Genomic DNA, 144,179 nt, shown 5'->3' on the forward strand with positions numbered 1-144,179 from the left:
ACTTTGCCTCTACTTAATTTGATAAAGCTAATACACAAAGGTAAAAAAACTATAAAACGCAAAAGTCACCTGCTGTACCACAGTTCTGCTCCTTTATAACTAGGAAAATTTCACATATCCAGAAATCAACGCCACTTTACTTATTTGAATATTATACTAAAGAAATCGGATACGGGTCACGGAAATCACATTAAAATGATATGGAATTTTGAAAAAATGTCTGTTTTGATTTTAATTTAAGTGATAGACAGGTTGCCGGGGCAGAAAATGAATATACACAACAATATACACCATTTAAACGAATAATAATGACTGTTGTTGCAAAAATACAGGTTCCTGAGCTATTTTAAAAATCGAAGCGAGAGGCTTTTAACATTGCAGTGTAAAATACAGGCTAAAATGGCTGAAACGTCAAATTTGCAAACTTCGTGTTGAAAATTGGCTTACAATGTCATTACAAAAACAGGTTGCCGGGGTGAAATATGAAACTTGAATTTCCAAAGAATAAGCAAGTCCAAACCTTGTATGTGTAGTCGTTGAACTCTAGGTTCCCACGTAAAATTAAAATGTCACTATTTCAAGAAGAATAAACTCACGAAAGCACGAAAAATTCACTAAATTCGCGTTCATTGTTTTGATTTTGACCGCCTGACAACTTTACGGAAATATCAAAGTGATTGTAAATAAGGACTCTGTGACGAGCAACTTATAATATCCGTGTTTTACAGATTTTAATGATATCAAGCCTATCAAGCCAGTCCAGTTCAAAGTACTATCACGTGGTACAATTCTCATTTACATATTATGAATATTAATTAGCAAAACCATTACTAATTTCTGGCTATGATTTCTATTTTGTTTGTTTTTGCACTCTCACCTTAATCCCCAAATGCTAAAAATGTAGACGCAAAACAAGAAATGCAGAGTAAATCAGACAAATCATAATTTAGAACTGCAGCACGTCATATCATATTTGATATTCACACCTTTTTAAAAGCTTTTCAATACGTTTACTATACATTTTATTTTTACGGCGTCGGCGTTGGCTTCGCAATGTATTAGTTTGTGATTAGGTCTAGTTTATGTTGAACCACAAGTGGTGGTTCAATGATATGTTTAATGCAGTTGTATAAGTATTAGAACATCTCATTTCCATAGATAATATTTGGCCCTGTCCCCTTAGTAATTGTCTATTGACTTTGAAAATTTATTGGCATTTGCAAGTCATATTTTTATTTTGGTTTCAACATTTGCATTGTCAAAATTACAAAAAGTCGTTACATAACCATTTCAGTTTATTTTTTTTAATATTTCAAGGAAGTTATATATATACAGGTCCCTCGTGGGAAAATCTTTGACTACTATTCAGACGTTTTATATATATATAATATAATTATTTTCTGTGACTGTATCTTACATTAATTTGTAGGATCCTTTACTATAGATAATTTAGCTGATCTGTAACAATAACATCTTCATGCTTTATATATCATGTACTGTAGTACGCCGCTAGATTAAAACTGACGTGGAAAGGTAACACATGGCCAGCGAAAGCTCTATTATTGTAGAGCCCAGGTGGTCGTGTGGTCTAGCGGGACGGCTGCAGTGCAGGCGATTTGGTGTCACGATATCACAGTAGCATAGGTTCGAATCCCGGCGAGGGAAAACCCAAATTTACAGATCTACCATTGTTGGGTTGATGTTTAGACGAGTTGTATATATATATATATATATTTGACCTACTGCATTATTACATACAACATATGACAGACGGAAATTTCGAAACATAAGGCTATTACAAACAAAGTATGAAGCATCCAGGTATTCTATCTTAATACCGAATACAAAGCTCTATAGAAATAGGTTTCGCCATCGCTGGACAGTAATACCTTTGTCTCACTCTATGAAATTTTACATTCACTGTTTATAGATTATTCCCACACCGACAAAGTGCATTCGGCTCTTACTAATGTTTTTACTAATAAAACATAAAACCTGTTTAAAAAAAAAGTTTGAAATCACGAATGCCCCCGCTTACAATTTTCAATTTTCCAAGTTATAAAGGGGCATAATTGTCCAAAAAAGTACTACCCAAAATTCTAACTCGGCCTAACTTTGTGTGATTATTAACATTGTGTGTGAATTTCAATAATTTTTGATAAGGCAAATTAACGACAGAGTGCGGAAACCAAACTAAATAAAATTGAGAATGGAAATGGGGAATGTGTCAAAGAGACAACAACCCGATCGTAGAAAAAAACTACAGCAGAAGGTCACCAACAGGTCTTCAATGTAGCGAGAAATTCCGTTCTTCAGCTGGCCACTAAACAAATATATTCTAGTTCAGTGATAAAGAACGCCATACTAATTTCCAAATTGTACACAAGAAACTAAAATTAAAATAATACAAGACTAACAAAGGCCAGAGGCTCCTGACTTGGGACAGGCGCAAAAATGCGGCGGGGTTAAACATGTTTGTGAGATCTCAACCCTCCCCCTATACCTCTAGCCAATGTAGAAAAGTAAACGCATAACAATACGCACATTAAAATTCAGTTCAAGAGAAGTCCGTGTCTGATGTCAGAAGATGTAACCAAAGAAAATAAACATAATGACAATAATACATAAATAACAACAGACTACTAGCAGTTAACTGACATGCCAGCTCCAGGCTTCAATAAAACTGACAGAAAGATTATGATTTCATCATATGAACATCAGGCACAATCCTTCCCGTTAGGGGTTTAGTCTCATACCATCATGACATATATGAGAAGAACATAACCCGTGTCATGCCAACAACTTGTTTTTGAATAAATGTGTTTAGTTCCGACGCAAAGACCCTATAAGTGAATCAATATTAATGCCAAAATATGCAATCTTTAATGACCTGACAACAGTATCGTAGCTATATCCCTTCTTAATAAGTCTATTCAAAAGTTTTGTTAGTTTCTGAGGTGAATATTGACACCTTTGTGCTTTATAAAGAATATTTCCATAAAAAATTGGATGTGAAATACCTAAACGTATAAGAAGTCTGCATGTTGAGCTATATTTACGAATGATGTCCTTATACCGATTCGGATGATAAAATTTAGTTAATGTTTTGACTAATTTGTGATATCGAAAACCCTGGTGTAATAATTTTTCAGTAATACATAAATTTCTCTCGTTAAAATCTAAAACATTGTTACATACACGAGCGAATCGTACAAGTTGAGATATATAAACACCGTAAGATGGTGACAATGGAGCGTCACCATCTAAAAATGGATAATTAACGATAGGAAATGAAAAATCATCTCTTTTATCATAAATTGTAGTATTTAGCTTTCCGTTGTCTGATATAGATATCAAGATCGAGGAAAGGGCAGTGGTCATTGTTAGTATTAGCTTTATTTAAAGTAAGTTCAACAGGATAAACTTCTTTAATATACATACTGAAGTCGTCATTATTGAGAGCCAAAATATCATCCAAAAATCTAAAAGTGTTATTAAATTTATGTATCAGATGTTGTTTCGATGGGTTTTTGCTTATTTTTGTCATACATTGTAACTCATAGCAATACAAAAACAGGTCCGCAATAAGTGGTGCACAGTAAGTCCCCATTGGAATTCCGATATCCTGACGATATACGGAATCCCCAAAGCGAACAAAAATGTTATCTAGTAAAAATTTAAGGGCATATATAGTATCAAAGCATGTCCAATTGACATAGTTTTTTTGTTTATTGCTACTAAAAACTGACCTAATAGAGTTTGAACATATATATTCACATTCTGACTTTTTAAATGCCCATTTAATTAGGTGTGTGAATTTTTTCTTAATGAGAATGTGAGGCAATGTGGTATACAGGGTAGAAAAATCAAAACTTTGAACAGATTCAAAATCACCAATATAAGCATGCAATTTATCAACTACTTCCAACGAGTTCTTGACACTCCAAAAGTAATTAATTCCACTATTTTCGAAAGCCTTATTTGAATAATTTATTATCAGGTTTTTAATTGTACCAAGTGTGCTGGTAAGAAGAATAGACAATTTAGTTGTTTAACAATGGCTTGAAGACGAAACAAATCTATATTTGTAAGGTGTTTTGTGTAGCTTCGGAAGCCAATACATAGTTGGATCGTTCATTGTATTTGGCTCTGCTTGTAAAGCGGTAGCTAAAATGCATTAATATAACTTGTGACCCGTTATCACTGAATTGTTGGGACAAAAACCACTGAATTCAACACGCCATTAGTGATAATAATCCTTGTGTTAAAATGTAATACAAACGACTCATACAAAATACAAAGTTATGGCATTAAAACAAGTGACTATAGATGAAGACAACAGCGCCATACCATCATACATGCCAAAATAGTATTGCATTCATATGAAAATGATTTCAAAAGTTGCTTAATTGAACAACATACATCATTAAGAAATTCTTAATTCACATTCTTTTTATGATACTGGAACCCTTAGGCTTAGTTCAGTTTGAAAAAACAACAGAAAAGCATAATATGAATTGTAATTCTCACGTTGAAAAACTATGTCCATATATACTGAGTAAAGTATTCACATGCAGAACTACATTTGTACATTCCTATGTAGAATAAGTCTGTGCATATATAGAAAAAAAGTATATGCATATGAGGTTAACTATGTTCAAATAGATATATAGAAAAGTATGTGCATATAAGGTAAACGATGTGCATATGTAGGAAAAGTATGTGCATATATATATAAAAAATAAGTGCATATAAAGTAAACTATGTTCATATATATGCAAAGTATGTGTATACATAGAAAAAACATGTGCAGACATTGAAAAGTATGTGCATTCATGTATATAAACGTTTGTATTCGGCAGCTACGGCGTTCCATAAATAGTCTCTCTAGCAAAACAGCGCATGTCTATAAGAATACGTGCAACTTGTGCGCACAAGTTGTACAACTCGTGCGCACAAGTTTATAACTCGTGCGCACAAGTTGTGTAACTTGTGCGCACAAGATAGTAACTTGTGCGCGCAAGTTAGTAATTTGCGCGCGCAAGTTGGTAACTTGTGCGCACAAGTTGAATTTTTTTTTTTGCATGGCACTCCAGGGCTTCCGTAGGAAATACCGACATGGTGCTCGAAAAATTTAAGTAACACTATAGAAATCGTATGCATTTGAGTTCGATTCAGTATAAACCCTTTCGCATGTTTACCAATTAAAGCCAAAGATATGTTGGACCATATATGAAATAAATGATACAATAATATATAAACTCCATATTTATTAACAAATAAACACCACATAGAATAGTACAGGTATATTTCCAAAATATATTAGCGTACAGATTGGTTCAGGATTGATATAGTCAATTATCGATCTGTAACTATATCCTAAGTGACATCTCATGAGAAGTCACGAGACCTTTAGATTTAAATCATATTTCGAGCTGAAGTGTAAGGTATGCCAATTAATAAATCAGTATGAGGTGGACCTACACTAAAAAAAAAGATAAAATGAAGAAAGGAAAGATGAACCACAACAAATAATTTGCAACAAGAAACGAAACCTAATTAGATAATAAATTAAATCCCTCTTAGTTTATTTAAGAAATAATAATTTCATTGTCTTGCATCTTCCCTCAGTTATATGACAAACTTGTAGTACACATTAGTTGTTCAGTGTATCAGTGCTTCTTTTATTCAGTTGTATATACTGGTAATCCTTTTCCATTGTCTTGCTTTCTTAATCTTTGAATTTACACTATAAAATAAGATAATTAGAAACATTACTTTCATATGTGTTGTAAGTCACTTCATGTCACTTTGAATATGGTTATTTTCCATATTTGATTTAAATATTATTAAACAGGGTTTGCAAGAATAACAAGAGAATGGCGAAGGAAAAACTTAAGCATGTTAACTCCCATTATAAAATTACTTTTTTTAATATTGTGTCGGTTTAATGAAAACCAACACGTTCACATACTTTATAAAAATAATATCTGTAATAAAATAGGTGTTATTTTTATCTTTATATTACTAAACATATAAATCATCCAAATGTATATCACTAATCTAGTACATGCATGTTTAGTTATTTACTAAAATAAGACAACAATTATCAAATTTCATAAATCGATTGAGAATTCAAATGATGGTAATAAACACTAACAACGGTCAGCGAAAAATTCCAAAAGAGCGGTGATTTAAAATATTTCACTTTATACTGAACATTTGAGCAATGTTTTATTGTAATATGAATACACATTTCTGAAAAATACCTTAGTCATTCAAATTTAAACTTATTGTGGACAATGAAATGACGAATCAATTGGTGGATGTAAAAAAAAGGGATAAACAAGTTTTCTTATAAAATCGTAATCTTAGCATAAAGATATAGCGCTTCTTTAACGGATAAGAAACGGTTAGATGCGCGTGCGTCAAAAAATAAATCATATAAAACTGAATTATAATTTACCTGCTTTCTTTCTTGATTTCTTACATGATTCTGTAAATACAATAATAAACATTTACGAAAGAAGAGAAGGATCATTCAAAATTCATAATTCATTATTCAAAATCCAAAATTTAAAAATATTACATTAATCTATCGTGTTTCTCCAATCTCTCAAAAGCCTATCTATCAAAAGCTAAATAACCTAAATATTTGTTGAATTGATGAATTTAATAAGTCTAAAATTCATGCAACTAATTTAACGGAACCTGTTTAAAGATATCAAAGAAGTAATTGGAGTTTTCTTCCCCCCCCCCTCCCAAAAAAAAAATAACTAGAAAATTGCCTTGTCCTGAGTAATATTGGATAAACAACTGTTTGCTCTTAAAAATAACTTTATCACTGTGAAATATCATTTAATTTCTACTAGGAAGCTGTTTTTTTTACATAAAAAAGTTAAACCAATTAATTTATTCTTTAATATTTTAAAATGGAAAAGATGGCAAATAGAATTAAGAGTTCTAAAGAAACGAACTAATTTATTTCGTCGAATGGCAACAAATTACTAGACACCTGCAGTAAAATTACATTAGGTTATTTTTAACCATGTCATTGTATATTAAACAACGTTCTCTCATATACATGGATATAACAACTTTTTTGAGCCAAACATAAGTTAGCTGATGTTTATCATAAATCATGAAAAGTGTTTCTTATCTAGTGATGTTGTTGGCTTTTTTCAAAACTACCTCTACCCTTTTTTATTGGAAAAATATGCGTCATTTTTATCAAATTGGGAAATCTATATTACTATGAATTTGACAGGAACTTCAACTTGCAGACCCCCTTTAAAAAGTAAACGCTTATTTGAAATAAGACCCCTTGTTGTCAGTGAATATACATAAATAGACCATCAAATCTGCACATATAGTCATTTTAAGCATGAAAAATATTTAAATGAGTGTTTTTCAGTTTGTATTTATGCACAATTACTACCAAGACTGCACTGGTTGGGAAAAAAATTGTCTTTTTTGAAATAATTTAAAGGCATTTTTTTCCAAATTGGGATTTTTCTCCAGGGAAAAAAGCCTGTATTCTCCAGTAATTTAAGCCAAACGATACCACTGTTATCATATATTAATGTACCTGGACTTATTTATTTTGCTGTCTTTGTCATGAACATTCAAAACACTAAAATGTTCAAGCAAGCTACAAAAGCAGCTAATGGTTTATATACAGGGAAAATAACAAATATTTAGAGCCAAAATATGTTAATCGATTTTTATGTCTCGTAAATCATGAATAACTTTCTTATCATATATACTAATGTACTTCGACATCCTGCTAAGGTACAGCTTAAAGAGTCCGTGCTGGATCCAATACAATATTGTCCATTGTTAGAAGCTGGTGGGCTGTCACAACGTCTATTTCTATATCTAATACCCTGACCACATGTGACAGAACATGGTCCAGTTGACCAGGAACCCCACTGACCATTAACTTGAATGGAAATATATTTGTTGAATTAGTTTTTTTAAAAGTTTATATACATATTTGGCAAATGACATCAATTTTTTTCTTCAAAACTTTGATCTAAACTAACGGAATACTAAACTGCTAAACACCTGCAGTCAACATTTACATCAGAGCAATAAAAACGTATCAGAGTAAAACAAACATTGAATAATGATAACAAGTAAAAGATAATTGATATTTTGTACGCATTTGTTTTATACTTTTCTGGAGTAAAAACCTGTAGTTAACAGCAACATCCATTTCGTGTAAATTTCCTCATGATCAGTGCTAGTCAGTATAGTTAGCCAAACACTTAAAAGTCATTAATAATGTGTCTTTTTTCATAGAATGACACAAACAAACTCACATTAACCAAGTTCACCCAGACAGCACAAAACATATTACTCCTCGCCAAGTACACGAATTGGTCGTAGCACGACTGTCGTCCAATGATAATAAATAGCACCAAAATCAATGTTCAGATATTTCCTTTACTCATATACATTTGTGTACTTGTATGTCATTCATAAAACAAATTCTGTAACCCTGTAATGTTCTTATGTCTTCATATTGACCAGTGTGCTGACTATTTTCAATGTAGAATTGGTGCAAACAGACTACAATCCAGAAACGTAAATCAAAACGTTTGATGTGTTTGAGCTTTTGATTTTGCCATTTGATTATTGACTTTCCGTTTTGAATTTTCCTCGGAGTATTTTTGTGATTTTACTTTTTGATTTGTTTGGTATTTTAGTCCAGAAACTTGCTTCTTTAGATCATTGATATCGTATAATCACGATTTTAATTTGACATCATCAGATATCCTGACGGGGTAAATTCTGCAGTTTAGCAACCCATTAAAAAGTAAGATCGCCATTTCGAATTTTAGAAGTTTATTGGCATCCGATTTCTTAAATCATTAAGCAATTTTCAGATTCCTCATCTCAAATTATGATTTATATCAAACTTCAACTTACTAAGTATTCGTTCTGAAGTTCACATAGAATAAACAAGTATTTGAAATTTGTATTTTACGTCGGAGTCGTATCGATAACACTGATAAAAAAAAAGAGGGGCGAAAGATACCAGAGGGACATAGATCGAAAATAAACTGACACACCATTGCTAAAAAAGAAAAAGACAAACAGACAAATAAAAGTACGAAAGACACAACATAGAGAGCTAAAAACTAAGCATCACGAACCCAGTCAAAAACTGGGGGTTATCTAAGGTGCTCCCGAAGAGTAAGCAGATCCTACTCTACATGTGGTACCCGTCATGTGGCTCAGGTTATTACAAACCCGATAAATAGTCTAATTCGGTAGGTCACATTCGGGAAAATGGAAAGGGATTGTAGTGACGACATAAGGAACATATCCGATATCATCTGTGAAACGATTATTCCATAGGCAGTGGTTATTCGTCCGGCTAGCCAAAAATGTCTATTCATCCGGCAAGCTGGACAAATAGCATTTTTATGGTTTTTCGCTATTTGTCCGGCCAAAAATATAATGATGAAGATATAGCATCGTGTTTTGAAGGTTTTAAATAAAACACGAGTTGTTTTAGAATAATTATATTGTCTAACATCGTTTTATGAAAAAGAACTCATTCTAATAAAAAAAAAAAAAAAAAAAAAAAACTATACATTTGATTCAGATTTTTTTTATTCTAATATTCTAAAGGAATTTGGGTAGGGGGAAATGATTCTCTCTTTTGTATTTCTGCCTATGAATTGCATGTAAGGTAAATAGTGGGGCCAATCATTATTGGCTTTATCTATGATTCCAAAAGATTCTGAATTTATTGTTTCTGTTAAGTTTGGTTAAAGTAAGCTAGGTCCCCATATGATTATGCACGATTCTTCATTTAAATTGTTCGGCGATTTTTAATTCATAGGAAATTAGAGAAAATGACAGGCATGTGTAACCTGTCCCCAAAAGTAGGATTGTGCTTTCGATAAGATTGTATTAGAAAAAAGGGGGTACCTCAACCCTGGTGTCTTAATCCCAGTCAAGGCATATCAGTATGTTCGTATATCTTCGTTGTAGTACAACTTGAAAATAATGCTTTCAAGCAAGTTTGATATAGTATTTTTTCCGAATGCGTTTTGTCTCCATAAGCATGATAAGGGAACTGGGGTTAAATCATCAATTTCACTTTGATTTCATGCTTATTCCTCACAGTTAACATGTACACGCTATTGTTCTGGAATCACTCATATATACATTTGTTTAAAGCAGTCACATTCTCTCAGGTTTTCTTTATGGTACCTCTAAATATAAATCACGATCTCCAATTCTCAAAACGTCCATTGCATACGCGCGTGTGTTATTCGACACCTCATCCGGGACACTTTCCGCGTCACATGACACTTTTATTGATGGCCGGACGAATAGAGATTTTAAACTGGCTAGCCAGACGAATAGACACTCCGTATTCCATAACGGTCAACCAACTCGTGATGGCAGGGGCGGATCCAGCCATTTTAAAAAAGGGGGTGGGTTCCTAACCCAGGACAAAGGGGGGTTCCAATTACATATCCCCATTCAAATGCATTGATCGTCCAAAAAAAGGGGGGTTCCAACCCCCGGAACCCCCCCCCCCCCTTCTGGATCCGCGCCTAGATGGCGTCTGTGCAATTTACGACGGGATGATTTCAACTACACCATTTGGATCTATTGGGTTAATAGTTTTCTTGTGAGCAGCAACCCTCTATCAAGGAAATCGCGATAGAAAATGCATGCCCGGGAATATCGTATCAATTGGGAGATATATACTCCGGATGCAGGCGCTGCTGGAATGTTGCTACAAAGAAATGGAAAGTTCACAATTGGGAAAAAAGTTTCAAAGGTTTAATAGACGAGAGCAATGTTGTGCATGCTTTTCGATTAAAGTTCCTTTTACACTGCTATTATGTCTGGACTTAAATATCATCAAGTTTCAGACATAATTTCATTGTTTGAATCATTGATCCAATATATAATCTTAATCTCTATAAAATGACAAAGAAAATATGTGTCACATGATGCCAAGTGTTATTTGTTGGTATCACAAAGTTTGTTTTACCGAAATAATACAGTACCACATATGCTGTTTGTACTGTAATACAGTAAAACATATATTGTTTGTAACTATTTGGAAAAAAAAACATCAGTAAATGGTGATTTAAAATATCTTTAATACGGTTAAGAATTGCAAAAGATATTTAAATACTTCATAAAATTAAGTTATTCTATCAACAGTCAAACATAGCTTTGGTCAAACTTTTTGAAAATGATGGTTTTACTTAGACGTTGACGTAACGCGCGTTTTGTATACTAACTTATAAACCAGCTGGTATATTCAAAGAGTTCTTGCTGGGCTGACCTGTTCTTCCAATATATATACAACATAGCAGCAGTGGTTCAATGTATGATTTGAAACAGCTGAAATTGGCTGAATTTACCACAACAAGCATTCCATATAATTTGGGTCGTCAACAGAACGTCACAAACCAAATTTTCCAGAAAATATCCTATTATCAAGAAGCTTTTTATCTACTGAAGTGGTTAGAGAATTAAATGATGCTTTTGTTTATTTTCAAAAGAGATTTGATCATAAATATCAACGCTTTTCTACCCCTTCAAGTTCTTTGCATATATCTCTGGTGAATTACAGGGCCATCTAAATTTTACAGTAAGCGTCTACCTTTGTTGTACATACGAACAATATAGGCACAAACTAGTTTATAACGTAAGTGTTCAGACAATCTGATAAAATATTTTACTTTCAATTGTTTGTTCGGGATACTAGAACAGTTAAGGTCCATTGAGTCGTTGAATCTCAAAAATTGTCAACATGAGTAAGGATTATTCCCCTCCGTCTTAAGCCCTCGATGAATAAATCTTACTCGGATTGACAATAATTGTATAATATAATATATAACAACAAACCAGAGTATACTGATAACGAATCCCTATATAACTTCAATATAATAATTATTACAATGAGGTTGAATTTTCTGTCAGCTATTTATCATCCATACAGGAACTTGTCTCAGAAAAAATATATCTATGTATCTCACCCCAACTTTCTGTTATAGATATATGATTTTTTTAGGCAAGTGCTTGTGATCATCCACAAGAAATTGCAGTCATCCGATATTCAGTACTTCAGTATTTTGATTTTTTCATATTTGTTTAATTTCTGGGAGAAAACAACTATCATAGATAGACAGAAACTCAAATAAGCAAATTTATCAACAATTCCCAATCATATCCTTTAGAGTTTCTATGCAAACTTGCGTCTATTGTTTTTCCGATGGAAAAAGATGTAAAAACTCTTATATCTCAGCAACACAAATGAAGTGAATAATATTTTATGATATGTTTTACTTAAACGTGTATTTTGACAAAATGGTCAAATGGTAAATATAAATTATAAAAATACTACTACTAAATTTGTCTATTCCATTTTATCTAATTTTTAATTTCACTTCAATTACTGAACTTTAAGTTGTAAAAATATTCGAATTGGCTCTAGCCTGTTTGTGCTAATGTGACGTGAAGCAACCAACAATCAATCAATCAAATACTGAACTATAAACATAATGAGATAACCCACTAAAAAAACAATAACCTTAAAATAAATAATGTAAATTTTGACATCTTTCATAAATGATCAATTAAAATTGGACGAAGATGACCCTTTTCTGTAAAGTTTGGTAAATTTCTGTTCATAGATTCTCAAAAAGAATATTAAAATACTTAATTTGATATAAAGTTAATTACGACGACGGACGGCGGACACCAAGTGATGAGAAAAGATCAATTTTGACAACGACAATTTTTACCAATATTTTAAGTTTTTGCCTTTTTTTCTTAAAAACTTAAGCCAAAAGGTAGACAATCTAAATAGCAAACTTGACCTACAAAGAAGTCAAAATTTGTCAAAATCGTTAGCGTTTCAAGGGTGATTGCTTTTTAATGTTGGATAGCTAACACAGTAAGTAGATAACTTCACTGACCATCTGGCAATTTCAACACGTAATGATTATTCAGTGATGCTGGAGACCAAAGTATCTGAAAGTCAAAAAATGCTATGACAACTTTGAGGAGAAAACAATGCAGCAGCTTAGGTTTCATGAGGTATTTTCATAATATTTGTATAATGAGTTCCCAAGATAAGTTACCTATAAATTGGTTTACGCTTTCAATAAAAAACTGAATACTAACCTGGACAATTTGATAAATCAAAGCTTAGGATATCAGTAGTTGTGTTAAAATCATGACAAGTGCCACGAAAAACTTTAAGATGTGTCTGATTAGATTTCCATTCAAAGAAGTCACCCATGGTACAGCATGATAATGGGTTGTTGTTTAAAAGTCTACAAAAAAACGTGTTATTTAAACGTAATTTTAAAAAAAAATATGTTTTCGGTCTTCAACTTTACATATACTCTCTTTAGTAACTTGCAGCTATTCATTGAAATCGTTATAAAATACAACGTGTAAAACAAAGCAAATCATTGTTTTACAGAATTAAAAGCAAAAGGACAGTAAAATCGATACTTTATCACATAGGGTTGGATAGAAAATTACTAAAATCGATTTTAGATAAAAACTTATTTAAACAAATATCAGAAAAAATTTGACAGGCAAGTGGACTTTCAAAAAATAAAACAGTTCCACTAAAGACTGACTAGTATGCCGGTACTTTTTTTTATCCAATGAGGCAAAATTGTATCTTGAGTTGTACGTATTAGAATCATATTCAAAACAGTGTGGCTGTGGCCATTGATTGACGACCTAAATTATCCCATTGACTGGGACAGATTATGTGAACGTTTGTCTGTAACGACCACTGCTCACTATGTACATGTTATAAAGACACTTAAACTGTGGGGTCACCAAAGGTTCTCAACACCTAAATGAAGTTATTCGAAAAACTAATAAAACAATAATATAAATCAAAACATAAAGATTATTCCTGATTAATTTTTCGAATCATTTTATTATTGAAGGCGTTAAGAACCTTTGGTTACCCCATAGTGTAAATTCTACAATAAGTAAATAGTGAGCAGTGGTCGTTACAGACACACGTTCAACTTATCTGTCCCAGTCAATGGGATAATTTAGGTCGTCAATCAATGGCCACAGCCACACTGTTTTGAATATGATTCTATCTTAAATAATGCAAATAGCGGTTTATACTCACAATAACAATAAACGGGCTACTCTGTCAAACATATTCGCTTTAACCGTGGTCAAGTTGTTGAAGGACAAATCCCTAAAATGCAAATATTGTCAATATTAAAAATGCAGAAAAAACAACGAAAAACATATTGTATACAAGTTCCTTTTGATCAGATGCGGTTTTCAAAAACTAGTAATAAGCTGACTATTTTAGATAAAACTGTCTTTTAAGGATGTTCGCTTCTCTTGTTTTTGAAATTTTGCCAGAAATTCGGTATCCTCTGGTTTTATCCATATAGTGCCACTAAAATATGTGCCCACTAACCCCTCCTTTTCTTTTTATAAATATATTACATATAGTTTTAAAAAGCCATATTTGCAAATCTTTGCAATGTTTTCATTGTTTTTGAAATAAAAAGGTGCCAATGTTAAATGCATGAAAAAATCTAGAAAGAACAATTTCCCGCTAAATTTTTAATGGCTGATATTACAGACCCTTCATTTTTTTCTTCTTTTTATAACAGTTGTTTAAAACCTTTGTTATTATGAAATAGAGTAGCGAACCTCCTAAAGTTTATCATCACAATATATGATGCTTATAATGAACGATATAAGAAAAATCAGTATTTCAGTAGAAACATTGCAGTATATAAATTTGTTGCACAGATATTCTGGTTTTCGTTTCCTTCGTTTGATTGATAATTGTCTTTTTATATAAGTGACTGATTAACCTTTAAAATTGTTTATCCGTAGAAATGACAGAATAGTTATTTGGTAAATATTGTACATCTTTTTATGCCCCTCATTGGATGTATAGCAATCATTGTTATAGTTTTCGGCAACTTTTAAAAGTCAAGCGATGAAATAGAATTTTTGTAAAGAAGAGAATCAAATGAATCTTTTAATTTATCTAACATGAAATATGCCATACATTCATTAGTGCCTGCTACCTATCCACGGTTTTCTTCATAAAGAAATGCCTGTACCAAGTCATGAATGTCACAGTTGTTTTTCATTCGTCTGTTGTGATTGAGCTGTTGATTTTGCCATTTGATAAAGGACTTTTCGTTTAGAATTTTCCTCTGCGTTCGGTATTTTTGTTATTTAACTTTTAACGTATAATTGAATTATGTATGTATCAATAAATGTAGTTGTACTATGTATTGTTGGCATGTTGTCATGTAATACTTACAATCCTGTCAAATTCGGAAGACCAGTGAAAGAATCGGGTTCTATACTAGAAATTTTGTTATGCTGGAGTTTTCTGAAAAAGCAAGCTAATAAATGTAAAATATAAGATTAACTTATCTCAATTGAGACCATTCATCAAATAACAATATTTTTTTCATTCATGTTTCATGTCCTAACTGTTATTGGCTGATATGAAATTTTCGAATTCAATAAGAATTAAGAAATATATCACATTCATGCAAAGTTGTGCTTCCTTGTACAGATTTTACTTCTCGTTTTACATCTGTTTAGGTTGTTGGTTTCATTAGTTCTTCAACCATTAGTATCAAGCTTTTAGGTGTTGATTTTTCAAATGTTTTAGCTACGATCATCATTGAAGAGAATTTAATATTCGAAATGCACAACATGTGATATATAATCGGTACCGTGTTGATATTTTTATTTCAATTTAGTTATTTTCTGTTGATTAAATTAATTCAGATTTGTTTCTATAATAGAAAAGATTAACGAATAAACTTTGACTTGTTTGATTTAATAAATTCTATAAAATTAAATTGCGACCCTGGCGATAGAGAACGAATTGGATTTTCATTGTTCGCTCCTGAGTGTATATGCTTGAAGCTTCCAGAAAAAAAACAACAATTTATGCCTGCTTCATGGCGATTTAATTAATATGTTATCCCTTTAGTACAAAATATCTATCGTCAGTTGTCTCAAACCAATGAATATAAAACTCTTAAAGCATTACAAGCTTTATATTAAGTACACAAGACCCGCGTTTTGTGTAATTGAGTCTTATAATAACAAAAACGATACATTTTTTCTGCAGTAGATGTACATTTCAAAATAGCGCCTTAATACGAACCCCGGATCAGAAGATTAGGTAGGTCAAATCGAAAACGAAATGTAAAAGTATTTAAAATAAAAAAAAAAAAACTCTTTTAAGTTTAGCTATATATGGCAAGGTCTATCTATGCACAGAGGAGGGAGAAATTGGATGCGTAAAATTGATTTTGACGGAAAGAACATACTGAGAATAGTATTAATGTATTTTGACCAGATAAATGATTTAATGGCGGCAAACAAGCTTTCTACCTGACTGGGAATACAATCGCAGATGAAGCAGTCACAGTTATGGCATCGGCGACGAATCTTTTAAAACTACTAACTATGTAATTTCCTTAAGTTTTTTTTCGATTTTATACACCGACCTGATTGTAAACTTAAGTCTTCGATGAATGATCTTTTTAATAGTTGTTATTGGTTTTGAACTCTCAGATCTGTACTTAGTATCTAATTGTTGTTAAGATGTACAAATACCCGTACACGTCCACTTTTTTTGGTTAGATGTATTTCTATTAATATCCATCTGATGTCTTTTTCAACTGATTTTCATAGTTTTTTTCTTATGTTGTACTGTTACACGTGACCTACCGAATTAGACTATTTACTGGATTTGTTATCACATAAGCAACACGACGGGTGCCGCATGTGGAGCAGGATCTGCTTACCCTTCCGGAGCACCTGAGATCACCCCTAGTTTTTTGGTGGGGTTCGTGTTGTTTATTCTTTAGTTTTCTATGTTGTTTCGTGTGTGCTGTTGTTTGTTTGTCTTTTTTTTTAGCCATGGCGTTGTCAGTTTGTTTTAGATTTATGAGTTTGACTGTCCCTTTGGTATCTTTCGTCCCTCTTTTACATGTTTAACCTCACCACATTCTGTATGTGCCTGTCACAAGTCAGGATCCTGTAATTCAGTGGTTGTCGTTTGTTGCTGTGCTACACATTTGTTTTGCCTTCATTAATTTGTACATAAATTAGGCTGCAACTTTTCTCGTTTGAATTGTTTTACATTTGTCATTTCGTGGACTTTAACAGATGACTAAGTTGTATGGACTTTGTTCATTGTTGAAGGCCGTACAGTGACCTATAGTTGTTATTTCTGTGTCATTGGGTCTCTTTTGAAGAGTTGTCTCATTGACAATCATACCACATCTTCTTTTTTATATTCATGCACATTTTTGTAGCTACGGTTTTATTCATTCTTTGTATTTCAATCAAAACTGTGTATGCTGAGTGGTATGCATAATTAATATATCAGCGTGTTATCTAAAATGATTGGCTGATGTAAATTTGTATAAAAATTTATCCGAATATCGCCTCTAATTTGGGATTTTCAAAAATTACACGAGGACAAATAAATCTAAAGGAGCAAGGTGAAATATTTGCCTTTGATCAGATTGCTATTTGTTTGTAATATTTTTAATACCATTTCAATCTACAAAAAAAGCCTATATCATAGAACATGTAGAAGTACAATTTCTATTATTTGGTATGATAAATTTCTCTTTTTAATCTATTTTGTCGAAAGAAAAAAGTAAGCATTTGGATTATCTTTGTATCCATATTTGTATATTGTGGTAAAATACTTACAGTGTACCTAATGTATGAATATCAGAAAACGCACCATTTTCTATCCTAGTAATTTCGTTGTTGTTTAAATCTCTGCAAAAAAATCTTGATATCAGTAGTGTATGCAGTCAGTGCTTTTGCCTTCTACTTGCAACAGTACTTATAAACGAAAACTGATTAAATGTCTGTCACAATTATAAATTCTTAAAGATAACTATTTTCCCTAAGTACAAAATGTCAATGATGTTAAGGGTATACAATAGTTTTGTTTGTCCCATGGTTAATTTTGAACGAATATTTGCTTACATGCTATTTTTAAGCTAATCAATTTAAATATGCAATAAAAAAATATACCTTCTTATCGCACCGCAGCGCTGATAAAATATCACGTTGTGATCGGTTTAGCGCCGTCACCTGGTGACCCCCTATGAGACCGTAGGAGGTTAGTAAATTTCATAGGGGGTTCATGGTGCGTTAATGGTGAAGTCATCTATTTATGTTGTTGTGATTCTTTGTTTGTTGTCAACAAAACGCAACAGAAAAGGTATATCGTGCGATAAATTCGGTATACGGTTAACTACTGACCCCCTACAAACCATAGAGGGTGAAAAAAATCCATACCCTCTATGAATCCGTAGGGGGTCAGTACCAAACCATATAACTTATAATGTGCTACTTTAGAGATAACTGGAGTCAAAATTTCAGACATTTCCTCACAATTTCCGATTCTTTGACATGTGTAACAGTTCTTTGAAAATATTTCATTTTTATAACTTTAGGGAAAAAAAGGATTTTTTCAGTGTATGTATATCTAATTTTAGATAAATAAATCGGTAATTTGTTCATAAAATTAGTACAAATAATCTTTGTATATAATCAAGCTAAATGTTATTCTAAAATGGGGTCCATGTGTACTCGTTTCTAAGTTAATGACTAAAATCAGTCAAATATGCAACGTTGTCCAATCTCTCAGAGTTTGGAGTCGGAAAAGATAACATTTTACGTAAGCACTTTATTACCTCCCATACCTCCCATATGACAGTTTTATATTATGCCCTTATATTCAAACAAGATCAGAGTTATAATGTTGACGCATCCACGCGTTGCACACATTTAATTGTCGCAGGGCAATATTTAAAAAAGAACGTTAGATTTTTTTGGATTCCTTTAACCATTTTATATAATATCCGACACATCAAATGTGAGCAAGCAGTTAACTACAGTAATTATCCATGTATCAATTACACGACTTCCTTTGAAATTATTTATAGAATTTTATAAAATATAATATATTATTTATAGAATAGGTCAGTTGATTATTAATCAAGTTGATTCTGTTAAACTGACTGTTTTATATACTTTGAATGTTAAAAAAAATTGAATGTTCTCTTCTGATACTTAAATATGTTGAAGTCAACCCATGCTTTGGAAATTTTAGGGGGGGCGCACGCCCGCCACGCCCCCGCCTAAATCCGCCCGTCCAAATAAAACTATAGGAACAAGTTAACAGATCTTTTTTTAATCAAATTAATTTTTGTTTGTAACATTTTGATTGACAATTGTTCAAAGTCAATTAACCTATCCTGGACGTACAATTTTAACTGTTTGGAATGCTCAATCTATTTTGTTGATCGAATAAGTCAGCACTTTGAATATCCGTAGTTTGCCTTGAGTGTAATAAAATACTTACAATATATTTAACTTCAAAAGACCAGAAAAATCAGCATCTTTTATACTTGAAATTTTATTCTGGGAAAATATTCTACAAAGTATAATAATATGATTATTCAAAAGTGCATATAGTCAGTGTATTGTGCTTCTACGTGCAATACGGTAGTTCATGTTAACGTACGTTCCGTAGTTATGATGGCAAACTAGTAGTTAACAATTCAATATAATACCGAATGAAAATAATAGAACTGGTATTTGTAGAAAAAATCCTTTAAAAACTTGATTGTTCGTGTCTTGTATCGTAATTTATTTGTGATTATAAGAAATAAGGAGGAAGCAGCGGTTTACCAAATGTTATTAATACATACAGAAGATATAAATCAATATAAAAAACACAAACTGTGGTATGAACTCAACTAGAGGCTCTAAAGAGCCTGTGTCGCTCACCTTGGTCTATGTGAATATTAAACAAAGGAAACAGATGGATTCATGACAAAATTGTGTTTTGGTGATGGTGATGTGTTTGTACATCTTACTTACTAAGTAGTCTTGCTGCTTACAATTATCTCTATCTATAATGAACCTGGCCCAGTAGTTTAAGTGGAAAATGTTAATAAAAATTTAAAAATTTTATGAAAATTTTTAATAAACAGCTGCGCCATGAGCGCATGATACGTCCGACATCGTGTGTGGATGTTTTATGCAATAATCATAAATAGTTTCTGAGAAAGTTTTAAGCAATAACCATATATTCTTTTTGAGACACAGCGGGACATGTGAAACCCCCACCCTGTTTTCTTTTTACAAAAACCTAAATATCACTAAAATTTTGAATCAAAACCAAAAAGTATACAGATCTTATTAAGATTAATATAACAAAGAAGTGTGTAAAGTTTTAAGCAATAATTATAAATTGTTTTTGAGATTCTGCACAACATGTAAAAAAAACCCTCCCTCTTTTTTACAAAATACTCAATAACTCAAAAATGAAATTTTGAATCATCACCAAAAAGTATACAAATCTTTAGATTAGTATAACAAAGACATTTGTAAAGTTTTAAGCAATAATCATAAATCGTTTTTGAGATATGGCGCGACATGTAAAATAAAACCCTCCCCCTAAATTTTGAATCATCACCAAAAAGTATACAGATCTTTAGATTAATATAACAAAGACATGTGTAAAGTTTTAATCAATAATCATAAATCGTTTTTGAGATATGGCGCGACATGTAAAAAATCCCTCGCCCTTTTTAAAAAAATACTCAATAACTCACAAATGAAGCTTTGAATCATCACCAAAATGTATACAGATATAAGAATTGATATAACTAAGAAGTGTTTAAAGTTTTAAGCCATAATCAAGAATCGTTTTTGGAACACGGTGCGACATGTGAAAAAAAACACCCCGTTTTAGTTACAAAGTGCCGTAAATCAAAAAGTATTAATCTTATTTTCACCAAAAAGTATACAGATCATTTGACCATCATAAGAAACAACTATATTAAGTTTCATGAAATTTGGATAAGTCGTTCTCAACTTACGGTGCGACATGTTTACGCCGGGCAGACAGACGGACAGACGGACAGACAGACGGACGGACACCGGACATTTGTATACCATAATACGTCCCGTCAAATTTGTATACCATAATACGCCCCGACGGGCGTATAAAAATTGACTATGGACAATTACTCCTTAGGGGGTCAATTGACCATTTCGGTCATGTTGACTTATTTGTAAATCTTACTTTGCTGAACATTATTGCTGTTTTTAGTTTATCTCTATCTATAATAATATTCAAGATAAAAACCAAAAACAGCAAAATTTCCTTAAAATTACCAATTCAGGGGCAGCAACCTAACAACGGGTTGTCCGATTCATCTGAAAATTTCAGGGCAGATAGATTTTGACCTGATAAACAATTTTACTCAGATTTGCTCTAAATGTTTTGGTTTTTGAGTTATAAGCCAAAAAACTGCATTTAACGCCTATGTTCTATTTTTAGCCATGGCGGCCATCTCGGTTGGTTGGCCGGGTCACCGGACACATTTTTTAAACTAGATACCCAAATGATGATTGTGGCCAAGTTTTGGTTTAATTTGGCCTAGTAGTTTCAGAGGAGATTTTTGTAAAAGTTAACGACGACGGACGACGACGGACGCAAAGTGATGGGAAAAGCTCACTTGGCCCTTCGGGCGTTCATCTTGGTTGGTTGGCCGGGTCACCGGACACATTTTTTAAACTAGATACCCCAATGATGATTGTGGCCAAGTTTTGGTTTAATTTGGCCTAGTAGTTTCAGAGGAGATTTTTGTAAAAGTTAACGACGACGGACGACGACGGAAGCAAAGTGATGGGAAAAGCTCACTTGGCCCTTCGGGCGTCCATCTTGGTTGGTTGGCCGGGTCACCGAACACATTTTTTAAACTAGATACCCCAATGATGATTGTGGCCAAGTTTTGGTTGAATTTCACAATTATTACTGCTACCATAGTATTATCTTTTGTTGTGTATTTAACTCTGGTTAATATCTATTACATTATAGGCTTTGTAACTATATCCCCCCGTTTTCCTTTGCAAATTACCACAAACTTCAAAAGTATTCCATATAAAAAAGATGAGATATGATTGCAAATGAGACAACTCTCCAAATGAGACCAAATGAGACATAAAACACTTATAGGTCCCGTACGGGCTTCAACAATTAGTAAAATTCATACTGCAAATTCCCGAAATGAATAATGTAAAACAATGTACAAAATAAATAAGAAAGTAACAAATATAGTATATAGAAACAAACGACAAACACTGCATTACCGTCTCGTGACTTGAAACAGACGCATACAGATTGTGGCGGGGTTAAACTTTTTTAAGGGCACGCCAACACTGGCCTAACTTCAGGGCTGGAACCGTGTGTACCAGTGCAACAAGCTTTATACCAAATCAATGCTGGGGAAACATTATACGAGACGTACACACTATCTTGAAATCGCTCAATTTCATGGAGATAGCGTCGCACTTTAATTTAAGAAGCATAAACTCCCTTGGCATTCAATGTTTCAACAAGGTGTTTTGAACCAAACTCATGGTACATTTGTAAAATGAAAAGGAGTAAAACAAAAACGATTGCCTCAACAATTGCTTAGCATTTCCGCAATTTCTCTAGTGCCATTTCCTGAGAATAATCTTGGCTGTATGCAGTTTCATTGAGTAACCATAGAATGAATTGCAATAATACGAAGGCATTGACTGAATTGAAGAAGGAAGAGACAATTCATCCGAAGTTGGGTAGTGTTCTGTATAGTTTCGATGTCTTTTCTAAGAAAACTTGCAGCGGAATGAAATATCTGTTCGTTATTTGTTTCTATTACAGCTGACATTGAGATTTTGAGGTCAGTTTTCAATTGACTAGCAGCTGATATGGCATCTCAAATAGTTATTTTGCTACTAAATATTATGTTATATTTGCCTTGAACTTGTTGAAGTTGTTTGACAACTGAATTTCTATAGAAATAAATGAGTATAGACTGCATTTTGCATGTAGAATATTTTAAATTAGAATCAGCCGGAAGAAATGATCTATATTTATCAATTTACGGTGTCATGAGGAATGACCATTAAATCGTTGTCAATAGCCAAAATAAAATTAGTAAAAGCAGTATCTTTCTAAAATGTTTTGTTGCAACAAAATATACAAGCGTCCGGTTGAACGACTGCATTCTAGAACGTGTACAAATACCCGAAACTGAGGGACAACAGTCATATAATTGTATGTCGTCATTAAATATTAGACTAGACGCTTCCTCGCTCTAAAAGGGGGAACACATATGTTTCTCTTGAACTGAATTTTAATGTGCGTATTGTTATGCGTTTACTTTTCTGCATTGGCTTGAGGTATAGGGGGAGGGTTGAGATCTCACAAACATGTTTAACCCCGCCGCAGTTTTGCGCCTGTCCCAAGTCAGGAGCCTCTGGCCTTTGTTAGTCTTGTATTATTTTAATTTTTAGTTTCTTGTGTACAATTTGGAGTTTAGTATGGTGTTCATTATCACTGAACTAGTATATATTTGTTTAGGGGCTAGTTGAAGGACGCCTCCGGGTGCGATAATTCCTCGTTGCATTGAAGACCTGTTGGTGACCTTCTGCTGTTGTCTGCTCTATGGTCGAGTTGTTGTCTCTTTGACACATTCCCCATTTCCATTCTAAATTTGATTGTGTAATAAGTTTTGTAGCATGAACGATGATAAACTGCCTGCACGGAGTTCTTCAAATTAACAGCTATCGCATGAAACATCTTGATGTTCACCTCATCCAATCTTTTATGCAATGCAGATACACAAATCGACTCCCCTAAACTGGTAAATTGACTCAAAAATTCAATCGAGTTTTTTTTTGGGCATATTATGCACTGCATAAAATTTAACGACCTTTGACTTTTTCTTTGGACTTAATGGACCAAGTTGCAGGACTTGGAATATCACGGAACATTTACTGAAACTATCCGTCAATTATTATGATTTTACAATATTAAGACTTTTCTGACAAAGTCTATTTGATGTTTTTTTTAACAAAAACATAGAATATAAACATATGCAAACAAAGTATGTGGCATATATCAGTGCACTTTAATTGAAAATATGTGTATATAATAGCGAAAAAGGTAGTGATTTCATATATCATTTGAGAGCAAATTATTGACTAATACACAAAAAGGGACGGAAGGCAAGTGATTGAGTTCCGTGTTGAAATTGAAGATTTTTACTCCATTCTTTTTCCATTAATTTCTTAAGGTTTTTTTTCATATTTTGGTTCCGACATTTTTATCACTTATTAGTTTTATTAAATACTATATGCTTAAAATATCATGGGATAATTTTTATTACTTCTATGAAGAAGAAACTAAAAGTTTGTGTCTGAATTTGCAATTAAAGTTACCTCAATTTTAAATAGTCTAAACTTCGCAAATTTTATAGATTAGAAGAAAATAAAATACTGAATAGAATATTGACATATAAAAATAGCTCCAGGAAAAAATATTTCAATTTAATGTAAGCAAACATACACATTTTTTTCATTTGAAAAAGGGGGTTGAAACTCTCCAATATACTACCAGTCTTTAAAACGACTTTTTAGAAAAAATTGACCGTACGAAATTCTGACGACAGTGCAAAAACTAAAGAAGACATATTTGTCTTTAAGTTAAGACCATTTTTAGCCGTGTGTTATTTGGGGAGATTAAACTCGCGATCTAGACGACTTTTTACACTTCTGTCACCGCACTATATTCCACAACGGTCAACTAACTCGTGATGGCGTCCGTAAAATCTCTTTTGTCGTAAAGTTTTGTTTTTAACCAACCCTAATAGTCAATTTTTAGATACAATTCCTAATCGAATTTACTGACCCCATATATATCGTATTTGGTCTCTAGTACACTCAGCAAAATTTATCTTATCAACTATTTTAAAAGAGGGGCGAAAAATACCAGAGGGACAGTCTAACAAGTGGTATTTATACTATTGGCCTAATAAAATGATTAGGTCTTCAATACTGTTAGTATTAGGAACCTATTTTCCATTCGTCTACACAAAAACATATCACAACAAAAACAACTTGTTAGCTTTAAATGTGTTTTATGAATTAATTCATTTTTTCATCATCAGTTTATTCGTTTGTTAAAAACTTTCAGATTTGTCCTCAACACCGTTTTGTTTTTATAAAGGGACGTAACACCACTACTAACCGTGTATTGAAATAATCCCAGACTACAAACCTATAATGGAACCCTACTACCAAATAAAAGAATATACACGGTCTCTATGTGTTTGCTTTTAACCAGTCATATTCCTAATTGAAATTAATAAATATTTTCATACCCTTCCACTCCTTTTGTTGAAAATGTTTTGTAAAATTTGATTGAATTCCAAAAAGACTTTTAATAAGATTAATTACAAATTACACAACATGTACACTTTATTATTTAAACGATATCAAGTTTAAGATAAACGTATCTGTGATAAGCATGATAATGATTAATGATCAAAAAACGTTGAAGAATGAACATCAGGCGGTTTAAACCTAATATCACTGTAAGTAAATAAATAGAAATACATACTTTACACCAATATACTTACAATTGTATTGAATCTGCAGGAAGATTTGGTATTTGTGTAAAGTTTCTGTTCCTACAGAGAGTCAGTGTTGGCTCACTACAATCGCACATGAACATTGTGGGTTCGGTGCATCCTTGAGCATAAACAACTTTCGAAAAGCCGAGGGTCAAGACCACTATCATGTTAAAACACTTAGTTCCAATTATCATGTCGATCCTCTGTCGAATGTTACTTTGTAAGAAAAAAAAAATCCAAATAGAGTTTTCCCTCAATATTATAGATAACTATCATAACGAGATATAGTTTCTTTTTAATTAGTCAATTTATCAACAAATAGATTAAGAAAAGTTTGGTATAAATCATGACGATAATGTAACACTGTATACTGTTCGGACAAATCAGAAATGACATGTTGTATAATGTGCATCAGCTGAATGATGTTCTGAACAACCACAATTTACTTGAAGTGTGTCATGCTTTTTAGGAAATATCAGTTGACGCAAGTAAAATTTAACAAAATTATTTACCATAAAGTATATGCTTTCAACATATACATACGGACTTGGTGCATTTGAGAAGCCAGTTCAGTGGCGGATCCAGCCATTTTAAAAAGGGGGGTTCCCAACCCAGAGTAAAGCGGGGTTACAACTATATGCTCCCATTCAAATGCATTGATCGTCCAAAAAAGGAGGGGTTCCAACCCCCGGAACCCCCCCTCCCCGGATCCGCCACTGCAGTTTAATATTTAAAATCTGATGTACGATTTAAGGTGACATATTAGAACGAAATTATTCGACAAGCAAGTGTAAACAGTGCTCGAAAAAATCTAGAAATAAACCCCATTGTGATGTTAAAACTTTTGACGCACGAAAGAAGTAGATAACCATTATAAATTATGTCAAAACCTTTGACCCTCAAAAGTAGCAGAAAATCATCAAAGAAAAGAACAACAAAGTATCCAGAATTACAGATATGAACATAATAAATGTTGCAAACAAATCATAATTTACCGAGCAAGCACAAATTGAGTACTTGTAAATCAATTAGTAATAAAACAATGAAATGCTTGGCTTCACCTACATTCAGCTATGTTCCCAAAAGCAGCTTATACAAAGATGTCTTGTAATATCCACTACATCAAGCTGGTCATAAGGCTATGCTTATATACCTAAATAGTAACATATGTTTGGTAATGATTACGCATGAGTAAGAAGGAAGCTTTAGTCAATTTATTTCCATTGGTTTGCTTCGTAACTTTTCAAGTACGAACGATAATGTAACACATGTTAAAAATTAACAACAATATTTTAGCATTAAATTACAATTGCACTATTGCTATTAAAAAATAGAGGACATAAATCATTCGTCAAACTAAAATTGCTGCTTTCAAAGTAACTCAACCACATGCAACTAAAGACTTAATAAATCATGGACTAATTGGAACAAAAAAGTGATATTGATGAGTTTGTTTTGGATGTCCGTAGAAAAATTGTTTTTATTTTCGTTTTATTCATACTATGCTTGCCTTTCCTTTTCAAAATAACTGGTACTTCACAGGAAGTTTGAGAAAACATTAATTTGATGAAAAGTGAGATTCTATAAGATCATAAATATGTTATTCTTAACATTATGAAGAAGACAAAGAAAACCAGTAACGGTAGATAATTAAGTTGTCTCGATGTTCAATTTACTAGCTTTTTTTTCTTAAGTTTCCACTCAATTCAAACAAGAACAAGGTCGTCTTCAAAATACTCAGATAAAGTTACCTCAACCAATAATGTGAACCATTCCTAAGTGTGAGTATATAATTAGTCGTTTCTGATTGTTTGTGCAAGAGTTATAAATCCACGGACGAGTACGTGTAATCTGGACTAGGACGATTCTCATATATATATATTGTATGTTGGTTTTATTCACACATCTATATAATGGAATGTCATTCGATTATCATACAAGTGAGAGGTTTAGCTAGCTATAAAAAAACATGTTAAATCAATTATTTTCTACAAAAGGAAATGCCTGTACTAAGTCAGGAATATGACAGATGTAATCCATCCGTTTGATGTGTTTGAGCTTTTGATTTTGCCATTTGCTTAGGGACTTTTCGGTTCGAATTTTCTTCGGAGTTTTTTTCAATCATATATAAAACTGACACTTTACATTATTATAAAACTAAGGTTTAATCTCCCTCAGGCAAAGTTGGCTTTAGATGAATTTGGCTATTCATTTTAGGTACTTTTGACATATAGCTCTTCAACGATTTTCGGTACTTATCCATCTTCGGATTTCAAATGTTTGGCTTTGAGCGTTCCTGATAAAGGTAAATCCAGGTGTTCCAATCCTGTAAAAATATTTAAAATGATTGTGGCAATTTGAGAGCATCACAAATTGAAGTAGTTTAGTTTATGTTGTCATTTATGTCATAGGTAAATTTTGTCAATTTTTTATGAACTTTCTTTTTTTATTCTTTTTTTATTTGCCTTGGTGTTCGGTATTTGTTTAAGGATGCTGAAAGATCGGAGTAAGACTTTATTGTTCAGATAGTAATTTAATAATGGCTGACAAATATACAATTGGAACTGCTGTAGCGACGTTACGTAACAAGTAATTGTCCCGAAGGTTTTTGCGTGACGTTCCCGGAATAATCGCAGATATTACATTCCTCCTTAACTTTGAATTAGAAAATGTAATTTAAAATGTGTAAAATAAAGTTTGTTTACATCAATTAAATTATCACAGTCTCTGTATTGTTCACTAATGTTTTTGTAATAAATAAAATATAGATGTTCACTTTCTCAATTTGTATAAATTATAATAGTCTCTTTAATGTTCACTAAATTGTATCGGTCTCCTGGTTCTTCCGCTTTATGTTTCAGTCCTGGTTTCCTGACGTTTGTCTCTGTTTTCCAAAGTTCTCTTTATCCGCCCCCTCCCGCGCCTGTCTTGCGGGGGGCCCATAATTTTGTATGTCCACTGCCTCCTCCCGCGCATGTTTTGCGGGGGCCCATTTTCTTCATCTTCTTGTTTCTGTTTTCAGCATACCCTTTGATTTTCTCCTTGCATTGTCTGTCTCTTTCATATATCTCCTCATATAAGTTTGAGTGATATCTTTCTATTAATCTCCTGCTTAGCTGTTTTTCTTTTTTAACTTTGTTATTTGCTGTGTTTTGTTGATGGGTTTTCTAAATAAGTTCACTTCTTTATTTGCTATTTGGCGTCCTGGTGTGACTTGGTAGTGTTTAAATCCCTTATCAATAGCAAGTTTCTTAGAGTTGAAAGGTGGTCTATTGTCTGGTATTCTCAACTGGTTTTTCTTTACAAAAAAAACCATCAGTTCTAATCTGTATCATCTCTAGCTCAATCAGAGTGGATTTGCTTAGTAAGGGTGGAGAATTGATTTTTCCTTTTACCACAATGAATTTTGTCTCTGTGCCACATGTTTTGTTTCTTATGATAGTTTTAAATTCTCCCTTGATTACTAATGAATTTTGCAGTGTGCTCAACTTGATTTTACTCTTTTCTAATACTGGATTGCCGTATGTTTTGCTCTGAAATTTTACAAATTGATTTTCATCCATTACATTTACATCAGCTCCACTATCAGGTTCCACCTTCACATCTACGTCGTCTATTCTTATTGTCACTGTTTTGTCCATGTCTCTACTGCCTTGTATGGTCTTTACCTTTCGTATTTTCATTATATGTTTAGTCGTTCCTCCAAAATAATCTTCATCTTCATCATAATTTGATATATCTGTATTCGAATCTGTATCAATCGTGTCCTCCGTTGTTTTCTTTACACTTCTTCCTTCTCGTCTAAAATTGCCAGCTCTGTACTGTTGTTTTTTCTTTTCCGCTCTGCATACTGATGCAAAATGATTATATTTCTCACAGTTTCTACATTGTTTACCATATGCAGGACATTTGTTTCCCTCACAATGTTCAAATCCACAATAACCACAATTAGACTTGGTTATATAATCCTGTGACCTATTATAGCTTGACCTGTTGCTTTGTATTTTATTTATGGAACTTGTACCTATGTCTCTGTGATCTCCTTTCATATCCTTCATCTGTAAACATGTGTCTTCCATCTGTCCTGCTTCTTCTACAAATTTATCTAAATTCCATCCTTTGCTTATAGCCCTATTTATCAAATCCTAATTGGTTATGGTTTGAATACAATATTCCAATATTCTTACGTCGCATGTAGCTTCAAACTCACACGCATGTGCCTTTTCTCTCAGTCTCGTTACATATGTTACTGTGTATTCATCTCTAAATGGCTTCATTTTTAGAAATAAATACCTGGCATGATGTTTGTTTTTCTTTGGCAAGTAATATTTATTTAATTTGTTCTTTAATACTTTATACTCATCTTCTCCTTCTTCATCTCTTAGGCTTCTTTCCAATCTTGATATGTCTTTTCCTCCATAAATGATTAGTGCATCCTTTTTATCTGCAGGTTCAGTTATTCTGAAATATCTAAATTCCCTCTCTATACTTTCCATCCATTCTTCCCAATGTTTTCCTGTGGATATCTGATCGTCTGACATTATAAACGTTTGTGATCGTAAATTTCTAGTTTCCGTTACTACCGTTATCTGCTGGGGCTCTCCTCGGTCCATAATCTCTATTTTATCAGTATTTTCTTTTAATTCCTTGTTTTAGCACTATCTTCTTTAAATTCTGTGTTCCAGTAAATTTTCTCTTTATTTACGCTACTAAACACTGCTTTCTTCTTTGTTTTTTTTATCCTCGTCGCCATTGAAAGATCGGAGTAAGACTTGATTGTTCAGATAGTAATTTAATAATGGCTGACTAATATACAATTGGTATCGTTGTAGCGACGTTACGTAACAAGTAATTGTCCCGAAGGTTTGTACGTGACGTTCCCGGAATAATCGCAGATATTACAGATACTTCAATCAAAACTTTACCTGTAGATCTTTGATAAATATTGTACCCATATGATTCGAGATAACCTAGTACAGTGACTAGTCCAAGCTGTGCGGTATGTATTGTAGTATTTACTGGTTACGTCAAATCTTATCAATTCGCTGCATCTTCTTCCATTGCAGCCGGTAAATAAAATCATCATAGATACCAGGAGTAAATTTTGTATATATGCCAGACGCGCGTTTCGTCTACAAAAGACTCATCAGTGACGCTCGAATCCAAAAAAGTTAAAAGGCCAAAAAAGTACGAAGTTGAAGAGCATTAAGGACCAGAATTCCTAAAATGATTCAAAAATCTAGATTTTCAAAACCTAGTTTCATATTGAAATAATGTTTTCAAAATTAAGTCAACGAAATGGCTCAGTACATGAGTAGGTTACTAAGGTCCAGAAACATTCGACAAAATTTTTAATTTTTTTGGCGATCAGATACCCACATCTGATATCTCTAATAACAGCTTGTTCAATGTTTTTAAATCTGTTATAAAATTGGTAAAAATGTTTCATTCCGATTGCACTAAATACTTTTTTCTGATTAAAGACCAAATTTATTTAAAGATTCATTAACTCAAGATTATTGGTCTTTTGATCCTAAAAAGTATTATTTTTTTTAATCCCGCTAAAAATTAAACGCAACAATGAAATTTTGTTTCGAGTATTGAAAATTATCTTCCAGTGTTTTTTTTTTAGAGAAAATTAAGGAAAGAAACTGCTTTCTGCACTTAAAATAAAGGCCAAAACAAGCATATGCAACCGAACTTCAAAATAGTTGCGATAATGGATAATTTTTATGTTTTTTCTCATTCTTTACAAAACCGAATCTGACGTCATGGTGCAGGTTTGTCGTTATTTCACAAATATTGTAAATTAGACGTTTGAAACACACTTTATAAACACAATTAAAGTAATGAATTATCAAAAAATACAAAAAAAATCATTGATGTATCAATATATGTTAGATCTTATTCTATACTGCACAAACTTTTAGGAGCACATTCTTTTGGAATGTAAAATTGTTCGAAATCTCATTATTCTCCTCTTATGTAGAGTTCATGTTTGGTCCTCCTTCTATCCGAACGTAGTAAGAGTGCACTTTCAGCAAAGCCTGTATAGACTGCATATTCATTTTAATGTAATCGAATTTGCATTTATTACGTAAATGTGTTTTCCAAAAAAAAACCATTTAAGATATAAGGTATAATTGCGATAAAATTGTATTATTCGAATTGTCTGTACAGGTTTCTAAAAAAATATCTATTTCAACAAGTATCTCGATATTTATTAAGTTACAAACTGTTGCAAATTTCTGACAACTGTTTCTATCAATGGTTTAACATTGTTACATTGATAACAAGAATGTGTCCATAGTACACGGATGCCCCACTCGCACTATCATTTTCTATGTTCAGTGGACCGTGCAATAGGGGTCAAAACTTTAATTTGATTAAAATTAGAAAGATCATCTCATAGGGAACATGTGTACTAAGTTTCAAGTTGATGTAACTTTAACTTCATCAAAAACTACCTTGACCAAAAACTTTAACCTGAACTTCGCACTATCTATCATTTTCTATGTTCAGTGGACCATGAAATTGGGGTCAAAACTATAATTTGGCATTAAAATTAGAAAGATCATATCATGGGGAACATGTGTACTAAGTTTCAAGTTCATTGGACTTCAACTTCATCAAAAACTACCTTGACCAAAAACTTTAACCTGAAGCGATCGGAAGCACAGACGGACGAACGGACGCACAGACGGTCGGACGGAGGCACAGACCAGAAAACATAATGCCCCTCTACTATCGTAGGTGGGTCATAAAAATGAATGCTCAAATGATTCAATATTATTATTTTTATCACATAAGTAACATTTATCGTTTGACATTTGCATTATTTGCAATCTGTGTGCATTATATATATATTCCTGTATACACATTGCCATTTAAATTCTTTTACTTTTCTGTTAATATTGGAGATTTAGCCATTTTTTTTTATCAATTTATATACTCGTAATACAAATTTTCCCATTTTGTTAGACACTTGAGGGTCTCGGTTATGTTTATGTCTAACGGAATATATTTTAATGTCAAATCTTTGAGCTAAATGATTTTCTTATCTGTATTTTGAAATTAAAAGTTTTCATAAATATTGATTATATGACTTTTTAAAGTGCTTTGAACATCTTTTTTTTTTTAATATACAAGCGTTTTTGTGCAATGGTACTTTTAATTCGTGGGTATTCCGAAATGCAATTCCGTTAATCTTTTAGTTGTTAATATTTTTCATTACATCATTAAAAATCTATTTTAAGGGCAGCAACATACAAGGTAATATTTTGTTTGCTACCAGAAACCAAATTATTAATAAATATGTTTGTAGACGATACACACTGATTTAATGGAAATGAAATTTCTATTAAAAACTTTAGAATTATTAGACAAATATGAAAAAGCCTCGGGTTCTAAAATTTATTAAGAAAAGATAGAGGGAATACAGATTGGCGCAAAAAATGCTAACGGCCTACTTTTAAACAGAAACTGGACAACAGATAAGATAATAACACTTGGTAATCCCCATGGTTATAACATTGGTAATGACAAAATTTGGAAATCAATATAAGAGAAGGTACAAAACTGTGTACCCCTCTAGAAGAGAAGAAAGAACTTACTCTGGAAAAGTCCTTATTGTTGAATATTTAACTATTTCAGTGTCTGGTTATGAACTAAAAAATAAAGGTATACCTGCAAAATACAAAAAAAAAAGAAGATTTGGATAAGATAACGTTGGATTTTATTTGGGATGGCAAAGTTTACAAGTTAAAATGGGATCATGGAAATGGTTAACTTGGATAAAAAGTGATTATATCAAATCGTTATATTCGATAATACACAAGCCATAGGGTGTGTTTAACAAAATAGATGTAAAGAAACAGCGATTATTAAAAAAACAACATATTTTAATTTTAGGCAAATCTTTATTTTTTAAAAGTGGTAAAAAAGCATTACAACAGCTTGTGTGTTCGAGTAGGTTGCTATCGTTCCATATAATTGTATGAACTTCAAGATAACCTGTGATATATACATCTCTTTTTGTTGTGTTGATCCCTCCCTGTGACGCTGATTTCGTGATTGCATGTTCCTCTCGTCCATTCATCCGTTGTTTTTCTGCGGTTTACTTGTTATTATGTACTATTATATTAATATTTTTATGTATTTTTCTGTGTTGAGTATTCTTGCGTTTGTATTTACTGTACTGATATCACGCAGTTGTTATCCTTGTCATATCAACTGAAAATTTAGCTGGCAATGAAACCAGGTTCAACCAACCATTTTTAACAAAATGTCCTTTACCAAGTCATAAATATGTCAGTTGTTATCAAATAGTCCGTTTCTATGTGTTGGTGCTTGTTTTTGTTATAGTTCAGTGTATATGTTGCTTCATTGTTTTCCTATTATAGCTTTTAGTCTCTTACCGATCAAGTCGAAGGGGATTTTAGGTTTGCACTCTGTCCGTCTGTATATCTGTTAGTCTGTATGAGTACCATCAGTTCTGCAAATCAGTTTTCCCGCTTTTATCTTCCTGCTTGAAGATATTGGTTAGATATTTGGAATACAGTTTTATCATGACAAGTTTCAGATCAAATTTGCATTTTTTTTTCGGTCTTATGCTTTTTGTGCAGAGTTATGGTCCTCGGCTTAGAAAATTAACTCAAACAATCAGTTTTCCACACTTTTTTTCGTCATGCATGAAGATATTGATTTGATGAATGGTATATATGTTTATCATGACAAGTGACAGACCAAGCCCGGATTTCGTTCTGGTCTGATGAACTTGTGCAGAATAATGGTCCTTGTTCTTAAAATTTTCACTGAAATGATCAGTTTCCTCACTTCTTTTGTCATTGAAGGATCATTCAAATTAACTAGGTTTTTTTAAATGTTGAGAGGTAGAAATCATCCCTTCCTTTGAAATATCTGTTTCACATAACCACAATCCTGTCGTCTTTTCCCCTAATATGAATTACCGAACTCGCCTGTATCACCACATTTGCACTGCATGATCAACACGACAACTGCTACTAGTGGACATGAAATGCCTACCCAGCCGGAGCTTCCCCGAAATTATTGGTGTTGTGTTGCTCAGTCTTTTGATCAATATTCAATGTCGTGTTTTGTATACCATTGAATGTCGTTTGGTCTATTTTCGTTTTTTTTTGCCATCGCCTAGTCAGTTTATTTTTAACCTTTTTAGTTTGAATATCACTTTGCAATGTATCAACTTTGTTTATGATCTTTATGATATAAAACTTTCAGCAACCTTTTAATTTCAATGGAAATCACGTTGTATGGGATAGTTTTATCAAGTTTACTTTAATACCTAATTTCACTTTCTATTTGCAATTATTTACAATAATCACTTTCTGTTTGTACTTCCGTACTTCTTTGTATTGTTTAATCCTGATTATGGTGCAATAGTCTAAAATAAGTTTGAGTATACGTTACTATTTTGACTCAACCATTGTGTTCCATATTTCATTGTAGTAAATAAATATATGATTATAAATAAAGGCAACTGTAGTATACCGCTGTTCAAAACTCATAAATCCATGGACAAAAAACAAAATCGGGTAACAAACTAAAACTGAGGGAAACGCATTAAATTAAAGAGGAGAACAACGACACAACATCAAAATGTAACAGACACACACAGAAACGGACTAAGCATAAGACAAAATCCTTTTTTTTTTTAACGATAAATTTTTTATTGCACATTTCTCTGCTGTTTAACAAATTACTCGACTCACAGCATTCAACCGGGTATCCCTGTAAATTAGTTACTGTTTAACCAGGGAGATTATACAGTTAATTTATATTTGTATATATATGAATTATGATTAGTTATTATAAATACAATACATTGATTTTAACAATTTGTCAACTTAGTTTTGTGGAGGTCATTATTATGTAACGTAAATACGGACTTTGTACTATCTATTGTCCGATGTTAGTTATAATTTAATCATTGACCTTAATCTTAATCAAAATATTCCCGTGAAAATGGAGATGATCAAATGAATGAAGGATAGCACGTGAAATGATTTCAAGAGCAAAGGATCTCAACTGAGTATTTCTAATGGTGAGTTTTGTTATATTTCCATTGAATTATGATAGATTGATCAAGAAGGAATCTTTTTTATCCAGAAATATTAGATATTATCCAGTAATTAGACAGTAGACAGTACAGGGTCAAAAAGCATGTTCTACAGGTAAACATTGACCATACGTCACATTTAAACATCTTAAAATGAAACCTTTGTTTACATTTGAGTTTTTCTACATCAAGGGGTACAATCAAAATCACGTGATGGATATACATACACCGGAAGTAACAGTCGAACACACCGCTTGAAAGGTAAGTAGTCGTATTTACTTGTTTGTATCAATAAAATTTGATAAATAAGGTAGTGCACCGTATGTCGGATACTATCTAGTTTTGAAATACACAATTATCCTTGCTGGAAAGTTTGCAGTTAATGATAACACTTAGACACAGTTCAAAAATTTCACCAGATAACTGTGTCGAAGTGTTTGCAATAACTGCACGCTTTCTAACAAAAACAATTGTGTATTTTAAAACTACATATTATCCGACATTCGGTGTGCCAACTTATTAATCAAAATTTAATTGATATAAACAAGAAAATGCAACTACTAACCTTTCAAGCGGCGAGTTCGACTGTAACTTCCGGTGTGTGTATATCCATCACGTGATTTTGATTGTACCCCTTGTACATGATATATATAATAATTCAGAAGAATGATCATGCGCAATAATCAATATGGTTATTATATTTTTTTATAAATATCATTCAAAAATCTACTTGTTGTTTTATCAAGAAGTTTCATATTTTCATAATGTTGTTTAAATTCCAATTTAAATATTCTATAGACATCAACATTTTTTGGTTTATTCTCTGATGCATATGTAGCTTTATGAATAGAAAATATTAATACAGTGAGAAATAGATTAATGTCATCATAGTTTTTATCATATATTTTGTAGCCTAGTATTAGATTTTTGAAGGTGATTATCTGTGTTCCCATTTTTATTTTATCAAGGACTATTTTGACTTTTTTTCCCCAATTGTTTTTAAAGTATTTGCATGTAATGAGAAAGTGTTCATAGTTTTCTGATTGGTTGCAGATGTGGCACTGGTCATCACTTTTCAGTTGCCAGATGTACAATAGTTTTTTTTTACAAGGAAGTATATAATGAAGTAACTTCCACCTGAATATTTTTAGTTTGTTTACTTGTAAACTATTAAATATAAAGTTAAGCATTTTATATAAATAGCTTGATGAATCTATTATTAAATTGTGTTTTCCACTTTAGAAAGCCAATTGGTGTTTTTTCCTCTATATAACATGAGTTAATGCTTTTATAAGTTTCATTTAATGGAAGGTTTTCAATGCTGCTCAATTTTGTATTATTTTGTTTTTTTAAGTATAACTTTTTATCTGTTTTAACTTTAGTAAAGAATGGTTTATCTGATTTCAATATCATTCATCATTTTTTTGGTATTGCAGCTTTTATTCTAGATAGTTCTGATATCCAGTTAGATTTGAGGGTCAAATTATCTAATACTGCCTTTTTTGATATATTTCCTGCTTCGTCTAGTATATCATTTATAAATAGTATTCCATTTGTTATCCAATGTGAAAATATTAAACATTTGTTTTGAAATTTTATATGTTTATTGCCCCAAATGTATTGTTGTCTTAGATTAATAAAATTTGAACTGTTGGTTTTGATTTCAGAGATATTTTTTGTTATCCTAAACCAACTTTTGACTATTTCTAAAAAGAAAAGAGGGATTGTTGTACTGAGTTTTGGGATTGCTTTTATGTTACCCGGATTCATGTTAAATAAAGAAAAGTTTTCTCCAAGTCTATTAAAAAAAAGAGGGAATGACTTTCCAGTTTGCAAAGTGTGTTGATGTTAAACGTTTAACCCAGGATACTTGTATAGCTGATAGAAAATCATCAATATTGATCATGTTCAGGCCTCCTTCCAAGTAATCTTTACATAGCGTGATTCATTTAACTTTTTTTTTACTGAGTTTTGGGATTGCTTTTATGTTACCTGGATTCATGGTTAGAAAAGAAAAGTTCTCTCCAAGTCTATTAAAAAAAAAGAGGGGAATGACTTTCCAGTTTGCAAAGTGTGTTGATGTAGACACATTATAAGTTTCTAAAATCCACCCATTATTTAGCATGCAGCCTTTAATATTCTTATATAATGTTTTATCCATTTAATAAATGAGTTTGGTAGACCAAATTGTATAAGGGCTTCATACATAAAGTTCGATTCTAATGAATCAAAAGCTTTTGAAAAGTCAATAAAGAGTAATGCACCATCTATGTTAAACGTTTCAGCATAGTCTATAATGTCTTGGATTTGGCGTATATTAAAACCAATATATTTATTTTTGATATATCCATTTTGATCTCTATTAATTATTTTCAGCAGTATTGATTTTAAGCGCTGGGCTATTGCATATGCAATGAGTTTAGTATCTTCATTTGATAGCGTAGTTGGTCTAAAGTTATCCAGTGAATTAACTCATCATAGATACCAGGACTAAATTTAGTAAACGCCAGACGCGCGTTTCGTCTACAAAAGACTCATCAGTGACAAAGGGTCTTTTTTTTTGTAAATTAAAGAGATTATACATATCTTTTGTACGGATGTTAGTTTTCCTTCTTCATAGCATTTATTAAAAACTTCAACTGTAAATTTTTTTGAATTACTCCAAAAAGAGCGATAAAATTCTACGCTTAGCCCATCTATTCCTGGAAATTTATTTAATTTCATGTTGAACATTGCTTTAGTGCATTCTTCTATTGTTAAGGGGACCCCCAAGGAATCACTTTCTTTTTCTGATAGTTTGTGATCAATGTTGGTCTCATTTATATAATTTTTTATATCATTTAAATTTGGAAAAGTGCTTTTATATAAATTTTCATAGTTTGATCTTTCTATGTTTAGGATTTCTGCGTAGTCTGTTACTATTTTCCCTTGTTTATTTTTGAGCGCTGTAATGCTTTTTTTTGTTTGTCTTGATTTTTCGAGGCATAGGAAATATTTTGTATTTTTCTCTCCTTCTTCTATCCATTGTACTCTAGATCTTATTTTCAATGATTTTAATTTCTTTTTTGATAATTTGGCTTGCATTTGTTTTATCATTTAGCTTTCTTCATTTTATTTTTAAATTTTTGATATCATTTTTATTTTCAGATGATCCTTGTTTGCAGTAAGAAAGTGTTGCAGTTCTATTTCTGATTTAAATATATCCCAGAGTGTTTTTAAATTTTTGGTAAGTATTTTTTTTTTTTTTTATAGTTTTTGATTAAGTTATTTATGAGGTCAATATATTTTTGCTCTTTAACATGTTTAAGTATACTATTGTTTATTTTAAAGAAGCCCCTGCCTCTTTCTTCTGAATTTTGTCTAACTTCTGGTGATCAGTGTATGAGATCATAGCGGGTCGAATATCTGCTTTCATAACATGCGGTCTTATATCAGGAATAATCAAGAAGAAGTCAATTCTGCTTGCTATATTTGTATCCTTTTTCCTTCTCCATGTGAATTGACTAGTTTTTGGATTAAGTTCTCTCCGTATATCTGTTAAATTATTTTTCTTTACTTAACTATTTACTGGTTTGTAGTTTCTAGGGAGGATATTAGTTCTTCTATCACTAATTGAGAGAGTTTCGTTCATGTCACCTCCTAATATAAGAATACCCAAACGATTGTTTTCAATTATATTTTGAACCTTTTTAAAAAAATTGTTTCTGTTTTTGTGTTGATTTGGAGCATATACATTTATTAGAGTAAACATATTGCCATTTATTTCTATGTTAATCAAAATTATTCTACCTTCATTATCCTTTATCTCGTTTATTGTTTTACGTTTTAAATTATGTTTGACAAAGATTGAAACACCTCTTGATTGTGTGTTACCATACCTATGAAACGTTTTGCCATCAAACTCATTATTTATTGTTTGTTCAATATTTTCTATAAAATGTGACTCTTGAATGAAAAGAATGTTACATTTTTGATTTTTTGTCCATAATAGTAATCTTTCTCTTTTGCCTTTTTGGCCTAAACCTTGACAGTTTAGTGATATCATATGAAGATTTTCACCCATTGTTGAGTTTTAAAGTTTAAATGTGTAGTTGATATCAAAACTACATTTAGAAGGAGACATATTTGTTTTTACCGCATATTCAGAAAGTACGTCATTAAATGTTTGGTTTCATTTATCTGTTCCCATACATTAGATTTTACTATTGCTTTTTTGCCATAATTTGATACAATAAATATATAATAAAAAAAACAGATATTTTTTTTTATATCATGTATAATAATTTCATTTTTTTATTTATTCTTAGGTTTGTTATTTTAACAGTATAATGAGATTGTAGGACCATGTACATAATGTAGGAGTTTACCATGCTTAAAATAATTACGGAAATAATCGAAATAATCATAGTTTGCATAATCATTGCTTGCATTTTTATACAGAGTATCATGTTGGATGATGATATTTGACTTGTGAAGAATTGACAAAAGATTTTTATATTGTGGATTGAATGGGACATTTGAAATATTCCTAATGTGTGGATTACATGAGATATCCAAATGTTGTTTACGTGATGTAAAATAGGACTATGTATAGGTTCTACTAATATAAGGATTCAAATGGACGGATAATTTGTTATAGAGCAAGGATGTACCATGGAGAGGTTGTTATGGATAGCTATTGAGATAAACAGAGAAATTGAAGTCAGATAGATGTGGATTAATGAATTGATATTCATCAAGGATAGTTTCTTTATGAACTTGAAATTTGTTGGATCTATTTTATTCATTTTATTTTTATTTCTAACAACTATTCTGTTTTTTATAGACAGTTCAAATATATATTTATTTAATGTGTTTATTGTATTGTAATTCTTTATTATTTGCGTCTGAATAAATTTGATTATCAATATTATTTTCCGTATGTATTATTCTAAAACAGGGAAAACTATTTTTGTGATTGTTTTATCACAACTTGACTTGTTCTTATCTCTTGTTTATTGGATCGCATATTGAGAACAGAAACATTTATTTATTGATTTAAAGAATGGGGCTATTTGAAAATCATTCTTTTTCAAAATAAAAAAATATTCTACACAGTTCATTACATATATATACATTTTCATTATTATTTATTTTAATACTAATTTCAAGGTGTATATAATCTACATTTATATCACACTCTGACTTATTTTTTTTCTGCATAAAAAAAATATAGACAAACAAGTAAAAAAGTAGACAAGTCCTATGAGAATAACAAATATAATATCAAAACCAAATACATGAATTTGGGATAGATAAGTACCGTGACACGTCTTATAGTAATGTGAATTCACACTCAAAAATAAGAGAAAACAAACGACACAACGGAAACACATCGTTAAAATGTTACACACACAGAAACGAACTATAATATAACAATGGCCATATTCCTGACTTGGTACACGACATTTTTAAAGGAAAACATGGTGGGTTGAACCTGGTTTTGTGGCATGCCAAACCTCCCTCTTTTATGGCCATGTGAAATATAACATTAAAATGACAACACAACATTATAAATAAATAGGAGAACACAATTGACAAAGAAACACACGAATAATAGCTAACAAAAGGCAACAAGTTTAAAAATTTTAATACGCCATAACTGTGAATGATTCCTCATGAATTTGAATTACTTTAAATATGTAATTGTTCATAACGCTGTTCCTTTGAAAAATATAAGATACAGTAAGTTAGTACACTATCATGATCCAATACAAATCATCATATACAATATGAAAAATCTTTAAAACCATATTAGATCCCTGACTTCAAGAAAATGTGACATTTTTTTTGTTTGGTTTCTAAAATTATGTCTCAAACTTTGAAACAAAAATATTTAGCTAGTAAAAAGCTGTAAACATTACTAAAAAATTAGTGATTACATGTACTTACTGAAACAATTATATATAATTAGTAAATACATTTAATCACTAATTCAAATAGTAATTGCAAGTATTAACTGAATCGTTTAGTTATAACGTGTAATTCCTAATTTCACATATTTACTGTAACATATACAACACTTGACTGAGTTGATCCATTAACTGAGGTTGGGGTTTCGACGTGTTTGACACGTGAATCAAATTCGTCTCATATATGTGTTAGGGGTACACATCTGGCGATTTTCAGGGAAATGACAACATATGAATGTTGTTTGGAGTTGGGAAACCACGTTAATTTTTGCTTTTAAAGGTGGATATTTTTTTGCAGAAAAAGTTTGTGAACAGAAGAAATTTTTTCTGCAAGACGAGGAAAAGTTTCAGACAATCATTTGAGAAAAGAGCAAAAATATCTAAAAAATTGTTTCTTTACTCTTATGATATGTTTCCTTATTAATTCTTAGTAACAAAAACTAACTAGGAGTCAGGCATGGAGAAGGTACATAAATAATGTTGTGGGCTAAAACATATTTGTGAGCGTTCAACAATTCCCTAACCGGGACAGTGGTAATCACACAACATTTTTCAACATAAGAACAAACTGTAAAAATCGGTTGGAAATAAAACTAATCAAGATTGGTACGTAGCATAAAAAAAGAATTCAATACAAAAGAGACACAAAGTAATGACGTTTTTATTTTTTCATCTCCCATCTATATTTGTCACTTTCTGGCATTCTCTGTGTAACGATTTAAGTACAAAATATATTTGTCACAAGTGTACAAACTTGCAGTTTAAATTCTTGCTTTTTTCCATTTGTATCCTAATATGATATATACATTTTAGCTGCTTACATATTTTTTTTCTTTTATTGTTATTCAAACAACATATATTTACCCTGCAATAGATTTTTAAAGTTATCTAATATGAAATGCAATATAGACACATATTATACCTACACTTTTACAATGAACATAAAGCATGAAATGAATTAATTATTCCTTAATTTCTCTATTGAAGTCAGTTTAAAACAATTAAAAAATCATAAGGGGACAAATGTATCTTGTTTTTTTTTTCTCTTATAAAAATCATCAACATATAAGACTTTTAGTTTAATATTCCAAACACACCTTTTAGTTGAGTCGTCTATGTCTACGGTAAAACAAATAACTTTAATATTTCGAAAAAACAAAGTTTTATGAACAGTAAGTTTACTACAAAATGATTTATCAATTATATTTCCTGTAAGTTCAAGAGAAATTACTGCATGGCTGATGATATGTCATCGATGATCGATCTACTGATAAAAACTTAAGATGCGACTTTCTTCATTATATATAAAATCTTTGATTTATTAATATGCAGATCAAACGCATATTCATACGATAAAAGTACTATGAAATTATTTAAAGTTGCATGCGGAAGTTATTTTCAATTCCTTTCATCAAACTAGAAAAATGAAATTGTTTTAACGATTGTTGTATAATTATTAAAGAATAAAAGAAATAACACACGGCGACATATAACCAATTTATGACCAAGTGATGTGAACTGATATATATAAAATCTTTGTTTTATTAATATGCCGATCAAAAGCATATTCATACGATAAAAGTACTATGCAATTATTTACAGTTGCATGCCAAAGTATTTTCAATTCCTTTCATCAAACTAGAAAAATAAATTTTTTTTAACGATTGTTGTATAATTATTAAAGAATAAAAGAAATAACACACGGCGACATATGAACATTGTAGAAGCAAGTGATGTGCACTGATATGTATATAAAATCTATGTTGTATTAATATGCAATTCAAAAGCATATTCATACGATAAAAGTACTATGAAATTATGTACAGTTGCATGCCGAAGTTATTTTCAATTCCTTTCATCAAACTAGAAAAAAATTAGAGTTAACGATTGTTGTATAATTTAAGAATAAAAGACATCACACACGGCAACATATAAAAAATTGAGGAGCAAGTGATGTGAACTTATTTTGATAAGATTGTTACTTTGAAAGCAACTATTTTAGTTTAACGAATGATTTATGTACTTTTATTTTTAATAGCAATTCAATTGTCCTAAAATTAAATATTATGATAACATCATATTTAGAACATTGGCATTTTTGATTTTGAAATAATTACATTAGATGTATGTTTCATTATAATATGTTATTTTGATTGGCCAACTGCACATCACATGTTATTCCTTAAGCAATTGCATTACACAACAAAAACTTATCATTCATGATAAAACGAGGTCCGACAATAAAGTGCACAGGTGAATTAAATAAAAAATTGATAAAAATCGTGTTTTCATTATCCTAGCTAAAAAATGTAATTATAAGTATTGAATTCGCGCTTCATACAAAATGTACTTCGGTCAACGCTTTTACACCCCAATGAAGTTACAAAAAGAAGCATTCATTTCTTAATTGAAAAAGAATATACATGTTTGTGAGCCTGCTACAGGGAACCGATTTAAGTTGAAGGAGTCAGTTTGAAAATAATAAAATAGTTATATACTATTGTTTTTATCAGCAATTTTGACAAACATATTTTTCAGTTAATGAAACTAATTGATTACATTAAGAAAATAAGATTATGATGGGAGTTTGCATCATATTCTTGCTTTTTATCATGATGTCAGTATCAAAAACATGCCATTATTTTATATGTCAGGTCCTTTCTTGATTTAATAAGTATCACCCTGTACCAGTGGGGAATCAAAAACTTTTCATATGGGGGTGGGGGCTCCAGTCATGCTTCAGTGATTCCCTATATAAGCAACCAAATTTTTCAATGAAAAGGGCCTCCCCTGGATCCACCAAAGCCCTGTATTATACTCGCGAGCAATAGAATCAACAGGAAAATAATAAATAATCTTTCAAAAAACGAACACAAAAACAATTGACGATTTCCTGTAGCACATAAATGACGCCATAAAAAAATCAATGTAGGATAAAAACTATACGAATTAAGTTTTTTTATCCTACATTGAACTTTTGATGTGTAATTTAACTAGACATTACCACAAATATACAAAAAAAGAATATTCTTCAATGATACATGTACAATACATCATTCAATGTTAAATAGGTATCAATCCATTCATTTTATCGGCGATTTGTATATTTTCCCTTTGATCTTACTGCCTAATATTTTCGAGTATTCCATACTAGCTGTATCAACGAAAATATTAGGCAATCCATTCATTATCTTTGACAGCTGATTTTATTCCAACAATATTTTCTCCTTTTCAGTACAAATCCCATCGAACACCTGACATGTGTTCTCCTGAATCCCCGTTTTACTTAGGAGTTAACAGATCTGTGACGGCCAAATATTGGTATAAATGTCAACCACTTGGAAAAAAATTTTTGCAAAACCTAATGAAAGATTCGGTAAAGAAATCAAATGTCTGCACTAGCAAAAAACTCACAAACCATTCAGGTAGAAAAACGGCTATCTATCACAAGATTATAAGACCAAGGAATGCCAGTTACTGCTGTTCAACAGCACACAGGACACAAGAGTTTAGAAAGTATCAACAATTATGCTAAAAATAGTATAAAAACGCAAAAAAAGATGTGTGAAATAGCGGACAAAAGTAAGTCAGTAAATTTGGATTCAAAAAGTAAAGTAACAAAAAGTGAGAAAGCAGCCACAACACCTAATCCTGAATCATACATAAATGTAGAAGACAATAACACTGCACTCAATGAAAGACCAGAATCAACTATTTCAAGTACCAATATTATTGGTTTTCTATTATACGAAGGTGGCTTTCTATTATACGATGGTGGTTTTCTATTATACGATGGTGGTTTTCTATTATACGAAGGTGCTTTTCTATTATACGAAGGTGCTTTTCTATTATGTGGATGAGCTTTTCTATTATGTGGATGTGGTTCCCGTGATTAACCGGAAATGTGGCGTGTCACATGATTTGTATAATAGAAACCACCTTCGTATAATAGAAAACCACCATCGTATAATAGAAAACCACTATCGTATAATAGAAAACCACCTTCGTATAACAGAAAACCACCTTCGTATAATAAAAAAACCACCTTCGTATAATAGAAAAGCACCTTCGTATAATAGAAAAGCACCTTCGTATAATAGAAAAGCACCTTCGTATAATAGAAAAGCACCTTCGTATAATAAAAACCCACCTTATAATAATAAAAAAGACACATAAGACAGCTATGGCGTTCCATTAATATACAGAAAAAATGCTGTCAAGTGGTTCAGGAGTAACTGACACATACGTGGGTCATAAGGACAAGATTTGTTCCATATGTGAACGCATTCTACTAAGGAAATGTCACCAGTAGTGCAAGTCTGTCATCATAAAGGATAATGTTTATGTGATACAGTAAAAACAGTAAAAAAACATCGATAGTAAAATTGTGCGGGATGTATAATTTTCAACAAATGTGACAATGAGATTGGTCACGTTTGATCGGAAGCCTCATATAGAAAGAGAGTGCCATGATCTCTGCAGGTTAAGAACTATTGCAACAACTCTTTGAGGGGCCGTGAGGGGCCGTCGGTGGCCTTTTGTCTGAACATGCATCCCTATTGAATATACTTTCATTGTCCAGTGGGAGTCAAAGTTTCTTTGACCTTCTTTCACCCCAAATGACATCCATTACAGGACTTACCTATTGTTCATATTAAACAATTGTTTTGAACATGCATGTAATATGTGCCACTGGACATTAAGCATATTTTTAATACATGTACTTTATGAATATGTTAATTTTTTTTTAAGAATCTCAGTAGGATTATCTTTAACTATTGGGATAATCCTCTTAAAATAAAGATTTTTTATACAAAATAATGCCCATTAATTATGTGTCGGTTTATTCGTGTGTCGTTCCAATGTGTGGTCGGACTAATAGGGAGTCGAGCTATTGGGTAATCGGACAAATGTGGTGTCGAACTAACGGGGCATCGGAATCATGGTGCTACCCCCACAGAGCTCTATGGAGCTTTGAACCAGCATAATTCAATCATTGACCAATAAAATAAATATATATCTAAAACGTGTATGTACATGATCTCTTCATATAAATTTCACACGCAGTTTCGTTTGCAGTAAGAAAACCTAGACAAGACCGGTCCAAACAGAAAGATTTAGAAGGCAAAAACAATTAAAATGTGCAACTTATAAAAGGTTCTGGATGTGGTTTCTTCATTTCTGTATTCTGTAATATTCTACACCATTTTTCACTATTTATTATAAATGTTGCCTGTTATTCTCTTTTCTTTATATTCAAGCACCACACTATTATCGATTATTTATTGCTTCTTTCTACTTTATAAAAACAATGGGAATTTTGAAGTTGCATTAACTCCGTGAAAAAAAAGGACATTGGGAAATTGTTTCTTGGTCTATTCTCGCTTGCCGTTTGAGGCAAAATTAATGTCTTTCTGTCTCTTTAGTTTGTATATAATTATAAAAGATTATACAACACAAATTTGCCGTCTTAAAACAAATATGTTGAACATTGCGTCTGTTATTTGATCTCTTTTAAACAGAAGGAAAAAAATATGATTAAGATGGTACCCAACACTTTCACTAAAATTAATTTGGCCCGTTTAATTTTCATAAAATTTTGTCAAAGTATTTACTTTTACCCTTTAACAAAAATATAAAATTTCAAAAAAATTTAACCAACGTTTTGTTAGAAAAATTATACTGGTTATATAGCAGTTTGACAAACACCTATTTTGATCCTTGAGAAGCTTAATATTCCATTTACAACACAAAGTAATTAAAACGTTTAGCTGACTTTACAGAGTTATCTCCCTGTAGTGTTTGGTACCACCTTAAATATAATCTACAGTTCTAAGTGTAAAAAAATATGCGCTAAGTCTTAGAAGTTAGATGTATGATTTTTGTTATTAGTTGTTAGTGACTTTGAACTAGCTGTCAGTAACTGCAAGTACTCTCCGATCTGTATTTAGTGACTTTTTTTGTTGGGATATACAAGTATCCGGCAACGTCCATTATGTTTTTGTTAGATGTATTTCTATTTGTATTCATCTGATGAGTTAAATAAGCTTTTTTCAACTGAATTTTATAGTTTGTTGTTATGAAGTACTGTTACAACTCTGTCCCAGGTTTACCAAATGTAATATTGCTTTTAAAAATAAAAGTACATAAATTATTTGTCAAACTAAAATTTTTGCTTTCAAAGTAACAATCTTATTAAAATAAGTTCACATCATTTACTTCTTGATTTTTATGTGTCGCCGTGTGTGATTTCTTTTATTCTTAAATGATAAAACATTCGTTAAAACATTTATTTTTTCTAGTTTGATGAAAGGAATTGAAAAAAACTTCCGCATGCAACTGTAAGCAATTTCATAGTACTTTTATCATATAAATAGGATTTTGATCTGCATATTAATACAACAAAGATTTTATATATGATGCTTGTGGGAAAAAGAAAGTCGCATCTTAAATTTTTATCCGTAGATCAATGACATATCACTAGCCATGCAGTGAGTTATCATGTACTTACATGAAATATAATTGATAAATCTTTTTTAGTAAACTTACTGCTCATTAAACTTCCTATTTTTCAAAATAGTAAAGTTATTAGTTTTACCGAAGACATAGACAACCTAAGTAAAAGGTGTGTTTGGCATATCAAGCTGAAAGTCTTATATGTTGATGATTTTTATAAGTGAAAATGAAACAAGATATATTTGTCCCCTTATGAATTTTTTAATTTTTTAAAAACTGATTTCAATAAAGCAATTAAGGAATAATTCATTCATGTCATGCTTTATGTTCATTTTAAAAGTGTAGATATTAAATGTGCCGAAATTGCATTTCATATTTGATAACTTTAAAAACTAATTGCAGGGTAAGTATATGTTGTTTGAATAACAATAAAAGAAAAAGAATTATGTAAGCATCTAAAATGTATATATCATCTTAGGATACAAATGGAAAAAAAGCAAAAATTTGAACTGCAAGTTTGTGCATTTGTGTCAAATATATTTTGTGCTTGAATCTTTAAACAGAGAATGCCAGAAGGTGACAAATATAGATGGGAGATTTAAAAATAAAAACGTCATTTCTTTGTGTCTCTTTACCTTAGCCGTATTTGGCACAACTTTTTGGAATTTTGGATACTCAATGCTCTTAAACTTTGTACTTGTTTGGCTTTATAAATATTTTGATATTAGCGTCACTGATGAGTCTTATGTAGACGAAACGCACGTCTGGCATACTAAATTATAATCCTGGTACCTTTGCTAACTGTTGTATTGATTTCTCGTATGCTACGTATCAATCTTGATTTCATTTCCAACTTGATTTCATTTCCAACCGATTTTTACAGTTTGTTCTTATGTTGAATAATGTTTTGTGATTACCACTGTCCCGGTCAGGGAATGGTTGAACGCTCACAAACATGTTTAAGTCCACAACATTCTTTATGTAACTACTCCATGCCTGACGCCTAGTTGTTCTTTTTACTAAGAATTAACAAGGAAAAATATCATTAGAATAAAGAAACAATTTTTAAGCCATATTTGCTCTTTACTCAAATTATTGTCTGATACTTTTCCTTGTCTTGCAGAATAAATTTCTTCTGTTCCCAAACTTTTCTGCAAGACAATATCCACCTTTAAAAGTAAAAATAAACATGGTTTCCCAACTCCAAACAACATTCATATGTTGTCATGTCACTGAAAGTCGCCATATTTGTACCCCATAACACATATGAGACGAATTTGATTCATGCGTTAAACACGTCAAAACCCCAACCTCAGCTAATGAATCAACTCAGTCAGTATATGTAACAGTAAATATGTGAAATTAGGAATTACACGTAATTACTAAACGATTCAGTTAATACTTGGAATTACTAGTTGAATTAGTGATTACATGTATTTACTGATTTTATATAGTAATTGTTTCAGTAAGTTCATGTAATCACTATTTTTTTAGTAATTTCTACAGCTATTTACTAGCTTGATATTTTTGTTTCAAAGTTTGAGACATAATTTTAGAAACCAAACAAAAAATTAAAGGATTGGGATTGGAGGCCTTACTTTTGAGTTAAAAAACAAAGGTATTTAAAAACTTCATACACTTTTATACAGTAAGGGTTTTGAAACTGGAACATGGTTGTTTTGCAAAAATGGTTTATTTGTTAAAACAGTCAAATTTCGTGACCATCGTGGCATTTTATCAATATTTCGATGCGGTAGAGACCGGACGTTATACCAAGCCGATCACTCCATTATTGGATAGACTTGGTCTTCTCGCAATGGCATTTTTGTAGACAGAACACCAGCTTTTAATAGACTGTGATTTTTACTCAGAGAACAACTTTTTAATTATGGTAATCTTCTGAACAACCCTTTTAATGGTTTTAACTCTAATGAAAACCTTGACTTTATAATAAACTTTGATAATTGTATACGACGCCAAGACATTGCATCTTTTTTTTTATTGTATAAATTAACTTAAACAAGTATTTATAACTTTTACTATCATATGAAACAGAAAGTGATTATTGTAAATAATTGCAGATAGAAAGTTAAAGTAGGTATTAAAGTAAACTTGATAAGAATATCCCATACAACGTGATTTCCATGGAAATTAAAACGTTGCTGAACGTATTATATCATAAATAGCATAAACAAAGTTGATACATTGAAAAGTGATATTCAAACTAAAAAGGTTAAAAATAAACTGACTAGGCGATGGCAAAAACGAAAATAGACCAAACGACATACAATGGGATACAAAACACGACATTGAATATTGATTAAAAAAACCTGGGCAACACAACTCCAACAAAACCCAGGGATTCTCCGGCTGGGTAGGCATATCATCTCCACTAGTAGCAGTTGTCGTGTTGTTCATACAGTGCAAATGCGGTGATAAAGGCAAGTTCGGTAGTTCATATTAGGAGAAAAGACGACAGGATTGTGGTTATGTGAAACAGATATTTTAAAACGTAAAATGTGGAAGGGATGATTTCTACCTCTCCACATTTAAATCAAGTTAATCTGAATGAACTTTAGATGACAAAGGAACTGAGGAAACTGACCATTTCAGTAAAAATTCTAATAACAAGGACCATTATTCTGCACAAGTTCATCAGACCAGAACAAAATCCGGGCTTTATCTGTAAATTGTCCTGATAAAATTATATACCATTCTTTCAATCAATATCTTCATGCATGACGATAAAAAGTGTTGAGAACTGATTTGCAGGACTGATGGTACGGCAGACAGACTAATAGATAGACAGACGGACGGAGTGCAAACCTAAAGTCCCCTTCGACTTTTGGCAAGAAACTATATAAACTACAATAGGAAAACAATGGAGCAACAGATACACTGAACTGCAACAAAAACAAACGCCAACACCTAGACACGGACTATTTGATACAAACTGACATATTCATGACTTGGTACAGGACATTTTGGTAAAAATGGTGGGTTGAACTTGGTTTCGTGACTAGCTTAACCTCAAGCTGATATGGGAATGATAACAAATCACAACACTACGTGATATTAGAATTATCAAGGTGTATCATGTCCCTTTTTAACATGTAAACAACATACCTCACGGTATACTTAATTAACTTTACCATCTCAAATATAATCCCATGTTATCTTTTTAAAATCTTTTTTTTTTTGTATTTTTCAAGTAAACCTTTATTTTCTAATTCAAAACCAGACACTGAAATAATTAAAAATTCAGCAATAAGTACTTTTTCAGATTATGTCATTTTCCTCTCTTTTAAAGCGGTACACAGTTTGTACCTTCTCTTTAATTGATTTTCATATTTGGCATTACCAATGTTATAACCATGGTGATTACCAAGTGTTATTATCGTATCTGTTGTCCAGTTTCTGTTTAAAAGTAGGCCGTTTGTGTTTTTAATGCTAATCTTTATTCCCTCAGTATTTTCTTAATTAATTTTAGAACCCGAGGCCTTTTCATATTTGTCTAATAATCCTAATATTTCTAATAGACATTTCATTTTCATTAAATTAGTGTGTATCGTCTGCAAAAATATTCAATTCGATTTCTGGTAGCAAACAAGATATTGCCTTGAATGTTGCTGTCCTTAAAATAGATTTTAAATGATGCAATGAAATTATTGAACAACTCAAATATAAACGGAATTGCATTTCGGAATACTCCATTGCACAAAATGCTTCCATATTTAAAACAAAAACCCAACGATGGTCAAAGCACTTTATAAAGTCATATAATCAATATTTATGAAAACTTTTAATTTCAAAATACAGATAAGAAAATCATTTAAATCAAAGATTTGACATTATAATATAGTCAGTTAAACAAACATAACTGAGACCCTCCAGTGTCTAACAAAATGGGAAAATTTGTATAGCAAGTATATAAATTTATAAAAAAATGGCTAAATATCAGATATTTACAGAAAAGTAAAAGAATTGCAATGACAATATACACACAGGATTATACATAATGCACACAGACTGCAAAACGTGCAAATGTCTAAAGGAAAATGTCATTTATATGAAAAAAATAATAATATTGAAACATTTGAGCATTTATTTTTATCAATGTAACAATGTTAAACCATTGATAGAAACAGGTGTCAAAAATTAACAACTTTGTAACTTAATAAATATCGAGAAACTTGTTGAAATAGATATTCTTTTTAGAAATATGTACAGCTTATTCGAATAATACAATTTTTATAGCTTATACTTTATGATAAATGTTTTTTTTTTTGAAAATACATTCAAGTAATAAATGCAAATTCGTTCACATTAAGATGAATATGCAGTCTATAAGGCTTTGCTTAAATAGCACTCTTACTACGTTCGGTTAGAAGGAGGACCAAACATGATCTTTACATAAGAGGAGAATAAGGCGATTTCGAACAAGTTTACATTCCAAAAAGTTTGTGCAGTATAGAATAAGATTTAACAAATATTGATACATAAATGTGATTTTTTTGTATTTCCGGATAATTCAGTACTTAAATTGTGTTTATAAAGTGTGTTTCAAACGTCCAATTTACAATATTTGTGCATTAACGATAACCTGTACTCTAACGTCAGATTCGGTTTTCTGAAGAATGAAAACTCTTAAAAACAAATGACAAAAAAAACATGCAAATCATTCATTTTCCCACTTTTTCTAATGTCGGTTAATCAGAAAAATGTATTTAGTGTCATCGGAATGAAACATGTTTACCAATTCAAAAAAAAATTTAAAAACACTTTACAGCAAGTCTAAGCTTTAATTAGAGATATCAAATGTGGGTATCGGATCGATTAAAAAAAATTTCAGTCGAATATTTCTGGACCTGAGTAACCTTCTCATGTATTGAGCCATTTATTGACCTTATTTTGAGAACGATATATCAATATTTACCTAGTTTTATCAAAGAAAATTTAGATTTTGAATCATTTACCGACTGCAATGGAAGAAGATGCAGCCTATTGATAAGATTTGGCGTAACAAGTAAATACTACAATACATACCGCACAGCTTGGACTAGATAATGTACTATGTAACCCGAATCAAAGGGCACAGTATTTACTAAATATCTGCAGATAATGTTTTGATTGAAGCATCATTAAACAAATACCGAACACCAAGGCAAATAAAAAAAGAAAGTTCATAAAAATTCACAAAATTTACCTATGACATAAATAACTACATAGACTAAACTGCTTCAATTTGTACTGCTCTCAAATTGCAACACTAATTTGCATTTTTTACAGGATTGGTAAACCAATTTCTGCATCAATAACACTACTAGAGTTTGTTAGACTCTGAACCTATTCATTCTAAAATTACAAGATTTGTATGAAAATGCATTTTTTTCTCATGAGTTGAATACATTTATAGCGCTCCATGTCCAATAAAACTGTTATTTGTTACATTATTTGTTACATTATTACCAATTGTGTGTGTCTGTTTGTGTTATTCACGCATCATTATCAATATTATATAATTTGATGCGACTGTCGTTCAAGTGAGATGTGTAGAGCTATAAAACCAGGTTCAATCCGACATTTTCTACATTTGAAAATGCCTGTACCAAGTCAGGAATACAACAGTTGATGTCCATTCATTTTTGACGTGTTTTTTCATTTGATTTAGCCATGTGATTAGGGATTTTCCGATTTTATTTTTCCTCGGAGTTCAGTATTTTTGAGAATTTACTTTTTACCATGAAGAACAATTAATCAAACATTTTAGAAAAAAAAAACCATAAGTAGAATCACTTCTTACTTAGAGAACAAAGATCATGTGAAAAAACATTAAAGAAAAAAAGAAAACTACATTTATTTATTAATCTATTATGTTCAGGTTTCATTCTTTTAGATATGACTTGTGGGCACTTCAAAACTTTCAAAGATTTTCCCACTTGTCTAAATCTAATTGATATATTACAACTACGCAGCCAAGGATATTTGATATGCAAGTTTTTATTATATGGACAGCTTGTATTCATGAACTATATGATGCTGTAAAAGGGGGGGGGGGGGGTATGTATGAAATTTGGCAACAACGAAAATGTACAAATATTTTAGCCTTGATTATACATGGTCACCTAGGCCAAAACTTTCAAAATTGTCCCATTTCTACAGGTCTAAATCTAATTGATAAAATACAACTACACACCCAATGAAATTGCATACGCCAGTATGATATGGACAGCTTGTATTCATGAACTATATGATGTTGTAAGGGGGGGGGGGGAGTATGAAATTTGGCAACAACGAAAATTTACCAATATTTTAGCCTTAGTTATACGTTGACACCAAGGTCAATTGTCTGCTTTAACGAAAGTCTCTGTATACTTTAATGAATTGATAAGAACCAATATCAATCGATTTTTGCTTAGTTTTCCCGAAGAAAAATCTAAATAAAGGCAACAGTAGTATATCGCTGTTCAAAACTCATAAATCCATGGACAAAAAACAAAATCGGGGTAACAAACTAAAACTGAGGGAAACGCATTTAATATAAGAGGAGAACAACGACACAACATTAAAATGTTACACACACAGAAACGGACTAAGCATTAGACAAAATCCTATGAGAATAACAAATATAACATCAAAACCAAATACATGAATTTGGAATAGATAAGCACCGTGACACGTAGTAATGTGAATTCACACTCAAAAATAAGAGAAAACAAACGACACTACGGAAACACAACGTTAAAATGTAACACACACAGAAACGAACTATAATATAACAATGGCCATATTCCTGACTTGGTACAGGACATTTTTAAAGGAAAAATGTCGGGTTGAACCTGGTTTTGTGGCATGCCAAACCTCCCTATTTTATGGCCATGTGAAATATAACATTAAAATGACAACACAACATTACAGGACTACAATATAAATAAATAGGAGAACATAATTGACAAAGAAACACAAGAATTATACATTGTAGCTAACAAAAGGCAACAAGTTTAAAATTTTAATACGCCAGAAGTGCAATTTGTCCACACAACACTTACTAGTGACGCCCAGATACAAAAGTTTGAAAGCCGAAACAAATACAAAGTTGAACAGCACCGAGGACCAAAAGTTCAAAATATTTGTGCAAAAATCGGCCAGGGTTTTCTGTTAGGTACCAGAACATCCCTATTATTTAGAATAATTTATACTTTTGCAAACAGTAAATTTTATAAAATGACTAAATAAAAGATATATGATACAACTGAAGTATTAACTAATTACAGGAAACAACCGAAATACACTACGTGACCCGACAAAATGCAGCACATCCGAATAAGTTTAAACCTCAACGCCATGTGACGTCATATTTGAAATAGTAAAAAATGACAAAAAAATTACGTCACATTTGAATTTGTAAAACAGATCATCAAAAAATGAAAAATGACGTCACAGTTGAATGAATAAGATAGAATAAGGATTGTTTTAAGATTATATTTGAACTAAATACTGATATTACACTTAATAACACTGTACATTTCAATACTTATTAATAGCAAACTAAAACAAATGTCAAATATTCTCCGAATAGATTTTGAAACTCTCAAAAGATGTTTTATATATATATATGTTATATTTGTTATTCTCGTGGGATTTTGTCTATGTGTGTTACATTTTAGTGTTATGTCGTTGTTCTCCTCTTATATTTAATGCGTTTCCCTCGGTTTTAGTTTGTTACCCCGATTTTGTTTTTTGTCCATGGATTTATAAGTTTTGAACAGCGGTATACTACTGTTGCCTTTATTTATATATACATCCACTAATTTCAAACTTTTCGTAACTATATGTTGGTACAAAACGGCTTTAACTCATCTTCAAATTTTTTAAGAAGGAATTGTTATTATACATATTTATAAAACAAAAGTACTCTACCTGCAATGAATATGCAGGCTTATGCAAAGGCAACTTTTCTTCTCATGGTTGACTAATTGTTTGCCTACTCTTTGTTATTCGTTCGCCATTTTTTAAACTGCAGTCGCGAAATAAGTTCGATCAAATTTATTTGTATTTCAAGTAAAAGACTATCTTTCAAAATCTGTTTTACTCATTAGTATATGTTAAACGGCTCAAGAAACATTTATTAAAATATCTTCGAATCTTCTTATCTATGTCGTTATGAGATTGTTTTTATAGCCTCTAATTTGCTTCTATACCGTCTCATCCTAATTGCTGTTTTTTCTCAAAATTACTGTATATTTTATGAAATATGTCAATTTAAACTTCCGGTTTGTTTTTAGACAAAATCATGTGCTACAATTAATTTTTCGAAAACATTAAAACGAAAAATGTGTTATTCCTATTAAAAGATTACAAACAGGATTGTATAAGGACAGACAAAAAAAAATCTTGTGTAAAAATCTAATGACAATTGTAATAAAAATCTAAGTTTGCTTATTAACACTTCAAAATGAATACTTTACAAGTTGTAACGTTTCAGATCAAATTTAAAAAAAAGTCAAAAACTTTCATTTTAAAATCATCAAAATTTATCAGGTTAATATAATGTTTAATATGATTCTTTCGACATCTCTGTTCCCAAGACGTTAAAAGAAACGGTAGACCTTATATCCAGTAAAGTCATGTATAAATCGTTCCAAAGCTTGTGAAGTAGTAGACGGAAAGGATTGTTGATATTAATAAAGTCTTGTTATCAATATAAAGAAGAAGATGTGGTATGATTGTCAATGAAAAAACTCTACACAAGGGACTAAATGACACAGAAATTAATTGATATACACCACCGTACGGCCATCAACAATGAGCAAAGCCCATACCGCATAGTCAGCTATAAAAGGCCACGAAATGACAATGTAAATCATTTTAACGAGAAAACTAACGGCCTTATTTATATAAAAAAAATGAACTAAAAACAAATATGTAACACATAAACCAACGACAACGACTGAATTACCTGCTCCTGACTTGAGACAGGCACATACATAAATAATGTCGCGGGGTTAAACATGTTAGCGGGATCCAAACCCTCCCGTAATCTGGTACAGTGGTATAACAGTACAACAGAAGAACAATCTATAAAAATCAGTTGATAAAGGCTTAAATCATCAGATGGACAAAAATGCAAGTGGACTAGAGCATGTCATCTGAGATACATATCTGAAAAAAAACAGAGTTTTTAACGGTTTGCGTGAATATGATGAAGAACACATCCATCAAATCCCATTGGAAACAAAGAATACAACATATTCTCTTAATTTCAGGCAACTTGTGCCTCACTTGGATGCGTATCTGTTTACCCTCTCGGAGTATCTATGGTTAAGACCGTGGTTTTAAGAAAGGTTCGTGTTTCTCAGTCGTTAGTTTTCTTTATTGTTACTTTTGTAAACAGTTGTCTTTTATTTGTTTTTCGTTTATTGCCATTGCATTCATTGTCAGCTCGTTTTCGACTTATTAAATTGACTATCTCGTTCATTTGTTTTTTTGTTTTACTTTGATGAATTAAAAAAAAGGGAAATAAGATTAAATATGATAACCTAGAATTCAATTAAGAGCTACTTGTGAACGATACATTCCAAATTGTATAATCAGCTTAGTAGCCAGTGTCTCACTATTTTTCAATTGTCCTTAATACATTAAGAAGCAGTTAGAAATAACGATCTGTCTTGGATACATGTATATCAACAGTTCATATATTTATACATCATTGGTATTGTTTTGTTTCTGATTTATGTTTTCGGATGAAGATAACAAAAAACGGTGACGTATTATATGTTCGACTTGCTAATGTCATATAAAAGATAGACATCCACCAAACAAGGTAACTATTAAAGACACCTACATGTTCGGATACAAACTTCAACGACACTGGACGCTAAGCAACCAGCAATCCATAAGTTGTCGGACTATTTTATCACTAGCTGTCAACAACACTGAGGCTGTGGCATCAAATCGCGCACTATACTCCATTCTAAATTGACATAGGATTGTAATTTTTTCCTGAAGAAATCCTGTGGTTCTTTTTAACCAATTAAGACTGCCACTAAACTGCACAAAAGTGCTGAAAGTTGCATAAAACACCAACCTTTCCATTATTCGGTGACCCACAATAGTAAGGTTTATAAACCAAATATTAAATATTCCAAAGATTGCAAAACATTACCCTACTCCATATAATAAAATGTGAAAATACAGTTCCCTATACTGTAAAAATAAACGACAGTGTTTTATTTTAACAATTTCTGATTCTCTCCATCAATCTTTAAATGTTAATTTCCCTTTAAAAAGTCATGAAAATACTATGCTTAAACTTGTATCATCAGTGGCGCTTAAAACTTTAAAGTTATCAGTCGAAACCTATCACTAAGTATTCACTCACAATATGAATAGATTCGAAATAAATGAAGTTCAAGAAAAGTCAGAGTTTAAGCAGTTGTAATCAATGTTCTTTTAGCATATATATGTTTAAATGAAGTGGACGTTATCAGTTATAGTCTACCATACGCCCTTCAACAATGAGAAAACCCGATACTGTAAAGTTGGAAAAATACCATTAATTGTAAAAGATAAACATATACGGCTCAAGCTTTGGGACACATTCTACTAGTTAAACCTTGGTAATTTTCTTTGAATCATGCGTGAATTTTCATTTAAATCAATATTTTATATTTAGGATGCATCGTTATCGCTGCAACTTCATATTTATACCCTCGTCCACCTTATCGGAGCATTAGGGTTTGCCTCAATTTAATGTTATAAAACTTATACACAATGATTATAATTACAAAACACTGATCAAGTTCGATGTTGAGTAGTGTCTTTAATTATGTCTCTTTATAAGATTTATATGCAAGCGGGGACATCATCTTTTCGCCATTGACACATTCTCAATTCATCAGAAAACATTTTGTCGTGTATATCTGTTCATGGTACTCTTCTTAAGTGTAAAGTTTTTACTTTTAGTTAAAATCATTCTTTTGTTTCTCAAGAGGATTTTTACTAGTTGTTGTCCATTAGTTTGATGTGTTTGGAACTATTGATTTGCATTTTGCTTAGGGACTTTCCGTTTTGAATTTCCCTCGGATTTCATTATTTTTGTGATTTTACATTTGGTAAATGACACTTTACAACGTTAAAATATGTGTATGTTACCGATTCAGTATCCATGAAATATTTGATAGAAGTCGTTCACATTATATACTAGTAGTAACAATTGTTTATGTACTGCTTAGTGTTCAGTGGGAGCTACTCCGCTACGCTATATATATATATATTTATCATATATATATCTCTAGATTCGCTTTACATGAAAAGGCAACACTAAGACTATTGAAGTAATATGTTGATATAGCAGATGTGGTCGAGTGGTCTAGAGCGCTGGAAATCAGGCTAAGTGGTTGGTACTATAGCATGTATAGTGTATCAAAGGTGAGAGTTCGAATCCCTTTGATGGACACAAATTTGTCAGCATAACAATCTAATGATATACTGTTTGGTGTAATTTCAGACTAATATAATTATATGTCTTTTGTCTATATCTAGACGCACCTTATATGACAAGGTAACACTACGTCTATTGAAAGAATATATGTATATAGCGGATGTGGTCGAGTGGGCTAGAACGCTGGAAATCAGGCTAAGTAGTTGGTACTATCATGTATCAAAGGTGAGAGTTCGAATCCCTTTGATGGACAAAAATTTGTCAGCATAACAATCTAATGATATACTGTTGGGTGTAATTTCAGACTAATATAATTATATGTCTTTTGTCTATATCTATACGCACCTTATATGACAAGGTAACACTTCGTCTTTTGAAAGAATATATGTATGTAGCGGATGTGGTCGAGTGGGCTAGAGTGATGACATGAGGCTAAGCGATTGGTGTTGTAGTGGATCAAAGGTGTGAGTTCGAATCCCGTTGATGGTCAAAAAATTGTCAGCATAAAAATATAATGCTAACGCTGTCGGGTGTAATTTGTAGACTATATTCAAGATCAAAATAATGTGAATATATACTGCCTCGTATTAGAACAACATACTGAACATGATCCTTTTTCCCGACAACAGAGACCTATACATAACAGTAAAACAGCATACCAATCACAATACCAATCCCTTCGTCTCGTTTGTACTCTGTGAATTCCCCGCCAACAAAAGACTTCAGATAATATGCCAAAAGACTAACAGGTGATATAATGGTTCACCAAATCAAATACTCATTTACTAATAAGTTACGGGGAGATAATAATTGCTTTCAACCAAGAGAAACACATTACCTATTCTAACAAGGATCGATAAAGACGATTGTTCTTAGCAAATGTTAACGAAATCTAACAAAAGTACCTTTGAGTCGATGACATTGCTTGTGGACGTTTCGTCTTCGAGGGTATCACTAGCCTAGTAGTCAGCACTTCTGTGTTGACATAAATATCAATTATATGGTCATTTTTGTACATTTTCTGTTTACAAAATTAGACATTTTTCGAAATACTAAGGATTTTCTTATCCCCGGCATATACTACCTTAGCCGTATTCGGCATAACTTTTTGGAATTTTTAGTCCTCAATGCTTTTCAACTTTGTACTTATTTGGTTTTATAACTTTTTTGATCTGAGCGTGTGTTCAAAAATGTCTACTCGTGAATTAAACTTGTTCTCGGCTGAATACTTAATTTATTACAAGCCGAATTCAATTATAAACTGAATGTTGACAACCCAATTTTACTTTTTATTACGTATCAATGTATAACATATGCGTTTGATTGCAGTGGAAAGTGATTTCAAGGAACATTAAATCGGACCTCAAATTTTTGAAAGTGGGTACCATAGTTTTTAATTTATGTCGAAAAGTGATTTTTTTCTAAAAAAAAAAAAAAAGCGGGAATCAAATTGGTGTGGCCTAATCAAAGGATGAATTAAAGAGATGTATGTTATAAATTACGATTACTGAGCCGATGATATTCTACGGAAATACCGACATGGTGCTCGAAAAATCTAACTAACACTATAGAAATCGTATGCATTTGAGTTCGATTCAGTATAAACCCTTTCGAATGTTTACCAAAGCCAAAGATATGTTGGACCATATATGAAATAAATAATACAATAATATAAACTCCATATTTATTAACAAATAAACACCACATAAAATAGTATAGATATGTTTCAAAAATACATTAGCATACATACTGGTTCAGGACTTATATAGTCAAATCTGTAGTGTATGGTAAGCGACATCTCACGAGAAGTCACGAGACCTTTAGATTTAAATCATATTTCGAACAGCAGTGTATGGTATGCCGATTAATAATCAGTATGATGTGGATCTACACCAAAAAATAAAGATGAAATGAAGAAAGTAAAGATGAGCCACAACACATAATTTACAACAAGAAACGAAACCTAATTAGATAATTGATTAAATCCCTCTTAGTTTATTTAAGAAATAATAATTTCATTGTCTTGCATCTTCCCTCAATTACATGACAAACTTGTAGTACACATTAGTTGTTCTGTGTATCAGTGCTTCTTTTATTCAGTAGTATCTACTAGTAATCCATTTCCATTTTCTTGTTTTCCTAATCCATGACCCTACACGATAAAATAAGATAATTAGAAACGTAACTTCCACATATTTTGTAAGTCACTTCATGTCACTTTGGATTTTAAATATTATAACAAACAATCATTAGGTAAAAAGAAATGTTAGATCAATCAGTTCAAAATAGAACTATGTAAAAATAAATTCTTGAAACATCAAAATTGTTATATTTCTTTTCGTTAGGCAATTGAATTTCTCTGTGTAATGATTATACTATCTACATGTTCAAACTGGTTAGAGCAGTTGAAAAACAGGTTCATTTCTTTTTTAATATTTATTTAAGTGAGTGATAAATGCACGTGAAATCCTATGCCGGTTTAAGAAGATGTATTCCGTTATTCATAATAAGAAAACTGCTGCGCTATCAGTTCTACAGCATACAGGTCGCCAATTCCTGGCCTATTCATTGAATACATGGATCATATAGAGTTTAAGGTCATTTACATAATTGTGATATTGAACAATTAGTTGTATAAGAATTTCAACTTGAATATGGTTTGTTTATATTTGATTTAATTATTTTTAACAGGGTTTGCAAGAATCATAAGAGAGTGGTAAAGTAAAAACATGTAAATCCCATTATCAGACTTACTTTTATTTAAAGGGGCACTAGCTGTTAAATTCATGTTCACCGATTTGACTCAAAATTCTCATATTTTATTCATAACAATGTAAAACATTTTTGCAAACCATCAAAAGTACAAAATAAACAATTTACAGGACATGGTCTCAATAAGATGTAGTTTCGTTTCGTGTGAATTTTAGCAAAGACACCATCTAATTAACTATCGAGTTGACTTTCTATGACCATATAAGCGATGTAAACATCAACATACATAGATATATAAATAGATTAAGCAACTCGTGCAATTGGATTTTTATAGGTCTGTTAAATTTTGTATTATAGATTAAAAATTTATGTTAATCGTCGTTTTTACTTTTATAAAAATGTTTTTTGTGGATCGAATCAGTCAATAAAATTATTTACCTGGTTTCACTTACAATGTTGACATTGTTTTCCTTTAAACAACCGTACACTGACAATGCATGCGTTATTATATCTCTTTCTACAGGATTAAACTGGAGTTCACATGAATACGGATTTAATGAGGTCGAATAATTCACTTTCAAGTGAATAATTCATTATCAATGTTTATTAGCTTAATTTGACAAAATTGAACCATTTTAGCTGATAAAAGCAAATTATTAATTTACTATTTCACTTTAATTAATGATTGAAAAAAAAATCATACTCAGGATTTTTTATATATCTCGTAGCTAGTGCCCCTTTAATACTGTGTTGCGTAAATGAAATATGGAAGTCGCACAAACCAACACGTCCACATACTTCGTAAAAAATGTATGTAGTAAAATGGGCGTTTATGTATCTTCATATATCAGAACATGAGAATATCACATTTTAATGATCCAAATGTATTCACCTAATCTAGTAAGTCAATTTATTTACCAAAATTAGAAAACAATTTTCAAATTTCATAGATCGGTTGAGAATTCAAATCATGGTAAAAAAACCACAAACAAGTGTCAGCGAAAAATATCAAAGAGCGGAGATTTAAAATATTTCACAGCATACTCATCATTTAAAGGTTTAATGACTACATGTATATTCCTAAAAATGCCTTGGTCAATTAGAGTTTAACCTCATGGTAGACAATGGCAAAACAATTCGATCGGTGAATGAAAAAACAAAAACGGATATAAAAAAGTGTTCTCATAGAATCGTAGTCTGAGCCTAAAGATATAGCGCTTCGTTAACGGAAAAAAGGTAAGATGCGAATGCGTTAACCCATAAATCCTATAAAAAATCAATTATAATTTACCTGCTTCTCTTCCATATTTTCCATATGATTCTGTAAATACAATAATAATAAAAATTGAAGCCAGTGATGAGCAATATAATCATTAATAAGTATAAAAAAGTTACATGATACAAATTAACTATTGTAGACAGTTATTTATGGACAATAATAGTGTACTGACCTGACAAATTAATGATATAAGGATGAGGATTAGAAATGGGGAAATGCGAGGCTGTGCCGAGTTTTTTCACCGCTTCGTGTCGAATCCTTATATCGTCGATATGTCAAGTCGATACACTATTATTTTTTTTTATACTGCAATCTTGAAAAAGAAACATTTTGAATTGTTAGTTAAAGTGTTATTGTTATTCATTTGATTTGAATATTTGGGAAAATCCCCCTTTAAAAAGGCATCACATCTAGCGGAGAAATATACCACACAATGAAATGTATATTAACCTGTTGAAATCAATTAATGGTGAATTCGTTTGAGTATGGACTAAAATGTCAGCAATTTGCATAAAACATAATGATTCATAGGTTTTAACAAGTGAAATATGTTTTCCAACTATTGTAAAAGAAATAAGTTTGAGTCCTTTTAAGCTACAGTTTCAAGCGGGTCGTCATGAATATTTAAAAATAGTTCCGACTCTTCTATTTAAAAAAGAGAAAATGTTATATAGGGTCAATGACTGTATATGACAAAAAAATATACAGTCAACACATTTTGACTGCTCAAATAGAAAGAATGCAGTCTAAGTATTTTTATTTTACTTAGTGAAGATATATAAGTTCGAACGGCACAACATGATGCAGATCACTATCCAGTACCAATACTCCAAATGGAATGGACTTAAAAAGTTTTACGTGCGCAAACATTCAATAAAACATGTACTTCCACTTAAACTAACCAGAGAGTTAGAATGGAACAGATTTATTCTAACTATCTTAACTATTAAAGAGACAACTCTCTAGAAAAATCTTTTAGATGTCAAAGAAGTAATTTAATTGTATCCCCCATCTCCCCTTCCCTCCAAACTACTAGAAAATCGCCATTGTCCTTAGTAATATTTGATTAATAATTGGTTGTTCTGAAAAAAGAAATATCATTTAATTTCGACTAAGATACTGGTTATTTTACATGAAAAAGTTAATATAACCAATTTACTTATTTTTAAATATTGTTAAATAAAAATAGATGGCAAATAGATTGACAATTCTCAAGAACCGAACTATTTTTTTCGTTGAATGGCAACAATTTACTCATTACCTGCAGTCAAAATTGTATTACAGCAATTTTAATCATGCCACTGTAAAAAAAATTGAGCCAAACTTAAGTTAATGGATAATTCAATCTCATAATTAATAAAAAGCCTTTCTCATGATATATAATAATGTACCTAGATATACATGTATGTATCGCGCTGTCTTTATGATGAACATTCAAAGCACTTGAATGTTCAAACAAGCTACAAAAGTGGCTAATGGTTTATAACAGCGATAAAGTTAATATTTTGAGCCAAACATATCGATTTTTAAATCTCATAAATCATGAAAAGCATTTCTAATCATATATATCATTTACTTGGACATCCTGCTAAGGTACAGCTTAAAGAGTCTATGCTACATCCAATACAATCTGTTCCATTGTTAGAAGCTGGTGGGCTGTCACAATTTCTATTTCTATATCTTATACCATGACCACATGTGACAGAACAGTGTCCAGTAGACCAGGAACCCCACTGACCATCAACTTAAATGGAAATATATGACTTGAATTAGTTTTTGAAAGTTTATATATATATATATATATTTGGTTATTGACAGAAATATTGTTTTCACATTTTATGTCCTTTCAGACATTAGACAAGATCGTCAACCTAACATTTAGTGCTATTCTCCTTGCGATCAAACTGGAAATGGGAATACCTGAATGGTTTAAATTCTAATTTTGTTTTTTTCCTTATACCATATTCATATCTATACAAAATATGTGTGAGGTCTTATAATGTTTTTGTATCAATGCTCAGTATTAGACTGTATCATGAAGTTGTGAAAAATCGACAGAAATATGTGGAGCAAAAGACTGTATGCCTGCATCGTCCAATTTTATTCAGCAGGTCATAAAACACTGATAACTTGTACAAAAATTCTGTACAAATTATAATTTGTACAACATTACAACTTGTACACAACATATATAAGAATCATGCCAAATTACATTCCGTAAAGTGCATGCCATTGATTGCGGTCCTAATTTATTCGTGACATATGTATCGCGCTGTCTTCATCATCAACATTCAAAACACAGCGATATAACAAATATTTTGAGCAAAAGATATATTGATCGATATTTAAATTTCATTAATCATAAAAAGCATCTCTTATCATATATATGAATTACCTGGACATCCTGCTAAGGTACAGCTTAAAGAGTCTGTGCTAGATCCAATACATTCTGTTCCGTTGTTAGAAGCTGGTGGGCTGTCACAAGTTCTATTTCTATTTATCAAACCTTGACCACATGTGACAGAACATGGTCCAATAGACCAGGAACCCCACTGACCATCAACTTAAATGGACATATATGACTTGAATTAGTTTTTGAAAGTTTATATATATATATTTTTGGTTATTGACAGCAATATTGTTTTCAAATTTTATGTCCTTACAGACATTAGACAAGATCGATTACGAACTGCGTGTTTCAAATAACGGCTAAACTGTAAAGCACTTCCCGTCAAAATTAATACTGTATAAGAATCATGCCAAATTTCATTTTGTAAAGTGTATGTCATTGATTGCGGTCCTAATTTATTTGTGACATATGTATCGCACAGTCTTCATCACCAACATTCGAAACACTAATATGTTCAATCAAGCTATAAAAGTGGTTACGTTTATATACAGCGATATAAACAAATATTTTGAGCCAAAGATATGTTAATCGATATTTAAATCTCATCAATCATAAATAACATTTCTTATCATATATATTAATTACCTGGACATCCTGCTAAGGTACAGCTTAATGACTCCGTGCTAGATCCAATACATGCTGTTCCGTTGTTAGAAGCTGGTGGGCTGTCACAAGTTCTATTTCTATTTATTAAACCTTGACCACATGTGACAGAACATGGTCCAGTTGACCAGGAACCCCACTGACCATCAACTGTAATAGACATTAATTTCTTGAATAATTTCTGATTAAAGTTTATATACAAGTTTGGAAACTGACTTCAATTTTGTTTTCAAATCTTTTATCCTTTCAGACGTTATACAAAGAAGATTAACGAACCGATTCTTTAAAAAGGCGGCTAAAAGCCTGCCATTACAATTCATATAAGAATCATGACAATTTCATGCCGTAAAGTGTGTGTTATTAATTATAGTAGAAATTTACTTTGAACATACATATATATGTATATTTTTAACCAAAGATGTGTTAATCGATTTTTAAATCTAATCAATCTTGAAAAGCATTTCTTATCATATATATCAAGTACCTGGACATCCTGCTAAGGTACAGCTTAATGAGTCCGTGCTGGATCCAATACAATCTGTTCCATTGTTAAAAGGTGATGGGCTGTCACAACTTCTATTTCTATTTATAAAACCTTGACCACATGTGACAGAACATGGTCCAGTTGACCAGGAACCCCACTGACCATCAACTTTAATAGATATTTATTTCGTGAATTAGTTATTTTAAAACTTTATATATTTTGTAATTGACAGCAATATAGTTTTCAACTCTTTTGTCTTTTTAGACATTAGACAATGTCACCGATTAACGGATTTTATAATAAACTGCTAACCATCTTCAGTCAAAATTTACATCAGATCAATAAAAACGTAGAATTGTAACATTGAATTCTCATAACAAGTTAAAGGCAATTGATATTTTGTACGTTGGCGTAATGTTATAGCTGCATGTTTTAACGTCTCAAACAAAGCAGAATACCAGAAAAAACACAATTTCGTTCAAATCTTAATTTCTGACCTCTACACCAATTTAAAGATCTTTGCAGAGTCGAGGGAGTCCAATTCTATATGGTGTCTTGGAAGCTATTTTGAATTACAATACTTCGACACCTCCGTGACAACTTGTTTTATACTTAGATATAGTAAGATGTGATGTGAGTGCCAATGAGACAACTCTCCATCCAAATAACAATTTAAAAAAGTAAACCATTATAGGTCAATGTACGACCTTCAACACCGAGCCTTGGGTCACACCGAACAACAAGCTATAAAAGGCCTCAAAATTACTAGTGTAAAACCATTCAAACGGGAAAACCAACTTGTCTGGAATAAAAACCTTGAGCATCATCTATTTCGTGTAAATTTCCTCATGATAATTTGCTAATCAGTATAGTTTGCCAAACAATTAAAAGTTATTTATAATGTGTCTTTTTTATAGTTAATTACTTAATAACTCTTGTCAAGTACATGGATTGGTCTTAGCCCGACTCTCGTCCAATGATGATAAATAGCTCGAAAATTAATGTTCAAAATTTTCCTTTTCAAAATAACTGGTATGTCATTCATTAAACATACTCTGTAACCCTGTAAGTCATAAATGTCTTCATATTGACTAGTGTGTTGACTATTTGCAATGTATAAAAGAGGGGCGAAAGATACCAGAAGAACATTCTATTGCAGGTGCTCCGGAAGGGGTAAACAGCTCCTGCTGTCGTTGTATTTCTCATGTTATTACAAACTCTGTAAGTAGTCTAATTCGGTAGGTCACATTCGTGAAAAGGTAACTGGATTGTAGTTACGACATTAGGAACATATTCGATAGCATCTGTGAAACTGATATTCCTACTGTTCAACAACCTTGGGATAGCGTCCGTAAATTTCAACTTCACCATTTGGAACTCTTTGTTTGATAGCTTTCTAGTAATCAACAACTCTTTACCAAGAAAATCATGATAGGAAAGACAAACCGAGCATATCGTATTAATAGAAATAAACAACGTATTTAGGCACTGCTGGAAAGGTGATACAAAAAAATAGAAAGTGCACACTTGGGAAGCTGAAATCATCTCTTTTGTCGTAAAGTTTTTGTTTTCAACAGACCCGCACTGTGAATTTCTAGATGTAAGTGAAGATATGAGACAGACTTAACTTAATCTGTTGTATCCGCTATCTCTAATTCGATGGGAAAGATGCGTTCAACATTGTCACCAAATTTTGAATTATTTAGTGGGAACATCATCTTTATAGCGGAAAGTAAAGTTAAAGGATACTGCTGAAGTCTTTTATTTCTTCCTAATAAGTTCCTTTATAATTGGTGCTAACCGACTACGACCCATGAACATAAATCAAAATGTTTTGCTTTTTTTGGTAATTTAGTTCAGGAAGTATGATGCCAAAGTAAAGTTAATTTAACTTTGAAAAAAGTGTTAGACCCAGAGTATCATATCAACACGACTTCAATTTGACAGCATCAGATATCACAACGGGGGAAATTCAGAAGTTTAGCCAACCATGAATAAGGAAGATCGCCATTTCGAAATTTATTGGCGTCCAATTTCTCAAATCATTAAGCAATTTTCAGATCCTCATCTCGAATTATAATTTATATCAAACTTCTACTTTCTTAGAAGAGGGACGAAAGATACCAGAGGGACAGTCAAACTTATAGATCGAAAAGAAACTGACAACGCCATGGCTTATAAATGAAAAGACAAACAGACAGATAATAGTTCACCAGAACCATCATATAAAACTAAAGACTAAGCAACACAAACCCCATCCAAAACTGGGAGTGAACTCAGGTGTTATGGAAAGGTCAGCAGATCCTGCTTCACATGTGACACCTATCGTTTTGTTCATGTCATTACAAACCCAATAAGTCGTCTAATTTGGTAGGTCACATTCGTGGTGAAAAAGGATGTGGATTGTAGTTACGACATAAGGAGCATATCCGATAGCATCTGTGAAATGATTAATCTATAACGATCAACCAACTCTTGCTTGCGTCCGTTAAATTTACGAAGGAATGATTTCAACTTCACCATCTGAGCTCTTGGTTTAATAGCTTCCTTGTGAGCAGAAACTCTCTATCAAGTAAATCGTTATTGGAAATACAAGCCCGGGAATATCGTATCAGTTGGGAGATATATACTCCGTATGCAGGTTTTGCTGGAATGTTGCTACATAGAAATGGAAAGTTCACAATTTGAAAGATGAAATCATCTCTTTTGTCGTATTTGTTCTGATGTTAAAATCGTATAAACACATATTTAAAATTTGTATTTTACGTCGGAGTCGTATCGATAACACTAGCACTGTTTAAAAACGAGAGCAATGTTGTGCATTATTTTATTATCGATTAAAATCCCTCTTACACCGAAATTGAGCCTGGACTTCAATATCATCAAGTTTCAAACATAATTTCATTGTTTCAATCATTATTCCAATATGTAATCTTAATCTAAATAAAATGATAAAGAAAAGAACCAGATGCTCCGCAGGGCACAGCTTTAAACGACCGTAGAGGTCGAATCCTGAACAGTTATGCAAGTAATGACACAACATTCAAGCTTGAAACTGCTCTGAATTTGGATTAAGAATAAATAGTTGACACAAAATAGGTTTCTGACACAGAATGAATGTGATCTAAAGTTAAAGTTTACCTATTATTGTCCAATATCCAAAATCTAAATACATGGTTAGATTCAGCATATCAAATAACCCCAAGAATTCAAATTTTGATGAAATCAAATAAAGTTCAATTTTGGACCATTAAGAACTCAATGTGCACCAATTCGATAAAGGGGCCCAAACATTAAAACCTAAATACATGGTAACATTAAGCATATCAAAAACCCCATACATTCATTTTTTGTTGCATTCAAACAAAGTTTTATTTTGGACCCCGATTTGGACCAAATTGATAACTGGGCCCGTAATAAAAAATCTCAGTACATGTTTAGATTCAGCATATTAAAGAACCCAAAGAAATCATTTTTTGTTAAAATCAAGCTAAGTTTAAATTTGGATCCTTTGGACCTTAATGTAGACCAATTTGAAAACAAGCCCACAATTGAGAACCTAATTACACGGTTAGATTCAGCATATCAAATAACCCCTAAATTTCAATTTTTGGTGAAATCAAACAAAATTTAATTTTGGACCCTTTTGATCCCTTTTTCCTAAACTTTTAGGACCAAAACTCCTAAAATCAATCCCAACCCTTCTTTTGTGATCATAAACCTTGTGCTCAATTTTCATAGATTTCTTTTGACTTATACTAAGGTTATTGTGCGAAAACCAAGAAAAATGATTATTTGTGCCCCTTGTTGGCCCCTTTTCCTAAACTATTGATACCAAACCCCGCTAAACCAATCTCAACCTTCCTTTTGTGGTCATGAACCTTCTGCTTAAATTTCATAAATTTCTTTTTACTTATACTAAAGTAATTGTGCGAAAACCTAGAAAAATGCTTATTTGTGCCCCTTTTTGTCCCCTAATTCCTAAACTATTGAAACCAACACCCTCAAAATCAATCTTCCTTTAGTGTTCATGAACCTTGTGTTAATATTTCATAGATTTCTATTTACTTATACTAAATTTATTGTGCGAAAACCAAGAAAAATGCTTATTTATGCCCCTTTTTGGCTCCTAATTCCGAAACATTTGAGACTCCAACCCCCAAAATCAATCCCAAACTTTCTTTTGTGGTCATGAACCTTGTTTATAAATTTCATAGATTTCTATATACTTGTACTGAAGTTATTAAGCGAAAACCAAAATCAAATAAAATTGAGAATGGAAATGGGGAATGTGTCAAAGAGACAACAACCCGCCCAAATAAAAAACAACAGCAGAGGGTCACCAACAGGTCTTCAATGTAGCGAGAAATTCCCGCACCCGGAGGCGTCCTTCAGCTGGCCCCTAAACAAATATATACTAGTCCAGTGATAATGAACGCCATACTAATTTCCAAATTGTACACAAGAAACTAAAATTAAAATAATACAAGACTAACAAAGGCCAGAGGCTCCTGACTTGGGACAGGCGCAAAAATGCGGCGGGGTTAAACATGTTTGTGAGATCTCAACCCTCCCCCTATACCTCTAACCAATGTAGTAAAGTAAACGCATAACAATACGCACATTACAATTCAGTTCAAGAGAAATCCGAGTCTGATGTCAGAAGATGTAACCAAAGAAAATAAACAAAATGACAATAATACATAAATAACAACAGACTACTAGCAGTTAACTGACATGCCAGCTCCAGACTTCAACTAAACTGACTGAAAGATTATGATTTCATCATATGAACATCAGGCACAATCCTTCCCGTTAGGGGTTTAGTATCATACCATCATAACATATATGCTTATTTGAGCCCCTTTTTAGCCCCTTATTCCTAAACCGTTGGGACCAAAACCCCAAAAATCAATCTCAACCTTCCTTTTATGGTCATGAACCTTATGTTTAAATTTCATTAAAATTATATTCCCTAATACTTAAGTTATTGTGCAAAAAAAACCAAAAATGCTTCTTTAAGCCCCTTTTTGGCCCCTAATTTCAAAACCATTGGGACCAAAAACCCCAAAATAATCCCAACCTTCCTTTAGTGGTTATTTACCTTGTGTTAAAATTTTATTGATTTCTGATTAAACTTAAGTTTTTATTTGGAAACCATCCGTCTTCGGACAACGCTGACGACGACGACGACAACGTGGTACAAATATACGACAATTTTTCCGGTCGCATGTGGGTCACATGATGCCACGTGTTACTTCTTGGTATCATAGTGTTTTTCAAATAAAACAATGCTGTATAGGATATACTATTTGTACTGTAATACTTTAAAAACTCAGGAGAAGAAAAAGCATCTGTCAGTTGTGTTTTGTTCGGTATAATAAAAAAGTTATGGCCCATTGAGTCGATGTATATCCAAAATTGTCAACCTGGATGAAGTTTAAATCCCTTTCAGTTATAAGTCATTCACTCAAAAACTTGTCATAGAAAACAAATATGTCAATGTATCTTAACCTAACTTTCAGGTCAGGTATAGATATATGATTTTTTTTTCTGAGACATGTGCTTGTGACCACCCACCATAGATTACAGTCATCCGATTGTCAATACTTCAGTACTATATTTTTTTTTCCGTTTTTCCTAGTATAAGAAAACACTATCATAGATAGATAGAAACTCAAATAATTAAAATTATCAACAAGAGGCTCATATGAGCTTAAAATCGCTTACCCTTCCGCCACCATAGGTTAATCAAATATAAGAAGAGCAAATTACAATTCCCAATATTTTTTCTATCAAGTTTCTATCTTAACTTGCGCGACTCTTTTGCATTTCTGATAAAAACAAATCTAACATCAAAATTAATTAAAGTGAATAAAATATGATCTTTTTAACTTCTACATGTATTTTGGCAAACTGATACAACTGTAAATAGAATCAAATATTAAAAAACTATTACTAAATTTGTCTATTTACTACACTTTATCTAATTTTCATTTTTTATTCAATAACTGAACTCTACACAAAAAGAAATAACCCTATTCGCATAGAAAGATAACCTTAAAAAAACTAATGTAGTTTTGACACTTTTCATATATGATCATTTAAAATTGGAAAAAAATACCCTTTTTTGAAAGTTTGGTAAAATTCTGTTCATAGGCTCTTAAGAAGAATATTAAAATATAAAAAAAAGTTAACAACGGCGACAGACGATGGACACCAAGTGATGAGAAAATATCAATTGGCCTTATTGGCAAGACAATTAAACAAGTCAAAATCAAATCTACAAAAAAGCTATTGGCCGAATCACTAGTTAGCTCTGTTATGACGATTTTTACCAATAATTTAAGTTTTTTTATTTTTATCTTGAAAACTATAGCAGAACGATAGACACTCTAAATAGCATACTAAATCAACAAATACATCAAAATTTGTCGAAATCGTTAGTAGAATCTTTACAAGAGTGATTGCCTTTAAAGTTGGATAGCTAACACAGTAAAATAAGTAGATAACATGAAAAGGAATCAATTTCCCTGCACCATCTGGATATTGTGACAAAAGGTGAAAAGTAAAATCACAAAAATACTGAACTTAGAGGAAGATCAATTGGGAAAGTCCATAATCACATGGCAAAATCAAATAACAAAACGCATCAAAAACGAATAAACAAGAACTGTCATATTCCTGACTTGGTACTGAATATTCAGTGATGCTGGAGGAAAAAGTATCTTGAAATCGAATATCCTGTTACGAATTTAAGAAAAAATAATACAGCAGCTTAGATTTCATGAGGTTTCTCATAATATCAGTGACCTTTAGATTGGTTTACCCTTTCAAATACCAAATCAAATACTAACCTGGACATTTTGATGGATCAAAGCTCTTTATATCAGTTTGTGTATTAAAATCATGGCAAGTACCAGTTAAGGCTTGTATAGAACGCTGGTTAGGTATCCATTCAAAAAAGTCAACCATAGTGCAACATAATAATGGGTTTCGGTTTAAATATCTACAATCACCATGTCAATACGTAATTTTAGAATAAAAAAAAGTGTTCGTTCTACAACTAACATAATTATACTTCCTTTTGTAACTCTTCAATGAAATCAGTATAGAATAAACCAGATTCTTGTTTGCGGAATTAATAGCACACGGACAGTAAAATCGATAATCTATCAAAAACGGTTGGAAAGAAAATTACTAAAATTGATTTGAAATAACTAGAATATTTAAACAGCTCATTCAAACAATATCAGGAATATGTGATTAAAAAGTGAACTTAGTCTACTAATAAGATTTTTTTACACCTATGTATTCAACTACGCAATATTATATCTTGAGTTGTAAGCATAGAATAAAAATTAAAAAAGTGTATGTTTAAAATATGACAATTGTACTTACAATGATTTTAAAAGTGTTACTTTGTCAAACATATTAGCTGAAACCGTTGTCAAATTGTTGGTTTGCAAATGTCTGGAATGCAAATATTGCGAACCATAAAAAAGCAGAAAGTACAACACAAGATATTCATTTTATAACTATTAAAGCCACTTATTGGATATATGGCAATAAATATTTCAGTTTTTGGCAGCTTATAAAAGGATGAAGAGGAATGTCTCAAGGAAGAGAATCATACGTTAGATTTTACTCGAATACAAATGTTGATATTTTTTTTTAACATGCCATACATTAATTAGTGCCTTTTACCTATCCACGATTTCCTACATCAGAAAATGCATGTACCAAGTTAGGAATGTCACAGTTGTTTTCCATTCGTTTGATGTGTTTGAGCTTCCGATTTTGCCATTTAACAAGTAGCTTTCAGTTTTGAATTATCCTTTGAGTTCCGTATTTCTATAATTTTACTTTTTACTTAATTAAATTCGGTATGTATCAATAAAACATTTGTAATACGTATTGTTGGCATGTTGTCATGTTATACTTACAAAATTACAAGTGACGTTAGACCAGTGAAAGTCCCGGGTTTTATACTAGAAATTCTGTTATCGTCGAGAAATCTGAAAAATCATACTTATAAATATAAAGATAAGATTAATCTATCCCTATTGAGATCATCCATTCAATAACAATATGTTTGTTCATTTATGCTTCACATCCTAGTTGTGATTGGCTGATTTAAAATTTTGAAAATAAGTATTAAGATGTATCGTCTTCATGCAAAGCTGTGCTTCCTTGTCCGGATTTAGCTTTACTTTTGTATGTGTTTATTTTGTTGGTTTCTTTGGTTTTTCAAAGATAGTATCAGGCTATCAGCTGTTGTTTTTTTTTTTCAAATCTTTTATTTGAGTTCAATATTGAAGAGAATTCAATATTCCAAATTTACAGCAGGTGAATTGATATCAGTACTGTGTTGATGTCATTATTTCAATTAAGTTATTTTCAAACACAGCATACAAAACTAAAAACTAAGCATCATGAGCCCCACCAAAAACAGGTGGCGATCTCAGGTGCTCAGAAAGGGTAAGCAAATCCTGCCCCACATGCGACACCCGTCGTGTTGCTCATGTAAGTACAAACCCGGTTAACAGTCTAACTCGGTAGGAAACATTTGTGAAAAGGAATACGATAATAGAATATATCTGCTATCATCTGTGAACAAATATTTCATGACGGTTAATCAGCTCGTGACGGTGTTCATAAAATTTACGAAGGGATGATTTCAATTTCACCATTTGAAACTTTTGTTTTTATAGCGTCCTTGTGAGCAGCCATCCTGTATCACAGAAAGAATGATAGGAAATACAAACCTGGGAATATCGTATCAATTGGGCGATATATACTCCGTATGCAGCACTGTCGCCATGTTGCTACATAGGAATTGATAGTTCGTAATTAGATAGCTAAAATCATATCCATTATTGTAAAATTTTGTTTTCGAACAACCCTCATTGTCAATGACTAGATGTTACTCAATATATGAGACAGACTTAACTGTATCTGTTGTAAACTTTATTTCTAGTTCGATGGGATAGATACGCTCAATATAGTTTACAAATTTTGAAATATTTAGTGAGAGAACATCATCTATATAGCGGAAAGGAAAGTAAAAGGATAATGCTAAATTCTTTTCTTTCTTCCTTAGAAGTTCCCGTATTAAATCGTCTTTATAAAAATAAAGAACCAAGTCGTAAAGAAGAGTAGCTACGGCTTTATTCCACCTTTGTATTTCGACCAATTTGCGTAAAACTGTGAATGTTGAGTAGTATGCATAATTAATATATCAGCGTGTAATTTGATGTTTGGCTTTGAGCGTTCCTGATGAAGGTAAATCAAGAAAAGCGCTTCGGACGCAATAAAATATAAAACGTGTTGTTAAAACAAACTTCCACTAAATCATATATATATTTCATAGACAATTTTGATTATTAGATTGATAAATTTCTAAGATTGATCTACTTTGTCGAATTGAAGAAAAAGTAAGCATTTGGAATATCTTTACTTCCATATTTGTATGCTGTGGTTAAATACTTACAGCTTGGATAATGACTGAAGACCAGAAAACGCACCACTGTCTATCCTAGAAATTTTGTTTATTCCTACATCTCTACAAAATTGATTTGAAATCAGTAGTGTATGCAGTCAGTGCGGGGTTTTTTTTTCAGGCTAAATTACTTATAAACGAAAATTGCTCGAAACATCTGTCAAAATAATCAGTTATTAAAGATAACTAGTTACCCAAAGTGCAAAAAGTCAATGATGTTAAGGGCATACGATACAGTTTTGATCGTCCCGAGGTGATTTTTGAACAAACATTTGCTTACATGCTCTTTTTAAGATAACCAATTCAAATGTTTTAAAAAAAATATGCCACCATGTCCTACTTTAGAGATAACTGTGAACGACAATTTAGACATGTACTCGAATTTTCGGATTCTTGGCAATTTCTTATCATTTGGAGAGACATGCATAACTTTGTGTCAAAAGATATTGACACAGAATTTTGTAAAAAAAAACAACATTTGAAATATTTTCTTTGCATACTTGTCGTTAAGATAAATAAGTTTAATTTGAAAATATTTCATTTTTACAATTTTAGAAAGGAAACGGATTTCTTTTGTATGGGTATGCATATCTATATAAATTCATGGGTTATTTGTTCATAAGAATAGACAATACTATTATTTATACACAATCTAACTTCTAAACTAGAGGTTTTGAGGAGCATGTGCCGCTCACCTTGGTCTATGTGCATTCTATATTTAATAAAGGACACTACCCAACATGTAGAAAGGAATAGAATATGTGTCAAAACTCTGTTTTGTTAATCATGTATTGCTGATAATTCAGCCTGTTTAGTTTCTCCCTACTATATCTTGTTTTTGCCCAAACACAAATGATGATAAAAAAAATCCTCATTTAAGGGTAAGTACTCCTATAGAAGTCATCTGATAATTTACTGTTTACAAGTTTTTGAATTATTTGAAATACAAAGGCTTTTCTACCTCAGGCATAGATTACCTTAGCTGTATTTGGTAGAACTTTTATGAATTGTGGTCCTCAATACTCTTCTACCTCGTACTTTATTTGGCCTTTTTACCTTTTTTGGATTCGAGCGTCACTGATGAGTCTTTTGTAGACGAAACGCGCGTATGGCGTATATACTAAATTTAGTCCTGGTATCTATGATGAGTTTACTGACAGTTTTGACATGTATGAACAATTGTTACAGCTCAACCTTCTGAACATTTTTGCTCTGTCAGATGTTATCTCTTTATATTGGTTAAATTAATAGACAAAACTTGCATTTTACACCTATGTTTTATTTTAGCCATGTAGACCATTTTGGTGAGGCGAGGTCATCAGGCACATTTTGTTAGACCAAATACCCGAATGATATGTGTGGCAGAGTGTGATTAAATTTGGCAAAGTAGTTTTAGAGAAGAAGATGTTTAAAAAAGATAACAAAAAAATACAAAAATGTATTGAAAAAATCACAATGAAGAGCAATAACCCCTTAAAAAGTAAAATCATAAAAACACGAACTCAAAGGTAAATTCATAACACATCAAACGAATGAATAACAACTGTCATATTTCTGACTTGCAATTAGCGTTTTGTTAAGTAAAAAATTGTAAATTTAACCTCTCACTCGTATGACAATCGCATGAAATTTCAATATATTGACAATGACCGTGTGAACAAAACAAACAGATATAAAAAGTAAAACTGTAAAAATAAAGGTACAACAGTCACATTGTGTTATAATCATAATCACTCTAAAACATGTCAGTATGTGACAAAGAAACACAAAAAAGGGTCACTTGACAATTATGGTCTATTGACTTATTTGTAGATATTACTTGACGGAACATTATAGGTCTTTGCAGTTTATTGATATCTATGATAATATTCAAGATAATAATCAAAAACTGCAAAATTTCCTTAAAATTACCAATCCAGAAAATGCAACACAACCACGCACCGGGTTGCCTGATTCGTCTGAAAATTTCAGTGCAGGTAGATATAGACCTGATTAACATTCTAATTATGGTCATATTTGCCTTTTATGCTTTAGTTTCATGAATATAACTTATATTTTACCATTACGTTCTATTTTTAGCAATGTCGGCCATGAAGGTCAGCTGGCAGATTTACCAGGCGCATTTGAGATTCCCTTATGATGTCTGTTGCCAAGATGTGTCTATGTGGTTTCGGATATAAGATTTTTGAAAAAGATTGCAAAAATTTAAGAAAAATTATTAAAAATTTACTACGAAAGAACAATAACTCCTTAAGGGGTCAATTTACAATTTTGATTGATTTGGTTTATTTGTAGATATTTCTTTTGTGTCCTTTGCTGCTGTTTATAGTTTATCTCTATAAAAATATTCAAGAAAATCCCAAATACGGGTTGTCTGATTCGTCTGAAAATGCCAGGGCAGATAGATCTAAACCTGATAATTTTTTTAACTGCATTACATTTTCTCTAAATGCTTTAGTTTCAGAGATATAAGTAAAAAAATTCTAAGCTTATGACTTTAACCATATATGCAACGTTATCCAATATCTCATAGTTTGACGTCGGAAAAAAATATCATTTTACGCAAGGAACCTAATTACACATAATTAACTGTACTAAATGCTCTTAAATAGAGTTATCATGATCCCTGCGTTACACATATTAACTGTTCAAGGACAATTTTTACACATAAAAAAAAATGTTGGATTTTTTTCGTTTTTTTCAAGCTCTGTATTAATGTCCTACGTAAAAAAAATGTAAGCGATAAAAATCAGATTGTTATTTATTTGTAACAATTTGAATGACATCTGTACAAAAACATTTAACCTGGACATGGACAAATTTTAATTATTTGGAATGATTAATTTCTCCTATTCATCTATTTGGTTGATCAAATAGGTTTTCATTTGAAATATCCTTAGTTTGCCTGTTGTGATAACACGAAACTTACATACTAGTCAAATCCGGAATACTAGAAAACGCACCATTGTCTATTCTTGTAATTTTGTTGATTGCGAATTGTCTACAAAATATGAGAAAATAAGATATAAATATAGTCATTGCATTGTGCTTCTACATTCTATATATAGTTCATGTAAACGTATGTTCCATAGTTATGATAGTGAACAATTCCAAATAATATCAAATGAGAATAATATATCAGATCTTTGTAAAAAAAAATCCTTAAAAAAACTTGATAGTTTGTGTATTGTATCGTAATTCATTTGTGATTAGAAGAAAATTGGAGGATCCAGGGGTTTTACCAAATTTTTATATACTTTCAGAAGATACCTACCAATATATATATATATGGCACGGACTCAAAAAAGAGCTAGACAGGCTATATCGTGACCGCCTTCTTCTTTACATTTATTAACTACGAGTTGGTGATAATGACTCAAACATATGTGTAGCGTCAAATTGTCCTCACAATATAACTCTGTTGAAGTAGTAAATGTAGTCAATTTAATGTCAACACTCACGAGCGTAAAGAATAGAAACACCTGCATCAGCAATGTCCAAAGTAAAAACACCGAATCGGAAGCGCTTCATTCTAAAAATGTGCTTACGGTCAACGCTTTTACAAACCTATGAAGTTACAAAAAGAAGCATTCATTACTTATAATTACATTTAATTAGCTAGGATCATGAAAACACGAATGTTATCAATTTGTTTTTTAATTCACATGTGCACTTTATTGTGTTGCCTCGTGTTATCGTGAAAGATACATTTTATTGTGTAAAGCATTTGCTAAAGGAATAATATGAGATGTGCTGTTAGCCAAACCGACTAACGTATTATTATGAAACAAACATCTAATGTAATTATATACAAATAATACAAAATTTACAATTGACTTACAAACGATATCAAAATTAAGATAAACGCATCTAGGTCAAATATGATAATGATTAACCCCCAAGGTTGACTGGGGAAACGATTTATGGTCACTTGGTCTTCTCCCGACCGGCAGTAAAAACGCTTGCCAAAGTGCGGCGCCCGTTTAGCTGTGTGGGATGTATCAAGTTCGCAGTCACGTACGGTCAAATGGGGACGTTAAATCCGATGCCTCGTGTAAAGAGAGTGTCACGCTCTTTGCACGTTAAGAACCCTTGCAACAACTCTTTGAGAGGTCCGTAGTTGGCCTGTTTCAAGGCAAAATGTCTGTCCCTATCCAATACACCCTCATTTTCAAGTGGCAGTCCAAATTTCCCTAACCATCATTCTGAATGGCCTCTATTAAAAAAGACCTATTGTAAACTTATTGTCGTCCTGAACATGCATGAATTATTTGCCACTGGACGTTAAGCAACCAACAATTAATCAATGATAATGATTAATGCTCAATTAAAACGTTGTAGAAATGAACACAGGCGGTTTAAATCTAATAGCACTGTCAGTAAATCAATAGAAATGAATATCGTTATGCTGATGCTTACAATCGACGTGTACTTGCAGGAAAAAGTTTTGGTATTTCTGTAAAACCTTTTTTTGAACATTGAACTAGCAATGGTGTTCCTGTACACGTGCAGTTTGACAGTATGGGTTCAGTGCATGTTGTTGCATAAGCCTCTTTCAAAAAGACGAGGGACAAAACCACTATCGTGTTAAAACTCAAAGTTCCTTTTTTCATGACGATGCCCTTTTGAATGTTCCTTGAAAGAAAAACAAAACACAACTATGAAAAATTTGTAAATATAGTTTTCTTCAATGTTATAAATAAATATCATATATAACAAGACAAAATTTCTTTTTAATTTGATATATCAAGAAATGTTTGGTATAAATCGTGACAATTATGAACCACTGAATGTTGTTTTGATAAATCACAAATTAATTAATGTATTTTGGGCATCAGCTTATCATCATGCTTCTGAAAAAGTTTTCTTCTAAAGATAAAAATGCAATAAAATAAAGGAATATTTTTGTTCAATTGTATTCTTGTATAGGACGTTACAGACATAAACATTTTGCCACCTAAAACATGGAGCATTGCAGAATTATTTGAATATATTTAACTTAACTGTAAAACTCCCGTTGCTTTGTATAGCAACTTCTTCGATATGTTTCGGACATCACTGATATAACCACTCGATTACCATGTTAACCAACCCTATTCTTCTTCTTTTGGAGTTCATGCGATTGATATTTCAAAATTGTTAAACTACGTTGTCTCCAAATTTAAATAACAAATTGCAAAAACAAAACGAACGGTCGATATCGACAGGTGGTATAAATTGAAAACATTTATCTGTAATGAAACTATAATCATCGACTCTTATGAAGGTTAAAATGCATGTTTAATTACAAATCAAATAATTCATGTATGTTAAAAATGCTTCAGAAATGAAGACAGTTAACAAAGGTACCAGGATAATAATTTAATACGCTAGACGCGCGTTTCGTCTACATAAGACTCATCAGTGACGCTCAGATCAATATAGTTATAAAGCCAAACAAGTTCAAAGTTGGAAGATCATTTAGGACCCTAAATTCCAAAACGTTGTGCCAAATACGTCTTAGGTTATCGATTCCTGGAATATGAAAATTCTTAGTTTTGTAAACAGGGAATTTATAAAAAAAAAAATGACCATATAATTGATATTCATTTCAACACCGAAGTGCTGACTACTGGGCTGGTGATACCCACAAAATATGAAAAATAACGTGTTTTATGCTCATTAAGCAGTATTGAATGACGCAAGTAAACAAAATTATCAAAGTGTTTACCATACAGTATATGCTTTCAACATACGGACATTGTGATTTTGGAAAACCAGTTTAATATTTAAAATCTGATGTACGGTTTAAAGGTAAACATATGTTTCCTTTTAGAACAAAATTATTTGACAAGCAAGTGTAAACAATGCACGAAAAATCCAGAAAAAAAATTTCAAGGCACAAAAAAGCAAAAAAGACAGGAACAACAAAATATCCAGAGTTACAGATATGAATATAACAAATGTTGCAAACAAATCGTAATTGTCCGAGCAAGAACAAATTTAGTACTTGTTAATCAATTAGTTATAATATAATGAAATGCTTGTCTTCACTTACATTCAGCTATGTTCCCAAAAGCAGCTTATACAAAGATGTCTTGTAATATCCACTACATCAAGCTGGTCAGAAGGCTATGCTTATATACCTAAATAGTAACATATGTTTGGTAATGATTACGCATGAGGAAGTAGGAAGCTTTAGTCAATTTATTTCCATTGGTTTGCTTCGTAACTTTTCAATGACGAACGATAATGTAACACATGTTAAAAATTAACAACAATATGTAAAATAAAATATTTTAGCATAAAATTACAATTGTACTATTGCTTTTAAAAAAATTAAGGACACAAATCATTCGTCAAACTAAAATTGCTGCTTTCAAAGTAACTGAACCACATGCAAATAAAGACTTAGTAAATCATGGACTAATTGGAACAAAAAAGTGATATTGATGAGTTTTTGGATGTCCGTAGAAAAAATGTTTTTATTTTCGTTTTATTCATACTATGCTTGCCTTTCCTTTTCAAAATAACTGGTACTTCAAAGAAGTTTGAGAAAACATTAATTTGATGAAAAGTGAGATTTAATGAGATCATAAATATGTCATTCTTAACATTATGAAGAAGACAACGAAAACCAGTAACGGTAGATAATTTTAAAAGTTGTCTCTATGTTCAATTTACCAGGTTTTTTTCCTCAAGTTTCCACTCAATTCAAACAAGAACAAGGTCATCTTCAAAATACTCAGATAAAGTTACCTCAACCAATAATGTAAACCATTCCTAAGTATGAGTATATAATTAGTCATTTCTAATTGTTTGTGCAAGAGTTATAAATCCACGCACGAGTACGTGTAATGTGGACTAGGACGATTCTAATCTATTATGTCTGTTGGTTTTATTCACACATCTATATAATGGAATGTCATTCGATTATCATACATGTGAGAGGTTTAGCTATCTATAAAAACATGTTAAATCCATCATTTTCTACAAATGGAAATGCCTGTACTAAGTCAGGAATATGACAGATGTAATCCATCCGTTTGATGTGTTCGAGCTTTTGATTTTGCCATTTGCTTAGGGACTTTTCGGTTCGAATGTTCTTCGGAGTTTTTTCAATCATATAAAAAACTGACACTTTGCATTATTATAAAACTAAGGTTTAATCTACCTCAGGCAAAGTTGGCTTTAGAAGAACTTTGCTATTCATTTTAGGTATTTTTGACATATAGCTCTGCAACGATTTTCGGTACTTATCCATCTTCGGATTTCAAATGTTTGGCTTTGAGCGTTCCTGATGAAGGTAAATCCAGAAAACCGCTTCGGACACAATAAATTATTAATGTGTTGTTTTCCATTTTTTACATCACTGGGTCGGATACCTCTGCTGGTGGACTATCAGTCCCCGAGGGTATCATCAGCTCAGTAGTCGCTGCTTCAATACTGACATGATTTAACAAACTTTACTAGAATTGTCAGTTTATATATTTTGAAATTATTATAAAACTAAGGTTTCAACTCCCTCAGGCAAAGTTGGCTTTAGATGAATTTGGCTATTAATTTTAGGTATTTTTGACATAAAACTCTTCAACGACCACATGGGGAAAATGACCAAAAGCACAAAAAAAACCAAATAGTTTATATAACTACATACAAAACTTTTTTTTAATTAAGGAAGAACGACAATGCAACACATGTTAAAAATTAACAACAATGTGTAAAAAGAAATATTTAAGAATAAAAATACAATCGTACTATTGCTATTAAAAAATAAAAGTACACAAATCATTTGTCAAACGAAAATTGCTGCTTTCAAAGTAACTGAACCACATGCAACTCAAGACTTAGTAAATCATGGACTAATTGGAACAAAAAAGTGATGTTGATGACTTTGGTTTGGATGTCCGGCGAAAAAAATGTTTTTTTCATTTTCATTTTATTCATACTATGCTTACCTTACCTTTTTAAAAATAACTGGTACTTCATAGGAAGTTTGAGAAAACATCAAATTGATGAAAAGTGAGATTCTATGAGATCATAAATATGTTATTCTTAACATTATGAAGAAGACAAAGAAAACCAGTAACGGTGGATAATTTTAAAAGTTGTCTCGATGTTCAATTTACCAGCTTTTTTTTCTAAAGTTTCCACTCAATTTAAACAAGAATAAGGTTATCTTCAAAATATTCCGATAAAGTTACCTCAACCAATAATGTAAACCCTTCCTGAGTGTGAGTATATAGTTAGTGGTTGCTGATTGTCTGTACAAGAGTTATAAAATGCTCGAGTACATGTAATCTGTACTAGGACGATGAGTCCGATGATTTTTAAGGCGAGAATATGTCAAATATGTATAATAAATATCGATTCTTTCATTTGTTTTAGAAGAGAGGTTGGATATACCAAAGGGATACACAAACTCATAATAAAAAACCAAAATGGCAATCACATGAAAAAAAACGAAAAATGATCAAAAGCCAAAAAGAACCTACAAATAGTTAACATAACTACATACAATTTTTTTTTCAATTATGGAACAACGACAATGCAACACATGTTAAAAATTAACAACAATATGTAAAAAGAAATATATTAGCATAACATTACAAATGTACTATTGATATTTAAAAATAAAAGTGCATAAATCGTATACATAATTAGTGGTTTCTATTTTTCCTTGCATGCGATATAAATGCACAAGTACGTATAATCTGTACTAGGACGATGCGTCCGGTTGTTTATAAGGCGAGAATATGTCAAATGTGTATAATAAATACAGATGTTGTCAATTTTTTTTAGAAGAGAGGTGGGATATACCAAAGAGATACACAAACTCATAATAAAAAACCAAAATGGCAACCACATGGAAAAAAACCGAAAAATGATCAAAAGGAAACAGATGGTCTACAAAACTACAAAAAAAACTTTTTTGTTTTCAATTAAGGAAGAACGACAATGCAACACATGTTTAGAATTAACAACAATATGTAAAAAGAAATATATTAGCATAAAAATACAAATGTACTATTGCTATTTAAAAATAAAACTACATAAATCATTAGTCAAACTAAAATTGCTGCTATCAAAGTAATTAAATCAAGATATCTCAAATATAAAGTTGCGACCCAAAGACTTGGTAAATCATGGATTAATTGGAACAAAAAATGATATTGATGAGTTGGGTTTTGGATGTTCGTAGACGAAATGTTTTTCCTTTCTTCATATGATATGATTTGAGAAAAAAAATTAAAAGTAGGAACCAGTCTTTCAGATGTTTTATTTTGAGAACTGAGAGGATAACGGTATTACGGAAAATTTGGTGGGGAAAAAGAATAACGCAAAGAATTACATGGTTAGAACTATAGAGAACACAGTAAAATAACTCAAGTGAAGTGCTTGTTTGGAAAGACCCAATAGTGTATACTTTTTGACTGGGTATGAGAGGAATAGTAAGTTTTTTGTCTTGATGAGCAACTATTGTCCTGAGGCGTAGCCGAGGGCAATAGTTTTGTCCGAGGGACAATAAACGTACTATTCCACGAATATCCAGTCAGTACGTGTTTTATTATATCGAAAAAGACAACGTTACAGACAATAAATGGCGGTGATAAATCAACTATCGTAATATTAAAAATAAGAAACCAAACCATAACGTTTACTTACTAGTAAGAGATATGTTCAAATGCTAAGGCTACGTCTTGCACTGGCGTCAACCCTATACCAGATACAAAAAGTAAAACACGACCTCCGTACTCCCGCGTTATTTTCAAAATCCTTTAATCACGTAGCTGCATTTAAAATTCCGCGAAATATAATGACACTTGCGGTCAAATAGTTTCACCCAGGTCCAATAGTTGGAATTTTTTGACCGGTCCAATAGTTCAAAGCCAGTGCAAAATAGTGAAAATATTGTGTACTTATTTCATATAGAAAATGATAACTGAGGTATAATTATAGCATATATTGTTATGCCTATGGATAGTAAAAAACTAGAAATCATACCTTGTTCTATTTGATAGGATATATTGGTTTACGTCCATCCGTTCGTTCAATACTGTAGAGGTCGCATTTATCTCAACAACTTGATTTTCACTGAATACATATCATACATAAGCAAATAGTTATTATACCAATGTTATTTCAACTGATCGGGGGGAACTTATGGTTTAATTTACATAAGGACAGTCTATTTGAAGATGTGTGTGATAAGGTTGAATGCCGTTATAATTATTATTGAAATCTAATCATCTATTAGTGTCACCAAACGATTATATAAAACAATTGAGTGTATGATATTCAGTAGCATAATAATCTATTGTAATAAAAATTCATAATATCTAATAAAATTTGTAGATTTAGCTAACAAAGTCCTTATATTTGTATAAAGTAACATTCATTTATAATGGAAATTGTTTTAACGTTAAATAAGCTACAATTAAAAATTGCTTGCTAGTCCTTCTCTGTGATTAATATTAGATAACTCTGGTTAATTTCCCAATCAAGCTATCATGAAGAGGAGATAAGTAATTCGAATTTCATTTACAGTCTTTTTCAAAAATGATGAACGGTTCTTTATATTGGTATGTAATCATTTTAAACGTTTCAAATTTATGAAATTATATTCGTACATCAATGTTTTTGATACACCTTGTCACTCTTGCATACAAATGGCACATCAATATAATTAATTAACTGTGCTCCATCTTCAATGATGATTCTAAATTATAAATGTAACCAAAAGTTGTTAATCTATAGATAGTGAAGACTAATGAAAGCTAACCCACTGCAAAAAATATTTCTTTGCAATTTTTTTTAAACTTCTTCAGAAAAATGCTCGAGCCACTTGACTTTCATAGCTCATAATTAACTTTTTTACACAATATTTTAATAAAGTAGTTAAAGATTATTCACTTCTGCAAGAGTAAGACGTAATAAAAATCGTATGCTTGCATCATCTTACACAAAATCAGATTAATTAAGTCCTGAACATTTCGACATTTCTTCGTTTATTTTTTATCAAAACCGGTTTAAAACAAATCACAAGTACATGTTAAGATCCGACCAAATACCTATATCCTGATATCGTCAGGTAAATTTGCTAGATATTGGACGAATAACTGGATACTTCATTGATGAGTTTATCCCAAAACTCCTATCTATAGATGGACTGGTCTAAAATAAGCGAACTTCTTAAACCCCGTCCAGTCAAGTGAAATAAATCTAGTAATACCACTATTTTAAAATAGTGAAACCTAATTCAAATTCTTAACATGTGAAGGTAAAAAAAGAGTACCGAAATAACTGTTTACTACAAAATAAGATAAATGACAAAGCTATTTTAGAATGAAATATGTATATGATACGAATGCAAGAAAAAGACAAATAATTTTTAAACATATATAGTAATTTTTAGATGATGCAACATAAAGACGTACACGTAACATGAACATATAATTCATTCAATGCATCAAACGTATACAGTGCATTTTCATTCCAAAGAGTTGAATGTGGTATACGAATGTGGTCCCTCATGAGCTTCTCCGGTAATTAAACCTTTTCCTTAAGCGTCCGTTTAGCTCTACGGAATGTAACACATGTGTAGTCATATCTAATTCGAATGTGGTTGTTTGATCCATTGATTCGTCTAAACTGATTTACATGTTGTTTCCCCTAAGAAGACATTAAGCGGCATATTAATAAAAAAAATTCCAAATCAACTTCACAAATAATGCTCTATGGTCATTCTGGGTACTGAAGTTTATTATTATCTAAATAACGTGTTATATTATTATTTTTTTTTGTCTTTGTAAATTTTGTCTTTAACATGTTTTACTTTTTAGACTATTTTGTCGATATCCATTTGACCAGGCGCGGTACTAATACATTCCATCATTATGTTATAGTGATGTGGTAAACATTTTTCTTCTTGTCTTTCGTTTTTGCTTATGTGCAATGGCAGATCCAGGGGGAGGGGTCCGGGGGTTGGAACCCCTCTTTTTTTGGCCGATCAATGCATTTGAATGGAGACATATAGTTGGAATCCACCCCCTTTTTTTGTCCTGGGTTGGGAACCCCCCCCCCCCTTTTTAAAATGACAGGATCCGCCTCTGATGTGCATTGTCTATACACCCTTTTGTTTATCTTTGTGAGAATATTTGCTTGTTTTATACTGATTAAGATTATATTTCATAGTTGACCGTTGAACCCCTATTTTAGATATTTTAATTTAGTATGTCTGTTGTTTTTATTCACAAATCAATATAATGGAATTTCATTCGATTATCATACAAGTGAAAGGTTTAGCTAGCTATAAAACCATGTTAAATCAATCATTTTCTACAAAAGGAAATGCCTGTACTAAGTCAGGAATATGGCGGTTGTAATCCATTCCTTTAATGTGTTCGAGCTTTTGATTTTGTCATTTGCTTAGAGACTTTTCGGTTCGAATTTTCCTCGGAGTTCGGTATTTTTGGTATTCTGCTTTTTCAATCATATACAAAACTGCACTTTTTTTATCTACAATCTACATTTTGTCAAAATTTTACTTTCTAAAGCGCTAAAAAGTCTTTTCACGAGTTGATACCAATTGATATCTAGTTCTCGCTCCTTATGAAACCTAACATTGTTTAACCATAAGACTTTAAAAAATTGATATTCCTTTAGTCACGTTATTGAGCAGTGAACATCTAAACAGTTTACATCCTATTTATCAAACAGATTATGAAAATATTGGGAAAAAGACTATTCCTATACCTGTACTATTATTTGTCTGTCTGTCCTTTTATGTTTAGCCATGTCGTTGTCAGTTTATTTTCAATCTTTGAGTTTGACTGTCCCTCTAGTATCTTTCGTCAATCTTTTACAGTTATGAATTATGTAGAAAAAACATATAAGGTAAGAAAATTTAAAGTATTAATCTTGTTGCATCACATGCGCATGTCGTCAATAAAAGTCTCTCTAGTGCAGCTCGGATAAATGGTGAAGTTGTAGCACGATATTAATGATATTACGTGCCCATTGCCTCAACAGACCTACGTTACCAGACATTAAAATGAGTTTACAACTTAGTTATATGTTAATATTATTCGATGTACTTTTTAGAAACCGGTCATTTTTGCTTAGCATTCATTTTTAATAATCTAACATATTTAGATTGCAGGTACTTTTTAAGATTACAGATGTTTTAACTTTTGTCAGATATTCGGATCGAATCCTCTGGTCTTATCAATGTAATTTTAATAAAATTCTGCCCACTTAAATCCACTTTTGAAAATCGTATCAAATCCTTGTCAGTTTTCATAGTTTGTGAGAAAAAACAGGTGACAAAATACATTTTATGGAAAATATAGAGAGATTTTATTCCCGCCAAACTGTCAAAAGCTTAAATCTCGAAAACAAGCATACTTAATTTTGTTTCTGCTTTTTTAGTAAATTTATTTATATAGTATCAGTTTTTAACAGACTTTTATGAAGCTTGTTATTTTGAAACCGAGGATGAACGAATGCCTTAAAGATATCCCGATTTGATTAAGGATATATATATGACGAAGGAGTATGTCCATCACAAATAATTGTATGGTTTAAATATTTCTTGGTTGGAACTGAATTGTGAACAATCATGTTAGTCTAAGGGATAGTCAATAACCCATATGAAACCGTTTCACTACGTTTAAAATTACAAATGAAAATGTTTCTTTCAATTTACCTTGAAGGTCAACCTTTCATAATCAAAGACATTCTACCATGGTGTACATATCTTATATATATAATGTAAGATGTGTCATAAAGTTTATATATTACATCTTATATGAGATATCTTGAAATTCGAATAAATTTTAAAACAACTTGCCATACAGTCATTCTGTTGTTGTCTGTTCTATGGTCGGGTTGTTGTCTCTTTGACACATTCCCCATTTCCATTCTTAATTTTATGTGTTAGTTGTTCTGCGTATCTGTTCTTGTATTCATTTTGTCTATAGTGATATCTTCTTTCCTTTCTTGCTTTCATTTTCTTCGATTCTACATGATAAAAAGGATAACAAAAACGTAACTTTCATATAGTATATCATTTTATATTACTCTTGATTGTAAGAGTATTACGAAACAGGCATTCAGTAGTAAACTGCAATATTATATTCGTTGATTCTTGTTTCTTTGGACATGCATGAGTAGATGAAAATCTGTCAGATTTTGAAAATATGTTGATCTCAGGAATCACAAATCGCTGTATATATATAGAAAGTCTTATATAAAATTCTGAGACTAACTATACGGACAAATTTTATATTTCTACGTTCAAAAAGAGAATGTTAAAAGAAAAAGGCGGGGAAAAAAAAGACAAAGCTCATATATATATATACTAAATATAAAAAAATCGAAAATGAATTATTAATAATATCTTGATGGAAAGTTAGACTATCTCACAATGCAGGATACGATATAATGACATATTTTCAAATACAAGGGGGTTCGTCCCCTTAATACGCTATTGTCCTAGCAAATACGACAAACTTGATTGAGTAACAACTTTGTACAACAATATGAAATAGAAAGTCTTTTTTTGATTCCTTGATTTGGGGTATTTTACATAATTTGTTTATCATGTTTTCTAACTTTAAAAAATCTTCTCCTCTGCAACTACTGAACTAATGCCAACCAAACCTAAGCTGAATAGTCCTTAGAGTATCTAGAATATATATTTTGTTTTCTTTTCTGTTTCGTCAGAAACAAAATGGTCGCCATGGCTAAAAATAGAACATAAGGGTAATATGCAGTCTTTGGTTTGTACCTCAGTCACTTAAAGCATTTAGAGGAAATCTGACGTGAAGTTACAGTGTTCTTTAGTCAATGCTAAAGTTTTATCAGCCCGGATATTTTCAGATGAAACTAACAACCCATTGTTGGGTTGCTGCTACTAAATTGGTAGTTTTAAGGACATTTTAAAGTTTTTGGTTATCATCATAAATATATAATTAATGATGAAGATAAAGTATTTACAGCAATAACGTTCAAGAATAAGATCTACAAATAAGTTTTTATGACAAAATTTGTCAATTGATCCCCGAAGGAGTTATTGCCCTTTAAGGACAATTTTACACAATTTGTTTATCATGTTTTATAACTTAAAAACAACTTCTTTGAAACATCTATCCCAATGCAAACTCAACGTAAGCTGAATAATCCATATAGTATCTAGAGTAAAATTTGTGTTTTATTTTCTGATTCATAAAAAAACACGACCGCCATAGCTAAAAATAGAACATATGGGTAAAATGCAGTTTTTGGCTTATATCTCGAACACTAAAGCATTTAGAGCAAATCTGATGAGAGGGAGTAAAAATTTTCATTAGGTCAAGTTCTATCAGCCTTGAAATTCCTAGATGAAACTATAACAGCTAGCCCATTGTTGGGTTGCTGCTACTAAATTTGTAGTTTGAATGACATGTTGATATGAGATGATCATTGATATGTTCATAATAATACATTAACTGTTGACAAAACTTTTTATTTTTCAAATACTAAGGCTTTTCTACCTCAGAAATAGATTACCTTAGCTGTATTTGGCAAAACTTTTAGGAATTTTTGGTCCTCAATGCTCTTCAACTTCGTAATTTATTTGGCCTTTTAAACAACATTTTTTTATTCGAGCGTCACTGATGAGTCTTTTGTAGACAAAACGCGCGTCTGGCGTAAGTTAAAAATGTTAGTCCTGGTATCTATGATGAGTTTATTTACAACCACTGGGTCGATGTCACTGCTGGTGGAGATTTATTTCCCCGAGGGTATCACCAGCCCAAAAGTCACCACTTTTGTGTTGATTTGAGTTATCATTGATATGTTCATAACAATAAATTAACTGTTGACAAACTAATTTTCTCCATCAGGAATAGATTACTAGCTTAGCTGTATTTGGCAAAACGTTTAGGAGTTTTCGGTCCTCAATGCTCTTCGACTTCGTAATCTATTTAGACTTTTAAACATTTTTTCATTCGATCGTCACTGATGAGTCTTTTGTAGACGAAACGCGCGTCTGTTGTCAGTGTAAATTTTTTAGTCCTGGTATCTATGATGTGTTTATTTGCAGTTGATGGTTATTATCTTGAATATTATTAATGATGAAGATAAACTGTAAACAGCAAACATGTTCAGCAAAGTAAGATCTACAAATAATTTTATACGACTAAAGAGTTATTGCCGTTTGGAGACAATTTTACACAATTTGTTTATCATATGAACAATTTTCTAACTTAAAATCTTCTCCTCAGAAACTACTGAACTATAATGCCAACCAAACATAAGCTAAATAGCCCTTAGAGTATCTAGAATACAGATTTTGTTTTATGTTCTGTTTCGTCAAAAAAAATTAGTCGCCATGGCTAAAAATAGAACATAGGGGTAAAATGCAGTCTTTTGTTTGTATCTCAAACACTAAAGCATTTAGAGGAAATCTGATGTGAAGAAAAAATGTTCATTAGGTAAAGTTCTATCAGCCTTGATATTTTCAGATGAAACTAACAACCAATTGCTGGGTTGCTGCTACTATTGATAATTTTAAAGTACATTTTGCAGTTTTTGGTTATTATCTTAAATATCATTGATGATGAAATAAACTGTAAACAGCAAACATGTTCAGCAAAGTCAAATCTACAAAGAAGTTTTTATATAACCAAAAATTGTCGATTGACACCTTAATGAATTATTGCCCTTTCAAGACAATTTTTCTCAATTTGATCATTCAGTTTTTTCATTTAAAAAATCTTCTCTTTTGAACTGCTGAATCTATTTCAGCCAAACTTTGGCTGAACGAGTTTAATAGTATCTAGTATAAAATTTGTATTTCATTTCTTTGTACGTCAAGAAACATTACCACTATGGCTAATATGGAACATAGGGGTAAAATGCATTGTTTTGCTTTTGAAGACAGATACAAAGAGCTCATTAATATATATTGAAAAGCAAAGATAATAATTGTTGAAAGAATTAAGCCTCTCGTTTTCTTTATCGTTTCAAGTTTTTTTTTCAAAATATGCAATAAAAAGTAAAAAGCCTGCGCATGTAAAAAAAGTCTCGCCTGCTTTAGTTGTGTTCTGTCATATATATATGAAGGTTTATTTCCTAGAAAGATCATGTCAACATAATTTTCTCGATGTTCTATGAAATAACAGTAATGTACCTCTCCAGATAGACATGTACACTTTATAATCAATCCCATATACACCAAATATAATTGTCTTTACCTATGGCTGATAGTATCTGATAAAATGACAAAAACAAGAAACTTTTTATTAGTTAACGGTTTTTATTGGTGTTTTTTTTCACTACAGAATTTATTTATTATTGATGAAAAAGTCTGATAATTGGTTTCCTTAAAAGCTAATCAGTGATAATTTATGAATGCGTATTGTTAGGCAAATATCTGGCCCCGGTGCCATAAAACTTTCTAAGTAAATTTGTTTTGCTCAGTCTGGGTATTTTACTAATTTTTTTTACTATTTTTTTTATGCTCAGCAAAATGCACTGGCCCCGTTATATTTATACAGACTCAACAAATAGAAAGTATAAAAACTTACGGACAATTGTTGAATAAAATATGAATCGGTCTTTTATTTTACAACTTTTTGAGTTTAGGTTCAACTCACCCAATTTTGAAGAACGGATGTCGACATCAAACTTACATATATATTTTGAAAATTTTCAGCTTTATCGTACCGGAGGTTAAATTGAACAGCATACCCACACTAGCTTCAGTTTTGAAATAACAATATTTGTCCTGTTAGAATCGAAATAATAAAAAACATGGGCTTGGCCATGATATTCTTTATTTTTATCCCTCGCTAACGCTTAGGATACAATTCCTGATCCCGAAATCCCTGACTTAAAAAAAACGAAATCCCGAGGTCCCGAATTTAAATAAAGTAACTTGATCCCGACGTCCCGAAATCCGAAAAAAAGGCTTCCCGGATCACGAAAGGGTCAATCCCGAAATCCCGAGCTTAAAAAGAGCCGATCCCGTAGTCCCGATAAAGGTCCTATCCCCCATCATGTGTTAATTTCCGACAAATCTATGGCTTACATGATTTATTTCTTAAATATGTTGTTAACCATGCATGAGCATAGACATGCCAAAAGAGTACCCACTATTTTTTTTAACTATAAATGCAGTTGCTTGATTTTCATTTTCTTCACTGTTATTTTTTAAAAGAAACGTGCTGTGTTAAATGCTTAGGCTACTTTGCGATTCCACTATATAAATAGGAAGTTGAGGTATGAGTGCCGATGAGACAACTCTCCATTAACTCCTTTACAATGTATAAAAGTAAACAATTATCGGTCAAGGTTTACTTAATATATATCATATAGTAGATATAAGAAGATGTGGTATAAGTGCCAATGAGACAACCCTCCATCAAACTCACATATTTTATGTACATTGAAAGACTGATTCCAATATCTTTTATGTTTTAAATGATTGATTCCAATATATCAAATCATTGTCAAAGGAATTTGACAGTTGTTATCCATTCGCTCAGTTGAGCTTTTGATTTTGCCATGAGTGGTCATGAGTGATTTTCCGCTTTGAATTTTCCTCGGATTTCAGTACTTTTGTGATTTTACTTTTTTTGGGTTAAAGTAAACCATTATAGGTCAAAGTACTATCTTCACCATGGAACCTTAAAAATAACGGATTTTTGAAAAGGCACTGGCTACGGTTACATGGAAATGTAACAATAATAAAAATATTATTGTTACATTGGGGACTAAATGCCGGAATGCATGGTTGGAGAAGGAACCGATTAATTACGAATGTAACAATAATTATTGAGGCTACGGTTACATTGCGTTATTGTTACATGAAAAACAGCAATGTTCGATGGGACTAGTAATATGTACTATAAAATAATAAAAGTTGAAGACATTATCTTATATTTACAATACATACAAGTATAACATACATTTTTTTGATTTTTTTTATAGTACGTCTTCCATGGATTCTGAAATCGGATTCGGACATCTCTTAAACTGAGTTTTACTATGCGTAGTGTTGTGCGTTTGTTTTTTTTTTTCTGTTGTCTGCTCTATGTTCAGGTTGTTGTCGCTTTGACACATTCCCCATTTCCATTCTCAATTTGATACATGTATACAGAAGTTCACAGTGTTAGTTCACAGTTAGCAAACTTTGCTTTTGATGTATCAATTTTTGGTAAGTGCGTTTGTATAGCAGTATGAAATTTGTGTCTTGATATTGTTTCAGTTTCGTTTCAAACGCATCCCATGCAAGTTTTAAATTTTTCACCCAAAAAAAATTGGTAATAGGAATCTCTTCATCTTTTGTTCAAAGTATAATGACGGTAATACGAGTAGGTGTGCAGTTTAAATACTTAAAAGTGAACAGTTTTCTCAGCCCGAGTTTTCAACAACAAACCATTGAACTATATTTTCGCCTTTGGCACTACTAATTTGAAGTAGTATCTTTAAGAACATCAAATCCATTAATATCTAAAACTATTTAAACACCATTTGTTGAATAATAATATTTATTATTTATTATTATAACAAGTATTATTTAGTAGACATGAATGAATTAAGCAACAAAACTATATAGTAGATTTAAGTTTAATAAATCTAGCGTACATTGCTGTTTTTCATGTAACAATAACGCAATGTAACCGTAGCCTTAATAATTATTGTTACATTCGTAATTAATCGGTTCCTTACCCAACTTTGCATTCCGGCAATTAGTCTGCAATGTAACAATAATATTTTTATTATTGTTACATTTCCATGTAACCGTAGCCAGCCGGGCCTTTTGAAAAAAGGGGAGGACTAAACAAAACTAATTGTCCTTTTCTCAAGTACCTAATTTTGAATAATATACTGAATAGCTAAGCAAATATGTACTCGCCAAGGGCCCATGGTTTATGGAGTGAGTCAAGTGACTAGGAAAATATAAAAGTGTGATAAAGCAAGTTATCAACCGGAAATTTTGTTTTCCATTTCCGACATCGGGTTTTGATAAAAAAAAAAATAGTCTGCAAAACGCTTAAGAATACGAATTACTACAATAAACTTAAAAGAAAATTTTGACAGCGAGTAAAATTATTGATGACGATTTTCCACATATTTTTAGACAAAAAATATAAATAATGGACATAGATTCACTTGACAGCTCGTCTGCGCGAAGTTCACCAAAGCTCTCTAGCACAAAGTATGAAGGTTCACCATTTAGATTATATGTCACTGTTGCATTTGTTTGTTTGGGCCCATTTGCGTTTGGCTATACTATTGGTTACAGTTCCCCTGCTCTTCCCCAGATGCAGACATCAAGAATTTTAACCAAAGAGTATGCAGCTTGGTTTGGATCATTACTACCACTAGCTGCTATGTTTGGGGGCCCACTTGGTGGATGGATGATTGAAAAATATGGACGAAAATCGACGTTATTGTTTACATCTGCACCTTATATCATTGGATGGTGGTTGATTGCTAGAGGTGGCAATGTCACTATGCTGTTGCTTGGCAGACTTTTAACAGGATTAGCTAGTGGACTGATAACTGTTTGTGCACCTGTATACATAGCAGAGGTTTCAACAAAGTCACTTCGAGGTCTCCTTGGGGCTTGTAATCAGTTATCGATAACTGTTGGGATTCTCATGGTTTATGCCCTTGGACTACACTTTAAATGGGATACCCTTGCACTTTTTGGGAGTATTCCAGCTGCGCTGACAGCAATTGCTATGTTTTTTGTTCCTGAGACACCAAGGTATTTGTTGATGAAGGAAAGACGAATTCAAGCTTTGCAATCTCTTGTCAAACTCAGAGGACCGCATACAGATGTTGAAGATGAATGTCGAGATATTGAAGAAGGAATTGATACTAAAGACACTTTCACATATTCAGAGTTTAAAAAGCCAGAATTATCAAGGCCTCTCTATATTTCACTTGCTATAATGTTCTTTCAACAGTTCAGTGGAATTAATGCCATCATGTTCTATACTGTAGCAATCTTCAAAAGTGCAGGTATTCAGAACTCAGAATTCTCAACAGTTATAATAGGAGCTGTGCAAGTGGTTTCTACTGTGGTTGCATGCTTTTTAATGGACAAAGCTGGAAGAAGAAGATTACTAATTATTGCTGGATCAATTATGACTGTCACTTGCTTTACTTTTGGTGCTTATTATTTTGCTATCAAAGCTGGGAGATCTCCAGAAACCTTAAGCTGGCTGGCTGTTGGAAGTCTCATCATATATATTATTGGATTTTCATTGGGATGGGGACCAATTCCTTTATTAGCAATGTCAGAACTGTTCCCTGCAAGAGCTAGAGGTGCTGCAAGTGGAATTGCGATATTTGTGAATTGGCTTTGTGCATTTATTGTTACTAAACAATTTTCTTTTGTGCAAGACTGGTTCGGAGAAGCAGTGACCTTTTGGATTTTTGGTGCATTCTGTTTGGGTGGTGTAATGTTTGTTATCAAATATCTTCCAGAAACAAAAGGCAAATCATTAGAAGATATTGAACTGTACTTCCTTGGACGAAGTATTACATATTCTAGTGTGTAAGAAAGAAACTACTATTGAAACTATAACAAACAACATCAACAAAGGATGCATATACATTTTGTACAGTGAAATTGGGTACTGCAGTAAATGGTAAATCACACAATGCTGTATCATTGCTTTGATATATTGAGCTAAAACTTTGGTCTCATCCTTAATGTCAAAATTCAAATGCACATTTTTATGATTTTGTTTAGTCCACAATAACATGAATAACATATGATAACAGGTGTATGTTATTTTCTTCTAATAACCATATAGACATGATTATGATAGTAGAGTTGACTTGTGAACAAGATTTGAACAATGGAGAAAAATAGATATAATTTTTAGAAACATTCCACATACTTGTACATGTACAGTACATGAGATTACAGTACATTTTTGTATCTCAAATTATAATTAGCTTATGAATGAGCATATACAATGTAGTTATTAAAAATGTAAAAAGATAATTATGGTAATCTGCCGGTAATAATTTATTCAAAAAAATTGAATTTCAGCATGTGTTATATATAATTAGAAGCTTTCCAACTACATGACTACAGTGTACATTAACAATATACAATGTATCATACTTATCATGTATACATGTACATGGTATATAGACACATGAGAGAGAGAAATTTAGAGTAAACATGGTACATATTTGTAAATGGTAAAAAATCTAATTTGAAGTTTTTTTGTGTAGATCTCTTGTTTGTCAAATGTATTTGTGCATGTACAGACAAATGAAACAATCAACAATGATCAATACTTTTATGAAATCAATGATCTCTTCAGAACAAACCTTTTTTTCATTTTTGTCAGAAACAACCTTTACAGTAAACAAGCTGAGTGATGATGTTTTAGTTCCCTTTTGATCTTGTGACAGTAAAAAGGTTTGGCCCAAATTGGGGGTCAACAAATAATTTTGCAAAGTTTTCTTGCTGATTTTTTTTTACCATGCATTAGGGAAAGTCAATTATATTTGGTATGCAGTTGTATTTTCAGTAGCATATCTCATATCCAGGGATATTATTTAGCTGCACGGGTTCAGTCAAGGTTCATTGACTAAATGTTTTGAGTAAATGTAGTTTACATGCATTTACATGTTGAAGTATTTAAATTTCCATTCAAAATTCAACATTTTCTTTCACCATGACTACCTGACTGAAATGTCTGAATTATTAAAGGTCCTTTGTTTTGTAGTTTTTGTAAGTACATACTACTAGAAGATGCCCGGGGAAATTGTGGTACAATTGGGCTAATGTTGAAACAAAGTTTTTTTTAAAGGAGAAGGTTCAGTAAGACCCCTTTTTGGCCCCTAAAATATAGCAGTTTTAGAAAATTGTGAAAATGTGATCTTTAAGCTATATTTTAGAAAGTAAAATGCTTCTGCTACATAAATATGAGCTGTTTTTGACAATACAATGCACAAATATCGCATTCTAGCAGCATTAAGTCATGCTAAATTACTGAAATCCTCAAATTTTAGCTTTTTGGTTAATTTTTAGACGGTTTCTGTCTAAAATGAAAGTGGCCGCATTCATGTTCATTCATAATATTGAAATGTAAGTTGTAGTTGATGATAATCATGATAATACAAAACATATATAAAGGTTGAGGATGAACACGGATGCGGCCACTTTCATTCTTGACAAAAACCATCTGAAAAGTGCCATTTTTTTGCATATTTGATAGGTTTTTCATATTTAAGCTTGAATCAGAGCGTTTTTAATGACTAAATCAGTTAAAATATTTCACATTAAATAATAGAATCAATTGAAATAGACACTTAAGTGTTTAAAAAGTGTCCAAAAACTTTCGTTAGAAGAACCTGAAATTTGAGGCCAAAATCGGCCCTTAACACCTACTCCTTTCATGCGCAGTACGTGGAATGCAACCATTCATGAAAGCGTTTAAGACACCGATCGATAATGGTCTCTAAATAAGGTTATTTTTTGAGAAAATGGAGTTTTTCTGTAGAAAAACAAATGTTTCTTGTAGAAGGTTAGTATAATAGTCCCAGATGAAAAGAAACAAACAATTCCTTAATTGTTCTCAGAATTTGAAAAAAATAGTTGATGATTCTGCATTGAAGCATTGAAACACAAATAAAGTCTCATTGGCCATGTTGACATACTTGCTGAAAATTTCTCTATAGTTTCGACATTTTTCGACTTTTCATATTTTTCTGTAAAAAATTGTTATTAAAAATTATTTTGATAACCATGATAAACTTAGCATAATATTAACTGACTGTAGATGGCACTATACCTCTGGTCACCAAACCTAGTTTGAAATGATGTGGAGACAAGATCATGACGATGTATATCTTTAGTATCATATTATAATATATATTTTTATCAAACGTATTGTCTTTGAGCATCTTGTTTTGCATTTATTTATTTTTTTATATGTATTTCAATTTTGCCATATTTGTTTATCATAGTGTTAGGACTATTTATATATACACTATCATGTAATTTTAATATTTTTCTAGATTAATGTTGAATATGTTATGTTTATATATTTCAATCAGACATGTCAAAATCTTCTTGGTTGTATTTACATTTTTTATTAATGAATAATAAGTTGTTAATTATTAAATATGACATGTGAAATTTAAAAATTTGCAAAATCTAAAGCATGGTCTCCACTGAAGGGGAGTTAACTGTTCTTGCAAGAGCAAGATGAAAAACATGTATATATACATATTAGACATTGTACAACTATCATGACTATGTTAATTATTGATTGATCTACAGGTACATGTGTACATTTTTATAATATGTATGTACATGCGCATTACCACTAAATGATGAAACATATATAAAAAAATTGCCAAAAACAAATAATGTTAAATTTTTACAAAATAAATATTTATGATGTTTTTGAATGTGAATCTTTAACATGTTTAATAAAACCTGGTAATTGTATGTTTTTGTGTGAATTAACCCCAAACCATTTAAGATAATTTTAGTATTATTATTTTGCTAACACAAATTCAAACTACCTGTATATGCCTCATCAAAAGTTGAAATTACACTTACATTTTATTTGAATCTCTTATGAAGATTCATCTTTAAACTTAAATATGTTACCATTTTTTGGCTTTGAAATGAAAGATTGTTTAAAATAATGTATCCGTATCAACTAAACAGTGTAAAATATTATTTAGTTTGTAATGTATTTAATTGACCATTTACTTTACATTGAAATTTTTTACAATTAGTCAGGGAGAGATAATAGTTTTACAAGCCTCTTTTATATTCTTGATAATTTATAAAAGTAATATATTTATTCTTATAAGTAAAGTTTTCAGAATTAAATGTTCTTTTAACATGGTTAACAATGGTTAAGGTTTGAATAATCTACCCTTATGTGAAGAACTACCAAAGTTTACTTACATTATTTCATTCAAGTCAGTTGTACTTCCAGGGTTTTGATTAAAGGGGACACGCTAAGGCAAAATTAGCAGTAGGACTTATAAATAGTATATGCATTAAAAGTAACCATCAATGTAGCTCAAGGAAGGTCCATCGTTCTAAATCTGCCTCTGCAAGTAATTTTTGTCATGCCTTGGACAAATGCTAGACATAGGTGTTGCATATCAGGCAGTGGCAAAGTCCTCAAGAATTTTATATAGAGACAATAGTATCAGAGCAATGCAGTTCAAAAAAATAAAAAAATGAAAAATGACAATCTTACAAAAATCTGATTGTCTAAGGCAAATAACTCTATCTCCAAAATAAAGCATTTTTCCCCCAACTTGTTATTCTTATACAATTTTTCCACTCGATACTCTCTGTTAAATATTATTTTGTATTTGTTTATTACTTTTTATATTTGTTTTCTTTTTAATTTTTTTCTTTTGATATTTTCCATTGGAATCAACTTGCATAACCACATAATTTTCACATATGGATAATACATGAAGTACAATTTGGATAATTAATACACCAGGCAGGGGCATTTTTTGGATTGGATAATATTTGAGGGACAATTAATTATCATCAGTGTTGTTGTACATTTTAAGCATGTTTTGGTTCACTATTGTTTATCACATCAATGACACATTGAATTCCTTTCACTTAATTTTATTATAGTATAAAAAAACATAATACTCCAAGAAATATAGTTTAGTGCTTTCTGCCAACATGTTGAGGGACATTTTAATATGAAGGTATTTTCAAGTCATCAAAGCATGTTTGTGAGAGCTAAAACCAGTACCTAACACCAGACATTGAATTGTGTTACATTTGTCATTTGGGGCCTTTTATAGCTGACTATGTGGGTATGGGTTATGCTGATTGTTGAAGGCCATACAGTGACCTATAGTTGTCAACTTCTATTTCATTTGGTTTCTGGTAAAAAAAAAATGGAAATTATACCAAATCTTCTTATGTGTATATTGAACTCAGTTGTGTTATGTTCAAATGGAACACCTTCACATGTTTCAATCAGTTCTTGGCAAAATAATCTTGTTTGGTTTTAATAGAGAATTTAAAGCAGTGGATAAGATTGAATTCTAGAAACATAAGTGATACTCTTGGTTTTTAAGATATGCTTTGTAGGTATATTATTACTGTTCTATTAATTGTTGAAATGTATAAATATATAAATTGTTACAGAGTGGGAAATAAAATATAAACACCATATTGCTTCTTTATTTATATATCACTGTCAGTCTATGACAATGTATGACATTGGAAAATGCTTATAACATGATATTTGAGAGCTTGTAATTTTACCCTTGCTTTGACTGAAAAGTAGTATCCTAGAAAAGTACCTTTCTGTACAACAAAAGCTAAGAAATACAAGACCCTCCAAACCTTTACAAAACGTACATGACAATTTAGGAATGTTTTGATTTTGTTTATTACTTTTAAAGAATCTATGAATCAAAGAGTATTTGTCTGTTTTTCTGTTGGTTTTGGTTTATGTGATTTAAAGACACAACCAATTTCATTAGTTGATGAAATCAGATTGCTTAGGTTTTTAGTCGAGCCTTTGGCTTTTGTTGAGAAAGATGATATGGGGATATTGATCCAGTGGCTCAGCATTAGCTAACTTCTTTTAAAAAAGCTTTATATTTTAGAAGGCAGAAGACCTGGATGCTTCATACTTTGTCTATAGATGCATCATGCTAAGAAGTTTCTGTCTGTCACATGTCCATTGTCCTCATTTTCATGGTTCAGTGACTACATGAAAAAAAAAGTTAATATTTTTTGTAATGTTAATTTCATTTAGTATGAGAAATAGGATAACTTTATTTGGTCTGTGTGTACCTTACATGGTCCTCATGCCTGTCAGACAGTTTTCACTTGACCTCAACCTCATTTCATGGATTAGTGAACAAGGTTAAGGTTTTGTGGTTAAGTCCATATTTCAGATACTATAATCAACAGGTCTAGTAAATTTGGTGTATGTAAGGATTGTAAGATGTACATGCCCAACTGGCAGATGTCATCTGACCTTGACTTCATCTATATGGTTCAGTGGTTATAGTTAAGTTTTTGTGTTTTGGTATTTTTTCTTATATACTGTATGCAGTAGGTCAGCTATATTTGGTGTATGGAATGATTGTATGGTAAAGATGTCCGACTGGCAGGTGTGATCTGACCTTGACCTCATTTTTATGGTTCAGTGGTATAAGTTTTAAGTTTTTGAGGTTTTTTTCTAATACTAAATGCTAGGCCAACTTTGGTGTATGGAAATATTTTATGATGTACTGGTACGGATGATGATGTCAACCTTACAGGTTTTATTTTACCTTGACCTCATTTTCAGTTCATTGCTCAGTTTTAAGTATTTATGTTTTGGTCTGTTTTTTCTTAAATTACATGTAATAGGTCAACTATAAATTGTTGTATGGATAAATTGTAAGCTGTACATGTCTGCCTGGCATGGTTCATCTGACCTTGATCTCATTTTCATGGTTCATTGGTCAATGTTTAGTTTTCTTAGTTAAGTGGTTTCTAAGAAACTATAAGCAATAGGTCAACTATATCTAGTGTGTTAAATGATGTAAGATGTACATGTATTTCTTTTTTAATTTATATGAGCTTGATTTTGTCCATCTGATGAGTTTTTTCAACTGATTTTTAATAGTTCGTTCTTATGTTGTACTGTTATACAACTGTCCCAGGTTAGGGGAGGGTTGGGATCCCGCTAACATGTTTAACCCGCCACATTATTTATGTTTGTGCCTGTACCAAGTCAGGAGCCTGTAATTCAGTGGTTGTCGTTTGTTCATGTGTTACACATTTGTCTTTCATTCATTTTTTATACGAACGCAAAAATTTTAATTTTTTGGTCGTATATTGCTATCACGTTGGCGTCGTCGTCGTCCGAATACTTTTAGTTTTCGCACTCTAACTTTAGTAAAAGTGAATAGAAATCAATGAAATTTTAACACAAGGTTTATGACCACAAAAGGAAGGTTGGGATTGATTTTGGGAGTTTTGGTCTTAACATTTTAGGAATTAGGGGCGAAAAAGGGCCCAAATAAGCATTTTCTTGGTTTTCGCACTATATTTTTAGTTTAAGTGAATAGAAATCCATGAAATTTTGACACAAGGTTTATGACCACAAAAGGAAGGTTGGGATTGATTTTGGGAGTTTTGGTTCCAACAGTTTAGGAATTAAGGGCCAAAAAAGGGCCCAAATAAGCATTATTCTTGGTTTTCGCACAATAACTTTAGTGTAAGTAAATAGAAATCAATGAAATTTTAACACAAGGTTTATGACCACAAAAGGAAGGTTGGGATTGATTTTTGGAGTTGAGGTCACAACAGTTTATGAATTAGGGGCCAAAAAGGGGCCCAAATAAGCATTATTTTTGGTTTTTGCACCATAACTTTAGTATAAGTAAATAGAAATCTATAAAATTTAAACACAAGGTTTATGACCATAAAAGGTAGGTTGGGTTTGATTTTGGGAGTTTTGGTCCTAACAGTTTAGGAATAAGGGGCCCAAAGGGTCCAAAATTGAACTTTGTGTGATTTTATCAAAAATTGAATAATTGGGGTTCTTTGATATGCCGAATCTAACTATGTATGTAGATTCTTAATTTTTGGTCCCGTTTTCAAATTGGTCTACATTAAGGTCCAAAGGGTCCAAAATTAAACTTAGTTTGATTTTAACAAAAATTGAATCCTTGGGGTTCTTTGATATGCTGAATTTAAAAATGTACTTAGATTTTTAATTATTGGCCTAGTTTTCAAGTTGGTCCAAATGGGGGTCCAAAATTAAACTTTGTTTGATTTCATCAAAAATTGAATAAATGGGTTCTTTGATATGCCAAATCTAACTGTGTATGTAGATTCTTAATTTTTGGTCCAGTTTTCAAATTGGTCTACATTAAGGTCCAAAGGGTCCAAAATTAAACTAAGTTTGAATTTAACAAAAATTAAATTCTTGGGCTTATTTGATATGCTTTATCTAAATATGTACTTTGATTTTTGATTATGGGCCCAGTTTTCAAGTTGGTCCAAATCAGGATTCCATATCAAGTATTGTGCAATAGCAAGAAATTTTCAATTGCACAGTATTGCACAATAGCAAGAAATATCTAATTGCACAATATTGTGCAATAGCAATTAATTTTCAATTGGAGTTATCTTTCTTTGTATAGAATAGTAGTTGATAATATATGTTGGAAATTTGCCAGACATGACTATGATGTCATTTTCTATTTTTATTTGCCAATAACTTTATGTAAATAACTTCATTGGAAATTTGCCAATATAAAATGTTGCTGATGAAGCTTTTTTTCCTTATCTTATCTAAAATGTTTTTAGATAATGTATGTTGGACATTTGCCAGACATGACTATGATGTCATTTTCTATTTTTATTTGCCAATAAAAATATGTAAATAACTTCATTGGAAATTTGCCAATATAAAATGTTGCTGATGAAGTTTTTTTTTATTGTTTTATACAATAAACAATGTATATTCACTTTTACTACCAACCAATCTTTACCATTCAGTGATAACAAGCACTTTATTTTACATTTTAATATTTTATGATGTATTTAAAAGAGTAGTTTAAATTTTTCTCATTTCAGATTTCATAAATAAAAAGAAAATTTCTTCAAACATTTTTTTGAGAGGATTGATATTCAACAGCATAGTGAATTGCTCAAAGGCAAAAAAAAACCTTTTAAGTTCATTAGACCACATTCATTCTGTGTCAGAAACCTATGCTGTGTCAACTATTTAATTTTAGATTTAAAAAGTTTGAAGAAGAAATCTTTAATTGATTTGTAAAATCTTGACATTTGTTTTGTGTAAAAAAAACCCATGTAATGTCAAAAATTTGATCACAATCAAAATTTAGAGCTGTATCACGCTTGAATGTTTTGTCCATACTTGCCCCAACTGTTCAGGGTTCGACCTCTGCAGTCGTATAAAGCTGCGCCCTGCAGAGCACCTGGTTTATATAAATAAGGCCTTTAGTTTTCTCATTTGAATGGTGTTACATTGTCATATCATGGCCTTTTATAGCTGCCTATGCAGTATGGACTTTGCTCATTGTTGAAGGCCGTACGGTGACCTATAGTTGGTAATGTATGTGTCATTTTAGTCTCTTGTGGACAGTTGTCTCATTGGCAATCATACCACATCTTCTGTTTTATATTGACCTCATTTTCTTGGATTATGTTAAATTTATGTGATAGTTGTAGTAAAACTTTCAATTTAGGGCTATCAACATAATATCAATGATTAGTAAAGAAGGGGCGACATTTTGTGCACTCTTGTTTATACTAATTGTCAGCAAGAAACTGAAAAAAAATCTCAATTTACCAGAACAACTATAGAATAAAAATATTTGTTTGCAAATGGCTGGAGAATTAAACACTTGAAAACTACTGTTGTTAAGATGTGATGACATGCTGCAGTGAATACTTCCCTAATTGTTGACCGACTGCTTATACTTTTATCCACCAAGATGGCATGGGTTAGATGTTAAGAAATAGTTATCAAAGGTACCAGGATTATAATTTAGTACGCTAGACACGCGTTTCGTCTACACAAGACTCATCAGTGACGGTCATATCAAAATATTTATACAGCCAAACAAGTACAAAGAGGATCCAAAATTCCAAAAAGTTGTGCCAAATACTTAAGTTATTGATTGTTTCCTTGACATTCTGTGACAAATATTTCATATAAAAAAGATGCGGTATGATTGCCAATGAGACAACTCTCCAAAAGAGACCAAAATGACACAGAAATTAACAACTATAGGTCACCATATGGCCTTTAACAATGAGCAAAGCCCATACCGCAGCTTTATACGACCGCAGAGGTCGAACCCTGAACAGTTGGGGCAAGTATGGACAAAACATTCAAGTGTGATACAGCTCTGAATTTGGATTGTGATCAAATTTTTGACATAACATGTTTTTTTTTTTACACAAAACAAATGTCAAGATTTTACAAATCAATTAAAGATTTCTTCTTCAAACTTATTTAAATCTAAAATTAAATAGTTGACACAGCATAGGTTTCTAATACAGAATGAATGTGGTCTAAAGAACTTAAAATTTTTTTTTGCCTTTGAGCAATTCACTATGCTGTTGAATATTAATCCTCTCAAAAAAATGTTTGAAGAAATTTTCTTTTTATTTATGAAATCTGAAATGAGAAAAATTTAAACCCCCCCCCCACACATTTTTTTTTTCACATCCCCGTTTCCCTTTTTCCAAAACTGATATCAATTCAAATTTCTAATGGAGTTTGCAACAATAACTACTCTTTTAAATACATCATAAAATATTAAAATGTAAAATAAAATGCTTGTTATCACTGAATGGTAAAGATTGGTTGGTAGTAAAAGTGAATATACATTGTTTATTGTATAAAACAATAAAAAAAAAACTTCATCAGCAACATTTTATATTGGCAAATTTCCAATGAAGTTATTTACATAAAGTTATTGGCAAATAAAAATAGAAAATGACATCATAGTCATGTCTGGCAAATTTCCAACATTATATATACATTATCTAAAAACATTTTAGATAAGATAAGGAAAAAAAGCTTCATCAGCAACATTTTATATTGGCAAATTTCCAATGAAGTTATTTACATAAAGTTATTGGCAAATAAAAATAGAAAATGACATCATAGTCATGTCTGGCAAATTTCCAACATATATTATTAACTACTATTCTATACAAAGAAAGATAACTCCAATTGAAAATTTCTTGCTATTGCACAATATTGTGCAATTAGATATTTCTTGCTATTGTGCAATACTGTGCAATTGAAAATTTCTTGCTATTGCACAACACTTGATATGGAATCCTGATTTGGACCAACTTGAAAACTGGGCCCATAATCAAAAATCAAAGTACATTTTTAGATAAAGCATGATCGAATTAATCAAATAAGCCCAAGAATTTTAATTTTTGTTAAAATCAAACTTAGTTTAATTTTGGACCCTATGGACCTTAATGTAGACCAATTTAAAAACTGGACCAAAAATTAAGAATCTACATACACAGTTAGATTTGGCATATCAAAGAACCCATTTATTCAATTTTTGATGAAATCAAACAAAGTTTAATTTTGGACCCCCATTTGGACCAACTTGAAAACTAGGCCAATAATTAAAAATCTAAGTACATTTTAAGATTCAGCATATCAAAGAACCCCAAGGATTCAATTTTTGTTAAAATCAAACTTAGTTTAAATTTGGACCCTTTGGACCTTAATGTAGACCAACTTGAAAACGGGACCAAAAATTAAGAATCTACATACATAGTTAGATTCGGCATATCAAAGAACCCCAATTATTCAATTTTTAATGAAATCAAACTAAGTTCAATTTTGGATCCTTTGGGCCCCTTATTCCTAAACTGTTGGGACCAAAACTCCCAAAATCAAACCCAACCTTCCTTTTATGGTCATAAACCTTGTGTTTAAATTTCATAGATTTCTATTTACTTTTACTAAAGTTATGGTGCGAAAACCAAGAATAATGCTTATTTGGGCCCTTTTTTGGCCCTTAATTCCTAAACTGTTGGAACCAAAACTCCCAAAATCAATCTCAACCGTCCTTTTGTGGTCATAAACCTTGTGTCAAAGTTTCATAGATTTCTATTCACTTAAACTAAAGTTATAGTGCGAAAACCAAGAAAATGCTTATTTGGGCCCTTTTTGGCCCCTAATTCCTAAAATATTGGGACCAAAACTCCCAAAATCAATCCCAACCTTCCTTTTGTGGTCATAAACCTTGTGTTAAAATTTCATTGATTTCTATTCACTTTTACTAAAGTAAGAGTGCGAAAACTAAAAGTATTCGAACGACGACGACGCCAACGTGATAGCAATATACGACCAAAAAATTAAAATTTTTGCGGTCGTATAAAAACTAATGGCCTGATTTATGTACAAAAAATGTACATCCCAACATCAATTAGACACTAAGTACAGATCTGAGAGTACTCACAGTTACTGACATCTAGTTCAAAGCCACTTACAACTAATAAAACCAGATGCTCCACAGTGCACAGCTTTATGCGACCGCTAGAGGTAACCCTGAACAGTTGGGGCATGTATGGACACAACATTCACGCTTGATACAGCTCTGAATTTTGATTGTGATTAAATAGTTGACACAACAAAGGTTTATGACACAGAATGAATGTGGTCTAATGAACTTAATTTTTTTTTGCTTTTTAGAAATACACTATGCTGTTGAATATAGAAGAAAATCTTTTTAATTCTTGAAATCTGAAATGAGAAAAATTTTACCCCCCACCCCTCCCCATTTTTTCATCTCCCCAATCCCTTATTCAACCAGATACTCCGCAGGGCTCAGCTTTATATGACCGCAGTGGTCGAACCCTGAACAGTTGGGGAAAGTATGGACACAACATTCAAGATTGATACAGCTCTGAATTTGGATTGTGATTAAGTAGTTGACACATCATAGGTTTCTGACACAGAATGAATGTGGTATAATGAACTTAAAAACTAATTTTTTGTTATTGAGCGATACACTCTGCTGTTGAATATTAATCCCCTAAAAAAAAATATTTGTAGAAAATTCGTTTTAATTTCTGAAATCTGAAATGAGAAAACTTTTACCCCCCTACCCCCCACCCCTCACACATTTTTTTCACCTCCCCTGTTTCTTTAATAAAAAAATAATCTCAATTCAAATTTCTAATGGAGTTGGCAACAATAAATACTCATTTAAATACATCATAAAATATTAAAATATAAAATGACATAGTCATGGTTAAAATTAATATTATTAAACAGTAACTTCTAAAAATAAATTTACCGCTACACATCTCAAGACAATCATCATTTCTTAATACATAATTTTCAAGCAGTGTAATGGAGGTAAACAAGTAATCAAACATATATATAACAGCGTTCTTTAAATTTTAATTGGATTACCTCCCCTTCACTGCTTTTAAATTTTCTAAATTGTCCTTTGACCAGAAAAACCCTTGTTTTCCCCCTTTTTTTGTCCCTAATTGCTTGATGAGTGAACCCCCCCCCCCCTTTTTTCACCCTTTGGGGTATGAAAACTTGTGGTATAATTTTAGAAAGATTTATACACTTAAACACAAGTTATTGACTGAAAACTAAAAAAAATGCTTATTTTGGCCCCAAATTCCTACACATTTGGGACCATAATCTCCCCAAATCAATCCAAACCTTCTACCTGTGGTATTAAACATTGTGGTACAATTTCAGAGCAATTGAAATGCTTATACACAAGTTGATATCCTGAAAGTAGAACAATGCTTCTTTTGGAACCCTAATTCCAAAACGGTAGGAACCATCATCCCCAAAATCTATCCCAACCTTCCTTCTGAGGTATGAAACCTTTTTATCAAATTTCATAAACTAAAGTTATCGTCTGGACACCAAATGTGTCTTCAGACACAGACGCAGTTGCAGACGACGCAGATGATAACATCATACCATTGTATGAACGCAAAAATTTTTGCGGTCGTATAAAAAAGTAATCTCAATTCAAATTTATAATTGAGTTGGCAACAATAAATACTCATTTAAATACATCATAAAGTATTAAAATATTAAATGATTTACAGTCATGGTTAAAATTAATACTAATTAACAGGAACTTCTAAAAATAAATTTTCAGCTACACATCTCAAGACAATTATCGCTTCCTTTTACATAATTTTCAAGCAGTGTAAGGGAGGTAATAAAGTAAACAAACATATATATAACAGTATTCTTTAAATTTGAATTGAAATGGGATTACCTCCCTTAAACTGCTTTTAAATTGTCTAAATTGTCCTTTAACCAGAAAAACCCTCATTTTCCCTCCCTTTTTTGCCCCAATTGCTTAATGATTTGATCCATTACCCCCTATAACCATTTCTTGGTAGTATGGAAACTTGTGGTATAATTTCAGAGAGATTTATACACTTAAACACAAGTTATTTTTTGGCCCCCTTTTCCTAAATGTTCAGGGATATTAACCCCGAAACTGACACCAAGTCTTCCCTTCATTATTTGGAACCTTGTGGTTCAATGTCAAAAAAATCCATACAGTTAAATAGAAGTTATTGTCCCGAAACTTCAAAAATGCTTGTTTTTGGCCCCTAATTCCTAGACTGTTTGCCCTATAACCCTTAAAATAAATCCCAACCTTCTACTTAATAGTATGAACATTGTAGTACAATTTCAGAGTAATTGAAATATTTATACACATTGTCAACTTATTGTCTTGAAACTAGATAAATGTATGTTTTGGGCCCCTAATTCCTAAACTGATGAGACCATTACCCCCACAATCAATCCCAACCTTCCTTTTGTAATTATAAACATTTTTTTGATAATTTTATTGATTTCTATTTACTTATACTAAAGTTATTATCCGGAAACCATCTGTCTACGGACGACGCTGACGACGACGTGATACCAATATACGACCGCAAAAATTTTTGCGGTCTTATGTAAAAATTATTCATCTAAGACTAAATGTATATTCAGGATGGAAACAAATAAATCCTAAATTCAATCACAAAGTTCTGTAAAGTGTGCAGGAACATAAATATTAGATACTAGTAGTGTGTCAAACAGAATGAAAGGTCAGGAATTTACAACGGTAAAATTAATAAAAAGCGCTTGATAAAGAAGATAATCATGAGCCTAAATATTGGTTTTGAAAATAACATTTCATAAATTATGTTTGTCTGATTCACTTTTCTTGATTTACCTTCAACAGGAACATTAGCTAACAACTAAACATTTGAAAGTCAAGAATTTATACATATGTAGAAACGTGAGCAGCTATGAAACCTAAGGACCTCAAAAGAATAGCTATTTTCTTCATAAGAAGATGTGGTATGAGTGCCAATGAGACAACTCTCCATCCAAGTCACAATATATAAAAGTAAACCATTATAGGTCAAATTACGGTCTTCAACACAGAGCCTTGGCTCACATCAAATTGCTAGCTATAAAGGGCCCAAAGAAGACTAGTTTTAAACTATTCAAACGAGAAAACTACTGAACATCACATTCCTGATTTAGGACATGTGCAAACAATTGCAGCGGGTTTAAACGTTTTAAAGGTACCAAATCTTCACCCTTATCTGAAACAATAGTGTAACATCACACCATAGAAAGACATTTGAACTTTGGTGGATTGTTGTCTCATTGACAATCATACCACATCTCCAAGTATTTTCATATAAACAGAAATTAACAGTTTTGACTACTGATGCTTAGTGATTAGGGTACACCATTGACACTTTCTAAGTAACAAAAGTTTTACTCTTGTCTATTAATAATAGTATATTTTATAATAATATATTAATTTGATACAATATCACATTTGAATACTGTAAATTCACACATTATTGCGTGCATTTTTTATTGCGATTTTGTCATTTTAGACTAAAATACAATTTAAATTTTGGGACATTGAAAAAAATCCTGTTTAAAAGAGGGACAAAAGATACCAGAGAGACAGTCAAACTCATAAATCGAAAATAAACTGACAACGCCATGGCTTTAAATTTATACAAATAATTTCAAAATGTCAGTTTAAATTATTGCAACTATCATGATTATAACCCTGTTGCATTTTTCGCAATAATTTCTGAATTTACAGTACATATATAAGTATTACTATTGCACATTAATTAGATATCACATACATAAAAAAATGGGAGAATTTGAACATTGAAATATGTCTATTCCATTTTGTGACAAATAAAGATGTCCATACATTGTATAATGTTCTTCATATGGCTGAAACTTCTTCTTTTTCCAAAAATAATTAAACAAAATCAGAACCTGACTGAAATAATAAAGCAAGTTATCTCCTTTCATCAGCACATATCAAATTAGTTCTACTTCATCACAATTGTAATTGGAATGGTCAGTAAATCATGAATGTCTTGTTTTAATTCCAAATGAATTACACTTCAAAGTCCACCATAGTTTCACCTCTGTATAGTTTTCAGTTGATCTTGAATGTCATCAATAGTACTCATACTGAAACAGAAGATATATACTTTTGTTTCAAGGAGGTAAGTTACTTAAGGATTCTTACATTGATTTTTTTAATTGGTAATCATTTTTTATGTTCAGAAGTTATTTAAAAGGGTTAACCCATTGTCTAGATGGAACATAAATATAACCAATATTCTCAAAGGTTGAGTTTTCAACCAACCTTATCTCATTTAAACTACCTTAATCAAAAATGGAGGAAAGGACATGCTGACAAAACAGATTTTTATTTGTTCCAGAAAAAATTCAACATGCAGATACTTGTGTTCTTTTAAAAAAAATAATTCGTAAAGTAGAATTTCATCATTAAAATACATCAATTTCTAATACTGAGGTTTTTGATTGGCCTTACAGTATAGAGAAAAATAAACAAATAGTATAGAATAAAGGACAAAAAGAATAGAGAAAAATAGGCACCAAAAATATAAATGTTAAATTGAATTAAGGACACCAGAATACAGACTTACCTTCTCTCTACTGCTGATTCTCTGAAAAGTAAAAAAAATGTCAACATGATTGTTTCTTCCCGTTCATGACATTACTATAAGAAATCTACTTGGAAGTAAAGCGACTGATCTATGTAAGGTATGACAACAAGTATTTCATATCAGCAGGTTTATATATATAAATTCTTTGATCTTCAGCCTTCAGAAACTGACTGGTATTATTTATATTTCATTATGTTTTACTGGTATTTGTGATTTTATTTATGTTCATGTATCTGTCCCATGTCAGGAATTTTAATCTCCTTTGTAAGTGTTGAAACATGTATTACAATAATATGTGTTATTCATAACAATTTTGCTACTTCTCTATCATGTTACTAGTAATTTGTTTGGTTTTCTAATTAAAAAATGGTAAAAAGGCATGATTACATACTACCAATATCCATTAACTGTTGCAAAAATATGCTACCTATGCCAAAACCAATGAAAAAATTGTGACCGAAGATATGTCAATACTTATTTTTTTAAGGGTCTAAGATCATTTAGTTTGCTCATACATATAAATTCTTGTTTGCCTTGTAGTTATTAATTTTTAGTTTTATACTTACTGGTATTCCAACTGTGTTGTGATATTCTGCATTTTCGTTAAAGACTGAAATTTAAAACATAAAGCTGTATTATCAGATACATGATTTTTAACATATTTGTACTGAATCTGAATCTTTAAACAAAAATTGAGAATGGAAATTGGGAATATGTCAAAGAGACAACAACATGACCAAAGAGCAGACAACAGCCGAAGGCCACCAAATTGTGTCTTAAACACAGTGAGAAAATCCTGCACCCAAAGGTGGTGATCTTTACACACTTTTGAGGGAGATGCAGGGATTCTGCAGGTTTGTCTTGGGTACTTTTCTTCAGATTTCAATGTAATTATTTATTTTTTCCAAAGATTGTATTGGTGTCTCGAACTTTATCTCCTATTGATCAGTAACTTGATGTTGTACACACATGGAGAAATGTCAGTAAACAAATGATGTTATAGTGAATATACAACAATCTAGCTAACCTATCTTCTTTAATTTGAATAGATGACGATGTGTCCAAAGATTTAATTGAGAAAAAAATTTGCTTACATCACTACAATTTATCCCATTTTTTTTTAGAATTAATTAGTTGGTTAAAGGGAGATATAATCATAGGTTAAACATTAATGATAACAAAAGCTGTCCCTTCAAAATAGCATTTCTTTTCTCTTAACCACAAAAATTTATGCCAACTGTTTTTGATGCTAAAGAACTACATTGTAAATTACATTTTTTTATTCACTAAAAGATTGTATTTTACATATTCAAATTGTATTAATATACAAATGAAGTGTTATGTATTCCTTCTCAAATCTAACCTTTTACTTAAAAATCTTCAAAATAAAGAAAAGTTAAATAAAGGTAGATAATTATAATATATAAACTTTCATAAATAATCTCCTTTTTTTATTTTGTAATTTTCATGCTAAATTGTTATAAATATTCAGTATTGAGTAAAGTTGATCTCTTTCTTTATAAATTTTCTACTATTTGTCATTATTGACATGCCTATATATTTCTATATTGTAATGCTGAATACAAAATTTAACTTACATTTGCAGAATTCTGTATTATTTGTTCTTGGCAGGAAAAATTCTTTGCTGCTTGTGCAAGAAGCTAAAAATGAAAATAATAAAACCATTGCTCTATCATCATGATCATTAGTATATGTCTTTTTTGTGAATTTCTTAGGTTTTTTTTTTATAACATTACATGTATTAAATAAGGTTACACTAGATATATAATGCAAACCCTAGTGAAGTGACAAAATCAAGACATAAAAATCTGGCCAGAAGTGAAAAGCAATCACAAAGTATGACAGAAAATTAAATTGATACTTAAAAGTCTAACTGAAATTCAATAAATATGTAATGGTTGGAAAGAATGAAAAATGTTTCCTAATTATTTTTCCTGTGATAATATAGAACTACTATGTCACCCTTGTAAATAGAAACTGGCACATCTTCCAAAATCGGAAAACATACACTTTGTTCAGTTTTTTAAAATTCAGTCCTGAATCTTTCAAGGCTCTGCCAGCTCCATCAGTAAATTAAGAGACATGTTTTTTATTTGCAACTGTTTATAAATTACACCCAGTTTTATTGTTTATTTTTGTATTCAATTTTAAACTTGTTTTCCTGCCCGCACTAAAAAAATGTAGCAGGATATTCAATCAATTGATGGTGGCCGCTTACAGGAAGATGAACATATATATAGACAATATCTAAAAAAGTCTAATTTTTGGCAATAAGAAAAAACCAAAAAAATGTCTTTAGACCCAGTATTTTTATAGCACAAATCGAAGAACACACATTGAGGATCTAGGAACTGTTGTCTGTAATTCAAACAATTGTTAAATGTGGTATCAATGGCAATTTTTAAAATGTACAAAAAAAATCCAGTTCTTTCCTGTTACCAAAGTGAATCAATTTAAAAAAGTTTCTAATGGGAATAAGGAATAATTTTAAGACATTCTTTGTGGTTTACTTGTATATCCTGCAATAGTTAAACAAATGCCAATTATTGATTTAAGCATTTGCAATACAAAAGGTTTAGAATTATACTAAAATATAGTTAGATATGTCAGTAACATGAAAGAATCTTGAGTAACAGGACAGAGTTGGCAACAGAAAGGATTTTATTTCTAAAAAAATGCTTTATTTTATAGTTTAAGAAAAATACATTATTTCAGATTGGTAACAATTGGAAGATAACTGAGCAAACAATGTCATTTATCCTTTGAAACTGTATTTGCAAGGTGAAAAATCTGTCTAGGTAATGAAAAATTCTAAAATAAATTCCTTTCTGTTACTATCTACTATACTAGAATTGCACAATGTTCTCTGCTGTTATCAAAAGCAAAAAACCTATTTTTTCATTCAATATACTGTATATTATTTTGAAATTTATTTAATATGGTGATGATAACTTATATGAAATGAAATGGTTGGCATATAGTAGATTAACGTTTTGATTCATCAGTGAAATTGTCTTGCACATCCTTCCTGTTACTGATTATGGTTATGCTGTTACTTTTTATAAAGTAACATGACAGAACGTAACAGAAAGGAATAACACAGTACTTTTTGTTCATTTACTCGAATTGTGTAGAAGTTTAAGTCCATTTACATATCAATTTGATAAGATACTATAAAAGCATATATGGACTGTTATAGTGCTGACAATGAAATATTCTCAGAAGGTACACAAAAAGGCTGTAACAGGAGAGAACAACAAAATTATTTTTCTCTAAAGTCTGATCTTTGGGGAGTTCAGATTTTTCAAACTGGCTGCTATTCACCTAAACATATGGAGTCATACATTCAGGAAATGATGTTCTTCACATTGAATTACAAGAAATAAATTTTTGGTCTTTCAAACGTTACACCAGTGACTATGTTGACCAGTGACTATGTTGACCCAGGTGAAAAATACCCAGAGGTAACAGAAGGGAAATTACCCCTGGGGACAACATTTAAAAGACCCTTAAAAATGCAAAATTTTCTTACATGCTTTAGTTATAACAAAATCAGACCAGTAATGGAGAAGTTTTTTATATAATCTATCAGATTTGTGAAAATCAGAAGGCTGTTTACTTAATATAGATGTTCTTTGAATGATTTAATTTTCAGAAAATAACATGATTTTTTGGGGGGTTGAACATTTAAATTATAATATTTTATTAGAAGAAATATTAAAGAGAATGTTTAATTGGGTGCATTATGTACTCTAGTTAATACTGAAACTTAAAATTTTCCATAAAGATGCCTGAATAAAAAAATAATTAAGAATTGAATGCTGCTTTTTGTAACTTCATTGGGGTGTAAAAGCGTTGACCGAAGTACATTTTGTATGAAGCGCGGAAGTGCTTCATTCTAAAAATGTGTGCACGGTCAACGCTTTTACAACCCTATGAAGTTACAACCAGTTGCTTCGCAGGGCGCAGCATTATACGACCGCAGAGGTTGAACCCTGAACGGTTGGGGCAAGTATGGACACAACATTCAAGCTGGATTCAGCTCTAAATTTGGATTGTGATTAAATAGTTGACACAGCATAGAATTCTGACACAGAATGAATGTGGTCTAATGAACTTAAACAAAAAATTTTGCCTTTGAGCAATTCACTATATGCTGTTGAATATTAATCCTCTCAAAAAAATTTTGAAGAAATTTTCTTTTTATTTATGAAATCTGAAATGAAAAAAATTGACCCCCCAATTTTTTTTTCACATCCCCCTTTCCCTTATTTCAAAACTGATCTCAATTCAAATTTCTAATGAAGTTTGCAACAATAACTACTCATTTAAATACATCATAAAATATTAAAATGTAAAAAAAAGTGCTTGTTATTACTGAATGGTAAAGATTGTTTTAATCTATCAGTTGGTAGTAAAAGTGAATATACATTGTATATTGTATAAAACAATGATTTAAGTTGATTCAACTACTATTCTGGACAAAGAAAGATAACTCCAATTGAAATCCAATTGGAATTTCTTGCTATTGCACAATATTGTGCAATTAGATATTTCTTGCTATTGTGCAATACCGTGCAATTGAAAATATTTGCTATTGCACAATACTGTGCAATTGAAGATTTCTTGCTATTGCACAATACTGTGCAATTGAAGATTTCTTGCTATTGCTGAATACTGTGCAATTGAAAATTTCTTGCTATTGCACAATACTTAATATAATAATTTTGGATCCTGATTTGGACCAACTTGAAAACTGGGCCCATAATCAAAAATCTAAGTACATGTTTAGATTCAGCATATCAAAGAGGCCCAAGAATTCAATTTTTGTTAAAATCAAACTTAGTTTAATTTTGGACCCTTTGGACTTTAATGTAGACCAATTTTAAAACGGGACCAACAATTAAGAATCTACATACACAGTTAGATTTGGCATATCAAAGAACCCCAATTATTCAATTTTTGATGAAATCAAACAAAGTTTAATTTTGGACCCCGATTTGGACCAACTTGAAAACTGGGCCAATAATCAAAAATCTAAGTACATTTTTAGATTCAGCATATCAAAGAACCCCAAGGATTCAATTTTTGTTAAAATCAAACTAAGTTTAATTTTGGACCCTTTGGACCTTAATGTAGACCAATTTGAAAACGGGACCAAAAATTAAGAATCTACATACACAGTTAGATTCGGCATATCAAAGAACCCCAATTATTCAATTTTTGATGAAATCAAACAAAGTTTAATTTTGGACCCTTTGGGCCCTTTATTCCTAAACTGTTGGGACCAAAACTCCCAAAATCAATACCAACCTTCCTTTTGTGGTCATAAACATTGTGTTTAAATTTCATTGATTTCTATTTACTTAAACTAAAGTTATTGTGCGAAAACCAAGAATAATGCTTATTTGGGCCCTTTTTATGCCCCTAATTCCTAAACTGTTGGAACCAAAACTCCCAAAATCAATCCCAACCTTTCTTTTGTGGTCATAAACTTTGTGTCAAAATTTCATAGATTTCTATTCACTTAAACTAAAGTTATAGTGCGAAAACCAAGAAAATGTTTATTTGGGCCCTTTTTGGCCCCTAATTCCTAAAATGTTGGGACCAAAACTCCCAAAATCAATCCCAACCTTCCTTTTGTGGTCATAAACCTTGTGTTAAAATTTCATAGATTTCTATTCAGTTTTACTAAAGTTAGAGTGCGAAAACTAAAAGTATTCGGACGACGACGACGACGACGACGACGACGCCAACGTGATAGCAATATACGACGAAAAATTTTTCAAATTTTGCGGTCGTATAAAAAGAAGCATTCAATACTTATAATTACATTTTTTAGCTTGGATCATGAAAACATGAATTTTATCATTTTTTTAAATTTAATTCACCTGTGCACTTTATTGTTGTCCAGACCTCGTGTTATCATGAATGATAAGTTTTATTGAGTAATGCAATTGCCTAAGGAATAACACATGATGTGCAGTTAGCCAATCAGAATAATGTATTGTAATGAAACATACATCTTATGTAATTATTTGCTGGTGAAAGACGGGACATGGAAATTAGACTTTTTCAGATTTTGTCTCGTTAATGTTTGAAAAATGTGCCATTTATCATGTTTATGATAGTACAAATACAGATTTATTTTTTTACATATATATATACACTTTTACACAAAAATCTCTATTAAATGCATTTGTGTTTTAGACAAAAAATTACATACAATAATTAAATGTTGTCCCTCTATTATCCATGTAATGTGTTCAATACATCAATTTCAAGTTGTTTTTTAAAAGTGAGTTACACCAGTGACTATGTTGACCCAAGATCAATAGACATTATTTACATCACAGAACAATTAATTACTGTCCTAACTGTGGTGTGATAACATAAGCATAATGTTACATGGGAAATTTACAGGAAAGTGCTTGAAATTGAAAGTCATATATTATACACAATATTACAACAATACCTTAAGGGGGAAATTTGAAGATTTTATCCAACTTATATTATATATAAAACATCGGTAGCAACAGAAAATCAAAGTGATGGATATCACTCATGGAAAGATTGGAAGAGTAGTTTGAAAAATTTCATCAAATTTATCAAGTATATTATAGACCTTACTTGAATACCTTTTATATTCATATTTATATTTTTATTTACAGTTTTTTTTAAAGATCTTGCTAATTCTTAAATAATCATTCATCTTTCAGACATAATTCAGAATCACTTTATGTAGTGTAGATCAAAAGTAATAGGCAATGGATAAATCTATCATCCTTATATATCAAACACCTAATATAATAATATATACATTTGTGTAATCAATTATGAGGCCGAATATCTGTAAAATTGAGAATGGAAATGTGTATTGAGATTTATATTAAGTCTGTAAAATTAGGTAAGACTGAGGTTGATAAGTAATGTGGTCAATTTGATTGGCAGTTTAGGAGGTGGGATATTGTAATTAAAGGTCCACCTTGTCTCTGGTTGTTTGGTGATAATGACAGTTGTCAATTATACTAGTATTGTATCAACACTCAATTACTTAATCAAACTAATTAAAAAAGCCTGCACATGAACACACCTTAAAGACCAAACAGCCTATTCATTTCTACCAGTGATTTTTCCTTAAAACTTTGTGTGAAGGTATTTCATGATTTAAGGAACAAAATATGATGAAAAAAATTGGGGTCACCGACTTAGTTTTGTCACTATAGCAACCTCAGTTTCGTGTTTTCCCGAATATTAACATAATATTTGCTTGTTATCTAAACTCTCAATAAAATCCTTTATATCAAACCTACAAGCAAAATTCTTGTTTCACGTTAAAACGTAGATTTGTATCTATCAAATACAGGTTCAAGAGTTTAAAACTCATATTGTTTTGATCTTTAAAAATATGATTTATTTCATTCCCGTCAAAAATAAAACATAAAAATGAAAAACGTTTCCAGTATTTAAAAAAATCTACCTGTGATTTATTCATAAAAATTTCAAGAAGGAAAGTGCCATGTGTACTCTTCAAAATAAAGCAAAAAAAAGTGTATGTCACCGACCTTTCAAAAAAGTTATGAGCAATTTTTATGTTTTTTTCTTGTTCGTTTTGAAGAAAAGAATTGTCTTTCTTCAGAACATTGCATCTGACGTCATAGTACAAACTTTCCTTGCTGGCGCACTGTTTGAAAAAAAATCGCAAATTGGACGTTTGAAACCCACATTTAAATTTCCAAGACTAACAACTATATTCACCAACTTTATTATCCGGTAATACCAGAGATTAAATGCATGTATCAGTATCAGATCTTATGAATAAGATGTTGTTGCCGAACAACATTAACCTTCAGAAACACCATCAGTCGGAATGGAAAATTGTTTGAAATAACTTTCACGCGGTTTTTGTTAGGAAAGTCTGTTTTTGTCCTCTGTCCCTCATTAGCAAAATTATTGAAAATAAAAAAAGAAATGAAAGATGGTACTAACTAACTTACAGAGTATTTGACTATATCAGACTAGATGTGTGCGTTTTTTTTTCGCGTCAATTTTAGAAGTTTGCCGTAACAATTAAACTCATTCAAGACTGTTGACAGACGGACATACAAAAGCATGGGCGGACTTCTTTATACCATTATTTTTCACGACTAAGATGAAAGTATAGAAATTATTCCATCTAGTTTGTGAATTCATTATTTCTGAATAATAGTAAGATTTAAGGAAATTAAAAATATAGGTATAATATATGAATTAAAGTTTTTGATTCTAAAACGTTATACATCTATCATAAAATGCAATCCCTGTTATTACTACCTTACGTGTTTTGAATAAACGAGACAGTAAATATAAAATGCAAAAAGTTTTTAATCAAAAATTAATTTCGAAATAATTTTCCGTTGAAAACTACAAAATAAGATTTCTTCAACAGGATAAAATGTTATAAATATAAATTTCTCATTTTGGAAATTAAAACAAAGACAAGGTTGTTTCCAGCATTGAAAATTGAAATTTGTTTTCAATCTTTCTGGTCATAGTTGTAGCTAAATGAAAGGGAGAGATTGTGTGTTGGATATTATTCTTGGAGCAATTGATTTTGTCATAAGATAAATTAACAAAAATATAGTTTTAAACACCGAAAATTTTAATTTTAATTCACATTCGCTAAGTATTAATTTTATTAATATATTTTGCCTTACAGCTAATTTCCTAATGCATGTAGGGTAAACCTTTGGTTGGCTTCCTTGCTTTGTATAAATTTTTATTCAAGCTTTGTAATTAAGATTATTGACATCTTCATATATAGGTATGCAAACCTGTATATATGATATTGAAATTCAATTGGACGTTATCAAAATACAATAATATACAAAATATACAAACAAAGCAAGCTAGCTAACCAAAGTGATGATCTACATACATTAGGAAATTAGATGTAAGCTACAGTGAAATCTGGAGAAATGTTTATCATTTCCCTTTAAGACAATTTGAAATGAATCAAATGACAAACGACAATGACCCTTTGTCATAATTTTATTTTTACTATAAGATTTTGTCAAATAAGCAGTATAAATAAATTTGAACTTCATTGCAAGATCTGACATTATTTTACGAGAATCATCCAGACATCAGTTACATGCATATGTTGCCAGCATGTCAAAACTTCTAGGAATAATTGTTTATCGGCCTGACCTTCTGAATACTCAACTTTTGAAATATATGAAAGATTGACATTAAAATTAGAAGGATCATATCATAAGGAACATGTTACATGTGTACTTAGTTTTAAGTTGATAGGACTTCAACTTCATTAAAAACCAGCTTGATAAAAAACTTTAATCTGAAGCGGGACAGACGGACGCACATACCAGAAATCACAATGCCCATAAATTGTGCATGAAAATAACTTTCACCTATCTTATAAACCTGTACACAATCGGCGCAAACGAAAGAAAAATCTACGCAAATGAAAGAATAAAAAAAATGAAATGCAGATCGGCACAAATATCAGAATATAAGACAAAATCTACGCATCTGAAAGAATAAAAAAAATATATGTAGATCAGCGCAAATACAAAAAGTCGATATCAAAATTTATATTTTATTATTTCTATATAAGAAAGAAGGTTAAATATAGTGTAGTATCTTTTGTGTCCATTTGTGCTAAATTTCAACAAGATATCAGCACGATGCTTAATTCCTCTTCTTTTCTTTTTTGAAGGACTTATTTTTAAGCGTACACCATGTTGGAATCCGTGAAAAACGTGAAATAGGACGTTATAATTTGACGTCTTTCTATTGCTAGAAACAACGTCATAGAGCTTTTATGTCACTACCAAGTTGCGTTAGTTGATGCGCATAAACAATAGGCTGTTTGGTCTTTAATGACATACATTCTTTAATGAACTGCTCCAAAAATATACCCATTTTTTCACAGTTTATATGTGTATTATTTGCACATACATGAGAACTATAGCCTATAGGGAACTGTATTTCAGTGCAGTGAATACATTAAGTAGCTAACCTGTCGTGTTGTTAGAGAGGCCAGTGCCTTAAGAAAGATTTAGAACAAGTTCCAATCTTTAAAAAAAAACCACATTAAAATCAACTCTTAAAACATAAAAAAAAAGATTTATTTGAAATTCTACCCACAGGGGCTTGTTACAATTGCCGGGTTTACTATCCATACGAAGCCCCTGTGTTCTACCCATTTGCTTTTCGTTCATCATGTCAACAAGCAATTACCTCATTCGATCTAGAAGATCTTACTAATTGCCTTGCCAGAGATGCCATATCCAAAATGTTTGTTGTCACTTTCTCGTTTAATTTAGTTTTTGTCTCTTGGTTCCATTGCATTGAAGACATTTTAAAATAATTTATGAAGGAAAAGAGAAAATGAAAGTAAAACCGGATGTTTCAAAACTCCACGAATAAAGAAGTCAGATGAGAAAAAAATGATGAATTTATTCCGGAAAAGAGTTACTAAAATATGTATTTTTCAACTAATTTTAGTATCACTAGTAAAATAGGGAAGGGATCTATGAAAAAATATATTCCGAGAGACTTACAGCGTGCACGGAAGTTCCTTAATCACTTGGAAAACAAAAAGAGTCGGAATTTCACGACTCGACCGGTGGTCGGTCTTGATATTACATTCCAATGTTTACAAATGGCGCCAGAAATGTGTCTTGACTTGATAACCATTAATGTTTTTTAAGAAATAAGTCGTTTTAAAGGCAGATGTCTTTGCATAAGCTACATCATGGAACAAATCAAACAGAAAGACAGGATCAACATGACAGGAATGGGGAAACAAGTCAGCCTGACACAGCAAACAAGGAAAATTTATTGTCTGATTTCAGCGCGCACCTGGCAGTTCATGCAGAAAGAATGAAATTGCTGAAAAGGGCCGAAGAAGGCTTGGAAAAATTGAGTGCTGATCCTTTCATAGTAAACACAAGTGAACATGGAAATCGGTTTGTTTGATTGATTACAGTATCAAGTTTGTTTGTTTATAAAACACTGTCTGTTTGCACACTAGCTGTGGAACCGTAGCTCATAGACCTATGAGCTACGGTTCTACAGCTCTTCACACCCCAGGTCCTTTGTAGGCTTGACATACATTTAACTGTTTTTAAAATAAACTGTCATATGATCAGGAATGAAACGTGAAAGATACATGAATATTATGAATGCACGTTCATGACGTTAGAAGAATAAAATTATACTGAATTTGAATAAATATATGTTAGAAAAACTTGAGTGTGAAAGTTATTTTCTAATAAAATTCCAAATTTTTGTGTATCTTTCTGTTTCACATTTCATTCCCAATTATATGACAATGTATTATAAGATTGGTTACCTGCAACCGATTTTATAATAAAAGATACACAAATTATCGATTATTTCCTGATTTTGTGATTTCAGTGAATAGAATGGCAAACAATATTTTTTAATTTGTATTTAACATGTTTAATGTATTACATTGTATTAGTCAGATAAACATGATAAATGTAAATTAAACATGTTAAATGTAAATGCATATTAGTTTGAGTATACATTTAAACTATATTTTTAGATGTTCTAAAATTATTGTTTCTGGTTCAAATTTGATTAGAATATATAACTTTCACATCAAGTTTTTTTAACATACATGTATATTTGTCCAAATCACAGAGTTTGCGAAAACTTTGTTTGACCCGTCGGTCATGGGACCGACAAAGCAAGATTATTTGTCAGTCCTACAAAATTTTAGCCAGTCCTAAAAAAATCTGTCAATTTGATCCTAAAATAAAAATAATAACATATTTTATCCAAAAACAACTTTATTATTATTAGTTTTATTTTTCACAGCCACGGACAAATTAATAATGAAGGACCAGTTCTGATCTTCTGATTGTTCTTAATTAAAGTCATTTTCTCTATCCATTTCATCATCTGATTCATTTTTCTCAGTTTTTGTTATCTCCATCTAAGATTTCAATCGGCGATTGTTTGCCATGAACAAATTTAGCAGGCCACGTGTAGATCGGCACTTTGGTTTCCATAGGTTTCAGTTTGTTTATAACAGGAAACCAGTACCGGAAATTAGTAGCAGGTACATCTGAAGACCGATGTTAACACATATTGGAATTAGTTGCGGTACAACTAATTACCAATAAAAAAAAGGCACTGCAACGGCCGATTTTACATCGGTCATTAGGACCGGCACTAGCTTTCAAAACACTGGTCCGAGCCTAATTTTGACCGATAGGACCGACCATTTTTGTGAACTCTGAAATCAGTAAAACTTTATAATTTTAACGTGCATTTATAATTTTCGTGTATGTTTCACGTTTCATTCCCAATCATATGACAGTTTATTGGAAAATGACGCTTTCAGCTGCATGTTTCCGTTACCATTGACCAGTACCGGTAGTCGCTTATATCTCCGCCTACCGCACTCGGTTTCATATTTACTATTTTACATACTAACTGGAATCTGCTTGTATTACCATACGCTCGAACAAAGTGCTGTAGTCAGATGGGAACCAGTTAACATACTTTATTTTATTTACAAAAAAAATCTTGACCTGCGGCAAGGTGGTTTGTTTACGTTCTGCCATCTTTGTTATTGATATTGTAGAGGGTGCTCTCATCAAATATACTAATAATTTTAACTCATCCATATTAATCATGTTAATAAGTTATTTCTTTTCAATATCAAATTAATACTGATAAATATAAAAACTAAAACTTTCTTTACAAATTTCTCGTTTCTTTTCAATGCATTGGTTGAAATAAACTGGTATCTGCTTGATTGAAACAATACAAACATAGTAAAAAAGACAACCGTAAACCAGCTTAGAATTTTTACACTACAAAATGTAATCGGTTATTGTTCATTCCGTTTTGGTTCGCTGCTGACCCCCTACGGATCCATAGAGGGTCAGTAAAATCCATAGGGGGTGAGGGCGGAGGCCCAATCCCCTATGGATTTTATTCACCCTCTATGGATCGGTAGGGGTCAGTAGTTAACCGTATAACGAATTTATCACACGCTGTACTTTTTCTGCTGCGTTTTGTTGAAAAAATAAACAATGAAACACAACAACATCAATAGATGATGTCACCATTAATGCGTCATGAACCCCCTATGAAATTTACTACCCCCCTAAGGTCTCATAGGGGGTCACCACATGACGTCTTTAAACCAATCACAACGTGATAATTTACCCGCGGTGCGATAATGACTAATATGGTTTGTATTAGCTTAAGACCCTTCAAACATTAATGTAATAGGTATATTAAAGACTGTTTTACAAAAAGGATGGAACTGTTTTACTTTCAATGTTGTATTCTAGTGATATCTGTCATGTATGGAATTTCGACTCTCACCGGTTAATTTCTCCTTTTACACGTGCCTTTTACACCATGTTTAACATACACAAGTTTCTAAATTGTTTTTTTAAGTGAATTAAACTTATTTTAACAATCATGAAGTGTTCTAGAATCATTTACAAGCAGTTTCAGCTTCTGTTTGATGATGGAAAACAGGTTTTCCCAAGAAACAGAACTCTTCAGAAACATATATAGCAGAATCTTCAGTTTGTTGAAGGGGGCTATTATCCAACAGAAACAGAAATTACCGGAGTTTCATAATACCTTTTCTAACAGTAACAAAAAGGTTTTTTACCTAAAATTTCATGGGGAGAAGGGGGTTTAGACTATGTACCAGTGCTAACTATACAAGCGGTTCTACGGTATTTATTTGTAAACAGCCAGTAGTCAATGGAAACAGTAGATCACAGGGATCTCCATGGATGAAAATTGAACGATGGATGAACTTTCATCATCACAAAACGTGTCTACACTGTACAGTGTAGCGTGATGAAAAGTATTTCATCCCTCCACCATGTCCACGTAAGGAATGTTGAACATGCTAGTTCAGTGCTTATTTAAATTATTTTCATTAATTGCTGTTTTTTACTATTCAAATACCAAGCCTTCAAACCCCTAATAAAAGGATTTTAATGACCATATCTAGCAAATTTATTCTATGCAACATGCATCTTTCGAGTCTGATTATAAACCGGAAACACGGATGTATCAATATGATTGTAAACTACGAAATGAATTCGGAATTACGATACAATATTTCTTCACAGTAAATATTTAACTTTTAAAGTAATTCTATTTTATCGTTACAGCAGTACTAGAGATATTTGTGATGAAATAATATTTGTTTTGTCCTATTGTGCACTTCTTAAAAAAAGGGGTGCTGATTGTGTAAGTCAAAATAAAAGCATGTGTTCGACATGTTAAACTGTTTTCTTTGATACTGGATTATTAATTTATTTATTAAATCTAAATTATCATAAGCATTTGCTAAAACTAAATTGAATAATTCGATAAATGAATCGTCTATCTTCAGATAGAAATCGCCTGTCTGTTTTTTTTTATCTACCTATACAAGCTCAGGTACAAGTGATTAGCGATCTTAATTCAGATATCCCTCAGGCATTCAAACTACATTGAATTGTAAGATTAAAAGCCTAGGGGTTAAGCAATTACATGCATTTAATTATAATTACTAAAAATGGTGTTGGGCAATAAAAAACGATTTGAACAATGGCGGAAGCCAATTTAACAATGGTACGGGTCATGAAGATGGCGCAAGACATTTGAACGATGGCGGGGCACCATCATTAAACAGGCCATGGAGATCCCTGGATCATTCAGGTAGTCTTGACCTATTCATTTGTACTAAAAAAGACAGCCAGTTGTCATCTTCACTTCACACACACACATATATGAATATCAATTATATGCTTACGAGACATGTAATGCAATGTTAAACTAAATACGGTAGGTGAAAATCAAGACTTGCATAAAAAATATCCCAATATTAGAGACAGTGATGTAGTTTTTCCTCAGAGCTTTCAGCTCTTTGATTATAAGAATCGAATGCAGGTACACGTAGCCTTCAAAGCAGACGCTGCCTATATTATTTGAAATACCTCTTTTTTTTTAGATGTATGTGTTAAAACATTTATCATGAATAGAAATTTCAGATTACTGCTAATTGGTATTTACAAAATTTATTTGGTATTATTGTTATGTGATTTTTGTAAAGTAAAATACAAGTAGTTAGATTGGTAGGAGTAAAAATAATGAATATTTTAAATGAAAAAAAAATGAAAGATAATTATTTTAAAAGATTATGCAGATTGTTATGAGTTTGATAGCCTTTTGGAATCTTTTGCCTTTCTTTTACAAGTCTTAGCGACAAATGACTTAGTATTTTGTTAAGCATGACAATATTCATAATTCATTTCGTCAAAATAATTCACAAAGATTTTTTTTTTATGTTATTAGAATATCACTTTATTGCAAAACAATTAAAAAAACTTATTTTTTTTATTTCATGGCAATACATATCGACGTACACCAACTTAAGCATGTTTAAAAACTTATTCAACACAAAACCTTTAAAAAGGGTTCAAACAGATCCATTGTGCAAACGAAATAGGAAGCCAGTGTCATTTTTTGCAAAATTTCATTACTATCATTTGAATTGTATAGAATTTAAACCTGATCCTGAATTGTACATTGAATATAAATCCAGTTATTCAACTTATTGTGTAGTCACATAAAACCTTTATCATAGTTTTAGTCTTGCTAGTGCATATGTAGATGGAATTTTTTTTTGGTTGAGACTGAGAATACAACTGTATACATGTATGTACTCCCCATTGTATTCTTTTGTTGGGGTTCAAATTGGACCATCTATAAATTGACTATGAAGACAATTTGGACCATCAATTGTATGATAAAAAATACTCTTATGATGATGAAAAAAACTGTGATTAAAGGACTTTTATATGGTTTCATGACATGTATCATATGAGTTGTATATAATATAACAATCTTCATTTGATTTTAACTAGACTTGGACCAAGATCCTCAGAAATTGGTTTTATACTAAAATTTTGCCAAAACAGTTTTAAATAACGTATAATTACAGGATATTTGCTGTCTTGATCATACATGTAGGTACTTAGGGGCAGGAGAATCTTTTTAAGCCCTCCCCTTTTCTTTCCGAAATCCGTTATTTTTATGTTTTCTATTAATTTCATTTATTTTCACATTTTTTCTGTATACTATGAACATAATTAAATTAATTATACATTGTACTATAAATAACTATTTACTATCAATTTCAAGTTTAATATCCACAGCAGTCACTAACATTACCTATCTGTACAAAGAGAGATACCTTTTCCATGACTCATTGATTGTGATACTCTGATTTGTATTCTTTTGTATAGTATTATCATGTAACTTCAATTGTACACTGCAGTATTGTTTTGTTTATTAATTTATATTTATTACATTTATAAGTTTTCCTTTTTATTTTAGGAAAGATAAGTTAAGTGCAACCCAAACAATTGAAATAAAGCAAGATAAAGTTGCCAATGAGCAAAAGAAATCCAAACTTCCAATATCTGCTGCAAGACAACGTAGAAGAGAACGAAAAGATGGTGGTAAAAGTAAAATTCAGATTAAAAACTACAAACCAGGTTATACTTGGAACAGAGGTGGGAGAGTAAAGGAACTAAGAATAAGGTAAACAGGTTATACTTGGAACAGAGGTGGGAGAGTGAAGGAACTAAGAATAAGGTAAACAGGTTATACTTGGAACAGAGGTGGGAGAGTAAAGGAACTAAGAATAAGGTAAACAGGTTATACTTGGAACAGAGGTGGGAGAGTGAAGGAACTAAGAATAAGGTATATGGTGTATATTTTGTTATTTTAAAGTACATAATGTATATTTGAGCTTCTTCTTCTACAAACATGTGCATGTATAAGAAATCTACTCCTAAGCTAAGCTGTTTCATCAAAATTATCATCTGTCCCAATGATATAGATAATTTATATTATTGCATAGCAATATAATATTTCCCACAGAAAGTAACCAAAAGTTAGCGTGCAATAAATTCTAGTATTGCAATAGTGCAATAAATCTTCAAAATTCATGACATCATCAATGACGAAATTTTAGTTTAAAATAATTTTTACTTTCAAATATTATATTGCTATACAATAAAAGGGTTATTGCATGAATATTGGGGAATATTGTCCCTCGTAGAACATATATATTTATTTATGACATCAATAAAACATACAGGTTTGTGGAAATTTTACGTCTTCCGTTGAAAATTAAGAAATGATGTTTTTTACCCTAAATGCTTCATTTAGAACAGTTATAAGAGTTGCAGTATATAAAGAATAACCATACATTGTCTCGCAAGCTCATGCAATATAAAATTCTACTCTGGACAATATTCCCCAATATTCATGCAATAACCCTATATAATACTGATACATGTAGATACAATATATTAATTTTGAAAGGAAGAAAAATTTAAATATTTTGTAGCAGGGAAGTGATTTTCAGTTTAAAATATATCTTATTTTAAATATTGGACAACATTTCAATAGTTGAACTGTTCAAAGCTGACTAAAATCCTTTTTTACAGATGTTTGGCAAGGAAATTTTCTCAGATATGGAAAAAGCAGACATTTGGAAGAGTGATGCCAAGTACAGCCAGGTTATTATCCTCGTTTTATGTATATTATAACATATATATATGATATAAGTGTATTGGATTTTATGTTTATATACAGTTTGTGGCCAAAAGATCCAGATACCTTTTTATTAAGATAGGACATTAATGGTAGTGTTTTTGAAGAGTTGCCTCAGTGACTCTTTTTACAAAATCTTTCAATCAAAAGGGATTGTAAGTTATACTGAAATGTGTAGGACTTATGAGTATTTTTACTATTAGGATTTTTGTGAAAGAGCTACACAACTGTATACTGAAATACAGTTTATTTTTCAAGCAATCAGGAATTTGATTAACTTGATTAAATTGACAGTGGCAATCTTCAAAAACATTACTGTTGTACTTATTACCATTTTTTCCTAGTTCTATTTTAGTTAAAAAGGATAAAAACATATTTTAACAAGAATGTGTCCCCACTACACAGATGCCCCATCCGCACTATCATTCTCTATGTTCAGTGGACCATGAAAATGGGGTAATAACTCTAATTTGGCATTAAAATAAGACAGACGAACGGACGTACAAACAAAAGAACAGACGGATGCACAGACCAGAAAACATAATGCCCATTAATGGGGCATAAAAACAGGGCAGATCATTATATTATATATATATATAAAATGAGACACAACACTCCAGTGTAATAGGATTTGTAACTGGTTTACTCAATTGACACAAAATGCTATTTTTTAAATGATGTTGTTGCATGGCAACAAAATCAGGGTAAGGCAACAAGTAAATATGATTTTTTTTTAGGCTACCAAAATTGGCCGAAATTGTAGCACATATCAGATCACTCTTCTGTTTGAAAATTAAGTGCTCGATTTATTTCATACGGTTTACTTGTCCCAAGGGTACACAGAAATTTCAAGGATTTGAAGAAAAAAAACACAATGAAAGAAATTTGCATTATTGTTTCTGAAATGCTGTATTCAGTAGCTTTGTATTGGTTTATTTCAGATATCATCACCAGAAACACCTAATGAAATTAGCCTTTGATGAATGGTATGATATGTGGTGGCATGTTAGAAAAGAGTGGAGACTCATGGTTAGAGCTGAGTGCCATTTCAGGTATCTTAACAATTTCGTCAACATTGGTCAATTGTTAAACTCAGTCTTGGTTCCATTGCATTGTATGTTAAACATGATTATAATGGTTTACTTTTATAAATTGTTACTTGGATGGAAAGTTGTCTCATTGGCATTCATACCACATCTTCCTATATCTATGGTTGTCTATATGTGGTGCCAGTTTGAAAAAAATACAATATGCATGATGAAAACTCTTGACATGTAAAAGCATGAAAATGTTGGGGTAGTGAAATATAAACATTTAAAAGCTCTGGGCTTGTGAGGTTTGGTAGAAAATTTCATAAAAATTGCAAGTGTCAAACACTTACCATGGCCATTTACTCTAAACATATAATAGAATAATATCCTTTAGTGTCTGCAATAATCTGTTTTCAGATACTTAGCTTGGACAAAACACTTTGAAGCATGGAAAGAATTTATAGTTTTCAAGAAGGAAGAAAAAGGGAAAGAGATAATTGCAGTTAAACATGGTAATTTTACATATGCAGTCAACTCTTGTCTCAAACTCACATGACTTGAAATTTTAGATGAGTTGAAGTTTTCTCATTGTTTTCTATAGAAACATGTATTTCAACTCCAGAATCAAGTCCTGATGAGTCAAAATTTCGGTTGACAAAAACTAAATATACTGTTTGAATGTAAACTGATGCATTCAAAGTATTATCATTATCATCGAACTAATACACGTAATGTCAAAATAAGTTTCTGGTAACTGACCACTGTATTGATTTATGAAATTCTTTTTCCAGGACTGTTTACCTGAAATTATCTTTGATGATCATGTTAAATGATCAATTATTCTCTGTTATAGTTTATGAAAAATTATTTAATATGCTTTAAATACATCTAACCGTAATCATACACTTATTACCTTGGTTATGTCTAAAATGGGATTAAGATTTGTATTGTTGGTCAACTCAAAACTTTTATTTACCATCTTTATTTTTTTCATATTTTCTTGTGCAGAAACAGATTAAAATGAAAGAAAATGACAAGAAATCTTTATTTTGTAAAATCTATTGTATACGAGAATTCACTTTGAAGAATTGGAAATAACTTTTTTGGCTGAAACCACATTAAAAACATGTAACTTTAGAGAGAAATAAATAAGAGACAAATATATAAAATGTTATTATACAATGTAATAGTAAAAGGCCATAACATTCAAATACATCAATTTTAGACCAAAATATTGATTCATCCTGATTCATTTTATCCTGACCAAGTGAAGCAAGAGTTGTGTCCCTTGATCTGTCAAACTTCAGATTTTTGAGCCGAACTACTGGTCTCTCAAAATATTTCTCTTTTATGTCAACTGAATTTTAGAACTAGTGTCCCTCGAAATATTTGCATTGTGATATTTTCTCAATAAACTTTTAAGGTGTCTTTGAAATATTTTGATTTCAAACTAAATTTTGAGACAATGCCGCATTAGTACAGAAAGTATTTATCGCGGCGAGAGTGTAAATTTTTTGAGTTAATTTGAAACAGCATCACAAATCTTAAGGTACATGCATAATAATGATTTCTTCAAATCTAATTCAATACTGTTAAATCACAGATTTAAAATAAATTGCACAACTATATTTTCTTTTTCGTTGACTATAGATACTAATCAAACTCTTAAGAATGCACTAAACTTATGGAAGGGATCTACATTGTCACAGAAACTGAAAAATAAGAAGAACATTGAAGCTACTCAGTTTTATGAAAATAGTCTTGTAAAGTAAGTACATTGTAGTATTTTTGTAAGAAAAACACTTACTTCTAGTGTGTTTATCTCTTTATTTAATGATAGAATTCTGTAACTATCCAGCAGCACCTACATGCTGAGCTGAAGTTTTAACATACTAGTTTTACAAAGAAGCAGTATGCAGGACGACAAGATACTCTACCATATCACATTATTCAGACTATTCTCAATTTTATCTGAATACGGCCAGTCTATGGTCTTACTCATATGTGGCCCATGCTTAGCTAAGAAACAGAAAATACCAATTTTTGATTCCTTGATTAGACCCAGCTGTGGAGTGCTACACTCCAGGAGGGCAAGCTACAATGAGATTACAGAGGCATTTTTGTCTCTTTAAAAATGAACATTTGTCTACATTTAATTCATTTTCAGATTCCTTTTAATATAAAGATATGGTGACGTAGGGAGGATTACATTCTTACCTTTTTGTAACCCTTGACCATCCTTCTTTCTGTCTTTTCCTCTGTCTGTTTCTTTTTTTCCGATCTTGACAGGGGGGATTTGTGTCTCAAACACATCCTTTTTTTTTATTGAAAATAATATTCACTCATATTGCAATAGATTGAAATATATAATGAAAAATGTAATATAAAATTGAAGAAAAAAATTATGGAGAGAAAGGATGGGTTTTAAAGTTTGTATTTTTATGTGTTTTTACTGATTTTTTTAAACCCTGTCAATATTAAGATAGAAAAGGATACATGTCAATGAGACAGCAGTCTAACAATACAAAAAAAAAAGTTTACATATAGAGTACAACATATAATTTCAACAGTATTTGTTAGATTTGATTTTTAAAGGAAACTTAATTTAATAAAATCAAACTTGTAAATATAAATGGAATTAATGATCATAACGAAGTATTGAAAGTACAATATTTCATTCATGAATATTTCCGTTCATTGTTTGTGATAGGTTTTTGATATGAAACAATTGTAAAAAAAATATTAAACCAATCATCTAAATCAAGAACATTAGAAATCTACAGTATTTTCTAAATGCATATTGTTCAAGTTCAAATCAAGTTAAAATTTTGTGTCATGTTAATATATTTATTGATTTTTTTTTAAATATTTCAGAAAAAAATGGCATGCTTGGAAAGAAAGATTTGATATGAAACAACACAGAAAGAATATTGATGTTATAGCTCTTCAGTTTTGGGCTTATCGTCTTCAAGTACAGGTAAAGACAATGATTGGACGTGTCATTTGAATTAGTGTAGAAATTCAATGATTTAAAATTTCAAAACAATTTAAATTTTATTATTCCTCTTGAAAGTTCACTTGTAACTTTATATCTTTGGGAAATCACTACAATATGTAAGAATGATGATTTTAGAATGGAATCAGTAAAATCAGATATACTTGTTTTGCACCATATTTTTGTGAAGAACATAAAACATTTTTGAGGATCCCTTCTTTTTTTCAAACTCTGTGTCATGAATCAGATTATATCTATCACCTTATCAAATGTTATAGTTCATGTGTAAAATACTTTGTTACTAATTTATTCAGCACTGGTTGATTTGGTGTGATGCTTACAAGAAAAGACAAGTTTTACACAACAAAGCCAAGTTGGCTGTAAGACATAACAAATTTTATACCATGCAAAGAGCACTGACGGCATGGATGGCATTCTGGACCATGAAGAAAGAAAAGCAAAAAGAAAAAGGTGGGCAATACAAAATATAATAAAAAAAGAAGGGGTAGTGGTTTATGATGCACAATAACATTAATTGATAATCATTAATTTTTTTCATGATAAAAACAAAAGATGTGATAGGAAATGGTTAAGTTGGACCCCTTTTCCAAACTGTTGAAATTATTCACACTAGACTCATAGATTCAAGGAACTTGTGTTGACGGATTCATTGGATTTATATTTTCAATTCATGAAATTTCTTAATGTTTTTCTAAGCATTCAAGAAGTGTTAATGGAATGCAACAGTTTAAAATTTAAATGATTTAGACGCAAAATGGTAAATTTCTGAGGCGTTGATAAGGTTTATTTAGATTTTGAAGTCGAAATTAAAACTGAAAATTAAAAAAAAAGTATAAGTAATTACCCTATGGTTATTGGGAAGGCACTGGGTTTTATCATACTATGCCAAAGTGTCAGTTTTATTATATAGGAAAGAGATTATGAAACAAAAAATTGCAAATGGTGAGTAAGAAAACTTATCTCAATTAAATGACCAACTTTATTTCTGTGAACAAAATTTATTTGGCCTAAATCCCAATCTGCTGTATAGGACAAATAGCTTTCAGTTTAGGACATGACAGGCAAAAATGACTATTTCATGGTCCAGTAATAAGGGAGCTTGCTATGCTATGATAAGGACACATGGTCTGATGGAAAAAAATGGAAATACTATCAAGAAGAGGAACTGATGAAAGATATAGTTAAGATTATGAATTATTACTTAATAGAATGAAATAATATTATATTGCCTTCGAAATTTCATCTCAGCTAATTTTGGAATTAAATTTCCTGAATTCTTTGCTGTTATAAGGCATTGTGTGGGAACTGTATGACCTGCAAAACTTTGGTTGACAGAACTATATGTTTAAAGTGAGACATTATCATAAAAGAGAGATAATGCGTGTGTTAAAAAATTATAAACCAAAATTATATGCTCTAATTTTGATATTATTATTAGTTGGAAATAAACGTAAGTGTTTTTATTTTTTTGACATCTAGATTTCCCATGTTTTCATGGTTTCATTGTTACAATATCTTTGCAGTTGTTTGTTTGCATGGTTTTATATCTTTACATGAGTCTTCTACTTAAAATGCTTTTTTGAAAGGTATCCATTTTATAGATAAGAATTATTAACATGGAAATCAGTAATTATATGACAATTCATAGTTCATTGCGCTGATAAGTTGATTGCCAGTTGAGTCTTTAAAGAATTTCTAGCAAATGATATAAATTATAAGACAATCATAATCATCTGACTTTTCTTTCAGATTTTGTCTGTTTTTCTGTTGGTTACACATTTCTTTTTTCATGTTGACATGATTTGTAATGATTGTTTAAAGAATGTTGGATATACAAATAGAAGTTGTAGAACAAATTATGTTTTTTTAGGAATTTTGAGAATTATACAGTGTAAGTGCTGCTGTAAATAGGTGCTTTGATCTTGGGCCATAAAAAAGATTATGTTTGTTTGGCCTAACCCTACCTATACAAAAAGTAGCTGCCTACTCAAATTCTTTATTCTGATGTGAAAACGTTTTTTTTTAATCAGATAGTCATGCAGTCTAAAAAACATTCGACACTTTGATTTCTCTTTGTTGAGAAAAAAAAAAAGAAATTGCCTACCTACCTACATACCCACTGTTTCAACCTTTGGGTAGGGTTTGGACAAACCAAACTATTTTTGAGTGTGGCCTTAAAAACTCAAAACAAAAAAAATGCATTGTTCACCCCTTTCAACCACCATGTACTATAGGACATGTTTTCTCATGCAGAATATGCCCAGTCGCTGTACCATAGAAGTGTCCTTGTTAAGTGTATGAGAGTGTGGGTGAACCATTATAATAGGAGGATGGTAATACAGAACCACCAAACCCACATAGAAGAACTGGCAGATAGGTTTACAAAGAGGAGATACCTAGAAAGATGGTTACAATGTATCCTTATTTAATTTATTTATATACATGTATCAGTTTGTTTTTAAAAACCTGATTTTTTAAGTTCTTTGAATAAATCAGATGATGTTAAGTTACTGTTGAGAATATTTTTTTTTGAAATATCAAATGAGCCTTAAAGTATATTTGTAATTGTGATCTTTCTTGAGAACATTTTTATTAAAATATTTTTAATTAATAATATTATTAATTCGTATATTTTAACAAATTTGATTCGTTTAGGGATAGTCACATGTTAAACTATATTTTCGAAGGTAGAGAGAAAACGGCAGATAGCAAAAAGCATATTGACCTGCAAAAAGTATATTGCACGGTTATTTTTAGAAAATTCTAAAAAACAATATACTTTGTGACGTCATGTAATGAATTTCAGGATATTGTTTAACGTTTTGAAACACATGATATATCTGTGATCGATTATTTGACGAAAAAATCTTCAAATACATAAGATGTCCAAAAAAAAAGAAGTAAATGAAATAACAACTAATATGTTGTTATTGTCAAGGAGACAATGTAATATCTATAAAATTCCAACAAACCTAAATGACAATCAGAAATTAATAATATAACAAATATAGCCTTTGTATAAGGTCAATACAGGATATATCGACCCAAAGAAGTATATCGACCTCTGACTTCGTCCTCAGTCAATATACTTCTTTCAGGTCAATATATTCTTGTATCGACCTCATACAAAGGCTATATTTGTATAATATCTCTAATAAAAATTGTGTTTAATTTGTTCATTTCATACACATATGACATAAGAATTTTTTTTACAGGACCTCCTTATTTTAAGACATACCCAATACCAGATATTTTTCATGACCTTGGTCTTTACAATACTTTCTCAGGTCAGAGTAAAGCTCCCTTACAACTCTAAAGATGAGATAGAGTTCTTTATTAAGTGTATACAAAAAACAAATTGTTATGATTCCTTAATAATTGTTAAAGATGTGGAATTACAGCATGAGAAGGAAGAAAAGGATGAGCTAGCTGTAACACATTATGTGAGAAAATTAAAGGTGAGATTGGAGTTTACTTCTTGTTAAGTTTGTTAAAATTTCTCCTTCTTTCTGTTTTTGTTATTTGACTTCAAAAGGCAACCAGGGGACTTAGTGGCGAAGTGGTCTAAGTAGTCAAATTATTGTATCACTAGCCTGTCAACACTGAGGTTGTGAGTTCAAATCCCGCATGTGGTAGATGCATGCAATTCCAATCTAAATTGAGTAGCATTGTCAGTTTTTCTACCAAAGGTACCATTTCTCTCCTGGAATTCCTACTTTCTTCAAAAATAAAAACTGACTGCTAAGAAATAGCAATAATGCAGAAAGTGGTGTTAAATGCCAATCATTCAAATCAAATTGGTAAACAGACTTTGAGCTGTACTGAAGGACTTTTTGTGAACATATAAGGATAATAATTGGAGATATAAGAATTGTTGCGTACATTTATTATTACTATTGTTGATCAATGAACAAAAATTTTATATTGATATTTACAATATTTCAGGAATGCTTTGTTCAAATGATGCTATCAAAATTTTAAATTGGGTTTAAATTTTGTAAAACTTATTCATCTTTAATTTTTGCAATATTAAAATCATTGCAAAAATATCAGACCTTTGCATTGGATTATACATACTTACTAAATATTCAACAAACTTGAGCATTTTTTTTATGTTTTTGTAGGTTATTGGGCTTTCAGCATTTAGATTGAATCTTGTTCAGAAAAGAATGAAAGAAATGCGGATGGAAATGGCCGCCAATTTTTATATTACCATGGTAACACAAATGTTTTGTTATATTTTGAATAGATTAAATTGTTTATACTGTCAGACTTCAGATGAAGTTATAATTTAATAAATATTGAAAGAACATTGAATTACTGGACATAACAAAAAAGAGAAGATGTGGGTATGATTGCCAATGAGATAACTTTCCACAAAAGACAAAATGACACAGAAATTAACTAATTACTATTAACCTTAATCTAGTGAACTAAACAAAAACATATAGATCATAATTATTCACTTATACAACAATTAGAGACCTGTGTTCAGAATCCAGCATTAGAATATGTGAAGGAAAATCTTTAACTTATTACTACAAATGGTTCTGACGTTCCACAAAGTTTGAGTCAACCATGATCAAAAGGATGGACCAAATCAAAATTTCAAGTTACATGCTGGTAATTAACATACACTAAACTTAGAACATGTAGAACATCCAAGAGTTAAGATTCCATAACACAACATCAATTCTTAATGGCCCTACTGGTGCCTCATGCAAAGTAATATGTTAACCATAGTTGATTTATAGAACTTTTTATTTTTATAGTTGACTAAGAGACACTGGAATCGTTGGATGGCAAGATGTGAACACAATGAAGAACTAGCTATTCATAGTTTAACTGTCAAAGCTACAATACATTACAGGTACACAGAGGCTGTTATTTGTTATTTAAAACTCACTTTCATAGACATTGGATCTCTTACTTGAGAGCATATGAGTAATTATTCAAAATAAACAATTTATATTTTTATGGCTCAATTCGTGAATAGTTCTTTGGTTTAAATCTTTTTTGGGGGGAATTTGTTAAAATCTAGGGCTCATTTTTGCAAAAGTTTCTTTTGTTTATGATTAATTTAAAGTAAATAATTACAAATGATTGCAAGCCATACCACATTTCATAAGCAGATACTACTTCCTTCAAGTTAGTTTGAAATTCTGTACAATTCTATAAATGTAGTATTGATTTCAATCAAGTCATGTTAGTCAGAACACTTTTTGAATACAAGGTAAATGACAACTTTTTCAAAGTTTGCAGACTTGAAAATTTTAGAATTGTTTCCCTTGATACAGTAAATTTATTGTTTTTATTATTAAAAAAAAAATGTTTAAAAGGGAAGAATTCAAGATATTTTTCAAAAAGTTTGAATGATGCCATTGGTCTTAGAGAAAGATTTTACCAATTTGTTTATTATCCTGTTACTGTCTTAAAATATAAGACCTTTGCATTTTGGTTATAATTATATATTTGTAATTATTTTTAATAGAATGGTTGTTTGTAAAAAAATGATAGATGCATGGCTGGACTATGTGGAATGGAGAAAACACAGACAGGTATTTCATTATTTAGAATAACAGTAGTCAATACATGAAAATAACATATTTCTTTAAAGGAGGAGATAATTGCATCTGTGAAATAGTCAAATAATAATTAGCTAAAACAAATTTCTGATAAAAAAAGGGAAATTTTGTTTGACACCTTACACACTTTATAGTTAAATACAAGTGAAAGAATTATTTGCTCAATAATATGTACTAGCATTTTTTTTTAAAGACAGTTGTTAAAAATGAAGTAAATTGCTTGTTCTTACATTCTTGTAGTATCTGTTTTTTATTTACAACTTTGAGAATCACACTATTTTCTCAAAATGATAGCACCACATTGGTTGATATTCAATACAAAATCTGTTTAGATTGCACCTTAAACACCATTACGTTAGAAAAACCATTTGAAGAACTCTGACTAATTATATGTAGCAGGATTTCCAGATTGACTTTGTATTTCAGGCTCAGTATGATAAGGCTGATGCCTACTACTATGTGAGAGCTATGCCTGTTTTATAAGTCTCTCAGCCTGGATATAGCAGAATTTCTAGATTTGACTCTGTATTTATATTTCAGGCTCAGTATGATAGGGCTGATGCCTACTACTATGTGAGAGCTATGCCTGTTTTATACGTCTCTCAACCTGGATGAAGCAGGATTTCCAGATTTGACTCTTTATTTATATTTCAGGCTCAGTATGATAAGGCTGACGCCTACTACTATGTGAGAGCTATGCCTGTTTTATTCATCTCTCAGTCTAGATGTAACAGAATTTCCAGATTTGACTCTGTATTTATATTTCAGGCTCAGTATGATAAGGCTGATGCCTACTACTATGTGAGAGCTATGCCTGTTTTATTCGTCTCTCAGTCTAGATGTAACAGAATTTCCAGATTTGACTCTGTATTTATATTTCAGGCTCAGTATGATAAGGCTAATGCCTACTACTATGTGAGAGCTAACCCTGTTTTATACGTCTCTCAACCTGGATGTAACAGTATTTCCAGATTTGACTCTTTATTTATATTTCAGGCTCAGTATGATAAGGCTGATGCCTACTACTATGTGAGAGCTATGCCTGTTTTATTCGTCTCTCAGTCTAGATGTAACAGAATTTCCAGATTTGACTCTGTATTTATATTTCAGGCTCAGTATGATAAGGCTGATGCCTACTACTATGTGAGAGCTATGCCTGTTTTATTCGTCTCTCAGTCTAGATGTAACAGAATTTCCAGATTTGACTCTGTATTTATATTTCAGGCTCAGTATGATAAGGCTGATGCCTACTACTATGTGAGAGCTATGCCTGTTTTATTCGTCTCTCAGTCTAGATGTAACAGAATTTCCAGATTTGACTCTGTATTTATATTTCAGGCTCAGTATGATAAGGCTGATGCCTACTACTATGTGAGAGCTATGCCTGTTTTCCTTCATCACATTAAAGCTCATGTTGAGTTACAGAAAAGGAACAGACAATATGGTGAAGTGGCAGTACAGTTCAGAAGGTATCTTCAAAAATATCAGCACATTAACTTGAAAATGCTTTGGTGAAATCATTTCAAATTTGAATATGTTGTTGTTTGCAACTAAATGAAGGTAATGTTTAATTCACATGATTTTAGTCTTTAACCTTTTTAAGTTGTAGAAATTAATAAAGTAGCGAAAAGTGATACTTAAAGTATAGTCACATACAATAACTTATACATGCTTTGACGAAGCATGACAAGTTTAGATATGTTAATGTTGTTTCTTGTGACTAAATGAAGGTCATGCTTATAGTTTTGAATGTCATTGAACAGAAGACAATTTCTATTTGAAAATTTATGTAAAATGTTCATCTTAATTAAAAGTCAGTAATGCATTCATTTTCTTGTATGTCGAAATATAACTTTTGTCCTCATCATATTTTATACATATCTTTATAACATTTTTCATATTTCCTGTGTAGACAAAAGACAGTGCAATCATTGAAACTATTTGTATTTCAGAGAAAATCTCTCTGCCAGATTCTTCTATATGTGGTTCAATAACTTTGAACAGAGTCGAGAAGACAGAATGAATGAAAGAATGGTAAGATTAACTGATGAGATTGAAAAAATGAGTGGCACATTCGTGTCAACAGTTATCATAAATATATTCAAGCTTATTAGTAACATAGATAATAAACATAATTCTGTTTCACATAATCCTAAAAAAAGTATTTATGAAAGGGACTGTTAAACTATCTTAAAACAGCTGACTTCAAGAGTGATCTCCCTGAAGTCAAATGACTTGTCTGAGAACCCATGACAACTTACCCCATTGCCAACTTGCCCAAAACCAACTTGTTTGAACTTTTAAGCAACTTTCCCTGCTTACTCATCAGGAATTTTACTCTTTTTGTATAGTTTGTGAGGCTAGATCTTGTAGGGAGGGTTCCCTTTTATTCGGTGGATAGTTGTCACTGTCTCATCTTGATGTATGTTGTCTTTTATGATATTTTGTAAAGCTTATTGTACAGTGTTAAAAAGTTACCAATCTCTAAACAACATCCTGTGACCCTTTTTTTGTTTAGTTTGTGTGGTTGTGGTTGTATGTTGCTGTCTGACTGACTGACATAAACCTTACATTCCCCATAACTTATATTGGATATGATTGTGCAGACTTCAACAATGAGAAAAACCCATTCCATATATATGGTAAGCTTTAAAAGGCTGATATGACCAAATGTAATAATATTGAAATGATTAGTGATAAAACAATAAAAGAAAAACAAATATGACCAACAGAAACCAATTATAACCAAACAACCTTGGCAGTCGTGGCAAAAAGCTAGTAAACATTTGAATATTTTTAAGAATTGAATGCTTATTTTTGTAATGTTTCCAGTATTGAATTATATTGAAATTCTACAGATTTGTCTTAATGACTAGAATTATTTATTACAGGC

At 31.4% G+C, this 144,179-nt stretch overlaps 5 protein-coding genes and 1 long non-coding RNA gene across 7 annotated transcripts in view; 3 read left to right on the forward strand and 3 right to left on the reverse strand.

The window, feature by feature from the left end:
- Nucleotides 1–5,267: 5,267 nt before the first annotated feature.
- Nucleotides 5,268–25,739, reverse strand: LOC139520452 (vasorin-like). The gene is made up of 9 exons (XM_071313061.1): nucleotides 25,542–25,739; nucleotides 19,424–19,495; nucleotides 17,755–17,826; nucleotides 15,326–15,397; nucleotides 14,156–14,227; nucleotides 13,174–13,325; nucleotides 7,775–7,942; nucleotides 6,467–6,496; nucleotides 5,268–5,749 (listed from the first exon to the last, which is right to left on the reverse strand). Exons 1-9 carry the CDS (start codon nucleotides 25,727–25,729, stop codon nucleotides 5,745–5,747), a joined length of 831 nt encoding a protein of 276 aa, XP_071169162.1. The 5' UTR covers nucleotides 25,730–25,739; the 3' UTR covers nucleotides 5,268–5,744.
- Nucleotides 25,740–35,507: 9,768 nt separating this feature from the next.
- LOC139518516 (uncharacterized) lies at nucleotides 35,508–40,544 on the forward strand. The gene is made up of 3 exons (XR_011663391.1): nucleotides 35,508–35,616; nucleotides 38,779–38,857; nucleotides 39,939–40,544. It is a non-coding gene; the product is annotated as an uncharacterized lncRNA (long non-coding RNA).
- A 20,609-nt stretch (nucleotides 40,545–61,153) lies between these two features.
- Nucleotides 61,154–82,628, reverse strand: LOC139520412 (coadhesin-like). The gene is made up of 13 exons (XM_071313006.1): nucleotides 82,509–82,628; nucleotides 80,891–81,106; nucleotides 79,401–79,472; nucleotides 76,463–76,534; nucleotides 74,916–74,987; nucleotides 74,371–74,442; nucleotides 73,827–73,978; nucleotides 66,970–67,137; nucleotides 66,468–66,635; nucleotides 65,868–66,035; nucleotides 65,049–65,216; nucleotides 63,485–63,514; nucleotides 61,154–61,633 (listed from the first exon to the last, which is right to left on the reverse strand). Coding segments are annotated over exons 1-13 (1,416 nt in total). The 5' UTR covers nucleotides 82,511–82,628; the 3' UTR covers nucleotides 61,154–61,577.
- A 13,886-nt stretch (nucleotides 82,629–96,514) lies between these two features.
- Nucleotides 96,515–102,651, forward strand: LOC139520422 (solute carrier family 2, facilitated glucose transporter member 8-like). Its single transcript, XM_071313017.1, has 2 exons — nucleotides 96,515–98,661; nucleotides 99,694–102,651. The coding sequence occupies exon 1, from the start codon at nucleotides 96,598–96,600 to the stop codon at nucleotides 98,011–98,013; it is 1,416 nt and encodes a 471-aa protein (XP_071169118.1). The 5' UTR covers nucleotides 96,515–96,597; the 3' UTR covers nucleotides 98,014–98,661; nucleotides 99,694–102,651.
- Nucleotides 102,652–112,756: 10,105 nt separating this feature from the next.
- On the reverse strand, nucleotides 112,757–124,458 carry LOC139520414 (BLOC-1-related complex subunit 7-like). Its single transcript, XM_071313009.1, has 5 exons — nucleotides 124,272–124,458; nucleotides 115,607–115,669; nucleotides 114,575–114,618; nucleotides 113,988–114,008; nucleotides 112,757–113,505 (listed from the first exon to the last, which is right to left on the reverse strand). Exons 1-5 carry the CDS (start codon nucleotides 124,389–124,391, stop codon nucleotides 113,454–113,456), a joined length of 300 nt encoding a protein of 99 aa, XP_071169110.1. The 5' UTR covers nucleotides 124,392–124,458; the 3' UTR covers nucleotides 112,757–113,453.
- A 213-nt stretch (nucleotides 124,459–124,671) lies between these two features.
- LOC139520413 (protein SFI1 homolog) overlaps nucleotides 124,672–144,179 on the forward strand; it is a 32,851-nt gene continuing 13,343 nt past the window's right edge. Inside the window, exons 1-17 of one of the 2 annotated variants that reach the window (XM_071313008.1) lie at nucleotides 124,682–125,002; nucleotides 130,428–130,588; nucleotides 130,643–130,688; nucleotides 131,549–131,620; nucleotides 132,596–132,706; nucleotides 133,103–133,197; nucleotides 134,336–134,453; nucleotides 135,560–135,662; nucleotides 135,995–136,151; nucleotides 137,955–138,116; nucleotides 139,089–139,159; nucleotides 139,826–139,918; nucleotides 140,474–140,571; nucleotides 141,193–141,259; nucleotides 142,625–142,755; nucleotides 143,239–143,320; nucleotides 144,178–144,179. The exon at nucleotides 144,178–144,179 is cut by the window's right edge and continues 91 nt beyond it. In XM_071313008.1, the coding sequence (XP_071169109.1) occupies nucleotides 124,767–125,002; nucleotides 130,428–130,588; nucleotides 130,643–130,688; nucleotides 131,549–131,620; nucleotides 132,596–132,706; nucleotides 133,103–133,197; nucleotides 134,336–134,453; nucleotides 135,560–135,662; nucleotides 135,995–136,151; nucleotides 137,955–138,116; nucleotides 139,089–139,159; nucleotides 139,826–139,918; nucleotides 140,474–140,571; nucleotides 141,193–141,259; nucleotides 142,625–142,755; nucleotides 143,239–143,320; nucleotides 144,178–144,179 (1,805 nt within the window). In that variant the 5' untranslated portion in view covers nucleotides 124,682–124,766. The other variant, XM_071313007.1, reaches the window with a different exon arrangement.

Source organism: Mytilus edulis, chromosome 4 (assembly GCF_963676685.1).
Source record: "Mytilus edulis chromosome 4, xbMytEdul2.2, whole genome shotgun sequence".
Classification (NCBI taxonomy): Eukaryota; Metazoa; Mollusca; class Bivalvia; order Mytilida; family Mytilidae; genus Mytilus; species Mytilus edulis.

What these genes read in the sequence shown, in the direction of transcription:
- LOC139520414 (XM_071313009.1), bottom strand. Translation starts at nt 124,391, where the DNA reads ATGTCTTCAATGCAATGGAACCAAGAGACAAAAACTAAATTAAACGAG. An exon ending in ACAACACAGTTGGAATACCA is followed by an intron (nt 114,009 to 114,574) that starts GTAAGTATAAAA and finishes TTTACTTTTCAG; the next exon opens with AGAATCAGCAGTAGAGAGAA. An exon ending in GAATCAGCAGTAGAGAGAAG is followed by an intron (nt 113,506 to 113,987) that starts GTAAGTCTGTAT and finishes CTTCTGTTTCAG; the next exon opens with TATGAGTACTATTGATGACA.
- LOC139520412 (XM_071313006.1), bottom strand. An exon ending in CTAACGTCACTTGTAATTTT is followed by an intron (nt 74,443 to 74,915) that starts GTAAGTATAACA and finishes TTTGCATTCCAG; the next exon opens with ACATTTGCAAACCAACAATT. An exon ending in TACCTTAGCAGGATGTCCAG is followed by an intron (nt 66,636 to 66,969) that starts GTACTTGATATA and finishes TGTCTATTACAG; the next exon opens with TTGATGGTCAGTGGGGTTCC.
- LOC139520422 (XM_071313017.1), top strand. Translation starts at nt 96,598, where the DNA reads ATGGACATAGATTCACTTGACAGCTCGTCTGCGCGAAGTTCACCAAAG.
- LOC139520452 (XM_071313061.1), bottom strand. Translation starts at nt 25,729, where the DNA reads ATGATAATTGGAACTAAGTGTTTTAACATGATAGTGGTCTTGACCCTC. An exon ending in GTAGCCCGTTTATTGTTATT is followed by an intron (nt 13,326 to 14,155) that starts GTGAGTATAAAC and finishes GTTTTTTTGTAG; the next exon opens with ACTTTTAAACAACAACCCAT. An exon ending in TGATTTATCAAATTGTCCAG is followed by an intron (nt 7,943 to 13,173) that starts GTTAGTATTCAG and finishes TTTCCATTCAAG; the next exon opens with TTAATGGTCAGTGGGGTTCC.